General features: G+C 40.5%; 5 protein-coding genes across 20 annotated transcripts; all 5 read left to right on the top strand.

The window, feature by feature from the left end:
• The first annotated feature begins 2,350 nt into the window (after positions 1-2,350).
• On the top strand, positions 2,351-31,356 carry syvn1.S (synoviolin 1 S homeolog). Of its 3 annotated transcripts, none has more exon segments than NM_001094703.1 (16): positions 2,351-2,383; positions 4,243-4,390; positions 6,210-6,302; positions 7,948-8,100; positions 9,879-9,927; positions 11,258-11,361; positions 13,626-13,752; positions 16,267-16,366; positions 17,117-17,182; positions 18,133-18,249; positions 20,505-20,671; positions 20,825-20,956; positions 21,951-22,070; positions 22,302-22,488; positions 23,972-24,105; positions 30,954-31,356. In NM_001094703.1, coding segments are annotated over 15 exon segments (1,794 nt in total). In that variant the 5' UTR covers positions 2,351-2,383; positions 4,243-4,276; the 3' UTR covers positions 31,085-31,356.
• A 4,943-nt stretch (positions 31,357-36,299) lies between these two features.
• Positions 36,300-42,880, top strand: fau.S (Finkel-Biskis-Reilly murine sarcoma virus (FBR-MuSV) ubiquitously expressed S homeolog). 2 transcript variants are annotated; one of them, XM_018260084.2, is made up of 5 exons: positions 36,300-36,417; positions 38,908-38,990; positions 39,421-39,565; positions 40,662-40,717; positions 42,723-42,880. In XM_018260084.2, exons 2-5 carry the CDS (start codon positions 38,916-38,918, stop codon positions 42,846-42,848), a joined length of 402 nt encoding a protein of 133 aa, XP_018115573.1. In that variant the 5' UTR covers positions 36,300-36,417; positions 38,908-38,915; the 3' UTR covers positions 42,849-42,880. The 2 variants fall into 2 exon arrangements, with proteins under 2 accessions (XP_018115573.1, XP_018115574.1); XM_018260085.2 differs by lacking the exon at positions 36,300-36,417 and adding an exon at positions 38,313-38,374.
• Positions 42,881-56,774: 13,894 nt separating this feature from the next.
• On the top strand, positions 56,775-96,204 carry capn1.S (calpain 1, (mu/I) large subunit S homeolog). Its single transcript, XM_018259648.2, has 22 exons — positions 56,775-57,074; positions 57,746-58,059; positions 63,062-63,131; positions 69,400-69,518; positions 71,776-71,909; positions 73,610-73,778; positions 75,729-75,812; positions 77,626-77,711; positions 79,627-79,701; positions 81,829-81,989; positions 84,058-84,230; positions 85,415-85,426; positions 85,602-85,813; positions 86,285-86,324; positions 86,505-86,570; positions 88,004-88,061; positions 88,152-88,216; positions 89,673-89,741; positions 90,939-91,017; positions 92,706-92,822; positions 93,255-93,313; positions 94,817-96,204. The coding sequence occupies exons 2-22, from the start codon at positions 57,793-57,795 to the stop codon at positions 94,841-94,843; spliced, it is 2,142 nt and encodes a 713-aa protein (XP_018115137.1). The 5' UTR covers positions 56,775-57,074; positions 57,746-57,792; the 3' UTR covers positions 94,844-96,204.
• Positions 96,205-102,067: 5,863 nt separating this feature from the next.
• On the top strand, positions 102,068-104,099 carry LOC108715176 (cdc42 effector protein 2). The gene is made up of 2 exons (XM_018260082.2): positions 102,068-102,219; positions 103,288-104,099. The coding sequence occupies exon 2, from the start codon at positions 103,368-103,370 to the stop codon at positions 104,007-104,009; it is 642 nt and encodes a 213-aa protein (XP_018115571.1). The 5' UTR covers positions 102,068-102,219; positions 103,288-103,367; the 3' UTR covers positions 104,010-104,099.
• Positions 104,100-108,945: 4,846 nt separating this feature from the next.
• dpf2.S (double PHD fingers 2 S homeolog) lies at positions 108,946-133,995 on the top strand. Of its 13 annotated transcripts, none has more exons than XM_041591212.1 (13): positions 108,946-109,095; positions 112,193-112,353; positions 113,507-113,614; positions 115,044-115,204; positions 117,765-117,854; positions 119,145-119,223; positions 122,844-122,885; positions 127,360-127,506; positions 128,357-128,485; positions 129,262-129,374; positions 130,898-130,941; positions 131,194-131,275; positions 132,050-132,924. In XM_041591212.1, the coding sequence occupies exons 1-13, from the start codon at positions 109,040-109,042 to the stop codon at positions 132,083-132,085; spliced, it is 1,248 nt and encodes a 415-aa protein (XP_041447146.1). In that variant the 5' UTR covers positions 108,946-109,039; the 3' UTR covers positions 132,086-132,924.
• The last annotated feature ends 10,184 nt before the right edge of the window (positions 133,996-144,179 follow it).

Below are 144,179 nucleotides of genomic sequence, written 5' to 3'. Positions count from 1 at the left end.
AGGAGTCAGCCCAAAGCCGCCCAACGGGTAAACTCACAGGTCCTGCGGGTTTCAGGCTGGCACATCACTACTTTACAGGGAAGGGACTTCCTTCCAACTATGTTTTTTAAGCCTGTGTATATTTATGTATCATTTATTACTATGATTGGTACTTATTTATTATTATTATTATTATGTGTCCTCCCTGTGTGTTCTTTTCTACTCTGTAAAATTGTACAGTGCTGCGTATTCATGTAGCACTTTATAAAGTAAAGGTATGGGATCCATTATCCAAAAACCCGCTATCCAGAAAACTCCAAAATTAAGGAAAGGTCATCTCCCATAGACTCCATTTTATACACATTTTTTTAAATGATTTCCTTTTTCTGTGTAATAATAAAACAGTCGCTTGTACTTGATCCCAACTAAGATATAATTAATCCTTATTGGAGGCAAAACCAGCCTATTGGGTTTATTTCATGTTTATATGATTTTCTAGTAGATTTAAGGTATGAAGATCCAAATTACGGAAAGATCCGTTATCCGGAAAACCCCAGGTCCCGAGCATTCTGGATAACAGGTCCCATACCTGTACTTGATCCCAACTAAGATATAATTAATCCTTATTGGAGGCAAAACCAGCCTATTGGGTCTTTTAATGTTTACATGAATTTCTAGTAGACTTAAGGTATGAAGATCCAAATTATGGAAAGAAGCGTTATCCGGAAAACACCAGGTCCCGAGCATTCTGGATAATAGGTCCCATACCTGTATAAGGAAATAATTGTCATTTTTAAAACTTTTTCTGTGTAATAATAAAACAGTCGCTTGTACTTGATCCCAACTAAGATATAATTAATCCTTATTGGAAGCAAAACCAGTCTATTGGGTTTATTTCATATTTATATGATTTTCTAGTGGACTTAAGGTATGAAGATCCAAATTACGGAAAGATCTGTTATCTGAAAAGACCCAGGTCCTGAGCATTGTGGATAACAGGTCCCATACCTGTTCAAAAATTGATAGTAAGCTCATTGCAGCAAGATCCACCTTATCCTTATTATCTACTGAGTTGTAAAGCCCCTCATTTACAGATAAGAACAGACTGAGTGTGCCCAGTTATTCTCAAATAGGTCGGTTATACATATACAGGTATGGGATCTGTTATCCGGAAACCCATTATCCAGAAAGCTCTGAAGTATGGAAAGGCCCTCTCCGATAGACTCCATTATTTCCAAATATCCGGATTTTTAAAATAATTTCCTTTTTCTGTGTAATAATAAAACAGTCGCTTGTACTTGATCCCAACTAAGATATAATTAATCCTTATTGGAGGCAAAACCAGCCTATTGGGTTTATTTCATGTTTATATGATTTTTCTAGTAGACTTAAGGTATGAAGAACCAAATTACGGAAAGATACGTTATCCGGAAAACCCCAGGTCCCGAGCATTCTGGATAACAGGTCCCATACCTGTACTTGATCCCAACTAAGATATAATTAATCCTTATTGGAGGTAAAACCAGCCTATTGGGTTTATTTAATGTTTATATGAATTTCTAGTAGACTTACGGTATGAAGATCTAAATTACAGAAAGACCCTTTACCCAGAAAACCCCAGATTCTGGATAACAGGTCCCATACCTTATTAAACAAAAATACTTGGGAATAATCAAACTGCTGGGAACTGATTTTATATCTAATTGTATAAAGTGATGGTGACAATGAATTGAGATCAATAAGGGAAAACATCTGTCACTCTCTCTCTTATACTGCCGGGATCTGCAGCCCAGAAGCGGAGCAGTTAACTCAGCCAGCGCTTTCCTATTGGTCCACGTCATGCTACCGAGTATTTTCTGGATTACTATTGGTCAAACACATTAATGTCAGCCAATCACATGAAGCCACGGTCGGGCTGAAAACCCTCTAAAGGGGGAATCGAGGACCTCGGCTGCTGTCTCAATAGGAATGTGATTGCTGCATCTAATCTCTTCTTTTGGAGCGGCGCATGTTCATCTATTAATATCCTCCCCTCTCGGGTGTAACAGTGGAACATTCCCGTATGTCAATATAATTAACGGGCAGTGCCACTACTTAAAATTAGGGGTGGTGGCTTTATAAAGTGAAAACACGTCTTCAGTCGCGGCTGTTTGCTTTCTGTGTACTCGTAAACCCACGTGTCATATTTTGCATGAGGTAAAATAAGCGAGATAGGAAACAAACTGGTCATCCCTCTGCCTTTGAGCTATGGTTTAACCCTACCGGAAGTGAGCGGTAGCTGTCAGTAGCAACCGGCCAATCGCTCATCGCCGTGTCACTGGGCCCGCCCCCGACGTCACTCGCACCGCCCACTGCCCCTGTTCAGAGAAGGGAAAAGGTAGCAGCCCCAGCAGGAGACAAGTGGGTAAGTGAATAACTGTTGTTTCCCAGGCTGGATAATGGGGTTGAGAAGGTTTCAGTGGGAATGGATTATTAGGGGTTGAAGGGAGGGAGTTTGTGAGGCGAAGCAAAAAGGCAGAGAACAGTATTTGATATAATTATTGCCTCCATCTCTCCCTTAGTGAGACTAAAGCTGTATTTCATGTATTTCATGTATGTGCGACTTGCAGTAAAGTGAAATACACGTCTGAGTCCAGTTATACAGAATGCTCGGGCCCTGGGGCTCTCCGGATAACGGATCTTTCTGTAATTTAGATCTTCATACTTAAAGTCTACTGGAAAAACATTAAGGGCAGAGATTCAGGGAGATTTGGTCGCCCGGCAACAAACCGCCGCTTCTTCGGGCGAACTTTCGGAAAACTAAGCGATCCCAGTGGCATCCCGCCGGGGATTTAGATTTTGAGCTTCGGGGAGATTAGTCGCCCGAAGAAGAGGCGAAATTTCCCCCGAATCTTCTCTGCCCTAAATAAACCCAATAGGCTGATTTAATTTGCAATAAGGATTAATTATATCTTAGTTGGGATCCACTACAAGCGACTGTTTTATTATTACACAGAAAAAAGGACATTCTTTTTGAAACATTTGAATCATTTGATTACAATAGAGTCTATGGGAGACGGCCTTTCTGTAACACAGAGTTTTCTGAATAACGGGTTTCCGGACATCGGATCCCACGTGAGCTCCTTTACAGTGAGAGCAAATGTTTTCCTGGCCAGCTTTCCATTATGCATCACGTTTTCATTGGGTATTCTCTGCACAGCTGGTTCTGACTCCTGAAATAGTGTCACAGAAGCCAGCGCATTAACAGAGTAGGAGAAGAACAGATTCTTCTAAACATACACCTTTTTCAATAGCGATTACATTTACAAATAACTTTAAATCCACATAATTTGATACATGTACATATATATATATATATATATATATATATATATATATATATATATATATATATATATATATATATATATATATATATATTTATTGGAAAGTTGTTTAGAATGATGTTTTCTTTCATAATGAAGAAACTTGTTTGGGAGTTTATTATAAGGACAGAGGTGAAGAGTTTTAAGTGGTACAAAATCACACCCCTTAAAGGAGAACTAAACCATAAAAATGAATATGGCTAAAAATGTCCTATTTCATATAGTGAACTTATTGCACGAGGCTAAAGTTTGAGCTTGTCAATAGCAGCAATGATCCAGGACTTCAAACTTGTCACAGGGGGTCACCATCTTGGAAAGTGTCTGTGACACTCACATGCTCAGTGGGCTCTGATTGGCTGTTGAGAAGCTAAGCTTAGGGCTCGTCACTAATTATCCAGCAGAAAATGAGCTTCCCTGGCTGTAATATAAGCTGATGCTACAGGTTTGCTGATTATTCAATTCTGATGCTAATTGCACTGGTTTCTGTGCTGCCATGTAGTAATTATGTGTATTAATTACTAATCAGCCTTATATTGTGACATTTCTATTCTATGTGTACTGTATATTGTGAGTGGCTCCCTAAACTCAGTAAGTGACAGCAGCACAGAGCATGTGAATCAGTGAATCAGCAGAAAAGAAGATGGGGAGCTACTGGGGCATCTTTGGAGACACAGATCTTTACTGCTAAAGGGCTGTGGTTGCCTTGGGCTGGTACAGAAGCACAAAACATCATGTACAACATTTCTACCTACTTCTTTAGTTTAGTTCTTTAAAGGTGAACCAGACCTATAATATAATCTCTTTTTATCTTATTTCTGTTTGTGAAATCTGTCGTGGATGTGAATTCTCTATCATACAGTATCATCCATGCATTTCTATGTGTTCTAAACCCCTGCAGGTTGCCGCCAGGTAACAAGATGCGGACAGCGATGATGACGGGCGCTAGTCTGGCCCTCACGGCTTCCGTGGTGGCCCACGCTTATTACTTGAAAAACCAGTTCTACCCCACTGTGGTGTACCTGACCAAATCCAGTCCCAGTATGGCAGTAAGTATGACTGGGAATGGTTTATGCAGTACAACTGGAAGCAGCTTATACACATTGAGCCATTGTAGAGCCAACACTAGAAGATTTCAAATTCAGAGGAGCTCTGGATGGGAACTAAAAAGGTTATTTGCACATTAAGGGGTTATTTATTAAAGTCTGAATACTAAAAACTCAAAAAAAAAATTTTTAGTGGGAAAAAAAACCTTAAAATTTTTTGATATTTATTATACCCCGAGGTTGCAAAAAGTCAGAAGGGTTTTGGGGCAGGTGGTTTATTAAAGCTAAGTGGTAATAAAGGCCAATCAAACCACATTATGTTAATAGCCCCCATCTGTAAGTATTGTATGTAAGTCGGGGGTATGTAACTCGAGGACTCCATCTTCAACCTGTCGAGATGACCTTTTGCGCAACAATCGGAAAAATCCTTTTTTTTCACGCGACAATCCCAAAAAGTTGTTTTTTTTCCAGATCCGATTTTTTTTGTATTGATAAATAAAGGCAAATTGAGGATGTGGTTGGACCAAAAAAGGTTACTTATCAAAATCCGAATTTTTCTGATGTTTTAAATAAATTTAAAACAGAAAAATGTGGATTTTGATAAGTAACCCCATTAGATTTTCCAGAAAACTTTAAATGTTTGTTAATGTTGGTGACAATATTCAATCTATAGTGAACACAATTGTCTGAGGTAGAGTCCTGCACGGGTCCATTTTTTGGAGCCCATACCGCTACCTGCAACCCGGACCTGCGACCCACTGACGTCAAGAAACAGGAAGTGTTGTCGTAAACCGGAAGTGACATCATCGAAAGAAGGCGTGGTCAGAAAAAAGGGGGTTAAAACAGGAGATGTTATTGTAAACTGGAAATGACATCATCGAAAGTAGGCATGGTCGGGAAAAAAGGGGTAAACCGGGAAGTGCTGTCATTGTAAACCGGAAGGTGACATCATCGGAAGTAGGCGTGGTCTGAAAATTGAGAAGACCCACAAACCCGCCGACCCGCGTCTATAACCGCACCCAGAACTTGTACCCGTAACCCGCAGGGTACAACAGGTTTTTGCGGGTAACCCGCGGGTACCCAACCCACTACAGGACTCTAGTCTGAGGCTGTAGTTTTTCATGCTGTGCTGTATCTGTACTATTGCTCTAGAATATATGTATGTATGTATGACGAGGCACATTCCTTACCTTCCTTTTCTTTATTTTTATGTATTGCCTCTATTGTGAATTTAAAGCAATAAAATCTCTGGGTCACATTTATCAAGGGTTGAATTTCGAATGTATGCGAGTTTTTAAAAACTCCCATGAACTCGAAATTCGACCAATTGTAATTTATTATAAAAAATAAATTAAAAAATTTGATTTTTTAAACTTGGGTGAATAGGATCGACCCGAAAACTCAAATTTTAAAAACTCGCTTCGAGTTTTTTTTTCTCTGAAAAAAACTCGAATGTCAGGAAGGCTGCAAATTGATCCCTGGACATCTCCCATTAACTTAAACAGCAATTCGGGAGGTTTTAGGTGGTGAATAGTCAGATTTGAGTTCTTAAATGGCCAGAGTATTATAAATCTCGAAAATTGAATTCAATTTTTAAAAAAAAACAAAAAAAAACTTGAATCGAATTTGGATAACCCCCTAGTCGAATTTGACAGTTTTGACCATAAAACACTCGGAAATTTGCAGTTTTAATTCGACCCTTGATAAATTTGCCCCTTAAAGTTATTATAGCTTATGCAGAGAGGTTATAAGGGGGACAAATTTTAACGGTGCTCTGCTTTTTTTTTTGTAAATGTATTTGAATTGTTGTTTCTATTTTCAGATCCTTTACATTCAAGCATTTGTTTTGGTTTTCCTCCTGGGAAAGTTTATGGGCAAAGTTTTCTTTGGGCAACTCCGAGCTGCTGAGATGGAGGTAATGACTTTGTGTGCTATGGTGATTTGCTGATGAATAATAGAACTATAGCTCACTGTTATGGTTTATACTCAACCCATCTTGTTTCTATGTCACACTGTAGAAATACTGTATAATTGGCAGATTTCAGTTTGTGGGTTTTTGCTCTCTATAAGAAAATGTCATCTGGCCAAATATATGTCCCTCCTTTGGATTTCTATGGCCCCTAGTATGCTCAGAAGCTCCACAGACTTCATTATATGATAATTGTAATTTTAAAGGGGAACTATTGTGAAAATGTAATATACCGTATATACTCGAGTATAAGCCGAGTTTTTCAGCCCCCAAAATATGCTGAAAAACTCTACCTCGGCTTATACTCGGGTCAAGCACAAAAACGGTGGCCGGCGTCTAAGAATAGTCGCCGGCGCCTAAGAATAGTCTCCAAGAATATTCGGATGCCGGCGTCCATGAATGTTGCCGGCATCCAAAAACGAGACGCCGGAGCAGAAACCCTCAATTTTTTGATTGAAACTTACCAGAAGCTGCTGCATTTCTCACCCTAGGCTTATACTCGAGTCAATAAGCTTTCCCAGTTTTTGGAGGTAAAATTAGGTACCTCGACTTATACTCGGGACGGCTTATACTCGAGTATATACGGTAAGCTTCATCGTACTGAAATAAGAAACTTTCTAAATACAATCAATTAAATTTTTTTTTACTGTTTCTGAAATATTTGAGTTTATGTTCACTATTCCTCTCTCAGCATCTGTTTCTCTTCATTCTGTCTTTATGCAGCAGTTGGGTGTCAGATATTCACAGTTAGATCCAATATATCTGATAGGGGGGCTCCTTTTGCCTAGAAGATGTATTTGTGAAATAAAGAGGTATAAAATACTAACCAGATGTATATTTTGCCCTGGTTCTCCCTGTAAATGGTCAATTCCAATGAGTCTGCCCCTGTCCTGCACCAATCACTTATTGCTTTAGGTTGTGGATGTGACTGACAGAGACTTGCACTCGCCCCCCATAGTGTAACATTAACACTGCAATGTTTAACCCTTGTTATTAACACACTAAATATTGTATCTCAAAGAAAAACAGACTTCTGTGCTTATATCCTATCAGTACTTGAAGAAAAAGAGAAGGAAAGCTACCAAAGCAATTTATTGCCAGTAGATTAGCCACAATAGTGCAAGCTATAACACTATATTTATTCTGTTTGTTTAGGATGGCAGCTGCCATATTAGCTTGGTGTGACATCACTTCCTGCCTGAGTCTCTCCCTGCTCACTCATAGCTCTGGGCTCAGATTACAGCAGGGAGGGGAGGAGGGAGGGGGAGAGGAGCAAACTGAGCATGCTCAAGCCCTAGCCCTGGAGGTTTAAGCTGAAAACAGGAAGTCTGATACAGAAGCCCATGAGTACACAATAGAAGGAAAGAAATGTGCTGTTTCTTTGGACTCAAACATTAGGTTTACTGGTGTAGACCTTTGTGATAAAGCTTACTGAATTTTAGCCTTTCCTTCTCCTTTAACACATTTCCTTGATTTTACATTTTCCCGGATTTTACATCATTTTTTCCTGGTCCCCTGAAAAACAAGTCATATTATGTTTTCCCAACTAATTTCTATTGCATTCTCATTCCTGTTCCATCTGTCCCCTTAGCATCTTCTGGAACGTTCCTGGTACGCTGTGACGGAAACCTGCCTGGCGTTCACCGTGTTCCGCGATGATTTCAGTCCACGCTTTGTGGCTCTCTTTACCCTTTTGCTGTTCCTAAAGTGTTTTCACTGGCTTGCTGAGGACCGTGTTGATTTTGTAAGGAACATTGTGATTTGTACAGAATTATATTTAATTGAACGTTTAGGGGCAGACTTATCAAGGGTCGAAGTGAAAATTCAAAGTAAAAAAATTTCGATTTTCAAGCTATTTTTCAAATAGGCCAAAATTCAATTTGAATTTGAAAACCATATCGACATTTATCATGTACTGTCTCTTTAAAACTTCGACCATTCGCCATTTGAGTCATTTGGTGGACTTGAAAAATCTAAGTTTTTTGGGGCAAATATTTCAGTTCGAACGATTAAAATACAGCCTATTCACCCGAAGTTAAAAACTTAGTTTTTTTTTTAAATAAATTTAGATTTAGATGGTCTTTTTTTATTCGAATTTCGAAGTTATGGGAGTTAAAAAAAAAACTCCCTTGATAGATCTGCCCCTTAGTGGCCCATTTATCCCCTTATCAAAGGTCGAATTTTGAATTCATGTGAATTTTTTTTAAACTCCCTTAAATTTTAATTAGTTTGAAATTCGACTTGCTACAATGTATTAATAAAATCGAATTTTAAAACCAAAATTAATATAAACTACCTGAAAACTCAAATCTCATTCAATTTAAATTTGATAAAACTTGATTCGAAAAAAAACTTGAATGTCAGGAAGGCCGCAAACATCTCCAAATTGATCCCAGGATGCTCCCATTGACTTAAAGGGGTTGTTCACCTTTAAAGTAACTGTTAGTATGATGTAGAGAGGGATATTCTGAGACAATTTGCAATTGGTTTTCATTTTTTATTACCTTTTTTTGTTATTTAACTTTTTATTCAGCAGCTCTCCAGTTTGTAATTTCAGCAATTGGGTTGCTAAGGTCCAAATTCCCCTAGCAACCATGCACTGATTTAAATTAGAGACTGGAATATGAATAGGGGAGATTTGTCTAGAAAGATGAGTTCTAAAAAGTAGCAATAACAATAAATGTGTAGCCTTTCAGAGCATTTATTATTAGGGATGCACCGAATCCTGGATTCGGTTCGGGATTCGGCCAGGATTCGGCCTTTTTAAGCAGGATTCGGATTCGGCCGAATCCTTCTGCCTGGCCGAACCGGAACCTAATTTGCATATGTAAATTAGGGGTGGGGATGGAAATCACGTGACTTTTTGTCACAAAACAAGGAAGTAAAAAATGTTTTCCCCTTCCCACCCCTAATTTGCATATGCAAATTAGGGTTCGGATTCGGTTCGGTATTCGGCCGAACCTTTTGCAAAGGATTCGGGGGTTCGGCCGAATCCAAAAAAGTGGATTCGGTGCATCCCTATTTATTATATGGGGTCAGTGACCCCCATTTAAAAACTGGAAAGGATCAGAAGAAGGCAAATAATTTTAAAAACTGTAAGAATTAAATAATGATGTCAAATTGAAAAGTTGCTTAGAAATGGCCATTTTATAACATACTAAAAGTTAACCATCCCTTTAAGCAGTAATTCAGCAGGTTTTAGGTGGCAAATAGTCCAATTCGAATACTTAAAGGCCCTGAGTATGTTAAATCTCGAAAATCGAATTAGATTTTTTTTTAAAAAAACTCAAATCTAGCTTGGATAATTCCCTAGTTGTATCTGACAGTTTTCACCATAAAAAAATTCGACCCTTACTTTAATCCTTATCCTTAGTGTAGCATTTCACAAGTGCATTGTTGGCTTATCTTTGTTTTAAACACAAACATGAAAGCCTGGTAACCGCTAACAACGAATATGCAGTTAGATTTATTTGAAATATACAGTCAACACAGCACTAGTGCTAAATCATTTTTCTTTTGCAGATGGAACGCAGTCCAAATATTTCCTGGCTTTTCCACTTCCGTATACTTGGTAAGTGATGCTTTAGAATATTTCTCTCATGTAGTGCTGTCTGCTGATTATTTAACCTGATCAGAAATACTGCAGCTCTGACTTTAACAGGAAGAGATCACCTGACCAGAAATACTGCAGCTCTAACTGTAACAGGAAGAGATCACCTGACCAGAAATACTGCAGCTCTGACTGTAACAGGAAGAGATCACCTGACCAGAAATACTGTAGCTCTAACTGTAACAGGAAGAGATCACCTGACCAGAAATACTGCAGCTCTAACTGTAACAGGAAGAGATCACCTGACCAGAAATACTGCAGCTCTAACTGTAACAGGAATAGATCACCTGACCAGAAATACTGCAGCTCTAACTGTCACAGGAAGAGATCACCTGACCAGAAATACTGCAGCTCTAACTGTAACAGGAAGAGATCACCTGACCAGAAATACAGCAGCTCTAACTGTAACAGGAAGAGATCACCTGACCAGAAATACTGCAGCTCTAACTGTAACAGGAAGAGATCACCTGACCAGAAATACTGCAGCTCTAACTGTAACAGGAAGAGATCACCTGACCAGAAATACTGCAGCTCTAACTGTAACAGGAAGAGATCACCTGACCAGAAATACTGCAGCTCTAACTGTAACAGGAAGAGATCATCTGACCAGAAATACTGCAGCTCTAACTGTAACAGGAAGAGATCATCTGACCAGAAACACTGCAGCTCTAACTGTAACAGGAAGAGATCACCTGACCAGTAATACTGCAGCTCTAACTGTAACAGGAAGAGATCATCTGACCAGAAATACTGCAGCTCTAACTGTAACAGGAAGAGATCACCTGACCAGAAATACTGCAGCTCTAACTGTAACAGGAAGAGATTACCTGACCAGAAATACTGCAGCTCTAACTGTAACAGGAAGAAGTGTGGAAGCAAAAGACAGAACGATGTCTGTTAATTGGCTCATGCGACCTAACGTGTATGGTTTTCGTCCTTTGTTTGTGTGCACTGTGAATACTACAATCCCAGGGGGCTGCCCTTATTTTTTAAAATGGCAATTTTCTTTTTATGATTACCCAATGGCACATACTACAAAAAAAGTATATTATTATGAAAATGGTTTATTTACATGAAGCAGAGTTTTACACATGCAATATCTTTTTATAGAGACCTACATTGTTTGGGGGGGTATCGTTTTCCTTTAAATGCTTATATGCTGAATAATATGAGCGTTAAAGCCATATATACAGCAGTTGCTTATTCTGGTAGATCTAAAAAGCTCAAGTGGTTATTCTTGGAACTATTAGTATGAATCCTTGTTAATGGGTTCCTTTTTGCATTTTTCTAGCTCTTATGTTACTCTTGGGTGTACTCGATGCTTTCTTTGTATCACATGCCTATAACAGTCTTGTTACCAGAGGGGCATCTGTGCAGCTTGTCTTTGGCTTTGAGGTAAGAACTTGTCTTCTGTCAGTATTTTTATGGGATTTTAGCATTTTAAAAATGAATAAAAACACACTTCAGTGTAGGGATGCACCGAATCCAGGATTCGGTTCGGGATTCAGCCAGGATTCGGCCTTTTAAAGCAGGATTCGGATTTGGCTGAATCCTTCTGTCCGGCAGAACCGAATCGGAATCCTAATCTGCATATGCAAATTAGGGGTGGGGAGGGAAATTACGTGAATTTTTGTCACAAAACAAGGAAGTAAAAAATGTTTTCCCCTTCCCACCCCTAATTTACATATGCAAATTAGGATTCGGATTCGGTTCTGTATTCGGCTAAATCTGTCCTGAAGGATTCGGGGGTTCGGCTGAATCCAAAATAGTGGATTCGTTGCATCCCTACTTCAGTGCAAACGTGTAAGAATACTAGAGGAGCAGTATTTTTTTTTTTTTATCCAACGAAAAAAACACAGACAAATGAAACTTTGAAATCGCTAAGTCTTTATCAAGAAATAACTTAATGAAACTCCGCTTGCGCTCCTCTTCAGAAATGGCAACTAGGGAAGCACCGAATCCAGGATTCGGTTCGGGATTCGGCCGACCGAATCCGAATTTGCATATGCAAATTAGGGTCAGAGAGGGAAATCGTGTGACTTTTTGTCAGAAAACAAAGAAGTAAAAAATGTTTCCCCTTCCCACCCCTAATTTGCATATGCAAATTAGGGTTTGGATTCGGTTCGGTATTCGCCCGAATCTTTCGCAAAGGATTCGGGGGTTCGGCCGAGTGGATTTGGTGCATCCCTAACGGCAACAGGGCGACAATCCATCGTGTGGCGCTCGATTGCTCCTCGGTGGCTTTCTCCAATGTGGAAGGCAAGGAGGAGAAATCGAACGCCCCACGATGGATCACCTTTTCAGAGAATTTGATGTTACTGGTCCTTTAATGTTCGTATAGAGAACTCTTTTTACTGTCCAGGTCTCTCTGTCTCACAGGGTAAAAAAATCCAGTGTGATGTGCAGAGCACAGCGTATGAAGGGACACCTAGAGGCACATTTATCAAAAGTCGAATTTCAAATTCATATGAGTTTTTAAAAACTCCCATAAATTCAACCAATCAAAAAAAATAAAAAACATTTTCGGATGAATGTAATAGACCTGAAACTGGAATTGAATTGGATTCGAATTTTAAAAAACTCGGAGTTTTTCCCCGAAAAAAACTGGAATGTCAGGAAGGCTGCAAACAACTCCAAATTGATCCCTGGACGTCTCCCATTGGCTTAAACAGCAATTTGGCAGTTTTTTTGGTGGCGAATAGTCGCATTAGAGTTCTTGAAGGGCCAAGGTATGATACATTTTGAAAATCGTAAAGTGCTGAAAGCATGAAAATCCCCTCCACAAAAATTTAATCAGTGAACAACCTCTTTGAAAATCTTTAGATAACTGCCACTCTGGTTATTAAAAGCTAAACATTAAGGCTGCAGCATCCCCTTAAAGGAGAAACTAAACCCTAAAAATGTCCTATTTTATATAGTGAACTTATTGCACGAGGCTAAAGTTTGAGCTTGTCAATAGCAGCAATGATCCAGGACTTCAAACTTGTCACAGGGGGTCACCATCTTGGAAAGTGTCTGTGACACTCACATGCTCAGTGGGCTCTGATTGGCTGTTGAGAAGCTAAGCTTAGGGCTCGTCACTAATTATCCAGCAGAAAATGAGCTTCCCTGGCTGTAATATAAGCTGATGCTACAGGTTTGCTGATTATTCAATTCTGATGCTAATTGCACTGGTTTCTGTGCTGCCATGTAGTAATTATGTGTATTAATTACTAATCAGCCTTATATTGTGACATTTCTATTCTATGTGTACTGTATATTGTGAGTGGCTCCCTAAGCTCAGTAAGTGACAGCAGCACAGAGCATGTGAATCAGTGAATCAGCAGAAAAGAAGATGGGGAGCTACTGGGGCATCTTTGGAGACACAGATCTTTACTGCTAAAGGGCTGTGGTTGCCTTGAGCTGGTACAGAAGCACAAAATATCATGTACAACATTTCAATCTACTTCTTTGGTTTAACTTTCCTTGTCCTTTAATAGTCACTTTTCTATGAATGTTTAGGACAAGGTAGAGACACAGTGCAAGTACATATAGGATTTTTTATTATGTTTTTGTAACACTTGCTTCTGTTTTGTATTGTAAGCGGCTGTTGTTCTCTTTCTTCTGGTGACGTCTGTGTTTTATTGCTTTTCTAATATTTGACATTTTATTTTTCCCAGTATGCCATACTCATGACTATGATCCTCGCTGTGTTTATAAAATACATCCTTCACTCTGTGGATCTCCAAAGTGAAAATCCGTGGGATAACAAAGCCGTCTACATGTTATACACTGAACTCTTCACAGGTAATTCTCGTCACTCCGTAACTGGATATGACGTCACGAAAACCTGGGGAGATTGATTTTATTTGCATCATCTAATGTTTTGGAGCACATGTATGGTGCAATACCTCGTACAGATAAGGTTTCTCATATTTATCATGATTGATGGATGATGATGATTGAATGATAATTGAATGATGATTGATGATGATAAATGATTGAATGATGATTGGATGATGATGAATGATGATTGAATGATGATGAATGATGATTGAATGATGATAAATGATTGAATGATGATTGGATGATGAATGATGATGATTGAATGATGATCGGATGATGATGAATAATGATTGAATAATGATGATTGGATGATGATCGATGATGAATGATGATGATTGAATGAAGATTGATGATCGAATGATGATAATTGAATGATGATGGATGATTGATCATGATTGATCATGATTGATAATGAATGATGATGAATGATGATTGATGATGAATGATGACGATTGGATGATGATTGATAATGAATGATGATTGGTAATGAATGATGACGATGATTGATGATGAATGATTGATGATGAATGATGATTGAAGATGAATGATTGATGAATGATGATTGATTGATGATGAATGATGATGAATGATGATTGATGATGAATGATTGATAATGAATGATGATTGGTAAATGATGATGATTGATGATGCATGATGAATGATAAATGTTTATTGAATTATGATTGATAATGAATGATGATGATTGATAATGAATGATGATGATTGATGAATGATGATGATTGATGAATGATAATTGAATGATGATGAATAATGGTGAATGATAATTGAATGATGAATGATGATGAATAATGGTGAATGATGGTGAATGATGATTGAATGATGAGGATTGAATGTTGATGACTATTGAATATGATGATCATCACATTCCACAGCAGTTTACAATAGAAGGGTGTTTACATCAAATGTACAAATCTGATTACATACAGTCATATGTAAGCCTTTGTTTTTAACCATTTTTAAAAAAACTTTTTTAATAAGTCTTTTAGAATATTGGGCCTTAATATTGACAAGATACACAAGCTACTACTTCCAAGCTGCGATCATTCTCCAGATCTCATTTTACTCCAAGGCACTGAGGATTTGTATTTTTTTTGGAACGCCAGTTTCTCACTCACTTTCTATAATTCTCAATATTTATTAAGCACTAGCACTTTAATTCATAAATTTTCTCCTAAGAATTGACTAATCTAAAATGGATTCATAATTAATTGGTTGCTCTGATTACATTGATCTGCTTTAATTGAATTCTTTAATGAATTGATTGATGTGTTAGCACAGAATTGATTTACACACCATTGCACTTGTTGTGCACTAAGCACTTTTAACAATTGATGCACTTTATAGTTAACTCATTTATTTAATTCAACTCTAAATCAAATGGTGTATTTTGTATACTAAACATAAACATGAACTTACTGCACCACAAGCCTAATCAAACAAATAATTTATGCTTTCAAAGTTGGCCACAGGGGGTCACCATCTTGTAACTTTATTATGCATCTTTGCAAGACCAAGACTGTGCACATGCTCAGTGTGATCTGGGCTGCTTAGGGATCGTCATAAATGATCAAAACAGCACAAGTTAAATAATATCTGCCAGAAGCCGATACAGCAAGATTAATAATCAGAATATACAGACTGCACTGGGTCCTGTGTTGTCATGTAATCTAATGTGGATTTTATAGTTTTTGTATTGTTTAATACAAACTTTCTCCAACTCTGCAGAACCAGTGGCTGCAGCAAAATAATCCTCCAAATAGAATCCCAGTTTATCTGTTTAAATCTGGCTCCATGATCTTTGTCCCTGCAGCTGGAGTTGGAAACAGTAAAGGGGATGTAAAGGCAAAAATAAAATCCAATACAAATCTCTACACAGTCGCCGACTGCTCTACAGGGAAACAAACAAAGCTGCTTGAGTTCTGCATGGCTGGGAAGTAAGGCGGGGGCTCCCCCTGCTGTTCATCAGTATGATTGTTTCCCTGCAGAGCAGTTAGGGACCGTCTGACAATTCTTATCCACAGCAGTAAATGAAGGGAGACTTTCACTGCATACAGTCAGGTTTCTTATAAAAACGGTACAGATTTTTGAATTGAAGTATATTTGAGATAGGTTTATTTTTTTGACTTTACATGCCTTTTATGAGGAAACTGAAGCCCCGCAGTAGCAGATACAATAGGGAGTCAGTGGGAATATACGTGAGAATCTGGAGATTATCTGATCTGGCCACCATGCTGGGTCAAATGGGAATGCTCTGCTGATGGAGTACTTTCCAGATGAGATTTTCTAACCTGTTTGAGAGATAGCTGACAATTTTTTTCCATCACACAGGTTGCTGGTATGGGCCGTATACCAGGGCTAATAAACTCCCCACTCCGTTGGAAATCAAACTGTAACCAGGAGATTGAGTGAGAATCTGCATTGACAGCTTTTTCTTTTTCTGTCTCTCCTCTGCAGGTTTTATAAAGGTTTTGCTGTACATGGCTTTTATGACCATCATGGTGAAAGTTCACACATTCCCTCTCTTCGCAATCCGGCCCATGTACCTGGCAATGAGGTGAGAGAGATGGCTTTGGCCTTACAAAACCAATCATAAAACGATACTGTCATGGGAAAACATATTTTTTTTCAAAACGCATCAGTTAATAGTGTTGATTCAGCAGAATTCTGCACTGAAATCCATTTCTCAAAAGAGCAAACAGGTTTTTTTATATTCAATTTTGAAATTTGACATGGGGCTAGACATCTTGTCAGTTTCCCAGCTGCCCCCAGTCATGTGATTTGTGATCTGATAAACTTCAGTCACTCTTTACTCAGTTGGAGTGATATCACCACCTCCCTTTCCCCCCAGCAGCCTAACAACAGAACAATGGGAAGGTAACCAGATAGCAGCTCCCTAACACAAGATAACAGCTGCCTGGTAGATCTAAGAACAGCACTCAATAGTAAAATCCAGGTCCCACTGAGACACATTCAGTTACATTGAGTAGGAGAAATAACAGCCTGCAAGAAAGCAGTTCCATCCTAAAATGCAGGCAGAAGTCACATGACTGGGGGCAGCTGGGAAACTGACAATATGTCTAGCCCTATGTCAGATTTCAAAATGAAATATAAAAAAATCAGTTTTCTCTTTTGAGAAATGGATTTCAGTGCAGAATTCTGCTGGAGACACTATAACCATCAGTTATTGTGATTTTGTTCTACAATTGCTGACCTGTTCCTGTGCCATTGTTTCACACTGGATTAAGAGGTTCCTGATTAGCCAGCATTTACAGGATAATCTTTTTTTTTTTTTTTATCTCTGCAGGCAGTTTAAGAAAGCGGTGACAGATGCTGTAATGTCAAGAAGAGCAATAAGAAATATGAACACTCTGTGAGTAATAATGTGGTGGAAGGAAATATTTGGTATAGTGTATAGAAAAACACAGAGACCTAGAAAGATTTACATTATGGAAAAAGGAAGCCTTAAGCCTTGCCAAATTATAACCTAAGATATTTGTCATGTGATAACCTACTAGATTTGTTAATGCAGGTATGGGATTCGTTATCCGGAAACCTAATATCCAGAAAGCTCCAAATTACGGAAAGGCTGTCTCCCATAGACTCCATTGTATCCAAATAATTAAAATTTTAAAAAATGATTTCCTTTTTCTGTGTAATAATAAAACAGTAGCTTGTACTTGATCCCAACTAAGATATAATTAATCCTTATTGGAAGCAAAACCAACCTATTGGCTTTATTTCATGTTTATATGATTTTCTAGTAGACTTAAGGTATGAAGATCTAAATTACAGAAATATTCTTATTCAAGTTTAATAAACTTATAGCCTAAACAAATACATAGAATTACAATGTTATACTTTAGTGACTAATAAATACTAGGCATTGGATCCGTTATCCGGAAACCTGTTTCTGGAAAGTTCCAAATTATCGAAAGGATGTCTCCCATAGACTCCATTATAATCAAAAATGTAATTTCCTTTTTATCTGTTTTAATAAAACGGTCCCTTGTACTTGATCCCAACTATTGGGTTTATTTAATGTTTAAATGATTTTCTAGTAGACTTAAGGTATGAAGATCCAAATTGCGGAAAGATCTGTTATCCGGAAAACCCCAGGTCCCGAGAGTTCTGGATAACAGGTTCCATATCTGTGCATTACTGACATTATGCGGATTATTATTTTCCAGTACTAAGCACAATAATCGACCTGGGAAAATTCATATCCGAAATCTCTCTAAATCAGCCTTGTTGGGATTTGATACATGTTCATTTGTATAAAGAAAGATTAATAAATGCATTTTCCTTTATACTGGGCCGCAGGTATCCGGATGCAACAGCAGAGGAGCTGCAAGCCATGGACAACGTGTGTATCATCTGCAGAGAAGAGATGGTTTCAGGAGCAAAGCGACTACCATGCAATCACATATTTCACACCAGGTTTGTTATCTTTTGAAGAGGGTGAAGGGAAAAGATATACTTATTTTTTATTTAGCTGCCTGTAGAGCCATCTATAAGATTTCATTTTTTGTTATGTTCTATTTTTGGAACATTTAAAGATGAAGATTTGATATATTTATATTAGGGATGCACCAAATCCACTATTTTGGATTCGGCCGAACCCCCGAATCCTTCGCAAAGGATTCGGCCGAATACTGAATCCGAACCCTAATTTGCATATGCAAATTAGGGGTGGGAAGGGGATTTTTTATTTATTTCCTTGTTTTGTGACAAAAAGTCATGCAATTTCCCTCTCCACTCCTAATTTGCATATGCAAATTAGGATTTGGATTCGGTTCGGCCGGGCAGAAGGATTCGGCCGAATCCGAATCCTGCTGAAAAAGGCCGAATCCCGAACCGAATCCTGGATTCGGTGCATCCCTAATTTATATAGTGAATTGGTTTTACTTCCACTAAGCCTATTTGTTTTATTCAGCCATTGCAAGCAGCAGTGTAGTAAATACATGCAACCCTGCTTTGTTTTGTGGGACACTGTTTCCAGTCTTCAGGGAGGGTTAATCCCCCCCGAAACGTTGATGCACAGGTGGTCACAATAAAAAATAGGGGACGCTCCCCACCTGCAACATATTTGGTGTCTGTGCGATTCTCTTTCTACTTTCCACTGAATGCTCATGCATGTAACAGCCTAGCACACAGAGGGTTAAAGGGATGTTGATATCATATAATCAGTTTTAAAGGGGAACTATCGTGAAAATGGAAAATGAATATCAAAACAAAACTTTCTAAATGAAATCAATTAAAAATCTATACTGTTTCTAAAATCAAGTTTATGTTCACTATTCCTCTCTCAGCATCTGTTTCTCTTCATTCTGTCTTCATGCAGCAGTTGGGTGTCAGATATTCACTGACAGTTACATCCAATATATCTTATAGGGGGGCTCCTTTTGCCTAGAAGATGTATTAGAGCTCACTCAATTAAACTCACCAGACATCATGTCTCTCTACATGCAGAATTTGTGCAAAAGGCAGTTATTTTGTTTGTACTGGAATCTGAATTTGAGTGAGCTCTAATTCATCTGCTAGAAAAGGAGCCCCCTATAAGATATATTGGATCTAAGGGGCAAATTCATCAAGGGTCGAATTTCGAGGGGTTAAATCCCTGGAAATTCGACTGGGGAATAGAATCGAATAGAATCAAATAGGCAATTGGGGCGAATTTACGCGCTGGCGAATAGTCGAATTGGCGAATATTCGCCAGGCGAATAGGCGCTCGATCGAATATTAGCTCGAAGGATTTTCATTCGATCGAATGCCTTTTTATTCGATCAAAAACTTGGAAAACAAGCCTATGGGACTTTCCCATAGGCTTTTAAAGCAATTTGGTAGGTTTTAGGTGGCGAAGTAGGCAGTCGAAGTATTTTTAAAAGAGACAGTACTTCGACTATCGAATGGGCGAATAGTCGCAGCATTTTTGCGCTCGATCCAGTACTTCGACTATCGAATGGCGAATAGTCGCAGCGTTTTTGCGCTCGATCTATTCGAATCATTCTACTCAGGCGAATTTACGCCAATTCGATAGTCGAGGAGCACAAAAAACCACTCGAAATTCGACGTTTTTTTACTTCGAATCCTTCACTCGAGCTTGGTGAATTGGCCCCTAACTGTCAATGAATATCTGACAAATTCTGCATGTAGAGAGACATGATGTCTGGTGAGTTTAATAGAGTAAACTCGAATACATCTTCTAGGCAAAAGGAGCCCCCCTATAAGATATATTGGATCTAACTGTCAATGAATATCTGACACCCAACCTCCTAGCAGATGTATTAGAGCTCACTCAATAACTGATTCCAGTACAAACAAAATGTAACAAAATAACTGCCTTTTGCACAAATTCTGCATGTAGAGAGACATGATGTCTGGTGAGTTTAATAGAGTGACCTCTAATACATCTTCTAGGCAAAAGGAGCCCCCTATAAGATATATTGGATCTAACTGTCAGTGAATATCTGACACCCAACTGCTACATGAAGAGAGAATGAAGAGAAACAGATGCTGAGAGAAGAATAGTGAACATAAACTTGATTATTTCAGAAACAGTACAGAATTTTTAATTGATTGTAATTAGAAAGTTTCTTATTTCATTATGACGAAGCTTATATTAAATGTTGCCATAGTTCCCCTTTAACTTCTGGCATTGAGCGACTGTGTAACACTGCCTCTTCTCATTTCAGCTGCTTGCGCTCTTGGTTCCAGAGACAGCAGACTTGTCCTACGTGTCGCATGGATGTGCTCAGAGCTTCTCTCCCAACTCAGCCCCAGACTCCTGCAGAGCAGCAGAATCAACATCAGCATCAGGCTCAACAACAACCAACTCCTGTTGTCCCTCCTCAGCCCAACTGTAAGTCGGCTTGAAGCCCCAGCTTTCTTATTTACACGGTTCTGGTCTAAATACTTTTCTAAGGTAGCTTGTAATATACTCTTTTCATTGCAAATAGGTGAACACTGATAATTGCATTTTCTTTGTATAACATTATATCTTTTTTTGTTTCAGTTCCTCCTGGAATGCTCCCTCCGTTCCCTCCTGGGATGTTTCCTCTATGGCCTCCTATGGGTCAATTCCCACCTGTTCCTGGTGCCCCCGTTGGCAATCCCCCCGATGAAGCTAACCCTGGATCATCCTCTGGTAATGCAATTTCACCCCTTTGTTTCCTTCACTACTGATATTTGTACCTCTCCCAAACCCACAGACCTCCCTGCAATACAAAGTCATCAGGAGAAGCACTTTTAAAGGAACAGTTCAGTGTAAAAATAAAAACGGAGTATAGATAGGCTGTACAAAATAATAAATGTATCTAATGTAGTTAGTTAGGCAAAAATATAATGTATAAAGGCTGGAGTGACTGAATGTGTAACATAATAGCCAGAACACTACTTCCTGCTTTTCAGCTCTCTAACTCTGAGTTAGTCAGTGACTATAAGGGGGGCCACATGGGACATAACTGTTCCGTGAGTTTGTAATTGATCCTCAGCATTCAGCTCAGATTCAAATGCAACAGTTATGACCCAACTGGCCTCCCCCTCAAGTCACTGATTGGTTACTGCCTGGTAACCAATCAGTGGAAACCAAGAGAGCTGAACTTAGGGGCCTATGTATCAACATTGGAAACAAACGTAGCAACCAAACAGATCTGGGCTTTTGTTTTCTAAGTCGTAGGTGACTCTTGAGATGTAATTGCTGATTTGTTGCTATGGGATCAATGATGTTTGTCTCCAATGTTTTACACAGCATAATAAATAGGCCCCTTGCTGTATGTAGGCATACACTGGAAACATTTAAAGGAGCACTAAAACCAAAAAAAATGGTATATATTCTATAGTGAACTTATTGCACGAGGCTAAAGTTTGAGCTTGTCAATAGCAGCAATGATCCAGGACTTCAAACTTGTCACAGGGGGTCACCATCTTGGAAAGTGTCTGTGACACTCACATGCTCAGTGGGCTCTGATTGGCTGTTGAGAAGCTAAGCTTAGGGCTCGTCACTAATTATCCAGCATTGAACACAATATCTTTATGCCAAGTATCACGATGGTGCATTTAGTGTTCATGTCTTATTAAAATAGGTCTTTAAAAAGTAGGTCTTTACATAAACAACATTTTTATATTTAATTTACTGGCAGGTTCTTCAGCAAGAGCCGGAGAAACATCTAATGTTGGTTCAGAGTCACATCCAGGTGCAGCTCTGCCAGGATTTCCTTTCCCACCTCCATTTTTAGGAATGTCAATTCTGCCTCCATTTGGTGAGTTGTGAAATCACCTTTGCCTAGAACTCCATGGACGGGGTACATCTACGGTTGCCACCTTTTCTGGAAAAAAATAGCGGCCTTCCTATATATTTATCTTAACCTAAATCCTATATATTTAATAACATTGGAATCAACCCTCATTTTTACCGGACAGGCCAGGTGGCAACCCTAGGTACATCTTGTTCCACTCTAGATCATTTTGGCTATGATTTATCTGTCCCACAGGTCTTCCACCTATGCCTATGCCCCCGGCTGGTTTCGCTGGTCTGACGGATGAAGAGTTGAGAGCAATGGAAGGACATGAGAGACAAAACCTGGAAGCCCGATTGCAGTGTCTCCAGAATATCCATACTCTGCTTGATGCAGCAATGCTACAAATAAACCAGTATCTAACAGTACTGGCCAGCATAGGGTAAGGATTACTCTAAAGTAAGAGCTACTAATAAATTCAAAGCAATATCTCTCCTCTACACACTGCAAAACAAATGAAAGGTGTTTCCCAGCCACCAGAATAAAATCCGATTCTTTCCATGGATTCCTCAGCGGCAAAAATGTTGTATTATAAGCTTTACATGGGAGGGACCTACTTCTCTGTGTCTCTTAACATTTTATTTCTGTGATTGTTGTTCTTGATATACGTATATACATACATATATCAAGGGTTTGTGTTAGAGTCCTGTGCAGGTCCATTTTTTGGAACCCGTACCTGCAATCCGCAATCCGGACCCACAATCCGCATTCTTACCCACTTGGACCCCGAAGTACCTTATCTGCAACCAGCGACCCATCAAGAATCAGGAAGTGCTGTCATTGTAAACAGGAAGTGACATCATCGGAAGTAGGTGTGATCAGAAAATAGGAGTAAAAATCGCTATTGAGAAGACCTGCGGCCCAATCGGCGCCCCGCGTCTATACCTGCACCCGGAACTTCTACCCGCAACCTGCAGGGTACCGCAGGATTTTGCGGGTAACCTGCTGGTACCCGATGCGATGCAGGACTTGTACCCGCAAACCTACAACCCGGACCCACAACCTGCATTCTTACCCACTTGGACTTGCTACCCGACCTTATCCCCAACCCGGACCCGTTGACCATCAAGAATCAGGAAGTGCTGTCATTGTAAACTGGAAGTGGCATCATCGGAATTAGGTGTAATCGGGGAAAAAAAGGATTAAAACAGGAAGTGCTGTCATCATAAACTGGACGTGACATCATCGGAATCAGGCGTAGTCAGAAAAAAAGGATTAAAACAGGAAGTGCTGTCATTGTGGACCGGAAGTGACATCATCTGAAGTAGGTGTGATCACGAGTAAATAAAGACCGACCGGCGACCCACGTCTATACCCGGAACGACTACCCGCAACCCGCAGGACTCTAGTTTGTGTGTACATGTTCAAACTGTGTCTCTTATTTAAAAAAACTGTTGTATTAGAGGACAGACATAAAATAACACCAGTATTTATACAGAACTGGAAGCCTCTTGTACTTGACAATTGCTGTCCATATATAAATAATAATAATATACAAGTGTCAGAGGAATGTGGGATAATTCTTCAAGATCCGCAAACTCCTTTAGGCTTTTTTACCTCTTGCATCAGTTATTGGTGGTATATTTATCTCAATGTATTCACACTTATAAGGTCTTGTCAATAATAAATAAATGAAATATTTGCAAAGCTTATAGGATCGACTTCACATCATTAACATTTTTGTATAAAGCACCAATATATTCCACGGCTCTGTACAATAAATTGGGTGTATACACTGAACATACAGATTACATACAAAAAAATGCAACCAATAACAGATACAGAAGTTAAAGTAGGCGTGGTCTAAAAGAAATTGCATGATATTACAATCTGGTTTTGCACAACCTTTGTTTTTTTTTTCACAGTCCCCCTCAACCGCCTGTTTCCTCTTCATCTTCATCATCTGCATCAGCTTCTACAGAGCCCACTACCTCCAGTGTTTCAGAGCCAGTTATAGACACCAGCTCCATTGTGACCACAGATTCCTCCCAGCAATCAGGTACATATACCTATGACTTCTTATTACAATGACACAATCTTGCTTTATTATTAGTAAAAACATTAGGATTTGAGTCCCTCATACAAGATAAAGGTGGAATTGTGTATGAGGTCCCCCTGGTATTTAATTCTGTGCAATGGTCAGTGTTATAAAGGCTTCCAGGTTGTGAAAGTCGGCACATTGGAGTTTCCACACGGTGGCTAGCCAGGGGTGGGCTGGGCCGGTCTTCTTCAGTGCTTGACTAGTGCCTTATATTTTTATAACTGATACTTACAGTATGGATTTATTAGGGATGCACCGAATCCACAATTTTGGTTTAGGCTGAACCCCCGAATCCTTTGCGAAAGCTTCGGCCGAATACCAAACCGAATCTGAATTTGCATATGCAAATTAAGAGTGGGAAGGGGAAAACATTTTTTACTTCCTTGTTTTGTGACAAAAACTCACGAGATTTCCGTCCCCGCCCCTAATTTGCATATGCCAGGATTCGGCATTTTCCAGCAGGATTTGGATTCGGCCGAATCTTTCTGCCCGGCCGAATACTTCTGCCCGGCCAAATCTGAATCTTGCTGAAAAAAAAAAGCCAAATCCTGGATAAGCCGTGTAATGCTGCCCATCAGGACCGCCATCAGAGGGGCACAGGGGGTACTGCTGTACTTGGCCTGGGCCTAAATGGGGCCCGGCTGTGCTGCACTTTTCAAAATAGCCAGACCCCCTTCACAGCGCCGAAACCGTGCCGAACCTCCAAATCTAAGAGCCGGAGTCCTGAAGAGCCGAAGCCACAAAGACCCAATGTTTTTATTCTTAACTTATAGGGGGGCCCTGGGCACCAATTATTTTTTAAAAAACTTTTGTGGTGGCCCTGGTGCCACAGGTTTTTTTTTTTTTTAATTAGAATAGGGCCCTCATGATCAATGTTTTTTTATAACTTGTGGGGGGGGTAGGGTTTACCGTTTTCAGCATTGAAATCTGTGTGGTCTTTTAACTGTGGGGTGGACGGGGCCCAGGGGGCTCAAAAGATTTTGTTGTACGGGGCCCCGTGATTACTAATGGTGGCCCTACTGCCCATAAATCGAGAACTCAGTGGCAAACTTGTTGAGTTTTATCCAATTTGGCCACTGACTATGTGATTGTTTGGCCCCCAGGTCAATGATCTTAATGGGAATTTAAGGAGCGGTTGAGGACTTCATCAACATATTAATGTGGTCCTATATATATATATATATACATATACATATACACATATACATATATATATATATACATATATATATACACATATATATATACATATATACATATATATATAACAATCCAAAGGAATCCGCACTCACAGGTCTTAAATAAAATTAAAAATATTTATTAGAACAGATGACTAACGTTTCGGCCTCTCCGAGGCCTTTCTCAAAGTATTCATTGTACAGAAAACATGCCTTATATACACACAACATGGCGGGAAACAATGGCAGCTCTGACGTTTATTACTCGTCAGAACCAGAGCGACTCCAATTATACTAGATAATCACAAATCCATTGCACTACGTAATAAGATATGCATTCCAGTTAAATCTAATAATATATTTAAATTAGATACAATATTAAAACAAGTCTGAAACCATTATAAAACCAATACATCAGGGCACTGTTCCTTAATAACTATTTTGTAACAATATACTGATTATTTGTACTCAAATTTATAACTTTGTTATCAATGGCACAGATGTAACATTCTTTAAGGATGTCTAAAAGGTCCTGACTGTAACGCTTCCTGCTACTTCACTTGTTGCCCCCTGATGCTACAAACTTAGCTATGTGTACCCCTGCAGTAAAGTAGTCCTCCCACTCGCTCTAAGTAGTAAGTAGTGTGTAAACTCCATCTTCCAAGTTATGTAGAAATTAGCTAGGTGCTATTTAATAGATGCTGCCCGCTCTGGTGCCCTACTAGAATTATATCATATACACCCCCTCTCGTGGCACTACTCATCGTGCATCCCTATATCTAGACCCTCATACTCAATTAATATGTGGTTAGTCCAAATCCTATGTGCTATCTGTCGTCAATACTTACTTACTGTCTATAGTCAACCTTCAAACAAAAAATAAACACATTCCCTTATTATCAGCAAGAAGTAATATCATACATTCTTGAAAAACCCAAAATGCAAAATTAGAGAAAGGTGAAAAAACAAAAAAATAAATATAAATAAAAATAGAAATAGCAATAAAATAAGCCCCCATCCAATGTTCAAGTCCTGTGATAAAGTCAATAAGCGTATAACCACACCTGTGTTCCGTGTGTACGCTCATCCAGTGTGCACCATCAGCGAGACAATAAAATAAAACATTTAGTTCATTTAGAACTTGCACCGTATATTTAAAGATAATAACAACTGTAAGATAGTAGCAGATGTCAAATATCCATACTCAGCCAGCTCATTCAATGGCATTGTAGCTGCCGGTGAGTCACTCATGGCCTATGGTCGGAGCTCCTCGGTCATGAAAAGCAATGGTTATAAAATATCACCGCCTCGCCAGCTCAATTAGCGGAGTACCCGCTGCTGATAAGTTACAGATGGCTCTTTGATGGCACTCACCATGGCGGGCATCCCTCTCTCCAAAGTTACCGGGGACCGGCGGGGAACTCATGCTGCCGTCATGGCGTTCCACAGTCAGGCTCACTGTATCACCGGTTCCGGGAATCAGACTTCACAAGGGCATCGCTACATCACAAGCAAGAGTAGACGTTCACACACCGTCGCTATTCCTTCCACTCACCAATTTCAGTCTAGCAGATGTTTATGCGGTAACTCCGGTTAATTGACTTCAGTGGTTCCAGATGGTAAGTCGGTGTAGCGGCTACATAGCGGACATCATTCTCACCACAATTACCCAGGACGGGCGTGGTACTCACACTGCCTTTATGGTGCTCCGCAGTAAGGCTCACTATATCACCGGTTCCAGGTTACCGATGAATTCAAAAGGTCAGGGAATCAACCTCACGAGGGTATCGCTGCATCTCAAGCTGGGATAGTCGTACAAACCCCCTCGCTATTCCTTCCACGCACCAATTTCAGTATCGCAGAAGTGTTTACGGCAACCCCGGTTACTTAACTTCAGTGATTCCAGGTGGTTAATTAGTGTGGTGGCTGTTCGTGTCAGGGCAAGAGTAAATCTTCAGTATATAGAAGTAAGCAGGCAAGCGTCAGTATGAGCCATAGCTTCCATCGCTAGTCGTGGTAAAAAGCACTTACATTACATGTCCTTAAATATTTGAAAAACACGGGTGCCAGGCACGAACTTTGTCCAATACATTCCACCATAGTGTCGGCACTATACTTCTATATACTGAAGATTTACTCTTGCCCTGACACGAACAGCCACCACACTAATTAACCACCTGGAATCACTGAAGTTAAGTAACCGGGGTTGCCGTAAACACTTCTGCGATACTGAAATTGGTGCGTGGAAGGAATAGCGAGGGGGTTTGTACGACTATCCCAGCTTGAGATGCAGCGATACCCTCGTGAGGTTGATTCCCTGACCTTTTGAATTCATCGGTAACCTGGAACCGGTGATATAGTGAGCCTTACTGCGGAGCACCATAAAGGCAGTGTGAGTACCACGCCCGTCCTGGGTAATTGTGGTGAGAATGATGTCCGCTATGTAGCCGCTACACCGACTTACCATCTGGAACCACTGAAGTCAATTAACCGGAGTTACCGCATAAACATCTGCTAGACTGAAATTGGTGAGTGGAAGGAATAGCGACGGTGTGTGAACGTCTACTCTTGCTTGTGATGTAGCGATGCCCTTGTGAAGTCTGATTCCCGGAACCGGTGATACAGTGAGCCTGACTGTGGAACGCCATGACGGCAGCATGAGTTCCCCGCCGGTCCCCGGTAACTTTGGAGAGAGGGATGCCCGCCATGGTGAGTGCCATCAAAGAGCCATCTGTAACTTATCAGCAGCGGGTACTCCGCTAATTGAGCTGGCGAGGCGGTGATATTTTATAACCATTGCTTTTCATGACCGAGGAGCTCCGACCATAGGCCATGAGTGACTCACCGGCAGCTACAATGCCATTGAATGAGCTGGCTGAGTATGGATATTTGACATCTGCTACTATCTTACAGTTGTTATTATCTTTAAATATACGGTGCAAGTTCTAAATGAACTAAATGTTTTATTTTATTGTCTCGCTGATGGTGCACACTGGATGAGCGTACACACGGAACACAGGTGTGGTTATACGCTTATTGACTTTATCACAGGACTTGAACATTGGATGGGGGCTTATTTTATTGCTATTTCTATTTTTATTTATATTTATTTTTTTGTTTTTTCACCTTTCTCTAATTTTGCATTTTGGGTTTTTCAAGAATGTATGATATTACTTCTTGCTGATAATAAGGGAATGTGTTTATTTTTTGTTTGAAGGTTGACTATAGACAGTAAGTAAGTATTGACGACAGATAGCACATAGGATTTGGACTAACCACATATTAATTGAGTATGAGGGTCTAGATATAGGGATGCACGATGAGTAGTGCCACGAGAGGGGGTGTATATGATATAATTCTAGTAGGGCACCAGAGCGGGCAGCATCTATTAAATAGCACCTAGCTAATTTCTACATAACTTGGAAGATGGAGTTTACACACTACTTACTACTTAGAGCGAGTGGGAGGACTACTTTACTGCAGGGGTACACATAGCTAAGTTTGTAGCATCAGGGGGCAACAAGTGAAGTAGCAGGAAGCGTTACAGTCAGGACCTTTTAGACATCCTTAAAGAATGTTACATCTGTGCCATTGATAACAAAGTTATAAATTTGAGTACAAATAATCAGTATATTGTTACAAAATAGTTATTAAGGAACAGTGCCCTGATGTATTGGTTTTATAATGGTTTCAGACTTGTTTTAATATTGTATCTAATTTAAATATATTATTAGATTTAACTGGAATGCATATCTTATTACGTAGTGCAATGGATTTGTGATTATCTAGTATAATTGGAGTCGCTCTGGTTCTGACGAGTAATAAACGTCAGAGCTGCCATTGTTTCCCGCCATGTTGTGTGTATATAAGGCATGTTTTCTGTACAATGAATACTTTGAGAAAGGCCTCGGAGAGGCCGAAACGTTAGTCATCTGTTCTAATAAATATTTTTAATTTTATTTAAGACCTGTGAGTGCGGATTCCTTTGGATTGTTGTAGATGAAATTATTGTCTCTGCACCCAGGCATATGAAGATCGTTTTTCGTGAGTGCCGACACTATGGTGGAATACACATATATATATATATAAAAAGTAGAGGGAGTGGAGTGCACAACCATAAGAAAAAATCGATACCTGGGTGCTAGTCTATATATATATATATAGAACAATACTGCACAGAATGACAGCACTCCAAGGAAAATCACAGCGAGTCGATATTGCTAAAGTGGAGGTCTTTATTGAAGATCCAACGTTTCGGTTCCTTACTGGAACCTTCGTCAGGGATAATAACACACAGTGCACAAACAGACAAACATTTAAAGACCAGAAAATGGCGCCAAAGGGGCTGTCTTAGAGCGCCCATCAATCATCATTAACTGTACAATCAAAAAAACACAACAACGCTTTAGTGTCAAAATAGAGAAATGGGTATATTATGTAGGGGTGAACCTGGTGCTTAGCAAACGTACGACTGACCCCCAGAGAGTGTTGGGCAATCGAGGCGATGTACAGTGAGAACCTGTCCTTCGTGCAGTATCAATGGGTCGGAAGTAAATAGCCAGATAGCCAGTTAGTATCTTTCTTAGCCACTGTGGAGAAGTCCGTGCGTACACGTATATTGGCACCATATCTGGGCTATCCTGTAAAGCACGGTCGAACATTGCCTGTAGTCTGTGACGGTGGGGGCACGGCCGGACTGCTGTGGGGCCCGGTCGGAAGCGACTGGGTTGTGCAGCATGATCCGGCCTGTACTATAGCCCCACCCGAGACTGGGCTCTAACTATACTCCACCTCATATGGCAGGAGTATCCGTAAGTGCTGCCTGCACGCATAATGCCTTCGCTTAGCCCGTCGCCATTGGCGGCGGTGATGTGGGTGGACTGCGACGGGGCCCGGCCGGGTGCGACTGGGGTCCGTAGCGTGGTCCACCTGTGTCCCCGCTTAGTACCGGATGCCTTGCTTACTCCACCTCAATAGGTAGGAGTGACAGCGAGCTTCGATCGGTTGCTACCCACGCTTGCGCTATGAGACGCTAACACTAGGCGCGCTGCCTAGCAACGTAGCGAGCGTCTCTCCGCTCTGCAGTTCCACGGAAGTATTTACTTCCGACCCATTGATACTGCACGAAGGACAGGTTCTCACTGTACATCGCCTCGATTGCCCAACACTCTCTGGGGGTCAGTCGTACGTTTGCTAAGCACCAGGTTCACCCCTACATAATATACCCATTTCTCTATTTTGACACTAAAGCGTTGTTGTGTTTTTTTGATTGTACAGTTAATGATGATTGATGGGCGCTCTAAGACAGCCCCTTTGGCGCCATTTTCTGGTCTTTAAATGTTTGTCTGTTTGTGCACTGTGTGTTATTATCCCTGACGAAGGTTCCAGTAAGGAACCGAAACGTTGGATCTTCAATAAAGACCTCCACTTTAGCAATATCGACTCGCTGTGATTTTCCTTGGAGTGCTGTCATTCTGTGCAGTATTGTTCTATATATATATATACATATACACATATACATATATATATATATATGAAAATATAAAATGAGGATTTGAACATTATAAATAAATGAACTGCAATAAAAGAATGTGTAATGTATATACATTGTATAAATCGATCTTGCAGCTTCTCCAGTTCCAGTAAATGTGGAGACTCTCGGTGGAGCGGAGGGAGGGGAGACCCCAACAGAAGAGCCGGACAATGTAGAACTAAGAAGACGCCGACTTCAGAAACTGGAAACAACAGATTCTCAATAAAAGACTTAACCCTCCTCGACATTTCCAAAGTCTCGTCTCTGACACTGAGCGACCAGGGAATTTCTGCTTTCTGAAAAGCTACGTTTTGCTTCGCGCGGACTCAGCAGCCATCTTTGGCAAACTTTGAGATGAACTTCGTTAAATATACATATTTTTTACGACTACACAAGGGTTCTTATGGCAGATGCTCAGTGATGAAAGGACTACTGGCCTCAATATCCCACGGGGGACTCGTTTCAGTAAAATTAAAGAATACGCTTATTTTAAGAGCATTTTTCCCTATTATTTAACATTTTGGTAAATTGCAAACGTTTTTTAAGGGAAATTTTCAAATATAATAATTTAACATCCTGTAAGTTACACAAGGCTCACTCTTGGGTAGAAGGAATTTACTCTGCATTCTTTTTCCATGTTGTTATACAAGGAAACAAATAATAACGAATATTTTATAGAAAAACATAGAACACATGCAGTCTGACTTCATTCCGCAATTTACATTCTCACCGATTTTGCAGCATTTTTTTTAGGGATGCACCGAATCCGTCGCAAAAGATTTGGCCGAGTATATACTCGAGTATAAGCCGTCCTGAGTATAAGCCGAGGTACCTAATTTTACCTCCAAAAACTGGGAAAGCTTATTGACTCGAGTATAAGCCGAGGGTGAGAAATGCAGCAGCTTCTGGTAAGTTTCAATCAAAAAATTTAGGGTTTCTGCTCCCATCGGAGGTGCCGGCATCTCGTTTTTGGATGCCGGCGACCATTCTTGGATGCCGGCGAATATTCTTGGAGACTATTCTTAGGCACCGGTGACTATTCTTGGACGCCGGCGACTATTCTTAGTCGCCGGCGACCGTTTTTGCGCTTGACCCGTGTATAAGCCGAGGTAGAGTTTTTCAGCATATTTTGGGGGCTGAGAAACTCGGCTTATACTCGAGTATATACGGTACTGAACTTAATCCTAATTTGCAAATGCAAATTAGGGGTGGGAAGGGGAAAACATTTTTTACTTCCTTGTTTTGTGACAAAAGGTCACGCAATTTCCATCCCACCCCTAATTTGCATATGCAAATTCGGATTCGGTTTGGCTGGGCAGAAGGATTGAGCCGAATCTGAATCCTGCTGAAAAAGGCTGAATCCTGGCCGAATCCCGAACCAAATCCCTAATTTTTCTTTCTTGGTTCCACCACAGTCAAACCTCAATTATATGTTTCTGTGAGTTACAGTTTCATGAATTGTGCGCTGTTTTGTTGTTTTTTTTACAGTCCCCTGAAAAATGTATAATCAGGGTTCGACTGCATTTGCCAAGCTGTGAATGTTATACGTAGCCTCGTGTTCTTTTATGACTATTAAAACCCTGAAGGTCCCATGATGTGGCCTTTTCTAGTCATAACCTGTGCCCTTAGAACGGGCAACTTAAAGGGATACTGTCATGGGAAAAAAATGTTTTTTCAAAACACATCAGTTAATAGTGCTGCTCCAGCAGAATTCTGCAATGAAATCCATTTCTCAAAAGAGCAAACAGATTTTTTTATATTCAATTTTGAAATCTGACATGGGGCTAGACATATTGTCAATTTCCCAGCTGCCCCTGGTCATGTGACTTGTGCCTGCACTTTAGGAGAGAAATGCTTTCTGGCAGGCTGCTGTTTTTCCTTCTCAATGTAACTGAATGTGTCTCAGTGAGACCTGGATTTTACTATTGAGTGTTGTTCTTAGATCTACCAGGCAGCTGTTATCTTGTGTTAGGGAGCTGCTATCTGGTTACCTTCCCATTGTTCTTTTGTTTGGCTGCTGGGGGGGAAAAGGGAGGGGGTGATATCACTCCAACTTGCAGTACAGCAGTAAAGAGTGATTGAAGTTTATCAGAGCACAAGTCACATGACTGGGGGCAGCTGGGAAATTGACAATATGTCTAGCCCCATATCAGATTTCAAAATTGAATATAAAAAAATCTGTTTGCTCTTTTGAGAAATGGATTTCAGTGCAGAATTCTGCTGGAGCAGCACTATTAACTGATGTGTTTTGAAAAAAAATTAGGATTCGGTCAAAACCTGCTGAAAAAGGCTGAATCCCGAACCAAATCCTGGATTCGGTGCATCTCTATCAAAAAACAAAACAAATGTAAAGCTTATTCAAAAAAACATTTAGTAGCAGACATACCTTTTGGTGGAATCCATCCTGAAGGAGGAGGAGCGGAGTGTTTCGGTGGTTTTGTGTTGGAGGCAGAAGTCTCTCTACAAAGTGATATTCACCCTGGGATTTAACAATGGCCGGGCAGTGCAATTTCACAATGGAACCAAAGCCGCTGCATAGGTGCTGGAGAGGGTGGACGCGGTTACACGTAGGAAACGCGGTCTGGTTGAAGGAAACAATAGAATTTGGGCCAAAAAATGCTCATAGCAAGTGACATGCCACTACGGATGCACCGAATCCAGGATTAGGTTCGGTATTCACCCAGGATTCAGCCGTTTTCAGCAGGATTCAGATTTGGCCGAATCTGAATCAGCAACTAAACAGATCTACGCAAAAATCTAGATATTTATAAAAAATTATTACATTAAAAAAGTAAAAACATAACTATACAGCTTCTTTAAAATGGGTCTCAATATTGAATATGCAAATGACAGATTGGATTCATCGTGGCACATAGTCAAACGTATTGTGGAGAATTGTGTATTCAGCTGAATCCAAAAATGATAATTCCACGATGAGTGACACAGTAACACAGTAACACAGTAACAGTAAGTGAGGTTGAAAAAAGACACACGTCCATCAAGTTCAACCTTAAGTCTATATATAACCTGCCTAACTGCCAGTTGATCCAGAGGAAGAAAAAAACATCTGAAGTCTCTCCAATTTGCCTCAGAGGGGGAAAAATTCCTTCCTGATTCCAAGATGCAATGGGACCAGTCCCTGGATCAACTTGTACTATGAGCTATCTCCCATATCCCTGTATTCCCTCACTTGCTAAACACCATCCAACTCCTTCTTATACCTATCTAATGTATCAGCCTGTACCCCTGATTCACTTCCCAGCTCTCCCTGTAACACCCCTTTCCCTCCTCTAATCTCATTGGCTCCCTCCTGTCTGCTGGGAGGAGCTACTGGTGAATAAAGCATCCGACCCTTCCTTATACCTATCTAATGTATCAGCCTGTACCCCTGATTCACTTCCCAGCTCTCCCTGTAACACCCATTTTCCTCCTCTAATCTCATTGGCTCCCTCCTGTCTGCTGGGAGGAGCTACTGGTGAATCAAGCATCCGACCCTTCCTTGTACCTATCTAATGTATCAGCCTGTACCACTGATTCACTTCCCAGCTCTCCCTGTAACACCCCTTTCCCTCCTCTAATCTCATTGGCTCCCTCCTGTCTGCTGGGAGGAGCTACTGGTGAATAAAGCATCCGACCCTTCCTTATACCTATCTAATGTATCAGCCTGTACCCCTGATTCACTTCCCAGCTCTCCCTGTAACACCCCTTTCCCTCCTCTAATCTCATTGGCTCCCTCCTGTCTGCTGGGAGGAGCTACTGGTGAATCAAGCATCCAACCCTTCCTTGTACCTAATGTATCAGCCTGTACGAGTCTGTGTATCTTTTGTATTAAATCAGATTTTGAGTAGATCAGTTAAAGAGGTGGTTCACCTTTAAGGTAACTTTTATTATGTTATAGCAGGGGTGTCCAAACTGCGGCCCGAGGGCCACATGCGGCCCAGGATGCATATGAATGCGGCCCAGCTTGGTTCCGGAGGAAACGTCATTGTAATAAAATTACCTGGGCATGGTGTGGGGGGACGGCAGGGACGCCTGCCGCCCCGTCACGCCGCGCTGCTCCGGTACCGGCTTCCTAGCATGCGCACTCGGATTTAAAGGCGCAGGCGCGCTGACGTAATGACATCAGCGCGAGAGGCGCCAAATTCAAATAGTATTTAAAGGGCATTCCCACAGGTAACCATTGCCCGTGATAGGATTGAATTCCTGGTGCTTCTGAGCTGTGTGCTATTGTCTGATTCTGCCTGATTCCTGTTTTGACCCCTGCCTGGCTATTTTGACCATTCTGAATTCTGGATCCTGACCTTGCCTGCTTACGACTACTCTCCAGTTTAACCCCTTGATTGATCACCCGGTTTTGACCCTTTTTGCCTGGTTGACGATTCTTGTTATCTGCCTGCCTCGACCCAGCCTGTCTGACGATTCTGCTGCCTGTTCCGTTTGTACCGTGACCTTCGGCCCAAAAGACTCTGCCACCTGCCGTGCCCCTCTGCCAGCCAGAACATCTCGCCTTGTACCCCTCGTTAAGTCCAGGTGGCACCCAAGTAAGCTGAGGGCTCCTCCCGAAGCCCAACGGTGGTCACACTACTGGTGAAGCCGAGCCGAGACCTGGGTACTTGGCACCTGTTCTGGTATTGGGTGCCGGCCGTGACAGTCATGTTGCAAAGGATATAGGAGGAGGAGGGACTCTGCCCATTGGCCAGTTAGTAATAATAATATAATAATAAGTCTATTTAATATCCAGGTGTCCCATATTCCAATGTATAGCTCCATCTGGTTATCCAACTGGCATTGTAGTTCTTTTCTGTGTATTTCCATTACTTTTACAAATCAAACGTGTTTGTGTATTTCATGTGCGGCCCCAGACAATTTTTCTTTTTCCAATGTGGCCCAGCCAAAAGTTTGGACACCCCTGTGTTATAGTATGGCCAGTTCTAAGTAACTTTTCATTTGGTCTTCATCAATTTTATTTTATAGTTTTTTTTTTTCATTTTTCTGATTCTTTCCAGCTTTCAGGTGGGGGGTCACTGACCCAATCTAAAAACAAAGGCTCAGTAGTTATTGCTACTTTGTTATTCCTCATGTTTCTATTCAGACCTCTCCTATTCATATTCCAGTCTCTTATTCAAATCAGTGCCTGGTTGCTAGGGGAATTTAGACCCTAGCAACAAATTAGACAAATTAAACTTTTAAATCGCTATGGAGTACAAAGATGGTTGACGCCAGGTCTAGACGCGCAGCACTTACAGTCTCAGTTCCTAAAATGACACCCCATTCGCCCTCTTTGTGATACTACCGATTAGAGCAAGCATTTAATTAGCCAACATATAAATATTCATTTTACGCACATTCCTAACTCTTCCGGGTGTTCCAATATGTCGGAAGCACGTGGTATCGCGTGAGAACACACCCCTTGTTGCACAGAAGAGGTACGGCCCGCGCGTGCGCCTTTTAACGCCATCGCCAACTCTACGTGCGCGCTCACGTGTTATTTTTAAAAGCGTGCGCGGCACCGCCCCGTTCTCTTTCCTTTCCTCCATTTTGAGAGACGCCGAGAGGCCGGTGAGAACGTGCGGGCGGGCGGGGGTGGAATAGATCGGGTGATTGAATCCACGTTGGCTTCTCTTTTGTCTCTCAGTTGTTGCGGTGTGACGCTGCCCGGTGTGTCTGTAGAGGATTTGTTCAGTCAGGCGCAGGCTCAGAGCGCGGGGACTTTATCCCACTTGTTAGTCCCGCCGCATAGAACTTTGTTTGCAGACTTGTCCGTATTGTGCTGCAGTATAACTTCCCCCTAGGCCTATTGGCTGTACTCGCTAAATGTCGGTGTGGGACAAGGCTGAGGTACAACTCACTGACTTCCGGTTTATCCCACATGGGCGAACACGAGCCGGTGCTTCCTGCGCTAAATGCCCGCTGCTTTCTGGTTCCCCCTAATAACGCGGCTGATCACAAAGGGTTCCGTGTATTTGCCTGGTCTCAATTGTCAATAGTCGGCGACAAAACCGGCCCAAAACTAGTCAAGGGTCGCTTCAAAAGAAGCACAGAAATGGCACAACATGTTTAGTGAGAAAAGTCCTAAAAAAAAAATGTGAAAAATTGCAAATGTTTTCCGTGAAGTAAAATGGGAGAGATTTGGGGGCCCAGGAGGCCTAATTCATATACAACTTCAATAAATATTGATAAAACAGCTCAACCTCTAGACATTTTGTTGTCCTGCAGATTTTTTTTTGCCCCAAAATTGTCAGAAATCGAGAGAAGTCACTGGAAAACACTTGGGATTGGGGCAGATTTGGCGAGATTTAGTCGCCCGGCAACTAATCGCCTCTTCTGTGGGGCGACAATCTCCCTGAAATTCCTTCCGTCTGCTTGAACGAAGAATCGCCTGCGCTAATGCACTCACGTCGCTTCCATTTCTGAAGTTACCTCACGACGAAACTTCAGGCGACTTCGGAAATGGAAGCACCGTGAGTGCATTAGCGCAGGCAATTCTATGTTCAAGCAGACGGGATTCAGTTCAGGGAGATTGTCGCCCCACAGAAGAGGTGATTAGTTGCCGGGCGACTAAATCTCCCTGAATCTGCCCCAACCCTTAAGAGGGACGGGAGACTGGGGTACAGAGCCCCAAATCTGTTAACTCCCATTGCATGCTGGGTATTGTAGTCTTACATTCAACTTGGCAAATTGTTACACAAAAACCACATTACAACCAACTGCTTGGATATTGCTCTCAGTGGCCTCCAAGCAGGTGATACAAGTTTTGGTTTCATAATAACCATGCTGCCATATAGATCCTCCTGTAGGCTGCCAGTCCACACAGGGGCTACTAATAGCCAATCGCAGTCCTTTTTGGCACTTCCAGGAACTCTATTCATGCTTGTGTTGCTTCCCAACTCTTTTTACATTTGAATTTTGCTCAAGGGTAAAACAGGTTGGGCATCCCTGCCATAGACCAATACTGTTTGGGCCTGTGTGTAGGTAAAAACACTGCAGCCCGGTTTTAAATCTTGGTCCAGGCCTGTTTTTGGCTGTTTCATGAGGTTAAATGGGCAATATGCGCCTGTGTTCAACATGAGATCTTGAGCAATCGATTATTTTGTCTGGGCAGAACAGTGCCGTCTTTAGATACTTTTGTTTTCCACAGCTGTGGGAGGAGACATAGTTAAACCCCCCCTGAAAGGACCACTCCTTATCTGTAAACCTGAGACAGTGGCAACAACTGGAGTAAAGGAGAGATCCCACAAAGTTTTCTTTATTTACTACTCCATACTTATAGTGCTAGGGGTGAAGTTATTTTTACTTTAGGCTGAATGTTTTCAGTACAAGTCTATAATGGGTGCTAAATGCAAATTTATTTTATTTATATTTTTTTTTATTAATTATTGAACAGGAAACACAGGCTGATAAATGGGCAATAGACATGCAAATATGTGATGTGTTTGCTTTATTTGTAAGTCCATCACAGGCCGCATTCCAGTCCGTTCGCATAGAAGTTGGATTGTAATGCTCCTGAGCCATACAGGTATGGGATCCGTTATCCAGAAAGCTCTGAATTATTGAATGGCTGTCTCCCATAGACTCCATTCTATCCAAATAATCAAAATTTTTCTCTTTTAATAACAATACAGTAGTTTGTACCTGATACAAACAAACTCATTAATCCTTATTGGAAGCAAAACCAGCCTGTTGGGTTTATTTCATGTTTATATGATTCTCTAGTAGACTTAAGGTATTAAGATCCAAAATACAGAAAGATCCATTATCCGGAAAGCCCCAGGTCCTGAGCATTCTGGATAACAAGTCCCATACCTGTATTACTAAAATCCAAGCTACCAAGCAAGACACTAATTTCTGCCGGAGAACTAGAGAGCAATGTCTTTATATAAGGACAAAGTCATTTCTACAATATTATTTTACATTCATCTTTGTTTTGTCTGGGGGTTTCTTGTCAATGTGAGGCCTTGGAAAATATATTTGGGAGAACTGCTTTTTTTTTTTTTTCTACAATCTTTTGCTAAATTTTGCTATAACTCGATTTTCTCCCTTCTCTTACAGCTTGAAAAATGCAGCTTTTTGTCAGAGGGCAGAATGTGCACACCCTAGAGGTGTCTGCACAGGAGACTGTGTCCCACATCAAGGTAAGTCTGAACAACACTAAATAAACCCAATAGGCTGCTTTTGCTCTCAGTAAAGCTTACAGGTACGGGACCTGTTATCCAAAATGCTCGGGACCTGGGGTTTTCCGTATAACGGAGCTTTCTGTACTTTGGATCTTCATACCTTAAGACTACTAGAAAATCATTTCAATATTAAATGAACCCAATAGTTGGGATCAAGTACAAGGGATAGTTTTATTATAACAGAGAAAAAGGAAATTACATTTTTATTATAATGGAGTCTATGGGAGACATCCTTTCCATTATTTGGAACTTTCTGGAAACAGGTTTCCGGATAACGGATCCAATGCCTAGTATTTATTAGTCTCTAAAGTATAACATTGTAATTCTACGTATTTGTTTAGGCTATAAGTTTATTAAACTTGATATGTTTGGGTTTTGTTCCCCTTAGGCTCAAATCTCCTCTCTGGAGGGAATCTCTTCTGAGGAACAGGTTATTCTCCTTGCTGGCTCCCCACTTTCTGAGGAACAAACCCTGGAGCAATGCGGCGTATGTGAGCTCAGCACCTTGGATGTAGTTGCACGGCTGTTGGGAGGTTGGTAGCGGTTTACTCTAAGACTAAAATTCTTTTACATTTTGCAGATCCCCTTCTCTGTGTTTGTCATGTAAAGGCAAAAAAATAAAATCCCATTTTTACTTTATTTAATAAAAAAGAAACCTATCCCCAATATACTTTAATTAAAAAATGTGTACCATTTTTATAAAAAAAATCTGACTGTATGCAGTGAAATTCTCCCTTCATTTACTGCTGTGGATAGGAATTGTCAGACGGTCCCTAACTGCTCTGCAGGGAAACAATCATACTTATGAACAGCAGGGGGAGCCCCCACCTTACTTCCCAGCCATGCAGAACTCAAGCAGCTTTGTTTGTTTCCCTGTAGAGCAGTCGGCGACTGTGTAGAGATTTGTATTGGATTTTATTTTTCCCTTTACTGTTTCCAACTCCAGCGGCAGGGACAAAGATCATGGAGCCAGATTTAAACAGATAAACTGGGATTTTATTTGGAGGATTATTTTGCTGCAGCCACTGGTTCTGCAGAGTTGGAGAAAGTTTGTATTAAACAATACAAAAACTATAAAATCCACATTAGATTACATGACAACACAGGACCCAGTGCAGTCTGTATATTCTGATTATTAATCAGTCTTGCTGTATCCGCTTCTGTCAGATATTATTTGATTTGTGCTGTTTTGATCATTTATAACGATCCCTAAGCAGCCCAGACCTCACTGAGCATGTGCACAGTCTTGGTCTTGCAAAGATGTATAACAAAGTTACAAGATGGTGACCCCCTGTGGCCAACTTTGAAAACATAAATCATTTGTTTGATTAGGCTTGTGGTGCAGTAAGTTCATGTTTATGTTTAGTATACAAAATACAGCATTTCTAGCTTTATTCTATTTTACACTTTACTTCCCCTTTAAGATCAGGCTGACTTGGAATGGTGACAAGCCTGTAGTGTGAATGGTCATTTGTAAACCACCATCAAAAAAATGGAGATTTGTTGCACTGCCTTAGTAACAAGGTGGACATTGTTTAATTTTATGAAGCGAATAGACCATACAAAAGGGGTTTCATTTACAGTAACTATTGCTTTTTAATCAGATTCTCTACTAATTCTTTACCATAGGTAAAGTCCACGGCTCTCTCGCTCGTGCCGGAAAAGTGCGAGGCCAAACTCCAAAGGTATGTTTTGACTGGAAAACATTTACATGACTTTACATGTTCCTTTGTGTGTCATAAATTGTTTCCGTGGATCAGTTAAGCAGTTGCACCAGGGAACTTACACCAACTGGTAACACTTGCAAAACTAATGTCAAAAACAAGACCAAAATGACACTTTAATTTTGGATGTTATAGGCACATTTATTAAGGGTTGAATTTCGAATTCATGCGAGTTTTTTTTTTTTTTTTTTTTTTTTTTTTTTTTTTTTTTTTTTTTTTAACTTCCATGAACTTGCAATTCGACCAATCGAAATGTATTCATAAAATCACATTTTTAAAACGCCGATGAATAGAATCTAGAGATGCACCGAATCCAGGATTCAGTTCGGGATTCAACATTTTTCAGCAGGATTCGGCCAAATCCTTCTGCCCATTCAATCTGAATCTGCATATGCAAATTAGGGGCAGGAAGGGAAATTGCATGACCTTTTGTCACAAAACAAGGAAGTAAAAAATGTTTTCCCCTTCCCACCCCTAATTTTCATATGCAAATTCGGATTCTTTTAGGTATTCGGGTGAATCTTTCACAGATTCGGGGGTTCGGCTGGATCCAAAATAGTGGATTTGGTGCATCCCTAATAGAATCGACCCTAAAACTCTTAATTGAATTCGAATCTTTTTTTTTTTTTTTTTATTCTCGAATGTCAGGAAAGCTGCAAACAACTCCAAATTGATCCCTGGACGTCTCCCGTTGACTTCGGCAGAAATAGTCGATTGAGAGTTCTTAAAGAGCCAATAAATCTCGAAAAATAGCATTTCAATTTTTTAAAAACTCGACTCAAATTTGAATAACTCCCTAGTCGAATTTGACCGTTTTGACCATAAAAAAAGTGAAAATTCGAATAATGAATTCGACCCTTGATAAATCTGCCCTAGTGTCGTCACACCTACCTGTCATGCGTTTCTAAACAAAGGATATTAAAGGACAAGCAAAGGCTTGTTGCCTAGTCTGTAGTATGTAAGTGCAACCCCGCTGCTATACCTCATAGTTAGATTATTTTATCAAAACATTGTACCGTATTCCTCCACAACCGAGGCTTTTCAACCTCTGTTGTGACTGATGAGCTTTCACGTAAACGCACTCACGAATACTTTTGAATGCCCATGTGATCTTCAGTCACTCTTTACTGCTGTACTGCAAGTTGGACTGATATCACCATTCCCTTCCCTCCCAGCAGCCTAACAGAACAATGGGAAGGTAACCAGATAGCAGCTCCCTAACACAAGATAACAGCTGCCTGGTAGATCTAAGAACAACACTCAGTAGTAAAATCCAGGTCCCACTGAGACACATTCAGTTACATTGAGTAGGAGAAACAACAGGCTGCCAGAAAGCAGTTCCATCCTAAAGTGCTGGCTCTTTCTGAAATCACATGACCAGGCAAAATGAGCTGAGATGCACCTACACACCAATATTACAACTAAAAAATTTAGGATTTGTCAGAAAACATAAGGTTCACCTGTTGTAGAGGCTGATGCCACAAGGGGTGATCATTGAATTCTGATGCAACTTGTGCTGGTTTCTGATGTGCCATGTACTGAGAATATGAGTGGGTTGCGGATAAGGCACTTGGGTGTCCAGGCCGGGTAGCGGATCAAAGTGCGTAAATATGCGGGGTCGGGTCTTAGAAAAATTGGTTCTGCACAATTTCTCAGCCCTGTAGCATCAGCTTATATTACAGCCAGGGAAGCTGATTTTCTGCTGGATAATTAGTGACGAGCCCTAAGCTTAGCTTCTCAACAGCCAATCAGAGCCCACTGAGCATGTGAGTGTCACAGACACTTTCCAAGATGGTGACCCCCTGTGACAAGTTTGAAGTCCTGGATCATTGCTGCTATTGACAAGCTCAAACTTTAGCCTCGTGCAATAAAAAATATGGTATTTTTAAACATACTCATTTTAAGGGTTTAGTTCTCCTTTAAGCATTTTGAAACTGATTGTACTAAACTACGTATCTCGACACAGGTGGCCAAGCAAGAGAAGAAGAAGAAGAAGACTGGCCGGGCTAAGAGGCGCATGCAGTACAACAGACGCTTTGTCAATGTGGTGCCCACCTTTGGCAAGAAGAAGGGACCTAATGCCAACTCTTAAATGATCAAAGTTAAATAAACATCTGAAGCTCATGTAGCCTCTTGTGTGATGACTTGTACCTACACTTTCCCAAACCTTGCTTCTCTGGACATTTCCACATTTTCTTGTTTCTACAGTGATTCCCGGCATCCAAATAACATTTTACATTTCAAGGCTGGGAGAGTATGATGTAAATGAGAAATGTTTTTAGAGCAGGCTATTGTCCAAGTAGCCATGGGGGCAGCCATTCAAGCACAGGATACACAGTAGATAACAGATAAGTACTACTATAGTTTATATAAACAAGCTGCTGTGTAGCCATGGGGGCAGCCATTCAAGCACAGGATACACAGTAGATAACAGATAAGTACTACTATAGTTTATATAAACAAGCTGCTGTGTAGCCATGGGGGCAGCCATTCAAGCACAGGATACACAGTAGATAACAGATAAGTACTACTATAGTTTATATAAACAAGCTGCTGTGTAGTCATGGGGGCAGCCATTCAAGCACAGGATACACAGTAGATAACAGATAAGTACTACTATAGTTTATATAAACAAGCTGCTGTGTAGCCATGGGGGCAGCCATTCAAGCACAGGATACACAGTAGATAACAGATAAGTACTACTATAGTTTATATAAACAAGCTGCTGTGTAGCCATGGGGGCAGCCATTCAAGCACAGGATACACAGTAGATAACAGATAAGTACTACTATAGTTTATAGAAACAAGCTGCTGTGTAGTCATGGGGGCAGCCATTCAAGCACAGGATACACAGTAGATAACAGATAAGTACTACTATAGTTTATATAAACAAGCTGCTGTGTAGCCATGGGGGCAGCCATTCAAGCACAGGATACACAGTAGATAACAGATAAGTACTACTATAGTTTATATAAACAAGCTGCTGTGTAGCCATGGGGGCAGCCATTCAAGCACAGGATACACAGTAGATAACAGATAAGTACTACTATAGTTTATAGAAACAAGCTGCTGTGTAGCCATGGGGGCAGCCATTCAAGCACAGGATACACAGTAGATAACAGATAAGTACTACTATAGTTTATATAAACAAGCTGCTGTGTAGTCATGGGGGCAGCCATTCAAGCCCTGGACATGAATCCCATTGCTGGCAACTTCAGAACACTCCTGTGCTTAGTAGAGTTTAATTTGGGACATGCCCTGCTGTTGAAGCTGTGACCCTGCTTTCTGCAAAAACTGCTCTAAAATTCCGATTCCATGCAGAGAGGCAAGGTACTCACAATTCCAACTTTAAAAACTTTATTTTTATCTTTTTCATGGACTTTGCTATGGTCTGAGCTTCAACTCTTGCCTCGTCTTTCTGCTGGGTTTAATTCAGCCAACTTAAGGTATTGAGGCAAACCTAAATTCCCATAGAGTAACATGGTTGATATACATTTTTATTCTCCTTAAAGGGAAACTGTCATGAAAAAAAAAACGTTTTCTTCAAAACACATCAGTTAATAGTGCTGCTCCAGCAGAATTCTGCACTGAAATCCATTTCTTAAAAGAGCAAACAGATTTTTTTATATTCAATTTTGAAATCTGACATGGGGCTAGACATATTGTCAGTTTCCCAGCTGCCCCCAGTCATGTGACTTGTGCTGTGGTAAACTTCCGTCACTCTTTACTGCTGTACTGCAAGTTGGACTGATATCACCCCCTCCCTTTTCCCCCCCAGCAGCCTAACAACAGAACAATGGGAAGGTAACCAGATAGCAGCTCCCTAACACAAGATAACAGCTGCCTGGTAGATCTAAGAACAGCACTCAATAGTAAAATCCAGGTCCCACTGAGACACATTCAGTTACATTCAGTTAGATTGAGTAGGAGAAACAATAGCTTATCTGAAAGCAGTTCCCTAACACAAGATAACAGCTGCCTGGTAGATCTAAGAACAGCACTCAATAGTAAAATCCAGGTCCCACTGAGACACATTCAGTTACATTGAGTAGGAGAAACAACAGGCTGCCAGAAAGCAGTTGCATCCTAAAGTGCTGGCTCTTTCTGAAATCACATGACCAGGCAAAATGAGCTGAGATGCACCTACACACCAATATTACAACTAAATACACTTGCTGCTTCAGGAATGACATTTTATATTGTACAGTCAATTATTTGCTGTGTAAACAGTGTCATTTAGAAATAAAAACGACATAAAAATCATGAAAGAATTCCTTTAAATGTCTATTTGTAATGCTACTTATTAACCAGCAGGTGGTGCAGCAGAGTTGGTTTTGTTATGTAAGTTCCTACTTTTCTATTTAAAATTGTAGCACCACACCCTTGTTGCCCTGGGAAACATGTAAACGTATTATTTCCTTAGCTAAGAATGGAAACTATTATTCATTGCAACTAACCCACCTTCCCCCATTATAAATGGAAAATATGCACACCTCCCCCGATGTTAATGCAGACGTTGGAATCACCGCAGTATACGTTTAACAATGAAACAAACTGACCAATAGCAAATTATTATATCTTCAAAACTGATATATGGATCAGCAACTGAAAAGAACAAATACCAAAAATATAGAATAAAGCCTACCTCCCAACATTTTGAAAATAAAAAGAGGGATAAAAAAAGTTGACGCGTGTAGCGTGGAAAAATTATTTTACCACCCCCATTTCTGTAGCCACACCCCCTAATTACCAGGTTCATTTTACGGAATTTGGCAGGTTATGAAAGTTTGAACATATTTCTGTGTTTTTTTCAGTTATTACAGTTTTGCTAATGAAGGTGAATTGCCCTTTAGCGTCAGTCGACATGAGCAGATTCGGGGATATTTAGTCGCCTGGCGACTAATCGCCTCTTCTTCTGGGCGACAATCTCCCCGCATGTCTTCCCGACCGCTATAATGAAAAGTCGCCTGCGACACGCGATTTCGTTTTCTGAAGTCGACAGATGTTTCCTCATGAGGCAACTTCGGGCGACTTTGGAGAATGAAGCACCACGTGGGCTTTAGCGCTGACGACTTTTCATTATAGCGAACGGGGAAGACACACAAAGGCAGTTCGGGGAGATTGTCGCCCAGAAGAAGAGGCGATTAGTCGACAGGCGACTAAATGTCCCCGAATCTGCTCGTGTGGACTGACCCTTTAAAGGATAAGTAAACCTTTAAAATAAGTGAATGTAAAATTGATGAGGGGACTATTCTAAGCACTTTTGCAATATACATTCATTATTTATTTTATTTTGATTCCAAGATATTAAGGGATACATGTGCTGTTAATATGAATGAATTTTGTTACAACAGCGCCACCTGCTGGTCAGTTTCCCACCAGTCTGACCAGCAAGTAGTCAAGGAAGTTGTCAGGAGAAAGAAAGAGGCTGATGTTCTTCTGCTTAGGAAAGATGTGAGAAAGGTTTCTAATTTTATTCCTAAGCAGAAAAACATCAGCCTCTTTCTTTCTCCTGACAACTTCCTTGACTACTTGCTGGTCAGACTGGTGGGAAACTGACCAGCAGGTGGCGCTGTTGTAACACAATTCATTCATATTAACAGCACATGTATCCCTTAATATCTTGGAATAAAAAATAAAATAAATAATAAATGTACATTGCAAAAGTGCTTAGAATAGTCCCCCCATCAATTTTACATTCACTTATTTTAAAGGTTTACTTATCCTTTAAGCTGTGAGTCTAACTTTTCCCAAGGGACCTGTTATCTTATATTGTAACAATTACTTATTTGATTATCTAGAAATTGTTACAAAAGTATCTTATCTTTTGCGGTGGCTGTTCTGGGCTCTCTGCCAAAAGCCAATTAAGTTAGAAACTTTGTCTCTTTTTCTGGCTGTTCAGTGCAGAGAAAAACGGGACTGTCCAGTACAAATGAGGGACTGTGGGTTCAGCTGTCAAAAAAGGGACTGTCCCTCTAAAAACGGGACAGTTAGGAGGTATGGAGCCGACCCGGAAGGGAACGGAGATCTGCTAATACTACGGGCATTATATTGCATTATCGTCTTGTGAGTAGCCAATTTAGCCATATGCTGGTGGAAAAAGATTGGATGTAAAGGAATCATGCATGTCACCATTAAGGAAGATTAAAGGGGAACTAGACCTAGAAACAGATCCTGGCACCGGGTGCTGCCGCAATATTTAACTATAATGTACTATTTATGTTTATTTCTCTGTTCATAGATGCTGATCCATACATCATTTTTGGAGATTTTTTGAGAGACTGTGCGAGGATCGGCAAGGGAAAGTAAATCTAAAAGACTTGATTTTTCTCCTAAATATTTTGTATCTTTAGCAAATTATTTATGACAGTATTTGCATTGCGGAAATTTAAAGGCAAAGTCATAGCGCGGCTGTTTATTTTAGTTACCATGCCACTGACAGACACTTTGCGGAATAATTGCTTTATTTGTATTTCAAACAATGGTGGTCAAGCAAAATTATATTATAAAACGATTAACCCATTATGTACCAACAGTTCTTTTCCAAAGGCTGAGCAGGAACCTGGGAATATAGACTTGAGTGTTAGTGACAAATGCTGTTATTTATAGCAAGTAAAGGGTCAAAGCCTGGTGCCATTAGATTTTGGATTTGTTACAAGAATTATATAAGGATTAGGGATGGGTGAATTTGACCTGTTTCGTTTCGCCAAAAATCCGCCACCGGCGAAATGTCACCGACGCCTGTGGGTGTCAAAAAAAATTTGTAACACTGCGAAATTTTTTATTGACAATCGTCTTTTTTTTTTTTTGACTCACAACGCCGTACAAGTTTATGAGCGTCATTTTTGCGGCAAAACAAGGCGGAAAAAATAAGTAAGGATATGTTTTTGTGGATGAGTGTGTCTGTAGGAAGAATACAGCAGTTATTGGAAACAATGTGGTTTATAATCTCCGGACATTTTACAGTACAGGTATAGGATCCCTTATCCGGAAACCCGATATCCAGAAAGCTCCGAATTATAGGCTGTCTCCCATAGACTCCATTTTATCCAAATAATCCAAATTTTTAAAAATGATTTTCTTTTTCTCTGTAATAATAAAACAGTCGCTTGTACTTGATCCCAACTAAGATATAATTAATCCTTATTGGAAGCAAAACCAGCCTATTGGGTTAATTTAATGTTTACATGAATTTCTAGTAGACTTAAGGCATGAAGACCCAAATTACGGAAAGATCCGTTATCCAGAAAACCCCAGGTCCCGAGCATTCTGGATAACAGGTCCCATACCTGTATATGACTAAGAGAGGGAATGAGATATTTTTCACAAACTGAAACTACATTTTTAGTCAGTTCCCCACTGGGCCCCCTTTAGATGTAAATTCGGAATCCTCCATTGTTATGCCCCTGCCTGGGGTTATATTACTGAGACAAGAAGAGGCGGCACATTGTTATAATCCGAATACAAACAGACATTTATTTGTTTAATATGACTCTAGTATTATCTTTTCCTCATTTACAATGAGGCGCTCTCAAGGTGCAAACATTCTAAAGAATTCCAAGAAAATAATGAGAGGTTTAACCCTTAGCTGATCTGATTTTTATTTTACATTACATATTTGCAAGGTGCCTTATTCTTAGTTCAAGTGTATTCAATTGATTTAAACCCTAAAAATGAATGTGGCTACAAATGTCCTATTTTATATAGTGAACTTATTGCACGAGGCTAAAGTTTGAGCTTGTCAATAGCAGCAATGATCCAGGACTTCAAACTTGTCACAGGGGGTCACCATCTTGGAAAGTGTCTGTGACACTCACATGCTCAGTGGGCTCTGATTGGCTGTTGAGAAGCTAAGCTTAGGGCTCGTCACTAATTATCCAGCAGAAAATGAGCTTCCCTGGCTGTAATATAAGCTGATGCTACAGGTTTGCTGATTATTCAATTCTGATGCTAATTGCACTGGTTTCTGTGCTGCCATGTAGTAATTATGTGTATTAATTACTAATCAGCCTTATATTGTGACATTTCTATTCTATGTGTACTGTATATTGTGAGTGGCTCCCTAAGCTCAGTAAGTGACAGCAGCACAGAGCATGTGAATCAGTGAATCAGCAGAAAAGAAGATGGGGAGCTACTGGGGCATCTTTGGAGACACAGATCTTTACTGCTAAAGGGCTGTGGTTGCCTTGGGCTGGTACAGAAGCACAAAACATCATGTACAACATTTCTACCTACTTCTTTAGTTAGGCTTTAGTTCTCCTTTAATGTTATAAAATGGCTATTTTTAAGCAACTTTTCAATTTTTTTTAAATATATTTTTTGAATTATTTGCCCTTTTCTTCTGATTGTTTCCAGCTTTTAAATGGGGGTCACTGACCGTATCTAAAAACAAACGTTCTGTTAGGCTACACATTTATAGTAATTTCTACTTTGCAATTGCTACTTTTTATTACTCATTTTTATATTTTGGGGCCTCTCCTATTCATATCCCAGTTTCTTATTCATATGAATGCATGGGTGCTAGGGTCATTTGGACTACCTATGACTACGTATCGGCAGATACGAAACGCGTCAGGGAATCGATGTTTTTAATAAGTTGAAAATAAAACTTTACTTCTTTTAATTTTACGGGGGAATGGAGTGCTCTTCAAACACTTTTTACTAACTTGGACCCTAGCACCCGGACTGCTGAAATTGCAAACTGGAAAGCTGTTGAAAAAGAAGCAAAATAACTTAAAAACCATAAATAAAAAAAATAAATTAAAACCAGATTGTCTCACAATATCACTCTCTACATGATACTAAAAGTTAATTTAAAGGTGAACGTCCCCTTTAATGCACAAGGGACAATTTGATCATGTGCATGGTCTAAGGGCAGAGACACACGCTGCGATTCGGGGAGATTAGTCGCCTGACGATAAATCTCCTCTTCTTCGGGGCGACTAATCTCCATGAAATGCCTTCCCTCCAGCTAGAATCTAAATCACCACCGAGATGGCACTCGGAGCACTTTGTTTTCCCGAAGTTTCCTCGTGGGGTGTGGGAAGGCAGGTGAGGCAGTTTGGGGAGATTAGTTGCCCCAAAAATGAGATTTGTTGCCGGGCGACTAATTTCCCCAAATCGCAGTGTGTGTCTCTGCCCTTAAGGAGAAGAGTAGCAAAAATCCCAAATTAGTTTCCAGTTGCCACTGCTTCCCATAGAAAACTATGAGTATCTTCTAGCTGCGAACATCCAGCAGTTGTTTTTAAAGGGATCCTGTCATCGGAAAACATGTTTTTTTCAAAACGCATCAGTTAATAGTGCTGCTCCAGCAGAATTCTGCACTGAAATCCATTTCTCAAAAGAGCAAACAGATTTTTTTATATTAAATTTTAAAATCTGACATGGGGCTAGACATTTTGTCAATTTCCCAGCTGCCCCCAGTCATGTGACTTGTGCCTGCACTTTAGGAGAGAAATGCTTTCTGGCAGGCTGCTGTTTTTTCTTCTCAATGTAACTGAATGTGTCTCAGTGGGACCTGGATTTTACTATTGAGTGTTGTTCTTAGATCTACCAGGCAGCTGTTATCTTGTGTTAGGGAGCTGCTATCTGGTTACCTTCCCATTGTTCTGTTGTTTGGCTGCTGGGGGGGAAAGGGAGGGGGGTGATATCACTCCAACTTGCAGTACAGCAGTAAAGAGTGATTGAATTTAACAGAGCACAAGTCACATGACTTGGGGCAGCTGGGAAATTGACAAAATGTCTAGCCCCATGTCAGATTTCAAATTTTAAATATAATAAAATCTGTTTGCTCTTTTGAGAAATGGATTTCAGTGCAGAATTCTGCTGGAGCAGCACTATTAACTGATTCATTTTGAAAAAACATTTTATTCCCATGATAGTATCCCTTTAATGTCTCGCGTGGCATTTCCCGTCGTTTTCCACGTGAAGCAGTAAAAATACGTTTAGGAATTTTTTTTTTACTGCTGCGATAGTAAAAAGTAAGGGGCCTGTACTAATACTTACGTACAACATCTGTTCCATGTGAATCCGCTGAAGAACTGAGAGGAAAGAATGCACTAAACAATAACGGGAAACATGGGGATTTAATGCGTTAGTATCAGTGGAAAAATAACACATGGGTTGGAGCATTTCCAGAACATCCTGCTTTGCTTGTTACATTATCCGCCCACTGGTCTGAACAAAGGGTAAGAAGAACTGGGATCTGACAAACGATATTTGGCCGAACGGAGCAGATACCACAACAAATATCGGCTTCAGTCTCGGTGTATGTTATATCCAGGGGTGGATTAATGCACAGGCTACCATAGGATATAACCTGGGGGCCCAGTATGATCAGGGGCCTATATATTATTTCTATTTTCTTTTAATCTTCTTTTTATTTGCACTGCTGGGTCCATCCAGGCGCCCCTGCTGGGAGAAGAAGACAGACACCTAAACCCAAACTGGAGTAGAGAGCTCAGGTGCACGTGTGTCTGGATCTGCACACATTCAGGGCCAGCAGTGGCCTAGAAGGAGAACCTGTGTAAATATCGCCTGGGCCCCTTAATCCTACACTGGTTATGCCCTTGTTTTTGTGGAGATTTGATATTGGTGTTATGTGAAAATGTGAAAATAGAGTTCAGTGCAACGCACAGAGCCATTACTAAAAAGCACCCAAAATCACCCGCAGCACCATAGAGTTAAACAAATAATTAAAAAAAGAACACATTGCCGACAGAAATGATTCACAGTTGGCAGCTGTACATTCCATTTACAATACCAGTTGACCCCTTATGAGACAGACTCCTAATTGGACCCTGGTTATTATGCCACTTAATGTTAAGATAAATGTCTGAACTACAAGTTCCTACAAATGAAATCGTGTTGCTGCTTGACAAGCTGACACTCCCATATCCAGTTATCCGGCTTACCGTGTGGCTGCTGCTGGCCTTGGGCAACCTCCAGCCGAGGCACAGTAATGATGAAATTCATTTAAGAGGGGGATCCACACATTTAATCTCTTAGGGTAATTTAATTTGATTAAGGACTAGAGGGATGGGGCAAATCTATTCTTCAGACCATCTGGGTTTCCTCACCCTTTGTTATGGAGAATAGCCCTACAGTTTGGGAGCTACTGTCTAAAACTACAATAGAGTGTGGCCGTGTTTTTGTCTCTTGCACTCACTGAGCCCTCTTGGTCTTGGGTCGAGGCCTGCGGCACTGGACTAGTGTTAGGACTACAGTTAGGGTTGCCACCTGGCCGGTATTTTACTTGCCTGGCCAGTAAAAATGATGGTTGATTCCAATGTTATTAATAGGAAAAAAAGATAAATAAATAGGAAGGTCAGTGATCCCAATGTTATTAATTGGGAATAAAGATAAATATATAGGAAGGTCAGTGATCCCAATGTTATTAATAGGGAATACAGATAAATATATAGGAAGGCCAGTGATCCCAATGTTATTAATAGGGAATAAAGATAAATATATAGGAAGGTCAGTGATCCCAATGTTATTAATAGGGAATAAAGATAAATATATAGGAAGGTCAGTGATCCCAATGTTATTAATAGGGAATAAAGATAAATAAATAGGAAGGTCAGTGATCCCAATGTTATTAATAGGGAATAAAGATAAATATATAGGAAGGTCACTGATCCCAATGTTATTAATAGGGAATAAAGATAAATATATAGGAAGGTCAGTGATCCCAATGTTATTAATAGGGAATAAAGATAAATATATAGGAAGGTCAGTGATCCCAATGTTATTAATAGGGAATAAAGATAAATATATAGGAAGGTCAGTGATCCCAATGTTATTAATAGGGAATAAAGATAAATAAATAGGAAGGTCAGTGATCCCAATGTTATTAATAGGGAATAAAGATAAATATATAGGAAGGCCAGTGATCCCAATGTTATTAATAGGGAATAAAGATAAATATATAGGAAGGTCAGTGATCCCAATGTTATTAATAGGAATAAAGATAAATATATAGGAAGGTCAGTGATCCCAATGTTATTAATAGGAATAAAGATAAATATATAGGAAGGTCAGTGATCCCAATGTTATTAATAGGGAATAAAGATAAATATATAGGAAGGTCAGTGATCCCAATGTTATTAATAGGGAATAAAGAGAAATATATAGGAAGGTCAGTGATCCCAATGTTATTAATAGGGAATAAAGATAAATATATAGGAAGGTCAGTGATCCCAATGTTATTAATAGGGAATAAAGATAAATATATAGGAAGGTCAGTGATCCCAATGTTATTAATTGGGAATAAAGATAAATATATAGGAAGGTCAGTGATCCCAATGTTATTAATAGGGAATAAAGATAAATATATAGGAAGGTCAGTGATCCCAATGTTATTAATAGGGAATAAAGATAAATATATAGGAAGGTCAGTGATCCCAATGTTATTAATAGGGAATAAAGATAAATATATAGGAAGGTCAGTGATCCCAATGTTATTAATAGGGAATAAAGATAAATATATAGGAAGGTCAGTGATCCCAATGTTATTAATAGGGAATAAAGATAAATATATAGGAAGGTCAGTGATCCCAATGTTATTAATAGGGAATAAAGATAAATATATAGGAAGGTCAGTGATCCCAATGTTATTAATAGGGAATAAAGATAAATATATAGGAAGGTCAGTGATCCCAATGTTATTAATAGGGAATAAAGATAAATATATAGGAAGGCTGGTATTTTTTTCCAGAAAAGGTGGCAATCCAAGTTGGCAAGTGCAGGCACTGCAACAAAAATTAAGAGCTATCAGCTCCCCCTATTTTATCAGGAGTTACACAAATTGGGCCGCCTCCTCCTGGTCTCCCGTCACCTTAGGTCGCTGGTCCCAAACCTTTTTTACCCACAAGCTGCATTCAAATGTAAAAAGAGTTGGGGAGCACCACAAGCATGGTGTTACAAATAAGGGCTGTGATTGGCTATTGGTAGCCCCTATGTGGACTGGCAGCCTACAGGAGACTCTGTTTGGCAGTACAACTGGTTTTTATACAACCAAAACTTGCCTCCAGGCCTGGAACACTGAGGCCACTGGGAGCAACGCCATTCCCTATTTCTTTGAGAACAAAGGTGGAATAATAGATTATAGTCTGTAAAGAAAAGAGAGTAGGAGAATAGAGGTTGAGTGAGGAGAGAAAGAAAATTGAACTGAGGGTGGGCCCCTGGTCTAAGGTTTTTTGGTGGGCTCCTGGTGTCCCAGTCCGACACTGGATACTGTCATAGGAAAACATCTTTTTTCCAAAACACATCAGTTAATAGTGCTGCTCCAGCAGAATTCTGCAATGAAATCCATTTCTCAAAAGAGCAAACAGATTTTTTTATATTCAATTTTGAAATCTGACATGGGGCTAGACATATTGTCAATTTCCCAGCTGCCACTGGTCATTTGACTTGAGCCTGCACTTTAGGATGGAACTACTTTCTGGCAGGCTGGTGTTTCTCCTACTCAATGTAACTGAATGTGTCTCAGTGGGACCTGGATTTTACTATTGAATGCTGTTCTTAGATCTACCAGGCAGCTGTTATCTTGTGTGAGCTGCTATCTGGTTACCTTTCCATCAGTGTCGGACTGGCCCGGCGGGAAACCCGGAAAATAACCCTCAATGGGCCCCCGTTGGGCCAGACTTCTCTCCAGATCTCTGGAAAAAAGTTTTTTTTATGCACCGCGCATCACCTTCTGCGAATGCACTTGGCACCAGGCGCCTCCACACAAGCGCGCCGAGTGGGCCTTCGGCGCGTCACAGTAGGGGTGCGGGGGGGGGTCGGAAGGGGGGCCTTGGACAGTAGTCCTGGAGGGCCCCCGGATTCTGCTGGAGCAGCACTATTAACTTATGCGTTTTGAAAAAAACATGTTTTCCCATGACAGTATCCCTTTAAAATGTCTCAGTGAAATTCAGTGTGAACATGTGTGACAAGCATCAATGAAGCTTCTGCGTATGGAGACAATCAGTGGCTTCAGCATGTGGCGTGTGCCTGGTCTGAGAATAAAAATAGGCCCATAACAGCCCATACAGAGGCCACTGCCCCCACCAACCCAATAAATAGTGACTGTTTATGGCATCTTGCAGCATTTGCAGGAACCCGCAGATTGCCAATCCGGATGACAGGCATGATGACATCACTAGTAACACGAAAGGTGTCTGGCGGCGAACTGTGCGTGACGCTTGCTGTTGCCGCCTTTTTGAAGGGCCATTCGATCCTTTGCATAATTGCGCTCTCTGCGCTAGAAGAGCCGAATTCCTGGTTTGAAAAATGGAAATTCTGCTCTTAAAGTACCAGGAAAGGCATTTTTGCAGTCCCTGGTACCTAGTGGGGCGCTGCCGCAGAGTTTCTCAGTTCGCCTCATTGGTGCAGCGCCTAGGGTTGCTGGTAAAATACCTGCCAAGGCCGGGCCGGTATTACAAATTTACCGGCAATGTAGCTGCCGATAAATTTGTAATACGATCAAAAGGAGCCCTCGGCCTGCCCCCAATCCCCTGCAACTTACCTTTTCTTTTGCCTCTTCTAGCGTCTGTGGGTCTCTATTGCGTGGCCCCGCCCCTTTTGACATCACACCCGCCCCTTTTGACGTCCCGCCCATTTGAGGCCCGGCAGGCAGGAAAACAAAGGGGAGCTGTTTGGCCCTGCAGACATAGATACATTGCACTGGGACCCACAAAGATTTTTTGACCTGGCCGATTAATTTCCTGACAGATGTCGGCCGAAAAATCGTAAGATGTACGATCGTTCGAATCTCACTAACCGCACGATAATTTCGAAGGATTGGTCGGGCTTCCCTAAAATCGGTCGTTCGGCAAGAAGAATCGTCGTGTCTGTGGGGGGCTTTAGACTACAATACCCAGCATGCAATGGGACTGACTTGTGTAGAAGTCGGGAGTTCCCACATTTTGGCCTCTGTACCCCAGTCTCCCGTCACTCTTAAGCATTCTCACATTTTCCACTCACTTTCCTCCATTTCAGACAAAAATCTGCTGCCGGCCACCAAAATGTCTAGAGGTTGAGCTGTTTTACCAATATTTAATGAAATTGTCTATGTATTAGGGACCCCTATACCTCCTGGGCCCCCCTCTGTAGTTACCCCCCTGGTGACGGGCGAATCTGTCCCATTTTACTTCATGGGAATATTTTCAAATCAGTGAAAATTTGAAAAAGGCATATTTTCACATAGTTCAGCAGGGTTGCCAGGTTGGTGGTTTTTCAGCCAAATTGGGCTACTGATTTAAAGCCCAGGCTGGTTTTGAAAATACACACTAGCCAAGGTGCAGGTTTGGGCTACTTCTTGGGCCTTTGGTTCGTTTGTACTTAGGAAACCAGACAAAGTTTCTCCTTGCCCTAATGTGCCAAGCCTGTGTGTCCCAATGCATGTTGGGTAATGTGGTTTTTGTGGCAAGTTGAATGTAAGACTACAATACCCAGCATGCAATGGGACTGACTTGTGTAGAAGTCGGGAGTTCCCACATTTTGGCCTCTGTACCCCAGTCTCCCGTCACTCTTAAGCATTCTCACATTTTCCACTCACTTTCCTCCATTTCAGACAATTTTGGGGCAAAAATCTGCCGGTCACCAAAATGTCTAGAGGTTGAGCTGTTTTACCAATATTTAATGAATTTGTATTTGTATTAGGGACCCCTATACCTCCTGGGCCCCGTCTGTACTTACCCCCCTGGAGTTCCCACATTTTGGGCTCTGTACCCCAGTCTCCTGTCACATTCTCACATTTTCTAGTGACTTTCCTCAATTTCGGGGCAAAAAAATCTGCTGGCCACCAAAATGTCTAGAGGTTGAGCTGTTTTACCAATATTTATTGAAATTGTATTTGTATTAGGCCTTATGGGACCCCCTCTATAATTACCCCCCCTGGTGACGGGCGAATCTGCCCCATTTTGCTTCATAGAAACTGAAAATTTAAAAAAAGGAATAATTTGACTTGTATTTATTTATTTTTTAGACTTTTTTCACTGCACATATTGGGCTATTTTTGGGCTACTGTTGAAGTGCCTCTTGGCTAGTTTCGGGCTGGTTCTGTAGCCGACTTTGGCTGGTTTGGAAAACGAGTCCTGGTAACCCTGTCTGAGGAGATTAGAGACAGACTGGGAAGGGGAGGGGAGTAGCTGGGCGGATTGAAGGCAAAGGGAGTGTCTGGGTCGGCAGCCCTTGGGATTGTCTCAGATTGTGGCAGTGCTGGGAGGAGACTGCAGAGAGAGCAGAGGAGAAAGGGGGAGAGCGAGTGATTTTCAGTCTGTGAGACAGAGACAGACAACGAGAGAGACCCCCGGCACAGAAAGTCTCTTCACAGGTGCGTCTCACACTAGTGCTGCTCACATTGTCCTGTCTCTAAAGGGACTGCCAGGCACTTCTCTTCTGCTACATTCTTATATGTCTTCCCAGGGCTGGGGGGGAACCATTGCCAGCCACAGGGGGGTTATACTTGTAGGGGACAGCCAGGAATAGGCTCACTGTACCCTTGTCACCCAACACCACCCCTCCCCGCTCACCACTTCTTTCCATCTTGTGCTGCTGTTTTTGGGTGGGATTAGATGGGTGATTATTTGCTGCCTCATCCCGCAGCCTCCCTGTCTACGTGGGGTCCTGTCTGTGTTGCAGCGCAGGCTGCATTTAATGAGGAATAATCAATAATTAGTGCACTTGCAGTTATCTCTATCAGTGACTGCAGCAATAAACACTCTCGTCAGGCTCTAAATACAGAGAGAGAGAGAGTTGTAGTTGTGCTGCAACATGTATGATCCATGATGAGTCACAGGGAGCGCTGCCTGTCCTTGCAAAGAAGTTGATTTTTCCTGCATGAAATGCTTAAAGCAATAGTAGTAGTAGCATGCAGATTACATACAAACCCAACACAGGTTGTAAAGAAGGCCCTGGGCACAAGAGCTTACACTCTTACAATCCATTCAACTCACGTCTTGTTCTACAGTTCTTATTTCATCTCATTTTGTTTATCTCCTTCAGCTTGAACCCTCCTCCGGGAATTGAACGCTGCCGTCGCCGTTGCTAAGATGGCCGAGGAAGTGATCGTGCCAGTTTACGCCACCGGGATTTCGGCGCAGCTGCAGAAGCAACGCGACCACGAACTGGGGGTCGGGAAACACGAGAATGCGGTGAAATTTCTGGGACAGGATTATGACCGGATTCGCCACGAGTGCCTGCAAAACGGAAGCCTCTTTAAGGATGACACTTTCCCACCGTCGGCTTATTCTCTGGGCTTTAAGGAGCTCGGCCCAAACTCATCCAAAACCTATGGAGTGAAGTGGGTTCGGCCTTCGGTAAGTGACAGTTTTCCCTGTAACTGCCAAGGTACTTTGCCTTCTGTATTGGTCAGTATTTGTATCTGTATAAGGCTCTTGTTGGCACAGGTACAAATTAGGGGCAATATGATGGATTTTTGGCTCTTGTTGGCACAGGTACAAATTAGGGGCAATATGATGGATTTTTGGCTCTTGTTGGCACAGGTACAAATTAGGGGCAATATGATGGATTTTTGGCTCTTGTTGGCACAGGTACAAATTAGGGGCAATATGATGGATTTTTGGCTCTTGTTGGCACAGGTACAAATTAGGGGCAATATGATGGATTTTTGGCTCTTGTTGGCACAGGTACAAATTAGGGGCAATATGATGGATTTTTGGCTCTTGTTGGCACAGGTACAAATTAGGGGCAATATGATGGATTTTTGGCTCTTGGCACAGGTACAAATTAGTAGGGATGCACCGAATCCAGGATTGAGTTCGGGATTCAGCCTTTTTCAGGGGGATTCGGATTGGGCCGATCCTTCTGCCCAGCCCAACCGATTACGAATCCTAATTTGCATATGCAAATTAGGGACAGGGAGGGAAATCACGTGACTTTTTGTCAGGAAACAAGGACGTAAAAAATGTTTTCCCCTTCCCATCCCTAATTTGCATAGGTACAGATTGGGAGGTAACCATATGATGGATGTTTTGGCTTATGTTGGCACAGGTACAGATTGGGCAAAATGATAGGTGCTGGCACAGGTTCTTAGGGCAACATGATGCATACCTCCCAACTGTCCCTTTTTCAGAGGGACAGTCCCTCTTTTGACAGCTCAACCCGCAGTCCCTCATTTGTACTGGAAAGTCCCTCTTTTCTCTGCACTGAACAGCCAGAAAAAGAAACAAAGTTTCTCACTTAATTGGCTTTTAGCAGAGAGCCCAGAACAGCCAACAGGTGCAAATAAGATACTTTGTAACAATTTTGAGACACAAAAACACAGTTTAGATAAGGAGAAATATTTTCAAACTTTCATAAACTGCCAAATTTTGTAAAACAAACATGGTAATTAGGGGGTGTGGCCACAGAAAGGGGTGTGGTCAAAAAAATTGCTGCGCTACGTGCGGGAAAATTTTTTTTATCCCTCTTTTTACTTCCAAAATGTTGGGAGGTATGCATGATGGCTGCTGGTACAGGGGGCAATATAAATGGTAAGGTGGGAAATGGTAATGCAGGCCCGGGTGGGGGGCACTGATTGAAGCCCTGGACTAGTGTGCCAAAATACCTTGGCCAGACCCTGCTCCCAGTTCCTGTGCCAAATTTTCAGCAAAATTCTTTTGCAGCATAAATCACGAGATATCTGGAGTCACTTATCCAGAACAGCACGTTTCAAATAAAAATGCTTCCGGTGGTTTCCTGAAGCAAAGCACTGGGAATGTCACAAGTGCCAGCGAATGTTAGAACCTACTTTTAAATATGGGGGCCGGTGTGTTAGAATGAAGGGCGATTGTCAAGAACATCAGCCCACCCCCCTTCTCCCCAAAATATCAGTGTATGGTGACACATACCTCCCTGAGAGCTGACCGACGATGTTTTGCTTTAGGGCATTTCAGCCATTGACTTACTTGGAGCCCAGGATTACGAAACAGTAACACCAAAAATGTAAAGTTTTTTTTTAAAGGAATGACAATATCATGTACTGTTGTCCTGCACTGGTAAAACTGGTGTGTTTGCTGCAGAAACACTACTATAGTTTATATAAACAAGCTGCGGTGTAGCCATGGGGGCAGCCATTCAAGCACAGGATACGCAGTAGATAACAGATAAGTACTACTATAGTTTATATAAACAAGCTGCTGTATAGCCATGGGGGCAGCCATTCAAGCACAGGATACACAGTAGATAACAGATAAGTACTACTATAGTTTATATAAACAAGCTGCTGTGTAGCCATGGGGGCAGCCATTCAAGCACAGGAAACACAGTAGATAACAGATAAGTACTACTATAGTTTATATAAACAAGCTGCTGTGTAGCCATGGGGCAGCCATTCAAGCACAGGATACACAGTAGATAACAGATAAGTACTACTATAGTTTATATAAACAAGCTGCTGTGTAGCCATGGGGGCAGCCATTCAAGCACAGGATACACAGTAGATAACAGATAAGTACTACTATAGTTTATATAAACAAGCTGCTGTGTAGCCATGGGGGCAGCCATTCAAGCACAGGCTACACAGTAGATAACAGATAAGTACTACTATAGTTTATATAAACAAGCTGCTGTGTAGCCATGGGGGCAGCCATTCAAGCACAGGATACACAGTAGATAACAGATAAGTACTACTATAGTTTATATAAACAAGCTGCTGTGTAGCCATGGGGGCAGCCATTCAAGCACAGGATACACAGTAGATAACAGATAAGTCTCCCTCAGGGCCGGGCCAAGTCGGACTAGGGGTGGGCAACAGGGAAGGTACATGCCTGGTGCCCCCCAAGCTTTGTAACCTAGACACGTGCCTCTTCCTCCTACCCCTATTTCTGGCCCTGATCTCCCCTCTGTGACTTGAACTGTCCCCCCTTTTCGCACAATTAAAGTGTACTCAGAGTGAAATAATGCAAGTGCTAGTAACCAATCGATGGTCTCATTATGGTACAGGTATGGGATCCATTATCCAGAACCCGTTATCCAGAAAGCTCCAAATTACGGAAAGACCTTCTATCATAGACTCCGATATAATCAAATAATACAAATTTTTAAAAATGTTTTCCTTTTTCTCTGTAATAATAAAACAATACCAGCCTATTGTGCTTGTTCACCTTTAAGTCAACTTTTAGTATTTTATAGAATGGCCAGTTCTAAACAAGTTTTCTATTGGTCTTCATTTTTTATAGTTTTTTAATTATTTGCCTGTCTCTTCTGATTCTTTCCAGCTTTCAAATGGGGGTCACTGACCCCATCTAAAAACAAATGCTCTGTAAAGCTACAAACGTATTGTTATTGCTACTTTTTATTACTCACCTTTCTATTCCGGACCTCTACTAAATGATATTCCAGTCTCTTATTCTAATCAATGCATGGTTGCTAGGGTAATTTCGACCCTAGCAACCAGATGGCTGGAATTGCAAATTGGAGAGCTGTTGAAAAAAAAGCGAAATAACTAAAAAGCCACAAATAATAAAAAAAAATGAAAACTGATTTCAAATTGTCTCAAAATATCACTCTCTACATCATACTAACAGTTAACTGAAAGGTAAACAACCCCTTTAAGACATGATCCAAAATACAGAATGATCCCTTATCAGGAAACCCCCAGGTCCCGAGCATTCTGGATAACAGATCCCATACCTGTATATGCTTGTTTTATTACACCAGCTCACTGTATTACTCATGTTTAATGCCAATGCTTCTCTAGTCTAACAACACTGGGAACGTCTCCAATAATTTGTATCTTGAAGGATGTGCCACCATAATCCATCGCATTCCTCAAACTTTATCTCTTAGTTACAAACTTTTGCAGCAAAAACTCGGACTGTTTTTTTAAATGTATTTTGTTTAAAGGAGAAGGAAAGCTCCAAGGCAGTTTATTGCCAACAGCAATAGTGCAAGCTAGAACGCTTTATTTATTCTGCAGAATGCTTTAACATACCTGAGTAACAGCTCTAGACATTGTCTCTGTTTGTTTAGGATAGCAGCTGCCATATTAGCTTGGTGTGACATCACTTCCTGCCTGAGTCTCTCCCTGCTCACTCATAGCTCTGGGCTCAGATTGCAGTAGAGAGGAGCAAACTGAGCATGCTCAAGCCCTAGCCCTGGAGGTTTAAGCTGAAAACAGGAAGTCTGATACAGAAGCCCATGAGTACACAATAGAAGGAAAGAAATGTGCTGTTTCTTTTGACTCAGAGGACTCAGAGCAGCATTACTTTGAGGGGTTACTGGTGTATTTATATAGACCTTTCTGATAAAGCTTACTTACTTTTAGCCTTTACTTCTCCTTTAAAGGAGAACTAAAGCCAAACTAAAGAAGTAGCTAGAAATGTTGTACACGTTGTTTTGTGCTTCTGTACCAGCCCAAGGCAACCACAGCCCTTTAGCAGTAAAGATCTGTGTCTCCAAAGATGCCCCAGTAGCTCCCCATCTTCTTTTCTGCTGATTCACTGATTCACATGCTCTGTGCTGCTGTCACTTACTGAGCTTAGGGAGCCACTCACAATATACAGTACACATAGAATAGAAATGTCACAATATAAGGCTGATTAGTCATTAATACACATAATTACTACATGGCAGCACAGAAACCAGTGCAATTAGCATCAGAATTGAATAATCAGCAAACCTATATTATCATGGCACATGATGGGGAGTGTTTGCCAGAGATTTGTTGCCTGCGGATAGCACAGATTTCCAGGCAGGCAACAAACCTCCCAGGGTGCCGTTTGCATTAGGTTAAAAAATATTTTATTTAAAACATAAATCCACGGTTTTGACCAAAGAGGTGCGCTGTCTATTGCCTCTACAGTCTGCACACTGTTGTGTATTGTGTAAAGCAGTGATCCCCAACCAGTAGCTCGTGAGTAACATGTTGCTCCCCAACCCCTTGGATGTTGCTCCCAGTGGCCTCAAAGCAGGAGCTTATTTTTCAATTCCAGACTTGGAGGTAAGTTTTAATAGTATAAAAACCAGGTGTACTGCCAAACAGAGTCTCAATGTAGGTTGACAATCCACATAGGGGCTACTAAATGGCCAATCACAGAACTTATTTGGCACCCCGAGAAAATTATTCATGTTTGTGTTGCTCCCCAACTCTTGTTACTTCTGAATGTTGCTCACGGGTTCAAAAGGTTGGGGATCCCTGGTGTAAAGGACACACACAGGAATCTGTCGCTCCTCTCCAGCTTTATTCAGTAACATCCATAGAACAACCAGGAACATTTAGCACTTTCTCTGATACAGTATCCCATTACCATGTTTGTTTTATCTCTCTTTGCTTTTTAATCTTTAACTAAAAAAAAAAGTGTTTTTTATTTTTTGCAGCAACTCGTCTCCAGCCCACAGTTTATTGTCGATGGTGCCACAAGAACTGACATCTGTCAGGGAGCGTTGGGTAAGGACGTTTGCTTTTTCTTATTACTAAAGCTCCCCATAGACGCGACGATTCTTCTTGCGAACGACCGATTTTAGCGAAGTCCCACCAATCCTTCGAAATTATCGTGCGGTTAGTGGGATTCGAACGATCGTACATCTTACGATTTTTCGGCCGACATCTGTCAGGAAATTGATCGGCCGGGTTAAAAAATCTTTGTTGGTCCCAGTGCAATGTATCTATGTCTGCAGGGCCAAGCAGCTCCCCTTTGTTTTCTGCCAAATTGGTCTTTTTAGTTGATGGACAATTCGTACGATCGTTCTGAGAAGATATTGGTCTCACGATCAGGATCTGATCTTTTAAAAATATCAACATCTATGGCCAGCTTAACTGCACCAGTAAAAGCTAAATGTTAATTGGTTGCCTTGTAACTATATATATATATATATAGCAAAAAACTTCCGCACACATAGGTCTTGATAAGTGAAAAAAAGCTGGTAGATTTATTTCAACGTTTCGGCTTACAAACTCATACACATATATATATATATAATATATAATTCTCCAATGAGTATCTGCACTCCAAGGCAATATAGGATAGGGAGGGGTGCACGGTAATTTTTGCATACACCAATAGTTTCCAAACCAGCACTCCCTTTAGTGAAAAAAACGTAATTTTTATTATTACATGGTATCTTTTTCCAACGTTGGAAAAAGATACCATGTAATAATAAAAATTACGTTTTCTTCACTAAAGGGAGTGCTGGTTTGGAAATTATTGATATATATATATATATATATATATATATATATATATATATATATATATATATATAGAGCACCCCAAACTATTGTGTTGGTGCAGGCACATGGTGTGGATTTCGGTTGGCGAAACGCGTACTCAGGTGTTACAGGGAGGTGAAGCAAATGCAAGTTGAGTATCATCCTGTGTGTAGCAACGGGCTCAGAATCAGTTTTATGTGGCATTAGCCTTATTCTCCAGTTGCACCAGTTGCCAGTGCAGGCTACATCAGCAGATAAAGAAGAGAAGGTCAAAAAGTTGGTGCTCTTTGTTGGTGCCAAAGTTGCTGCTCTTTGCACAATCAATCAAAACAATGGAAAAGAAGCCATACCGTGTGCCCCTCCAACGCTTTCCATCCGTTGAACTGTGTTCTGATTGGTTGGAGTGTCCTGCATATGGCCGCTTTTAGGGGCAGATTTATCAAGGGTCAAATTTCAAATTCACGGGAGTTTTTGTAAAAAATTCCCATACAGTCAAATTTGACAGTTTTGGCCATAAAAAAAAAACGTGAGAATTTGATTCGAAATTCAAATTTTCACTTTGACCCTTGATAAATCTGCCCATTTATGTCAGCTATGGTGAGATTTGAAGTAAATGGCAATTTGTTCTCCTAGATCAGTGATCCCCAACCAGTTATTGCTTCTCAACCCCTTAGATCAGTGATCCCCAACCAGTAGCTCGTGAGTAACATGTTGCTCTCCAACCCCTTTGGCGTTGCTCTCCATGTCCTCAAACCAGGTGATTATTTTTGAATCCCAGGCTTGGAGGTAAGTTTTAATTGCATAAAAACTAAGTATAGTGCCAAGTACAGTCTCTTGTAGGCTGCCAGTCCACATAGGGGCTACCAAATAGCCAATCACAGCCATTATTTGGCACCCCAAGGGACTTTTTCATGCTTGTGTTGCTCCCCAACTCTTTTTACATTTGAATGTGGCTCACAGGTAAAAAAAGGTTGGGGACATCTGCCTTAGATGTTGCTCCCAATGGCCTCAAAGCAAGTGATTATTTTTGAATTCCAGGCTTGGAGGCAAGTTTTGGTCACATAAAAACAGGTTTATGGCCAATGAGACCTCCTGTAGGCTGCCAGTCCACATAGCGGCTACCATATAGCCAATTTGGCACCGCCAGGAACTTTTTTAATGCTTGTGTTGCTCCCCAACTCTTTTTACATTTGAATGTGGCTCACTGGGTAAAAAAGTTTGGGGACTCCTGTTCTAGATACTCCTGGAAGCCTAATGTAAAGGTTGGTTTAGTTGAGATTTGGGGTGAACACAGATATTTATGGTAATAACATTGTTATGAACAAATATGGGATGTCAAAAGGAAGCTTGAACTCAAAAAGGGTAGTGACCCATGGTAAGATTCGGGGAGATTTAGTTGACAAATCGCCTCTTCTTCGGGCGACTAATCTCCCTGAACTGCCTCCCGCCGGCTAAAATGTAAATCGTTGGCGGGATGGCAATCGTCACACTTCATTTTCCAAAGTCGCCTCACAAGGAAACGTCCGGCAACTTCAGAAAACAAAGCGATCCAAGTTCCATCCTGCCGGTTGGATGGCTTTTCTGGGAGTTTAGTCGCTCGAAGAAGAGGCGAATTGTCGCTGGCCTACTAAATCTCCCGAATCTTGCTATGTGTCGCTAAGGGCACACCTGGCGATTTGGGGAGATTTAGTCGCCTAATCGCCTCTTCTTTGGGGCGACTAATCTCCCCGAACGGCTTCCCCCTTGTAGAATGCGAAATCGCCTGTGGCATGTCACACGCGATTCGTTTTCCAAAGTTGCCTCACGAGGAAACTTCGGGCGACTTCGGGAATAGGAATCGCCGCATGAGCCATGCCGCAGGCTTTTTTTTCATTATAACCGGCCGAAGACAGGGAGAAGCCGTTCCGGGATATTAGTCAAAGAAGAGGCGATTAGTCTCCAGGCGACTAAATCTCCCTGAATCGCCAGGTGTGCCCTTACCCTTAGAGCATGTGGCTTGTAAAATGTGCGTTATTGTTAATAAAACGATCTTTCATCAGGGTGTGTAGTTCCGGTAGTTTATCCTGTGAGCTGTGAGTCAACGTTGTGTATTTGTGTTGACTGCTATGGAGACAGTTTGTCTGATCAGCAACTGTTGTTTCTAGTTCCTAATGTGCAGCTCTTGTGTGAGCACAACCCTCCTACTGTGGGAGGAACACTGTGTGACGTGTGTTAGTGTGCGGGGTGCTGGGAGTGTGGCACAGGGATTCCCTCAGGCGTCACCCACTTCGGCTTTCTCACATTTCTCATCTCTGACTCACTGCTCAGTACTTGGGTGTGCCCGGCCGCATCTGATTTCTCTGTGTTTCTGTATAACAGGGTTACTAGGGGCGCGTTTTATTTAGTTCAGCCATATTCATTATTATTATTATTAACATGAATTCTTATCCCTCACTATTCCATAAACAAACCCATAAATGTACTCATTTGTATTTCAGCCTTTGTCCTTGTACAGGCATGGGACCTGTTACCCAGAATGCTCGGGACCTGCGGTTGTCCGCATAATGGATCTTTTCCGTAATTTGGATCTTCACACCTTAAGGGGCAGATGTATGAAGGGTCGAATATCGAGGGTTAATTAACCCTCGATATTCGACTAGGAACTAAAATCGTTCGACTTCGAATATCGAAGTCGAACGATTTAGCGCAAATCCTGCGATCGAAGGATTATTCCTTCGATCGAACGATTAAATCCTTTGAATCGAACGATTCGAAGGATTTTAATCCAACGATCGGAGGACTATCCTTCGATCAAAAAATCTCAGGCAAGTCTATGGGGACCTTCCCCATAGGCTAACATTGACTTCGGTAGGTTTTAGATGGCGAACTAGGGGGTCGAAGTTTTTCTTAAAGAGACAGTACTTCGACTATCGAATGGTCGAATAGTCGAACGATTTTTAGTTCGAATCGTTCGATTCGTAGTCGTAGTCGAAGGTCGAAGTAGCCCATTCGATGGTCGAAGTAGCCCAAAAAACACTTCGAAATTCGAAGTTTTTTTTATTCGAATCCTTCACTCGAACTTCATGAATCGGCCCCTAAGTCTACTAGAAAATAGGGCTGCAACGAATCCAGGATTCAGCCTTTTTGTCAAGATTCGGATTCAGCCGAATCCTTCTGCCCGGCTGAACCGATATTTGCATATGCAAATTACGTGCAGGGAAGGGAAATCGCGCGACTTTGTGTCACAAAACAAGGAAGTAAAAAATGTTTTCCCCCTTCCCATCCCTAATGTGCATATGCAAATTAAGATTTGGTTCGGTATTCGGGCGAATCTTTTGCGAAGGATTCAGGGGTTTGGCCAAATCCAAAATAGTGGATTCGGTGCATCCCTACTAGAAAATCATTAAGGATTAAGTTGGGATCAAGTACAAGCTACCAGAAAAAGGAAATCAATTTTAAAAATTGGGTTTATTTGGATAAAATGGAGTCTATGTAGGGTTGCCACCTTTTTAAAAATTCTTTACCGGCTGGTGGTGGGCAGGGACACAAAGGGGCGGACCGTGACGTCAAAATGGGTGGGACGTGATGTCAAAGGGGGCGGGGCCGCGCCACGGACGCTAAAAGAACCAAAAGAAAAGCTAAGTTCAAGGAGATTGGGGGCAGTCCGAGGGCTCTTTTTAATCGTATTACAAATTTACCGGTAAATTTGTAATACCGGCCCCGGCCTTGGCAGGTATTTTACCGGGTAGGCCGGTAAAATACCGACCGGGTGGCAACCCTAAGTCTACGGGAAACTTTCTTTCTGTAATTTGGAGCTTTCTGGATAACGGGTTTCTGGATAACTGATCCCATACCTGTATTTATTCTCCTTTCAGATCATAAGCAGATTTGGGCAGGGCCCTTTTTACCTCTTGTATTGGTTCTTGGTTGTCTCTGTATGCAAATCTGTGTATTCAATGTAGGGATGCACTAAATCCACTATTTTAGATTCGGCCCAATACCGAACCGAATCTGAATCCTAATTTGCATATGCAAATTAGAGGTGGGAAGGGGGAAAACATTTTTTACTTCCTTGTTTTGTGACAAAAAGTCACGAGATTTCCTTCCCTGAACCTAATTTGCATATGCAAATTAGGGTTCGGCCAGGCAGAAGGATTCTTCTACTTCTGCCTAATTAAGTAATTAATTGCCTGTGCCCTCTAAACCCACTTCACTACTCAAGTTTATTATTACTAATAATGCGCTCAGTTTGTCAGAATGGATGCGAAAATGCATTACCCTTAAAGGGGTTCTTCACTCTTGAGTTAACTGTTAGTATGACGTAGAGAGAGTAATAATCTGAGACAATTTGCAATTGGTTCTCGTTGTTTAATAGTTGTGGTTTTGGAATTATTTTGCTTTTTTTATTCATCAGCTCTCCAGTTTGCAATTTCAGCAATCCGGTTGCTAGGGTCCAAATTCCCCTAGCAACCATGAATTAATTTGAATAAGAGACTGGAATATGAATAGGAGAGGCCAGAATAGAAAGAGGAGGAATAAAAAGTAACAATAACAATAAATTTGTTGCCTTCCAGAGCATTTTTTTTAGATGGGGGTCAGTGACCCCACTTTGAAAGCTGGAAAGAGTCAGAAGAAGATTTAAAAAAAAATGAACACCAATTGAAAATCTGCTTAGAATTGGCCATTTTTTAACTTTAAGGCACCTACAATGACACTGGTAAAGAAAACGGTGCATCGTGGGTAAAAACATGATAATTTGTATCCAAAAAGGACATCTTACATTTTCTTAAAGGGATCCTGTCAGCGTTTTCAAAACACATCAGTTAATAGTGCTGCTCCAGCAGAATTCTGCACTGAAATCCATTTCTCAAAAGAGCAAACAGATTTTTTTATATTCAATTTTGAAATCTGACATGGGGCTAGACATATTGTCAATTTCCCAGCTGCCCCTGGTCATGTGACTTGTGCCTGCACTTTAGGAGAGAAATGCTTTCTGGCAGGCTGCTGTTTTTCCTTCTCAATGTAACTGAATGTGTCTCAGTGGGACCTGGATTTTACTATTGAGTGCTGTTCTTAAATCTACCAGGCAGCTGTTATCTTGTGTTAGGGAGCTGCTATCTGGTTACCTTCCCATTGTTCTGTTGTTTGGCTGCTGGGGGGGAAAAGGGAGGGGGGTGATATCACTCCAACTTGCAGTACAGCAGTAAAGAGTGATTGAAGTTTATCAGAGCACAAATCACATAACTTAGGGCAGCTGGGAAACTGATAGTATGTCTAGCTCTAGCCCCATGTCCAATTTCAAAATTGAATATAAAAAAATCTGTTTGCTCTTTTGAGAAATGGATTTCAGTGCAGAATTCTGCTGGAGCAGCACTATTAACTGATTCATTTTGAAAAAATTTTTTCCCATGACAGTATCCCTTTAAACACTTTGTAATTGTGCCCTACTGTCACTTAACCGTATTGATCCACCTCCTTCCCTTACAACCCTGTTCAGCTCCATAATTCTTTCATTTATTTTGTACAGGCGACTGTTGGCTCCTCGCTGCTATTGCCTCCCTCACATTAAATGATACAGTCCTGCACCGGGTTGTACCTCATGGTCAGAGCTTCCAGGATAACTATGCCGGAGTCTTTCATTTTCAGGTAGGGGGGAAATCTGTTCTATGCCATTATCTGTAACGTCACCCAGTGTCTGACTGCAGCTCACTAGAGAATCTGACCACAACAATTCAATCACATGTACATGTGCTAAATATATATTAAATAGGCCTAAGGTGTGAATAATAAAGGGCGAAATATGCTGGCGCTATATATAATAATACATTTTAAGCATTCACTGCTGCGTGGGTGAACTGCTTGGTGAAATCTCCCTTTATTAAAGGAAAACTATACCCCTCAAACAATGTAGGTCTCTATAAAAATATAAACAGCTCTTATGTAAAACTTTTTCGTAATATACTTTTTTTTAGTAGTATGTGCCATTGGGTAATCATAAATAGAAAATTGTCATTTTAAAAAAATATGGCCGCCCCCTGGGATCCTAGGATTCACGGTGCACACAAACAAACTAAACATGTTAGGTCACATGAGCCAATTAACAGACAGATTTCTGTCTTTTGCTTCCACAATTCTTCCTGTTACAGTTAGAGCTGCAGTATTTCTGGTCAGGTGATTTCTTCCTGTTACAGTTAGAGCTGCAGTATTTCTGGTCAGGTGATCTCTTCCTGTTACAGTTAGAGCTGCAGTATTTCTGGTCAGGTGATCTCTTCCTGTTACAGTAAGAGCTGCAGTATTTCTGGTCAGGTGATCTCTTCCTGTTACAGTAAGAGCTGCAGTATTTCTGGTCAGGTGATCTCTTCCTGTTACAGTAAGAGCTGCAGTATTTCTGGTCAGGTGATCTCTTCCTGTTACAGTTAGAGCTGCAGTATTTCTGGTCAGGTGATCTCTTCCTGTTACAGTTAGAGCTGCAGTATTTCTGGTCAGGTGATCTCTTCCTGTTACAGTTAGAGCTGCAGTATTTCTGGTCAGGTGATCTCTTCCTGTTACAGTTAGAGCTGCAGTATTTCTGGTCAGGTGATCTCTTCCTGTTACAGTTAGAGCTGCAGTATTTCTGGTCAGGTGATCTCTTCCTGTGACAGTTAGAGCTGCAGTATTTCTGGTCAGGTGATCTCTTCCTGTTTCAGTTAGAGTTGCAGTATTTCTGGTCAGGTGATCTCTTCCTGTTACAGTTAGAGCTGCAGTATTTCTGGTCAGGTGATCTCTTCCTGTTACAGTTAGAGCTGCAGTATTCTGGTCAGGTGATCTCTTCCTGTTACAGTTAGAGCTGCAGTATTCTGGTCAGGTGATCTCTTCCTGTTACAGTTAGAACTGCAGTATTTCTGGTCAGGTGATCTCTTCCTGATACAGTTAGAGCTGCAGTATTTCTGGTCAGGGGATCTCTTCCTGTTACAGTTAGAGCTGCAGTATTTCTGGTCAGGTGATCTCTTCCTGTTACAGTTAGAGCTGCAGTATTTCTGGTCAGGTGATCTCTTCCTGTTACAGTTAGAGCTGCAGTATTTCTGGTCAGGGGATCTCTTCCTGTTACAGTTAGAGCTGCAGTATTTCTGGTCAGGTGATCTCTTCCTGTTACAGTTAGAGCTGCAGTATTTCTGGTCAGATGATCTCTGAGGCAGCACACAGACCATCACTAAATGGTGGTTCAAGGCAGTTTGAGGAGATTAGTCGCCCTGAAGAGGAGGAGAATTGTCGCCCTGACCCTAAAGCTCTTCTGGAGCCAGTTAGAAGTATTGATGCAAATCTTGATTTATAACCGTAGTACTTCCCTTTATGTTTTAGAATTGAAAATCACTTAATTGCAGTGCCTTAAAGGGATACTGTCATGGGCAAACCTGTTTTTTTCAAAATGCATTAGTTAATAGTGCTGCTCCAGCAGACTTTTTTACTGAAAATTGATTTTTTTTTTTATATTTAATTTTGAAATATGACATGGGGCTAGACATTTTGTCAGTTTCCCAGGTGCCCCCAGTCATGTGACTTGTGCTCTGATAACCGTTAGTCAGTGGAGTGATATCACCCCCTCCCTTTCCCCCCCAGCAGCCCATCAGCAGAACAATGGGAAGGTAACCAGATAACTCTATCCCTGGGAGATATAAGAACAGCACTCAATAGTAAAAATCCATGTCCCCCAATGTAACCTTCAGTGACATTGATTAGAAGAAACAACAGCCTGTCAGAAAGCAGTTCCATAGTGCAGCACTGACTCTTTGTGAAAGCACATGACCAATGGAAAACACTTGCTGGTTTGAGCACTGTCTTTTTTGTTATAGAACAAGATTACTGTGTGTATAACAACGCTTTTACAAGTTATTAACTCTTTTCTGGCCATTATCATTCTCTACAGCTGTGGCAGTTTGGCGAGTGGATTGATGTGGTTATCGATGATTACCTCCCTGTTAAAGATGGAAAACTGGTATTCGTGCACTCGGCTTCTGGGAATGAATTCTGGAGTGCTTTACTGGAGAAGGCCTATGCCAAGTGAGTCTCCATTTCTATGTCACCAGTGTTGCACATGATCTGACTGTTTAGCCCTGACTGGGGATAACTTATCCTGTACAGCAGGGATCCCCAACCAGTAGCTCGTGAGCAACATGTTGCTCTCCAACCCCTTGGATGTTGCTCCCAATGGCTTCAAAGCAGGTGCTTATTTTTTAATTCCAGGCTTGGAGGCAAGTTTTGGTTGCATAACAACCAGGTGTACTGCCAAACAGAGCCTCAATGTAGGTTGACAATCCACATAGGGGCTATCAAATGGCCAATCACAGCCCGTATTTGGCACCCCAGGAACATTTGTCGTGCTAGTGTTGCTCTCCAACTCCTTTTACTTCTGAATGTTGCTCACGGGTTCTTAAGGTTGGGGATCCCTGCTGTACAGGGTTCAGCATCTGCTTGAATGAATGGACTTGGAAAGCCAAAGATCGTTCCTATGTGCCAAGACAATCATTGAGCCAAATGCAATTGGCAGCATTTTCTATAGAATGTTTTCATTTGTGCATTCTGATTGGAGTTTAAAAGAGAACTAAACCCTAAAAATGAATAAGGCTAAAAAAAAGCCTTATGTTATATAATAAACTTATTGCAGGAGGCTAAAGTTTGAGCTTGTCAATAGCAGCAATGATCCAGGACTTCAAACTTGTCACAGGGGGTCACCATCTTGGAAAGTGTCTGTGACACTCACATGCTCAGTGGGCTCTGATTGGCTGTTGAGAAGCTAAGCTTAGGGCTCGTCACTAATTATCCAGCAGCAGAAAATGAGCTTCCCTGGCTGTAATATAAGCTGATGCTACAGGTTTGCTGATTATTCAATTCTGATGCTAATTGCACTGGTTTCTGTGCTGCCATGTAGTAATTATGTGTATTAATGACTAATCAGCCTTATATTGTGACATTTCTATTCTATGTGTACTGTATATTGTGAGTGGCTCCCTAAGCTCAGTAAGTGACAGCAGCACAGAGCATGTGAATCAGTGAATCAGCAGAAAAGAAGATGGGGAGCTACTGGGGCATCTTTGGAGACACAGATCTTTACTGCTAAAGGGCTGTGGTTGCCTTGGGCTGGTACAGAAGCACAAAACATCATGTACAACATTTCTACCTACTTCTTTAGTTAAGTTTTAATTCTCCTTTGAGACCTTTTGGATGTGGCTGAATGTTGTGAGTGTACCCACCTTTACAATCACACATCGTCGTACATCTTAAAGGAGAAGGAAAGCTATGGAGGCATTTTATTTCCAATAGATTAGCCGCAATAGTGCAAACTAGAATGCTATATTTATTCTGTAGAATGTTTTACCATACCTGAGTAAAAATCTCTAGAAACTCTCTGTTTGTTTAGAATAGGAGCTGCAGCATTAATGTTGTGTGACATCACTTCCTGCCTGAGTCTCTCCCTGCTCTGGGCTCAGATTACAGTAGAGAAGGGAGGGGGGGGAGGAACAGACTGAGCATGCTCACGCCCAGGGCAATGAGGTTTAAGCTGAAGGCAGGAAGTCTGGTACAGAAGCCCATGAGTACACAATAGAAGGAAAGAAATGCAGTGTCTCCTTTGACAGGGGACTCAGAGCAGCATTACTTTGGGGGGTTACTGGTATATTTAGATGGACCTTTCTGATAAGGCTTACTTAGTTTTAACCTTTCCTTCTCCTTTAAGGCATAACCCCCTTTTTCTCCCTGTACAGGGCCAATGGCTGCTATGAGGCTCTCTCTGGAGGCAGCACATCAGAAGGATTTGAGGATTTTACTGGAGGGGTAACAGAGTGGTATGAGATGAAGAAAGCACCTAAAGATATATTTAACATTATTCTGAAGGCGTTGGAGAGAGGTTCCCTCATGGGCTGTTCCATTGATGTGAGTATTGCCTTCAAGCAATGTCCCCTGCCCATGGCTGTTTCTGAGGCTGCTGCCGAAAATCGTCAGACCCAGTTCCTGCCCCTTCATTTGCTCCATGCTTAGACTGGGTGCATCCCAAGTGCAGAAAGTGAAGAGCCGAATTTCCATTTTAAAAAATGAATTGATCAGTTTCTGCTGACTTCTCTCACCTTTGCGTTTTGTCTGTTATTTTACTGTAGTTCCCTTTGTCTGTTATGTCTTTTCTTGTGGAAAACAACAATGGAACCCTATATTTTCAAAAATGATGGTGGTTGCCAAAGGTTCTTTTAAAGGAAAACTATACCCCCCAAACAATGTAGGTCTCTATAAAAATATATTGCATAAAACAACTCATATGTAAAACCCTGCTTCATGTAAATAAACCAGTTTCATAATAATATACTTTTCTAGTAGTATGTGCCATTGGGTAATCATAAATAGAAAATTGCCATTTTAAAAAATTAAGGGCCGCCCCCTGGGATCGTATGATTCACTGTACTCACAAACATACCAACAAACCATACATGTTAGGTCACATGAGCCAATTAACAGACAGAGTTGTGTCTTTTGCTTCCACCCTTCTTCCTGTTACAGTTAGAGCTGCAGTATTTCTGGTCAGGTGATCTCTTCCTGTTACAGTTAGAGCTGCAGTATTTCTGGTCAGGTGATCTCTTCCTGTTACAGTTAGAGCTGCAGTATTTCTGGTCAGGTGATCTCTTCCTGTTACAGTAAGAGCTGCAGTATTTCTGGTCAGGTGATCTCTTCCTGTTACAGTTAGAGCTGTAGTATTTCTGGTCAGGTGATCTCTTCCTGTTACAGTTAGAGCTGCAGTATTTCTGGTCAGGTGATCTCTTCCTGTTACAGTTAGAGCTGCAGTATTTCTGGTCAGGTGATCTCTTCCTGTTACAGTTAGAGCTGCAGTATTTCTGGTCAGGTGATCTCTTCCTGTTACAGTTAGAGCTGCAGTATTTGTGGTCAGGTGATCTCTTCCTGTTACAGTTAGAGCTGCAGTATTTCTGGTCAGGTGATCTCTTCCTGTTACAGTTAGAGCTGCAGTATTTGTGGTCAGGTGATCTCTTCCTGTTACAGTTAGAGCTGCAGTATTTCTGGTCAGGTGATCTCCTCTTCCTGTTACAGTTAGAGCTGCAGTATTTCTGGTCAGGTGATCTCTTCCTGTTACAGTTAAGTGCTGCAGTATTTCTGGTCAGGTGATCTCTTCCTGTTACAGTTAAAGCTGCAGTATTTCTGGTCAGGTGATCTCTTCCTGTTACAGTTAGAGCTGCAGTATTTCTGGTCAGGTGATCTCTTCCTGTTACAGTTAGAGCTGCAGTATTTCTGGTCAGGTGATCTCTGAGACAGCACAGAGACCATCACGAAATGGTGGCTCAAGGCAAGAGATGTAAAAGGGCAATATTTACTTAAATATATATTCCAGTTTGGTAAGATTCTTTAATATGTCACTTAATATGATATAAACTATCTGTTGCTTAAGTGTTCATTTTGGGGGTATAGTTTTCCTTTAATGCAACTCCCCTTTTTTAACCTTTGGTCAGGGCTCCCTTCAGCTCATAATATGGTTAAAGATAAAGGAAAATATCATTCATTCAGCCATAGTTCCAGGAATATTTAGGACAACAGAAACATATTCACCCAAAATCCGATTGGTTCCCTGATCTATATCGTATCTGAACCTCTGAGCCTGGCAACGTTTATTTCTGTGTACAACTAACTGTCGCCCTAGAAGAGTTCTTGCTTGTGAAAAGAAAAATAGATGAAGTATCGCTCTCTATCCCACTAATAATTTCTGCTTCTTTTAAGCTATTCCAAATCCCCGTGTTCAAGTCTTTGACATTTTGAGCAATGGATTGTTTCTATAGAGACTATACTGCAGTTCCCTTCATTCTGTCATTTTGATTTTCTTCTATTTAGATCACTAGTGCCACAGATATGGAGGCCGTAACATTCAAGAAGCTTGTCAAAGGTCACGCATACTCTGTTACAGGGGCCAAAGAGGTAAAGCTTTACTACACTTCAGCTACGATACTTTGTTTAGTGGATATACTATACTGTTATACTCCCATGTGGAATTCTATAAATTCATATATTCAACATTAAAGGGGAACTATCGCTAAAATGAAAATGTAATATAACCTTCGTCATACTGAAATAAGAAACTTTCTAAATACTGTACAATCAATTCAATATTCTGCAGTTTCTGAAATAATCAAGTTTATCTTCACTATTCCTCTCTCAGCATCTGTTTCTCTTCATTCTGTCTTCATGCAGCAGTTGGGTGTCAGATATTCATTGACAGTTAGATCCAATATATCTTATAGGGGGGCTTCCTTTTCTAGAAGATGTATTAGAGCTCACTTTATTCCAGTACAAACCAAATCTAACAAAATAACTGCCTTTTGCACAAATTCTGCATGTAGAGAGACATGATGTCTGGTGAGTTTAATAGAGTGAGCTCTAATACATCTTCTAGGCAAAAGGAGCCCCCCTATAAGATATTTTGGATCTAACTGTCAATGAATATCTGACAAATTCTGCATGTAGAGAGACATGATGTCTGGTGAGTTTAATAGAGTGAGCTCTAATACATCTTCTAGGCAAAAGGAGCCCCCCTATAAGATATATTGGATCTAACTGTCAATGAATATCTGACACCCAACTGCTGCATGAAGACAGAATGAAGAGAAACAGATGCTGAGAGAGGAATAGTGAAGATAAACTTGATTATTTCACAAACGGTGCAGAATTTTTTAATCGATTGTATTTAGAAAACTTCTCATTTCACTATGATGAAGTTTAAATTTTTATTTTCGCAATAGTTCCCCTTTAAGCAGCATAGACTTGTTTTAATGTCAGAATTAAGTCTTATATTGTATATCAGTTTATCAGTCTCAATGTTTGTTACCACGTGTATACTTGCAGTAAGCTTGTGCTAAGAGGGTGTGGGATAGATTCTATCATGTTTGAAACAAGCCTTCAGCCCAGACAGACGGGCAGTTTGGTTAAAAACTGCTAGCCAAAACTGGACATGTACGGCCAAGAATGGGGATTCTGATTGGTCCACATCTGCTAGCCAAAACTGGACATGTATGGCTAAGAATGGGATTCTAATTGGTCAAAATCTGCTAGACAAAGCTGGACATTTATGGCTAAGCATGGGATTCTGATTGGTCAATATCTGCTAGCCAAAACTGGACATGTATGGCCAAGAATGGGGATTCTGATTGGTCAAAATCTTCTGGCCAAAACTGGACATGTATGGCCAAGAATGGGGATTCTGATTGGTCCATATCTGCTAGCCAAAGCTGGACATGTATGGCCAAGAATGGGGATTTTGATTGGTCAATATCTGCTAGCCAAAGCTGGACATGTATAGCTAAGAATGGGGATTCTGATTGGTCAAAATCTGCTAGCCAAAACTGGACATGTATGGCCAAGAATAGGGATTCTGATTGCCTGGTCTGTTGTTGAGTCCATACTTTTTAAGACAGGTATGGGATTATGGACAGAAGCCGGGAGGTGCAACTGACTTCAGTCAATGGCTTCAACACATTTTAGAAATAATCTCATATTGCGATGCAAATGCACAACCTTCCTTCATATCCGTGATTATCCACTGACCTAGGGAGGAAAATGTTGGTTCCTAGAAACAGATAATTCAAAGATAATAATTAGCTGACTCAGCATTACCTCTCTGTAAATGCTCATTAGTTCATTTCTGTAAGTAGCTGATCACTTGTGGTTGTTTTACTGTGATAGTTTCCTTGTATCTCCCCTAATGATTGATTTCATTGTGCTCGATCTCCCTAAGATCAACTTTAGGGGTCAGAACACAAAGCTGATTCGGATGAGAAATCCATGGGGTGAGGTGGAGTGGACAGGAGCATGGAGTGATGGGTAAGGCCAAGAATTTACCTGCACTTCCTTTCTTCTCTCTAATAAAGAAAATCCTGCACAACTTCACATCCCTTAAATTTGAATGGATTCCAAAATCGACCTGGAGAAAGTTATTAATAAAATCGAATCAATAAAACCCGGACAAATTTCAACGACCTGAAAAATCGTATTCGATTAGAATTCGATCAAACTCAGTTCTTTGAGTGTCAGGAAGGCTGCAAACATCTCTAAATTTATCCCTGGACCTCTTCCGTTGACTTAAGGTGGCCATAGACGTAGAGATTCGCTTAGTTGCCGATGTCGCCAAACGAGTGGATCTCTCCCCCAATATGGCCATATTGAAGTGGGCGATATCGGGCTGATCCGGCCCACGATCGGATCTTAATGCATCTGATACGGGTAGCCGGTTTGCGGGACCGCATTCACGCACAGATACGGCCGCATTCCACCAGGATTTTTTAACCTGCGTGATCGAGATCTGCCCGACTTTCGGCCAGATATCGATCGGGAAAGCCCGTTGGATGGCCCCATACACGGGCCAATAAGCTGCTGACTCGGTCTGTCGGCAGTTTTTATCGGCCCACAGGGCTGCCATCAGGGGGGGGACAGGGGGGAGAGTTGTAGGGGGCCCCGAGGGAAAGGAGGGCCCGGCCACACCACACTTACTTGATTAGCTGGGCCCTCCTGCTTTCTGAGAGCTGCAGACTTCGGAAAGGCAGGGCGGGAGCACTGGGGGAGGTATCTTCTGTCCATTACTTCCCCTTATTGGTCACAGAGTTTAAGTCCCAGTTGAGCTGCTCAGGGTGGGCCACACTAATGAAGTAAGTGTAACATGGCAGGGCCCCCCTAAAGGTAACCCTTTGTGGTCCCTGTTGTGTGGTGGGGCCCTGGGCACCAAATTTTTTTTTAAACTTTTTTTTAAACTTTCATAATCCATTTAAGGGGGGCCCTGGCCACCAATGTTCTTATAATGTTCTGGGGGGGCGAGTTTTTTTCATAATCCGTTTTAGGGGGGCCCTGGCCACCAATGTTCTTATAATGTGGGGGGGGGGCCCTGGCCAAAATGTTTTTTTTTTTTGCCATGTGGGTTCCTAGCCATCAATATTTTTTAATGGGGGGCCCTGACCACAAATGTTTTTTAATGGGGGGGCCTGACCACAAATGTGTTTTTTATGGGGAGCCCTGACAACAAATGTTTTTTTTATGGGGGGCTCTGACCACCAATATTTTTTTATTTTTTTATTAACATGTGGGAACCCTAACCACCAATGTTTTTTTATATACAGTGTAGTGGGGGTGGACCTGTGGGGTGGGGAGGGCGGACTTGTAGGTGGGGCTTGTGGTGGGCGCAGCCCAGGGGGCCCAGGAAATGTTATCGTACGGGGCCCTGCGATTTCTGATGGCGGCTTTGTCGGCCCGTATATGGGGGGCCTTTAAACTGTAATTCGGCAGGTTTTAGGTGTCGAATTCGAATTCTTAAAGGGCCAGAGTATGATACCTCTTGAAAATCTAATCTAATCGAGTTTGGATAATTCCCTAGTCGAATGTGACAGTTTTGACCATATAAAAATTTCAAAAATTCTAATTTTCAATTCAACCCTTAATAAATCTGCTCCTTAGAGTCTGATACAGTTCTGAGCTGACCGGTTCTTCCAGTCTACCAAAATCAATATCTGAACAAGCCCCAGTCAGATACTGAATGCAGTTGTGATCATATTTGACCCATACATGTGCCTGCATTGTGTTACCTTGATCCAAATCATCAGTAAGCGTGTGCTTGAACACCGGCACTTTTTGTGCAGCCCCAATTGCCACACTTTGTTCGGATAGAAACTTCCTTCTCCATGAACTTTCTTCTTGCCAGACATAGTCCTGAGAGAACGTTACACATTTATGTTATTTATTGTCTGAATAGTTCATCTGAATGGAACTCTGTGGATGCAGCAGACAGAGAAGAGTTGAGAATAAAGATGGAGGATGGAGAATTCTGGTGAGTCAACAAGTTATCACAAGATCCACAAATATCCGGCAAATGATACTTTTACATATGGTTCTTAGTTGTGTAATGTGTATTACATAACACTCTAGAACCTGTTATAAAATGACTTTACCTGTTATAAAAGCACTTCATAACTCTGCCCTTCCCTTCATCTCTGAACTCATCTCTATAAGACTTTGCAAGGGCTGCTCCCCTCCTCTGGAATTCTCTCCAACGGTCTGTCCGACTTTCTCCCAACCTTTCTGCTTTCAAAAGATCTCTTATACACACTTCTTTAGAGAAGCCTCCCTCACTCTGCTTAACTACCAAATGCAACACCACATACAGTACCACGTCTCTCACCCACTTAATTTTGATCTTGCCCACTCCCACGCCTTGGGGCAAATTCACTAAGATTCGTAGTTTCGCCAGCGCTCCGCAAATTCAAATCCGAAGTTGCACACAGGGGTAGCGTAAGATTGCGAAGTTGCGCTAGTGTTGATTCGCTAAGTGAAGCGAAGTTACGCTAGCGAAGGCTAATTTGCATACGGCGCCAAATTCAAATTTCAATGGAGGAATACGTATCAGCACTACAAATGCCTAGAAAACCTTCAAAACATCAAATAAAAATTTTATGTTGCCCTACACATGTGCCCACTGTATAGTTAAGTTGCCATGAGTCAGGAAATGTAGGGGGGAAGGAGGGGAGCCCCAAAAACTTTTTCGATCTTTTTCAGCCTATCACCCATAATGTAGAAAACACGCCAGCGTTTTTTGTGACTTAGAAAAAATTTTGACTTTTTTTGAAGAAATCCCTATCTACTCTATTGCGCTTCGCCTGGTCTAAGGTGGCGAAGGAAGTCTGGCGTAAAAGGTAGCGTTCAGAACACTGCGCGCGTTAGTGAGGGTGCGAAGTAATACTAGCGAATCTACGCCAGCGTTCGCGAATTTGCGCAGTAACGAAAATGCCAAACTCTAGCGAAGTAACGCTAGTGTTCGGCGCTTCGGCGCTTAGTGAATTTGCCCCCTTGTGTCTCATTCCCTTCCACTTAGATTGTAAGCTCCTTTGCACAGGGCCTTCCTCACCTTTTGTACTGCTATTGGTTGTGATGTATGTAACTCCATGTGTTCTATGTATGTAATTCATGTGATTAAATTGTATAAACACATTTACTTTACAGCGCTGCGAAATATGCTGGCGCTATATTAATAAATGTTAATTATAGGGATGCACCGAATCCAGGATATGGTTCGGGATTCGGCCTTTCTCAGCAGGATTCGGCCGAATCCTTGTGTCTGTCCGAACCAAATCCGAATCCTAATTTGCATATGTAAATTAGGGGCAGGTCGGGAAATCACAAAAGAAGATTTTTTTCCACTTTTTCCTTTCCTGCACCTAATTTGTATATGCATATGCAAATTAGGATTCAGATTCGGTTCGGCCAGACACAAGGATTCGGCCGAAATCCTGCTGAAAATGCAAATTAGGGTTCGGATTCGGCCGAATCTTTCAAGAAGGATTCGGCCAAATCCCAAATAGTGGATTCGGTGCATCTTTAGTTAATAATAATAATAATAATAAAATATGAGGATATTGAATGCAACTCAGAATTCCATGACCTGCCTTTGGCCTTGTGCTTTTATGTGGTCACGGAACTCCTTGGCGACTTCTCCTATCCTCGTATTTATAATATATGTCATGGATTGGAATTCCTGGTAACAGTTTCTGCCGTATTTATGCCGTACAACAGCAGATGTTACTTAAAAGTTCACCTAACTAGGACATTAGTAATTAGGGTTGGATGGTGCTATAACAAATTGAACTTTATAGTCACCTAAAATGACGGCAAATATCTGATTGGCTGCTATTGTTTAGCAACTGGAACGATTTAGATACTTTTTTGTATTTAGACCTTAGGACCAATGTTCCCTCTAATTCCTTCTCAGTGATGTGCGCAAAAATATATACACATTTTCAACGTGTGCACGTTTTAAAAATAGTACTAAGCTAAGAGAACATCAGTTGGAATAAAATGAGGCATTATTATAGACTTCTAATACAAGCTTCTATAGGGTACTATACATACTTACAGCTTTTAATTATCAAGACAAGCGCCTCATTCTCACCGTGTCCCCTAGGATGGCTTTTCAGGACTTCCTTCGTGAATTTTCTCGCCTCGAGATCTGTAACCTCACGCCAGATGCGCTCAGCGCCCGCAGATACCGTAAGTGGAACACAACACTCTACAATGGGTCTTGGAGGAAAGGCAGCACGGCTGGCGGATGTAGAAATTACCCTGGTAAGTGGAATCTTTCTGAAAACTGGGTAAGGGACTTTAATTGTGAATACATGTTGTAGCTCGTATAGGATAGATTAAAAGTGCTGTTTTTTTTTTATTCAAGGAATGACGATCACCAGCACAGGGGAACTTTGTTGGGAATAAAGAATAACTTGTAATGTTTGCTCAGGGGCTAGTAGCCTAGAGTAACAACAGAACAGAAGTGTTGGTATTGCCCATAACCTTATGCAGTGTATTATTATATTAATACCAACCTCACAGACATATCTATGTCGCTTCATCATCAGTATATGCCTTAAAGGGGTGGTTCACCTTTAACGGGGTAGTAAAGTCTAAAATAAAAGGAAATACTGTATTTTGTATACTAAACATAAACATGAACTTACTGCACCACAAGCCTAATCAAACAAATGATTTATGCTTTCAAAGTTGGCCACAGGGGGTCACCATCTTGTTATACATCTTTGCAAGACCAAGACTGTGCACATGCTCAGTGTGGTCTGGGCTGCTTAGGGATCGTCATAAATTATCAGCACAAGTCAAATAATATCTGCCAGAAGCCGATATAACAAGACTGATTAATAATCAGAATATACAGACTGCACTGGCTCCTGTGTTGTCATGTAATCTAATGTGGATTTTATAGTTTTTGTATTGTTTAATACAAACTTTCTCCAACTCTACAGAACCAGTGGCTGCAGCAAAATAATCCTCCAAATAGAATCCCAGTTAATCTGTTTAAATCTGGCTCCATGATCTTTGTCCTACAGCTGGAGTTGGAAACAGTAAAGGGGATGTAAAGGCAAAAATAAAATCCAATACAAATCTCTACACAGTCGCCGACTGCTCTACAGGGAAACAAACAAAGCTGCTTGAGTTCTGCATGGCTGGGAAGTAAGGCGGGGGCTCCCCCTGCTGTTCATAAGTATGATTGTTTCCCTGCAGAGCAGTTAGGGACCGTCTGACAATTCCTATCCACAGCAGTAAATGAAGGGAGAATTTCACTGCATACAGTCAGGTTTCTTATAAAAACGGTACACATTTTTTTAACTAAAGTATATTGGAGATAGGTTTCTTTTTCAATAAAGATTTCATTTTTTTGCCTTTACATGCCCTTTAAGTTAACTTATAGTATGTTATAGAATGGCCAATTCGAAGCAACTTTTCCCATTGGTTTTCATTATTTTTTATAGTTTTGTAATGATTTGCCTTTTTCTTCTGACTCTTTGCAGCTTTCAAATGGGGGTCACTGACCCCATCTAAAAATCAAATGCTCTGTAAAGCTACAAATGTATTGTTATTGCTACTTTTTTATTTCTCATCTTTCTAGCAAGGCCCCTTCCTATTCCTATTCCAGTCTCTAATTCAAATCAATGAATTGTTGCTAGGGTAATTTGGATCCTAGCGACCAGATTGCTTAAAATGAAAATTGAAGAGCTGCTGAATAAAAAGCCGAATAACTCAAAAACCTTAAATAATAAAAACTGACAACACATTGCAAATAGTTTCAGGATATCACTATTTACATCAAACTAAAAAGTGTTTGAAGGTGAACAACATACACTGGTGAGGAGTTGATGTGACTAGTGGTTCTGGATGATGATAAATGTCAGCTGAATTTAAGGTTATATGGGGTTATGTAATAAAAGGCACTAAGTTTGCCCTGGGGCAGTAACCCATACCAACCAATCAGCAGGTAGCATTTACTAGTCACCTGTTTAAATGCAAGAATCTTATTGGTTGTCATGGGTTACTGCTCCTGGGCAAACTTAGTGCTTTATATTATATATGGGGGTTTGAGTTTTATAATAAGTCACACCACGATGGAACTAAAAGGTACAGACACAATATTTAAGGGAGAACCCTGGTCCTTCAGATCCAAGGATAATACGTTTTGCATGTGAGAAATCGATTCTTAGGGAATTTTGATATTGTGAGACGGTAAGGGCAGCACTTTATTTTTGGAGAATGTTTAAGAGCTTAGGGCTGAGGAGAAGTGATATGTATGTACCCTGATCCTGACCACTGTCTTTCTCTCAAACATTTCCTCTGCTTCTCTCCTGCTTAGCCACATTCTGGATCAACCCACAGTTCAAGATCAAACTGGAGGAGGAGGATGAGGACGATGACTACGGCTCTGAAAAAGGCTGCACCTTCCTCCTTGCACTTATGCAAAAGAACAAGCGCAAAGAGAGGCGCGTTGGGAAAGATATGGAGACCATTGGATTTGCAGTCTATGAGGTATTGGATCAACCTAGAGCTTTACCAAAAAGAGATTCTAGATAGAGTTTTATGAATGGAGGCTCTTGCTATAAGTAATATCCACATAAAGGCATTGTGGCAGGTACAAGAAATGGGGGTAGATAACTGTTGAAACCACCTACAAGGCCACCCCAGATAAGGGTAAATGTATCCTCATATAGCTTGATGCAGGGAGTATATAGATTTGGAACACTGACAATGTAGTTGTAGTCAGGGGTCGCTTCGCCAATGAGGGAAGTCGCCTCAGGCAGCAGCGGATCACTAGGTGACAGAGGCAGCAAAAATGGCGCTCCTGGTAATTCAAGAGCCAACTTTCTGGTTTTCAAAGAGGAAATTCAGCTCTTCTAGCGCAGAGAGCACAGTTAGGCTCTCTGCGCTAGCGTACTGGCCCTCTCTGTCTCCCTCGTGGACCCGATCAGGCGCAAAAATGTAAGCGCACGGGAAGGGGGGCAGGCGGCGGAGGGGCCAGGATCGCCCCTGGTTTTAGTGAGTTTTAGACCTGACATTAAAAGACTTTTATTATTAGATTCTAGCATAAGGGCAGAGACACACGCTCGGATTTGGGGAGATTTAGTCGCCTGTCGATAAATCGCCTCTTCTTCATGGCGACTAATCTCCCCGAACTGCCTCCCGCTGGCTAGAATGTAAATCGCCGGCAGATCGGCACTCGGAGTGATTCGTTTTCCGAAGTCACCAAAAGTTTCCTCTTGAGGCAACTTCGGGCTACTTCAGAAAACGAAGTGCACAATTGCCATCCCGCCGGCGATTTACATTCTAGCCAGCAGGAGGCAGTTCGGGGAGATTAGTCGCCCCGAAGAAGAGACGATTTTTTTGCTGGACGACTAATCTCCCCGAATCTGAGCGTGTGTCTCTGCCTTTAAGAGAAACGTTTTTTAATCTGTCATTGAGAATACAGGGCTTAGTACTTTCTGTGCCTGCGAAGAAAAGTAGTGGGACAGACGTCTGCCTGTCTCATGGTTCCTGAGTTACATTGTTATATGGCAGAGTTAAACTCATACAACATCTTGAATCTGTTTGATGCCTGATAGATAAATTGCTCTGAATGTCTAGGCCTTATATTAATAGACACGTGGTACTTAGAGGTTTATGTGTTTTTCCCGATTCAGTGTATAATTTGATTTTTTTTTTTCTTTTCATAACAGGTTCCCAGAGAGGTGAGTATAATTAATTCTGTTTATGGAAAGTTTCCAATATGTCTAGGGAATTGTATGTTATAACCATTAGTTTATTTTTTGGGGCTTTTCTGTTTCTTTTATTTTTTCTTTTGGATTCCTCTTCTCCATTTCCCTCAGTTGATACCGTAGCCTGCACTTTTTTTTGCTTCTTCAGTTTTACGGCCAGTCAGGTGTGCACCTAAAGCGGGATTTCTTCCTTCAAAACGCCTCCAGCGCTCGCTCCGAGCAGTTCATCAACCTGCGAGAGGTCAGCACCCGGCACAAACTGCGCCCCGGAGAATACATTGTGGTGCCTTCTACCTTTGAACCTAATGTGGAAGGAGACTTTGTCATCAGAGTCTTCTCTGAAAACAAACATGGCTCTGTGTAAGTGAGATGTAAGGGAAGGGGAGTAGGGGAAATAAGGAATGATCAGAGGGGTCTCTGGATTCCTAAATCTAATTCTCCCTACCATCACATGGCTGCCTCTGGGTTTTCAAGATTTTCAAGAATGATTAAACCTTTATTGGAAAAAAATCAGCAAGGAAGCAACATGAAGCACACAGAATAGTGTATGTAATACAAGGTGGGAAATGTATATGTTATTTCATCACATTGCTCCACATGTGCCACTTATCAAGCTAGGAAATACTCTTATTTGAAAATAAACAGAATTTGTTTGGGTAAAAAAAATACAGAATATTAAATTACATTTTTGGCATATTACATTTACATGGCAATATAAAATGTCTTCATGATGCCCATCACCCACAATGTCATAGAAGAGTCCATAAACAATCCAGTGTGTTGCCACCTTCTGAAAAAGTCCTGTCCTAATACATCATTTTTACTCTGCAGTGAGATGGATGATCCTTTATCTGCTGACCTACCCCCTGAGGTGAGTACCCAGCGACAGCAACTATCCTAAATATTAATCCATTCGATTCTGTTGTAATAACAATTATCAGGTATGCTCTAGTTCTTACACTTTTAGTTAAACCATCTTCCTGATGTCACATAAATCCTTCCTGTAAACTTTTGGAAAGTCACTGACGTTATTTTGTCTTTTGGTTCCCAGGAAGTTTTGTCTGAGACTGAAATCGATGAAGGGTTCAAGAATCTTTTCAAGCAACTGGCTGGTGCTGTACGTGTATATACATAAATATATAATAGTTATCGTACATGTAGGCTGCCTCATCTGTGGAATATTGTGCTTTGATGTGTGTTTTGGTTATAAACCCTTTGTCTCTGAGATTACAAGTAACCTATTAATCCCATCCTTTGCAAATAAAGGATATCTGTCTTTAGACTGAAGGTGGCCATACACGTGCCGATAAAAGCTGGAGACAGACCGAGTCAGCAGCTTATTGGCCCGTGTATGGGGCCCTCCGACGGGCTTCCCTGATCGAGATCTGGCCGGATTGGATGGGACTAAAAATCCCGTTGGATCGCGGCCGCATCTGTTTGTTGATGTGGTCCCGCAATCCAACCGCCCATTCCCATTTGTTAGGATCCGATTGTTGGGCCCTAGCGACATCGCCAAACGAGCGGATCTCTCTGTGTATGGCCACCTTTATTCAGCAGTTTATCTGCCAGTAAAAAGTTAAATGATACATAAATGCAATTCTAGTTTGGTACCTTCAGTGTTCAGGGCAACTCATACTTCGTTTAAAGGAGAACTAAAGCATAAAAATAAATATGGCTAAAAACGTATTGCAGGAGGCTAAAGTTTGAGCTTGTCAATAGCAGCAATGATCCAGGACTTCAAACTTGTCACAGGGGGTCACCATCTTGGAAAGTGTCTGTGACACTCACATGCTCAGTGGGCTCTGATTGGCTGTTGAGAAGCTAAGCTTAGGGCTCGTCACTAATTATCCAGCAGAAAATTAGTTTCCCTGGCTGTAATATAAGCTGATGCTACAGGTTTGCTGATTATTCAATTCTGATGCTAATTGCACTGGTTTCTGTGCTGCCATGTAGTAATTACTAATCAGCCTTATAGTAAGTTAGGTCTCAAAGAAGCTGCCATATATGATGTAAGTATAGTAATTAGAAGTGAATCATAGCTGTTCTGGGTTTTTTTTCCTGAGTGTTGAACTTAATTTGAGGCTTAGATTTAGTACAGGTATGGGATCCATTAACCGGAAACCCTTTATCCAGAAAGTTCTGAATTACAGAAAGCCTGTCTCCCATAGACTCCATTATAATCAAACAATCTTTTTTTAAAAATGATTTCCTTTTTCTGTGTAATAATAAAACAGTCGCTTGTACTTAATCCCAACTAAGATATAATTAATCCTTATTGGAGGCAAAACCAGCCTATTGGGTTTATTTAATGTTTATATGATTTTCTAGTAGACTTAAGGTGGGAAGATCCAAATTGCAGAAAGATCCGTTATCTGGAAAGCCCCAGGTCTGGAGCATTCTGGGTAACAGGTCCCATACCTGTAGTATTTTTGTATCAGTGTGACTGGATTGCCCATAAAAACATATATATATTTTTTCCTTTTACACTCCCTGATCCCCGCTCTTATTTGTGTAATGATCTAATGGTGTCTGGTTCTTGTCCCCACGCAGGATTTGCAAATCAGTGCATCGGAGTTACAGTCCATTCTAAATAAAATTGTATCAAAGCGTAAGTGCACAAGATTTATATGATTGATGAGGTTTTTGAAATCGGTGACTTTTTGGTTGGTGTCTTTAATATTCCCTCCTCTCGATACAGATAAAGATCTTCGCACATCGGGATTTAGTTTGGAGTCGTGCCGCAGCATGGTGAACCTGATGGATGTATCCTTTTGGCTCTTTACGCTAAATACGATGTACTTATGTGCCTTCCTTGTCTTTCACTACCAGCCACATCTGTGTACAAGTTGGTTTCAGGAGTAGAAACAATTAAAGTTGGCATTGCACTAGTGATGTGCAGGCCGACCGGAAACTCGCGGGTCTGGCGGGTTCGGGCCGACTCCTGCACAAAACCTTCGGGTCGTGGGCGGATGCGGGTCGAGCTCTTCTCCTGCTCTCCCCGCCTGCGACCTAGTACTCCCGGCTTCCAGATTCCAACACCAGTATTTATAGACTTCCACCTGCCCCGCCCCTTTTGTGACATCACGGCGGGCAGACTTGAGTCTATAAAATGAGGGCAGGAGTGGGCCCGGCCGGTTCGTAAGGGGGCGTGTTAGGGTCGGGTGCGGTTTGAGAAATGTTAAATATTTGTATCTTCAGACCCAAACACTAAATGGCACCCTCTGTTAATCAAAATCTCTGCTTAAAGAAACAGTTCAGTGTAAAAATAAAAACTGGGTAAATAAATAGGCTGTGCCAAATAAAAAATGTATCTAATAAAGTTAGTTAGGCAAAAATGTAATGTATAAAGGCTGGAGTGAGTGGATGTGTAACATAATAGCCACTACTACTTCCTGCTTTTCAGCTCTCTAACTCTGAGTTAGTCAGTGACTATAAGGGGGGCCACATGGGACATAACTGTTCAGTGAGTTTGTAATTGATCCTCAGCATTCAGCTCAGATTCAAAAGCAACAGATGTGGCCCCCCCTCAAGTCTCTGATTGGTTACTGCCTGGTAACCAATCAGTGGAAAGCAAGAGAGCTGAAAAGTAGGAAGTAGTGTTTGGAGACCTTGACAAACAAGATCTGGCAATATAAGGCCAGTCTAAAGATTCTTATTTATTAAGATTATCTAGAGGCCCGCTGGCTGGATGTGGCCTCAGTCTTCACAATGGCTTCAAGAACTTTTTGATGGACGGAATAAGGTATAATCTTAGTAAAGTTCTGTGTGGTATCTCAGCGTTATATGAATTAATATTAGGGATGCACCGAATCCAGGATTCAGTTCGGGATTCGCCCGAATCCTTCTGCCCGGCCAAACGGAATCCTAATTTGCATATGCAAATTAGGGATGGGGAGGGACATATTTTGTCACAAAACAAGGAAGTAAAAAATTGTTCCCACCTCTAATTTGCATATGCAGAAAAAAAAAGTTTGGTGCAGAAAATGTAAAAAAAATGCAGAAAATGTAAAGTTTGGTGATACCGTTTATTGGCTAACTAAATAAGTAACAATTGCCCCTTCGTTCTGGCAGTAATAAGACATAAATGAATTCACATCCATCTCTGAAACATGCAGCATGGCAGATAATTGGTCCACTACATGTAAAATGCTGCACAGCACTGACTTGGGTTATATTCATGCCGGAACCATGCGGATATTCTCCTTAATTTCCTTTACAGAAAGACGGGAATGGAAAATTAGGACTGGCGGAGTTCAACATTCTGTGGAATAAAATTAAGAATTACTTGGTAAGGCTTGCACTGTGAACTTAAAGGGGTACTGTCATGGGAAAACATATTGTCAGTTTCCCAGCTGCCTCCAGTCATGTGACTTGCGCCTGCACTTGAGGATGGAACTACTTTCAGGCAGGCTGTTATTTCTTCTTCTTAATGTAACTGAATGTGTCTCAGTGGGACCTGGATTTTACTATTGAGTGTTGTTCTTAGCTCTACCAGGCAGCTGTTATCTTGTGTTAGGGAGCTGTTATCTGGTTACCTTCCCATTGTTCTGTTGTTAGGCTGCTGGGGGGGGAGGGAGGGGGTGATATCACTCCAACTTGCAGTACAACAGTAAAGAGTGACTGAAGTTTACAAGCACAAGTTACATGACTGGAGGCAGCTGGGAAACTGACAATATGTCTAGCCCCATGTCAGATTGCAAAATTGAATATAAAAAAAAATCTGTTTGCTCTTCTGAAAAATGGATTTCAGTGCAGAATTCTGCTGGAGCAGCACTATTAACTGATGTGTTTTGAAAATAACATGTTTTCCCATGACGGTATCCCTTTAATGTTTCAGTTGAAAGGGAAAATAAACACCAATATTGTTGATGTTCTTTTGTGATTATTTAAAAAAAAAATCTAGGTTGTGATGTATTACTAGGGATGCACTGAATCCAGGATTTGGTTCGGGATTCAGCCTTTTTCAGTAGGATTCAGATTCATCTGAATCCTTCTGCCCGGCTGAACCAAATCCAAATCCTAATTTGCATATGCAAATTAGGGGAGCGAAGGGGAATCTCGTGACTTTTTGTGACAAAACAAGGAAGTAAAAAATGTTTTCCCCTTCCCACCCCTAATGTGCATATGCAAATTAGGATTCGGTTCAGCTGAATCTTTTGCAAAGGATTCAGGGGTTCGGCCGAATCCAAAAAAGTGGATTCGGTGCATCCTTATTTATTACTTAGTATGAATTCACTTGAAATCCTAAATTTGTCCATGGAGACTCATTGTGGGAGTATTTAGTCAGACTCACCCTTTGATTGGTGTAAATAAGGCTTTCTGTCTCCTCCCACTGCAGAACATACCAGTAAGATAATAACAAAGGGAGCTTTTATTGTGCAACGTTGTTACTCTATGATAAAAGATGTAATAACTATAGAACAGACCCGGATATTGGGACTTGAACCCAGAAAACACAAATCTAACAGATATTATTATTTAACAGACAATATTCCGGAAGTATGACGTGGATAAATCGGGAAGTATGAGCGCCTATGAGATGCGTCTGGCGGTGGAGTCTGCAGGTGATTTGAGGGGGACACTCAATGGACTCAATATCTTGATTGAAAGGGGATTCTGGGCGCAGAAAGGGCGATTGCCTGGGCTACGATACATTCTTGTAAAAATACAAAGGACCTATTATTTTATAGCGTAATATCTGCAATACTCGTTGTTAGTAATGTTTAACCAGTTACCCATGCTGTAGTTAAACGGAGACTCCCAGCAACCTTTGGTTTCTAGTGGGAAGATGACAGTTGTGGTACAGTACAAGATCCCAGGTTGGCCATTTCTAATTCCTACAGTTTATTATTACTGCCTTACCCAGGTCCTCTTTGTTATGTTTTGGTAGCCGAGGATGAGTAGAGTATAACAGTGCTTTATTAGCAGACTCATGCAGCCATTAAACAACAGGAAGCAACTCTAACACCACGAGCTGTATAGAAAGTATGCACAGTATAAGTCTTGAGCACAGTGACATCTACAGGCCATTTGTATAAACATCACACTCTTCTTGTTTAACTCTAGTCCTCCTGCCAGGAAGGGTCTCCACAGGGCAAGAAGGAATGTTTATGTTTTGAAAGACTGCACATGCAGAGTGAGCACAGCGGAGCTCACAGGCGCCATCTTCTTCTCTTCAGTAATCTTCGTGTCTCCTTCCTCCCCTTTTGCAATTTCTGTCTTTCTTTTCTTTCGACGCATGCTCAGTTGTTTTGCAAACCGGAAGATTGCTCCAACTGCGCATGCGGCATTACGCCGCTCACTTTACTAAGATTACCGAAGATGGCGGCCGTGAGCTCTGCTGCACTCACTCTGCATGTGCGGTCGCTATTTCTAGAGGGGACAGAACTCTGGGCTAAGATGGGAGGCGGGCCAACGGAGGGGAACCAGTGGGGACTTAACATCGTGTGAGGTTTAGTTCTCCTTTAAGGGGCTGATTTAACAAGGATCGATTTGAAAATTCAAATTTTTTTTATGGTCAAAACTTTCACATTTGACTAGGGAGCTATCCAAATTTGATTAGAGTTTTTTTTAAAAAATGTGAATTTGATTTATCATAGGGATGCACCGAATCCACTATTTTGGATTCGGCCGAACCACCGAATCCTTTGCAAAAGATTCGACTGAATACCAAACCCGAAACCTAATTTGTATATGCAAATTAGGGGTGGGAAGGGGAAAACACTATTTACTTCCATGTTTTCAAAAAGTCACACGATTTCCCTTCCCTCCCCTAAATTGAATATGCAAATTAGGATTCGAATTTGGTTCAGCCGGGCAGATGGATTCGGCCGAATCTGAATCCTGCTGAAAAAGGCTGAATCCTGAATTCGGTGCATCCCTAATTTATCATACTCTGACCCTTTAAGAATTGGAATTAGACTATTTGCCACCTAAAACCTGCCGAATTTGGAGATGTTTGCTGCCTTATTGACTTTCGAGTTTTTTCTGGAGAAAAATACTCTAATCGAGTTTGATGGAATACAGTTCTGATTCCATTCGAGTTTTCGGGTCGTTTCAATTCGTCTGACTTTAAAAAATTAGATTTTAGTAATAAATTTCTAATCTGTGGGAGTTGAAAAAAACATGAATACGAAATTGACCCTTGATAAATGTGTCTCTAAATGTCACATATTGGATATCTTTCATAAAGTTTTTGTTTCAGAAAATGTGAAATGTTTTTCTATACCCATTCACTCATTGCTGATTCCAGGTTTCAAGTTGACCAACAGTCTGCATCAGCTCATCATCACCAGATACTCAGAGCCTGATATGGCCATGAATTTCGATAGCTTCACCTGCTGTCTCATCAGACTGGAGACTATGTTCCGTGAGTCCTTCTAATTCTCTCAGTTGGCTCAGATGTAGGGACACATTTAGGCAGCTAGAAGGACTGCGCCAATTGCATTTAACGTGAACACAACAAATGGAGCTGCTCAAACTGGTGCATGTTTCTGTTTTTTTGTATCTGTTTTTTATGCCTAATATGAAAAATTATGGACCTCTGTCCAAAAAGCAGAAATCCAAGCAACTCCATCTGCATTACAAGCAGCATAATGTTTTGAACAAAATTTATACCTTCACCTACAACTGTCCAAATTATTTCCTTTCCCTGTTGTAGATTTTCTTTTTTTAGCATTTCCTTTCCATACCCATCCGCTAGATATCACCTGACGTCCGTTCTCCCGATCAGATCCCTATACATTTTTTTTTTCTTGATATGTTTCTCTGAGAATAATCTCATATTTTCTTTCTTTCTCAGGATTTTTCCAGGGTATGGACCCACAGAAACAAGGAGTGATCAATTTTGACCTGTTTAGTGTAAGTCTTTTACTTGTACTGTTTGTCTTTCATTGCTCTCATTAAACTTTCTTTCCCTTCTGTTTTCACTAGGGATGCACTGAATCCACTGTTTGGGATTCGGCCGAATCCCCGAATCCTTGGTGAAAGATTCGGCCGAACCGAATCCAATTCCTAATTTGCATTAGGATCAGGAAAGGAAAAAGTGAAAAAAATTCTTCTTTTGTGATGAAAAGTCACGTGATTTCCCGGCCTGCAATTTATGTATGAAAATTTGGATTCGGTTCAGCCAGGCACAAGAATTTGGCAGAATCCGAATCCTGCTGAAAAAGGCTGAATCCTGGATTCAGTGCATCCCTAGTTTTCACCCTTTTTTGTCGACTAATTATTATCTGCCCATTTTCCGTTTTTTATTCTTCCAATGAAACTTGCCATTCACATAACAGTTATGGTACATGTATGCTGGCTCATTAATCTCAACCACTATCCATTGCTTCTCTTCCTGTATACCAGTACAATCAGAACAAGAAGTGGCAATACTTCTTACATTTGGTCGGTCAGAGAGCGTACCAGCTCAGCCCACGTATGTTTGGGTGTTTCCCATAGTGTCCCCTCCCCTAACCCAATATACTATACCGGCCTTCTTATATTTTTATCTTTTTTCCCTATTAATAACATTGGGATCAACCATCATTTTTACCGACCAGGCCGGTAAAATACCAGCCAGGTGGCAACCCTATGAGCAACATGTTCTTCCAATGGCCACAAAGCAGGAGCTTATTTTTGAATTCCAGGCTTGGAGACAAGTTTTGGCTTCATAAAAAACAGCTGTACTGCCAAACAGAGCCTCCTGTAGGCTGCCAGTCCACATAGGGACTACCAAATAGCCAATCACACCCCTTATTGGGCACCCCAGGAACTTTTTGCATGCTTGTGTTGCTCCCTGACTCTCTTTACAATTGAATGTGGCTCACAGGTAAAAAGGTTGGGGACCCCTGCTCTACAGACATTCATTTGACTACATTAGTGTAACGTGGCCCCAATAACCAGCCAGCAGAGCAAAGCAAGAAGTACCTAAATGTTCTAGTAAATGTAATGGCTAATCACAGATTAGAAAGAAATGCAATTTAGAGATTAGTTGCCTAGCGGCAAATCGCTTCTTCTTCGGGCGACTGATATCCCCGAGCTGCACTCGTTTCGCTTCGGCTTTTGGAAGTCGCCCAAAGTTTCCTCGTGAGGCATCTTCGGAAAACTAAGCGTTCCAAGTGCCATCCCGCCGACGATTTACATTCTAGCCGACAGGAAGGCAGATCATTTGTCCGAAGATAAGTGTTTTGTCGCTGGGCGAAATAGCAGCATGTGTCTGTTTCAAATGCTAAAGTAACAGCAGAAATGATCTGAGCTATTTGTGTTCAATGTCTGTCCATATCTTGCTGCCCTCTGGTACCGTCTTTGATTATGTTCTTTCTATCTCTTTTTTTGCTCTTAGCACCTTGTTATAGTTGCACTTTTTTTTCTCCGCAGTGGCTCCAAATGACAATGTTTGCATAGAGATATCTCTGCATGGGCTGGATTCCCCAATACTCCTGAGACTTTCTGCGAGTGCCTTCCAACTGCTGCCGCCGCTGCTGCTGTGCCAGAGCAATATAATGAGGATTTCTTTTAGGCGCCTGCTCCTGCGTGCTGTCTGTCTCATCACTCTCACATCCCTTGTCATTCCCCCTTTCTCTATCCTAAAGCACACTGTCAGATTGCTCATCTTTTCCACCTCCAAGTATGTAAAGATAATCTATCCTATCGTCATTTGGGGATACAGATGTGCCTGTTTAGGTCATGCCTGTGAGCAGATATCTGTAGTTACATGTATACTGTCACTTTGTATTGGATATTAGATGCCATAAATAAAGGCTCATCCTGTAACGTGTACTGGCAAAAAATATGCACTATTAACTAGGGATGCACCGAATCCAATATTTAGGATTCGGCCGAATCCTTCGTAAAAGGAGAAGGATACCAAACTGAATCTGAATATGCAGGGATGGGAAAGGAAAAAAAGTGGGGGACAAAAATGTTGCTTCCTTGTTATGTGATGAAAAGTCATGTGGTTTCCCTTCCAGGCCCTAATTTGCATATGCAAATTATTATTCGGTTCGGCCAGGCACAAGGAGTTGGCCGAATCCTGCTGAAAAAGGCCGAATCCCGAACCGAATCCTGGATTCAGGGCATCCCTACTATTAACACTTGTATAATAAATAAGGGGGTTTTTCTTTGCATATTCTCTTTGCACATCGCCATAAAGTTGGTGATTCTCCAATAATACATATTTTTCTACATTTGAAAAGCTGCCTTTTGTTCTTTGTCAGCTGATGGTATGTTGTCATTAGAAGATCAGTCTTGCCTTTTGGTATGAGACATTCTGCTGATACAGAGATTGGATTAGTAGCACTAAGCGGGAGAAGATTCCTTATCAGTCCATAGTCCAGTCCATAGTCCAGTTAATATCACACAGGTGGTTTCTCTGCTAGTGGAAAATGCACAAAACCACCCACCTTACTTGTACAGGCAGTTTTCAGCCCCAAAGTGCTCTTAACATACCATTTTGGGCCCATCGGAGCAGTTTCTTTCTTTTAAAGGAGAAACAAACCCCTTATTAAAAAAAAATAAGGGGCTTGTTTCTCCTAAAAAGTCAATGAAACGTGGTACAAGCCATTTTTGGCATTCCACTGCCAGCATAGAACCCACCTCATGTGGCATTAGCCTTAGGGTAAAGGCATATGGGGCCCTTTCAAATGCTTTCACTGCTGCATTTTTAAGTAGCCATGAACCAGCCCCCCATAGATTTACATTGCAAAAAATGGAAGCCTATAGGGGACCGTTTTGGACCAAATAAACATTGTGTTTCTTGGTGCCACATTTTTTGGCCACTTAAATGACCAGTAACATCAATTTTTTTTTTAGTGTAGAATGAAAAAAAAAAAACACAAGGACATATTAAACTTTTAAACCTCTAAGTCTTTATTAAGAAACTCTGCTTACGCTCCTCTTCAGAAAAGGCGATCCATCGTGCGGTGCTCGATTTCTCCTCCCTGCTTTCCTTATAGGAGATAGCCAGGGAGAAGAAATCGAGTGCCGCATGGTGGATCATCGCCCTGTTGCCTTTTCTGGAAAAGAGCGCAAGCGGAGTTTCGGTAAGTTATTTCAAAGTTTAATATGTCTTTGTGGTTTTTTTTCATTCTATACTAACGCATTTTTTTTTTATTTTTTTTTTTAAATTGATGTTACTGATCCTTTAAAAAGATTGCACTTAAAGTGCCACATATTCCATTAGAGTAAATGCTGCCTTTTTAAACTCTTAATCACTAACTAGTAATGTGCTGCTGGTCATTAGATTATTGACTCGGGTCCGACCCTAATCCGCCCTGTCCCAAAATAGACCCAACTCAGCTTGCTCTGCCAACGTGTTTAGTAAACCCATGTCTGGGGGGGGGGGGCAGTAATCACTATTTGGATATTTTGGGACTATATCTGTATTCACTCTCCCTGTCTGATGTATCGTTGCTGCCAGTAAAGTATTAAGGAAAAAATGTGTCGCATTATAAGCAGAGGAAGTGGAATTGTAACAAATGTAAAATGGATGGTAATAAACTGTCTAATAAACATTATTACAATGCAAAATGTGATTTATTTATTTATTTCTTTTAAATTATTTACAGTTTTATTTATACTTTGAGGACATTGATGGGCCAAGATATGTACACCAACACCTGACCGGAGCAAAGAGATTGGGCTGTTTAAAAGGATCCACGGTTTTATTTTTATAAGGATCCTGTATATGTTAATAATGGCGTTATCCTTTATTATTATTTTATTTATTGCCGGCTGCGTACAGTCACCACGATGTTGCACCTATGTAACATTGTCAGAGACTGTGCTCTTATATCAAACACTAAAATAAAGCCCAAAAACTGTAATTAAGTTAAAAAGTCAGATTTTATTTAACACAGAATTAAAAGACTAGGCATACAGACCAACTGGTTTTCCGCCTTACGCGTTTCATACCCTCTGGTATTTATTCATGGCTATGAATGCCTATGTTTTTATAGAATATTTAAACCAAAACAAGTAGGAATTTAACAAAAGTGCAAAGTTGTACAATGAGACCTCTCCAAATTGGTTATGGAGACTCAGGGGCCGATTCACTAAGGGTCGAATATCGAGGGTTAATTAACCCTCGATATTCGACTAGGAATTAAAATCCTTCGGCTTCGAATATCGAAGTCGAAGGATTTAGCGCAGATAGTTCGATCGAATGATTATTCCTTCGATCGAATGATTATTCCTTCGATCGAACGATTAAATCCTTCGAATCGAACGATTAAATCCTTCGAATCGAACGATTGGAAGGATTTTAATCCAACGATCAAAGGAATATCCTTTGATCAAAAAAACTTAGGAAAGCCTATGGGGACCCTCCCCATAGGCTAACATTGACTTCGGTAGCTTTTAGATGGCGAACTAGGGGGTCGAAGTTATTTTTAAAGAGACAGTACTTCGACTATCGAATGGTCGAATAGTCCAACGATTTTTACTTCGAATCCTTCGATTCGAAGTCGTAGTCGAAGGTCGAAGTAGCCCAAAAAAAACTTCGAAATTCAAAGTTTTTTTACTTCGAATCCTTCACTCGAAGTTAGTGAATCGGCCCCTCCGTGTTAAAAATTGGTGAAAGATTGCTCTTTAGACAAAATTCATGTTTACAAAAAGAAGCATTTGAAATATGAAAGACATTTATTTGAATGCAAATTTTAAATGAATTTATGAAAAATATTATCCACATTTATATACATGCAGCTATGTGTTTAGTGTTCACAATTTGAACTATTTAGAACTTGAGCCAATTCACCCTGTCCTGCGCTTTTGCGCATTGATCGTTACTCTGATAAATTTAAGGTAAATTGTGTCTGATGGCAAACGTGATCAGTCAGCCCCATAAAACTATTTGCGCTCACAAAACAAAAGCCAGAATTTTGAGCTCTGCTAAAAAGTTGTGAAGTATGTCGCTCTTAGGGGCAGATTTATTAAGGTTTCGAATTGCGAATTTTCAAGTCGGATTTTTGGTCAAAACTCACAAATTCGAGTTGGGAATAATTAGAATTTGAGATTTATCATACCTGGACCCAGGGAACAACTCCCATTTGATAGAACATCACCTAAAAACTGCAGAGTTCATGTAGAAGTCAATGGCAGAGGACCAATGACCCATTTGATGATGTTAAAAGCCTTCCTGACATTCATTTTTTTTTTGGAGAGTTTAGTTAAATTTGATTCGAGTTTTCAGGTCGGCAATATTCATTCGAGTTTTTTCTTTAATAAGATACTATTCGCAATTTGAGTTCATTCAAGGTAAAAAAAAAAACTCTATAACTCGACCTTTGATAAATATGCAACTTAGCATAATTTCAAGAGAAATCCTGCTCTGAATTATGTTATACAGGAATGGGATCCGTTATCCACAAACTAAGATATAATCATTCCATATTGGAGGCAAACCTATTGGGTTTATTAAAGGTTTCAGTTATTTTTTAGTAGAATTAGGGCTTTATCACATGGGCAGATTCGGGTAGATTTAGTCACATGGCGACTAAATTGCCTCTTCTTCGGGGCGACAATCTCCCGAACTGTCTTCCCCCTGCCTTCCACCCGCTAAAATGAAAATCGAATGTGGCAATGCACTCGCGGTGCCTCACGAGGAAATTTCGGGCAGCTTTGCCGCAGGCGATTTTTCATTTTACAAGGCAGTTTGGGGAGATTGTCGCCCCAAAGAAGAGGCGATTAGTCGCCAAGTCTTCCCGAATCTGCAAGTGTGTTAAAGCCCTAACGTATGAAGATCTAAATTTCAGAAAAGATCAGTTATCCGGAAAACCCTGGGTCCTGATCATTCTGAATAACAGGTCCCATACCTGTTTGTTCTCTAGGGCAATTGCACATTATTATATGTCTATGGTGGGCTCCATTATGTATGTTACAAAACAGTAAAGAGTGCACCCAACTCAGTAAGGTTTACATTCCAGATAAAAGGTAGGGTTTACAGTGTTACATGCTTTTAAAGGTCAACAACTATCTTTTAATATACCCTAATATAAGTATAATCTGACTATAAGCCGAAGACTGTCATGATTTAAGGAGGATTTACCCATTTGCCAGAGGAAGGATGAACTTGAAAGGGATTGAAATCTTAGAAAATATAACAAGCATGTTCTGTTTCTTTTGTTACATAATAAGAATAGTCACAAGATGACCTGGAATTAATTATCCCATCCCAGCGTAAAAAGCAGAAACATCTATTCCAACAGAAAAGTTGTTTTACTAAAATTCTACCGCTCAATATTGCAAATTCATTTTAGCCACTTAATATGTTGATGCACAATAAAACACAATTGAAATCATCAAACCATAAAGGAAAGCGTTTTTTAGTAAAGCGTTGTTAGTATATACAGTAGGTCGGTTACTGAATTAATGTGCACTTTGAGTCTTGTGTGTGCGTTTCCCTGCGTGGGGGGCTCAGTGCTCGTGTTACATCACTTGCGTGCTCTTAACTATGTTATTATAACCGGTCTTCCTGTTGTGGTTAAGTTGTTACATCCCTGCGCTTTTTAGCAGATTTCACCAATGATTCGTTTTTAAGTCAAGATATAGACCAGATGAACTGATTGTGGAGGTTGCAAGCATCACGTCTGCCTCTAGCAATACCTCTGTTTACCATCCCCGTAGCCCACCAAATCTATACTGCCATGCAACTAAGTAATTAGAATTTCACAGGGTATAGGGATAGCAGGGTAGTTTACCCAAAAGTTATTTAAAGGGGTACTTCACCTTTCCGTGACTTGTGGCGCAGTTGTCGCAAGACGGAAGATTGCTCCATTACGCCGATCTCATTCCGAAGATTACTGAAGAGAAGAAGATGTCGCCCGTGAACTCCGATGCCCTGAATCTGCACCGAGGGGTAAGTAAAGAGTTAGGGGCATTTTCTCGGGGTAACAGCTAGGCTGGGGAGGGGAGCAGGGAGGGGGGTGGATGTAGGGTAGAGGGGTAGTGTATTTTTCATTAAGGGTTGAATTCTTTAATAAGGAAAAAAAAAGTAAATATATAAGAAGACGAATTAAAGGCAGGTACTGCAGCCATTGGTGTGTTTTGCCTTTTAGACTAGTGGCACAGAGGGCTAACTTCTCCCATCTGCTCACTCTAAAGGCCCCCATACACGGGCCAATAAAAGCTGCTGACAGACTGAGTCGGTCTATAAGTTCTATAAATTCGGTCAAATCCTTAGATATCTTATTGGCTCGTGTGTGGGGCCATCCGACGGGCTTCCCCGATCAATATCTGTCCGAAAGTCAGCCGGATGCCGATCGGGCAGGCTTAAAAATCCCATTGCGGCTTCATATGTTTGTTGATAGGATTCCACTATCCGACCGCCCATATGGCCTCCATTCTGATCCGATTGTTGAGCCCTAGGGTAGAGTCCTGCACTGAACCATTTGTTAAACCTGAACCCGACCCGGGACCCGCACCAGTATTCTTACCTGCTTGGACCCGCTAGTGCTATTGAGAAGACCCACGGCCCGATCTGTGACCTGCAAACCCGCAGAACCGCCGACAGTGTCTATACCCACACCTGAAACTTCTACCTGCAACCCGCAGAACTCTACCCTAGGGCCCATGATTGGATCAGCCTCATATCACCCACCTCAATGTGGGCATATCAACAAACGAGCGGATCTCCCTGTGTATGGCCACCATTATAAGTGCACTGGCAGCAAGCCCGAACTGGCAATCTGTGAGTTCTGGCAAATGCCAGATGAGCTGCTGCAAGATGCCATAGACAGTCACTATATAGTGGGCTGGTGGGGGACTGGTTGGGCCTCACTGTACTTGAAATGCCAGCGCCTATTTTGAGTCCCAGACCTGACTAGCAGGCACATCTTCAGCCCGTGAACACACACATACCTCCCAACTGTCCCGTTTTCAGCGGGACAGTCCCGCTTTTGACAGCAGTCCCTCGTTTCTACTGGAAAGTCACGTTTTTCTCTGCACTGAAGAGCCAGAAAAAGAAACAAAGTTTCTGACTTAATTGGCTTTTGGCAGAGAGCCCAGAACAGCCACAGCTGCAGATAAGATACTTTTGTAACAATTTCGAGATAAACAAATACGTAATTGTAACAATATAAGATAACAGGTCCCTTGGGAGAAGTTAGACTCACGGTTTAAAGGGCAATTCACCTTCATTAGCAAAACTGTAATAACTGGAAAAAAAAACCCCACAGAAATATGTTCAAATCTTCATAACCTGCCAAATTCTGTAAAAAGAACATGGTAATTAGGGGGTGTGGCCACAAAAAATGGGCGTGCCAATTTGTTTCTCCCTCTTTTTATTTCCAAAATTTTGGGAGTTATTCTCACATGAAGCAGATTTTCTCACAAAAACGCAAAAGTGTTGATTTCTGCACCAAAAACTTGACAAAAAGCGACGTGACAGTCTTTGTGAGGAGAAAGTGACTACTGTATAAAGAGATATTTGCAGAGGATTCTGCGTTTTTTGCAGGCTGTGGGCAAAGTCTTAAATTAGAGGAATCCCAGTGAGAAAAACAAGGCTGACAGTTATGTGTAAACGTTCCAGTAATTAGTATGACACGTCCTGGGGAAGGAGTTACATTCTGACTGGAACGAAAAGCATAAAATCCCGCCTTATTTGATCAGCCAGTGGCTCTCTGAGCTGATTGGCCGGCAGCAGCGAGGCTCCTCCCCCTCGGTTTCCTCCCTTATAATTCGCAGCGGCGCTGAGTCTGTGAGAAGAGTTGAGAGCTGCGGGGGTGTCAGTTCAATGCTCCGAGTCTGAGCGAGACAAAACTGCAAAGTGTGGAGCGAGACGTGTAGTGAGTGACTTTAGTGTATAAATGTATATACTTACTCTAGTGCCTGTCCTGTATATGTCAGGGTTAGACAACTGTAGCTCTTGGGATGTTGTACAACTGCAGCTCCCACAATCCTTTGACTTCCTGTAACAACTCTGCAGTGTCAGGGTTTCCTTAAAGAGGTGATTCACTTTTAGTATGTTACAGAATGGCCAATTCTAAGCAACTTTTCATTATTGATTTTGTTATAGTTTTTAATCTATTTGCCTCCTTCTTCTGACTCTTTCCAGCTTTCTAATGGGGGTCACTGACCCCATCTTAAAAACAAATGCTCTTTAAGGCTACAAATGTATTGTTATTGTTACTTTTTATTCCTCCTCTTTCTATTCAGGCCTCTCCTGTTCATATTCCAGTGTCTTATTCAAATCATGGTTGCTAGGGGAATTTGGGCCCTAGCAACCAGATGGCTGAAATTACAAACTGGAGAGCTGCTGAATAAAAAGCTAAATAACTCAAAAACTACAAATAATAAAAAATGAAAACCAATTGCAAATTGTCTCAGAATATCCCTCTCTATATCATACTAACAGTTAATTTAAAGGTGAACAACCCCTTTAAGACCTTGAAATGTTTACTATAGCGCTGAGTTTCTCTAGTGTGTGTGCAGTCTGTATATTCTGATTATTAATCGGTCTTGTGTATCGGCTTCTGGCAGATATTATTTGACTTGTGCTGTTTTGATCATTTATGACGATCCCTAAGCAGCCCAGACCACACTGAGCATGTGCACAGTCTTGGTCTTGCAAAGATGTATAACAAAGTTACAAGATGGTGACTCCCTGTGAAAGCATAAATCATTTGTTTGATTAGGCTTGTGGTGCAGTAAGTTCATGTTTATGTTTAGTATACAAAATACAGCATTTCTAGCCTTATTCTATTTTAGACTTTAGTTTCCCTTTAATCACATTGCCAGTGCAACGCGCAGTCCTTGCCATACGATTTAGAGGTCGCAACTGCAAATGTTGTATATATTGTTTTAAAATGGAACATTTCTAGTCTTACTAATTGTCTTTTGGTTTTGATTTTTAGATCTGCCGTCTGAGCCAGATGAAGTCTTCTGTGACCAAGGCATAATATAAGGAAGGCGTCCTGCTCACAGAATCCCACAGATGCAATGCGATATCAGTTCTAACGGGAATTTCATGAGTCTCGAAAGCAAAGAGATTGCAAAGATGTCCGCCAAGGCTCCGATATACCTAAAGAGAAGTAGACGTAAAGGAAAGCTGAGAGACTTCCTGTCACCTGACATGATTAGCCCGCCCCTTGGAGATTTCCGGCACACTATTCACATCGGCAGTGGGGAAGGGGATACGTTTGGAGACATTTCCTTCTTACAGGGAAAATTTCACCTTCTCCCTCAGTCGACGCCTGGTTCCTCAACTACTTCTCCAGATGCAACACCACCCACCTCCCATGTGGATCTTCTCAACCCAACACCCTGCCATTCAGATCTTCTCTCGCCTCTTCTGAAGAATGCCATCTCACTACCTGCTATTGGTGGACCACAGCCTCTGTCCCTTCCACCGTCCCCACCAACAAAACCACCACGACTTCACCTGGATGATACAAACAAGGGTTCATTGGGTGACGTAGAAGAGAATTTCCCAGTAGGTGTATCTGCGAATAATCGCTTCAGCGCAGAAGAGAGCGAAGAACAAATTCTTGCCCATGCTGGATCTATTTTGTCTCTTCATGTTGATCTAGGACCATCTATTATGGAGGATGTCTTGCAGGTCATGGACCAGAGCTAAAGGGGTGCAGAGTCAGACTTATGGGTGTTGAACAATGGGGCTTCATTTTTTTTTAAACAGGGAAGTATTTTAAACACTACGGGGGTTATTTACTAAACTTCAAATGCAAAAAATCACAAAAAAGTCACGATTTTTTTTATATATAAAATCGTACTTTTAAAAAACAACACATTTTTCGGAATTTATTAAACCCTGAGCATGGAAAAGTCTGAATCAGAAAATTCGGCATCTCAGACCTGTCGAGGTTGCATATAAAGGTGGCCATACACGGAGAGATCCGCTCGTTTCTCCGATATGCCACCTTGAGGTGGTCAATATCAGGTTGATCCAATCGTGGGCCCTAGGGCCCAACGATCGGATCCTAATGAACGGGAACGGGCGGATCGTGGGACCGCATCAACGAACAGATGCGGCCACGATCCGACGGGATTTTTAGTCCCATCCGATCAAATCTGGCTGACTTTCGGCCAGATCTCGATCGGGGAAGCCCGTTGGGGGCACCCATACACGGGCCAATAAGCTGCCGACTCAGTCTATCGGCGGCTTTTATCGGCCCGTGTATGGCCACCTTAAAAGTCAATGGGAGTCCCAAAGATGTGCGCTGGGTTTGGTGCAATACCTCGAAGTTTTCTGAGTTTTCATTCAAAAAACATAAGAAATCTTGAGTTTTTGGGTGAGAAATCTCAAAAAATCGTGAAATCTTTTGCCGCAAACAACATTTTTGGGAAAGTGTATTAATAAACAAGCCAAAAAAAACTGGGCGGATTTGGTCAGAGTTTTTTTTAGAAAATATTGCGATAAATTCAGACTTTGATAAATAACCCCCTACGTCATTTTACGACTGGAAGGATGATCAGCGTGTTGTGCTTTATTTCACTGCTTCCATTGACAGTCACTTGTATACTTTTATTTAGCAGTCTGTCAGTTTAGCAGGTTGCTTTATACAATATGTATAATATGTATTAAAGGGGTGGTTCGCCTTTAAGGTTACTTTTAATATGTTATAGAACGGCCAATTCTAAGCAACTTTTCAATTGGTTTTCATTATTATTTTTTTTATAGTTATTGGCCTTTTTCTTCTGACTTCTTCCAGCTTTGAAATGGGCGTCGCTGACCCCCTTCTAAAAAAACAAATGCTCTGTAAGGCTACAAATGTATTGTTATTGTTATCAGTTTTATTCCAGTCTCTTATTCAAATCAGTGCATGGTCGCTAGGGTAATTTGGACCCTAGTTACCGGATTGCTGAAAATGCTAATTGAAGAGCTGCTGAATAAAAAGCTAAATAACTCAAAAAAACGTAAATAATAAAAAATGAAAACCAACAGCAAATTATCTCAGAAAATCTCTCTATGCATCGTACTAAAAGTTAACTGGAAGGTGAACAACCCCTTAAAGTAAAGGGGTGCAATGGCGGTGGCCATATTTATACTCCATGGGACACTTTTTTTACTTTACACTGGCCACAGCATGTATTTACAGTGATTAATGGCTAACGTCATTCTTCATGGGACATTCTGATCGAAGCAACAAACCCTTTCTGACTAGCCGCAAAAACGTGTGACTTCATTTTCTATATTACACCCGTTGCCTTAATGTCCGAATGAACTGAATGTAGCGTTTATTTGAGTTATTTTGTGACCAAAATGTGTTTATTTTGCCAAATACAGAAAGAGGGCCTTAACAATGTGTGGGGCTTTATTTCAACTGAAGAATAAGTCTCAACACATAGGGGCAGATTTATCAAGGGTTGAATTCAAAATTTCTATCTTTTTTTATGGTCAAAACTGTCAAATTCGACTAGGGAGTTATTCAAATTCGATTTGAGTTTTTCAAAAAATTCCAATTCAAGAATAATCATACTCTGGCCCTTTAAGAACTCAAATTCGACTATTCACCACCTAAAACCTGCTGAATTGCTGTTAAAGTCAACGGGAGACGTCCAGGGATCAATTTGGAGTTGTTTGCAGCCTTCCTGACATTTTAGTTTTGTAAGGAGAAAAATAACCTGAATCGCGGTTTTTAAAATTCTAATCAATCAGTTTTCAGGTCGATCCTAGTTCAAATGAGTTTAAAAAATTTGACTTTGGTAATAAATTTTGATTGGTGGAATTTCAAGTTCATGGGCAGATTTATCAAGGATCGAAGTAAAAAATTTAGAATTTTGAGCTATTTTTGTGTATTTCCACTATCGAATAGGCCAAAATTTGATTTGAATTTGAAAAAAATGTGACTATTAGAATATCGTAACTTATCATGTACTGTCTCTTTAAAACTTCAACAATTCGCCATCTAATACCTGCCGAGTTGCTGTTTTAGCCTATGGGCTAATTGATTAATGGACTTTTTTTTGGGAAAATACTTCGAATATGATCCGAATTTGAATCGAATGATCGGATACAGCATATTCACCCGAAGTTAAAAAATTCGATTTCTTTTTTTTTAATAAGTTTCATTTGGTCTTTTTTTAATTTGAAAAAAAAAAACTCCCATGACCTCGAAATTCGACCCTTGATAAATCTGCCTCATAATATAAACAAAAGAAGACATGATTTCAGAAAGGAAACTTGTTTTAAAAACTTGTTTTACCGTTGTACATATTTTTGCATTCATTATTCTCCTGTCCTATTGAGTAATGTTTTTTTAAAAACTCAATTTTATAATAAAAACTCCTCCCCACAAAAACATGGCCCTAAAAATCACAAATGTGTTAAAAATGTCAAATTTTGTACAATGGACATGGTAATTAGGGGGCGTGGGCATCAAACGGGTTAGTGCCAATTTCACCTCTGCTGCCCTGAGGCATCTGAACCTATTCCCCCATTAACTTTTTAGTGTTGCGAGGGGCAGGGACATAACTACAGAGGAAGCAGAGGGCCCCATGAGGCTCTAATTAATAAGCAGCGTCGGACTGGAAGGGTGGGACACCGGGAAAAAGCCGGTGGGCCGTGCCGGCCAAGACCCGCTATCTGACACCGTTGCCCTCAGCCCAGATGAAAAAGGTGAAAGCTGCAAGCTAATACGTGCAGGGGGCGTGTGCTCGTACGTGGGTTTGCGGTGTGGGCGAGGGTCGGAGGGAGGCCCCGAGACAGCAGCCCCGATGGGCCCCAGTCTGACCCTGATAAGCAGTTTTTAATCTATATTGGTAAAACAGGACAACCCGGGGGCCCTAAAATCAATTTTGCTTTGGGGCCCAGTAAACTCTCATTACTGGGCCGCATGTAGGGTTGCCACCTGGCCAGTATTTTACCGGCCTGGCCAGTAAAAATGCTGCTTGGTGACAATGTTATTAATAGGGAAAAACCACCAAAATATAGGATGGCTTATATTTTATTTCCAGAAAAGGTGGCTGCATGGTTAGAGCATAGGGTTGCCACCTGGCCGGTGAAATAACAGCCAAAGCCGGGGCCGGTATTACAAATTTACCATCAATGTATTAGCCGTTAAATTTGTAATTCCTCTTGTTCTGCCCCTCTCCCCTACTCACCTAAACCAAACGCTGCAGTCCCTTGCTGGTGAAACTCCATGACACCGCCCCTGAATTGGCACAACTCCACCCCCAAAACAGCACAACCCCGTCCCTCTCTGGCCTGCCCTCACGTCACCGCTCGTTAGGGCCAGAACCAGTGGTGGAACTACCAGGGGTGCGAGCGGCAGCCTGTGCGCCAATGAAAATGCGGCTTTACGGAGGGGGGCGGGCCCAGCTTCGTGTCATGCACCAGGGCCCGCCCCCCCCCTATAGTGACGCTACTGGCCAGAACTAGAGCTGCCACCTGGCCAGCATTTTACTGGCCTGGCCTGTAAAAATGATGGTTGATCTTAAAGGGATACTGTCATGGGAAAAAATTTTTTCCCCAAAATGAATCAGTTAATAGTGTTACTCCAGCAGAATTCTGCACTGAAATTGCATTGCCATTTCTCAAAAGAGCAAACAGATTTTTTTTATATTCAATTTTGAAATCTGACATGGGGCTAGACATATTGTCAATTTCCCAGCTGCCCCAAGTCATGTGACTTGTGCTCTGATAAATTTCAATCACTCTTTACTGCTGTACTGCAAGTTGGACTGATATCACCCCCTCCCTTTCCCCCCAGCAGCCTAACAACAGAACAATGGGAAGGTAACCAGATAGCAGCTCCCTAACACAAGATAACAACTGCCTGGTAGATCTAAGAACAACACTCAATAGTAAAATCCAGGTCCCACTGAGACACATTCAGTTACGTTAAGAAGAAGAAATAACAGCCTGCCTGAAAGTAGTTCCATCCTCAAGTGAGTGCACAAGTTACATGACTGGAGGCAGCTGGGAAACTGACAATATGTTTTGCCATGACAGTACCCCTTTAAGTTCACAGTGCAAGCCTTACCAAGTAATTCTTAATTTTTTTCCACAGAATATTGAACTCCGCCAGTCCTAATTTTCTGTTCCCGTCTTTCTGTAAAGGAAATTAAGGAGAATATCCGCATGGTTCCCGCATGAATATAACCCAAGTCAGTGCTGTGCAGCATTTTACATGTAGTGGACCAATTATCTGCCAAGTGCAGGTACAAGTCACATGACCAGGGGCAGCTGGGAAATTGACAATATGTCTAGCCCCATGTCAGATTTCAAAATTTAATATAAAAAAATCAGTTTGCTCTTTTGAGAAGTGGATTTCAGTGCAGAATTCTGCTGGAGCAGCACTATTAACTGATTCATTTTGAAAAAAACATGTTTTCCCATGACAGGATCCCTTTAAGGTTATTAATAGGGAAAAAAGTTACCAGGAGCAGATTTGGAGTATGTGTTGCCAGGCAGTACTGCAAATGAATGTTAACACTCCCAAATCTTCCAGAAATTGACCTATTTACCAACATGTAGGAATCACGAGGCTCATGTTCAACTGGAACCTCTACACCTCATACATTTGATCAACGTTGCTGAACACTTTCCCACAGTAGTTCACGTTTAGACTGGGCGCATGCGCACAACCCAAGGGCCCCTGACATTCGTAATGCGCACGCGTAAAGGGAGCGTCACTGCCGACGCGCATGCTCACCGCAGTGGCATTAGAGAGCGAGAAAATGGCGGCTGCTGTGGAAAAGATGTGAGTAATATGAGGGAGTTATGGAGGGCTGGTGTTTAGCGCGGGGTGGAAGGGATTTCACAGAGATTTACAATTAAGGATTATATTCTGTGGGACTATAGAAACTCGAGTAAGATAGAGATGGGAATATTAATGTGTGGGGACAGGGACGCTTTTATATTGCAGCGCTCGGCTCATTATTACCACATTCTTCTATATAAAGTTCCTATATCCCTCGCAGTTAGTTATTGGCGGCCTGCTGACCGCTTTCATTTGATTAACTACATTTCCCAACATTCTCCCCATGAGTTTTCCTTGGTACAATCTCTCTGACCCCTTTGTTATGTGACATTTGGTATCTCCCGGCGAGGTTAAAGGGCTCCTCCCCCCAAACACTCTGCTCTCATTCTCAGCAGCTTTCCCTTGTGACTAATAGATCAGTCTTTTCTACTTGTTTCTTTTATCTATTCAAAGAGACTTGATGCTAAACTTCTTCAATGTAACAATTGCCCGTGGTTAACAATCTCGAGGGGCAAATAACATTGTTTCAACCACAACCAGTTGGGATTATATTTAAACAGCCGGTTCACCTTTAAATTCATTTGTAGTATGTTATAGGGTGGCTCGTTCTCAGCAACTTTTCAATTGGTCTTTATTTTTTATAGGTTTTGAATTGTTTGCCATCTCCTTCTGACTCTGTCCAGCTTTCAAATAGGGGTCACTGACCCCCTGCTCTGTAAGGGCTAGTCCAAACGACCTGATTCGGGGAGATTTTGTCGCCTGGCGACTAATCGCCTCGTCTTTTCAGCGACTATCTCCCCGAACTGCCTCAGCGTTTTTCCCCATAGGCTACAATGAAAAGTCGCCTGCGCTAAGATACACACGGCGATGCGTTTTCTATAGTCGCCCGAAGTTGCCTCACTGGCGACTTTTCATTATAGCCTATTGGGAAAAACGCAAAGGCAGTTTGGGGAGATAGTCGCTCAAAAGACGAGATTAGTCGCCAGGCGACAAAATCTCCCCGAATCTCCTCGTGTGGACTAGCCCTAAGGCTACAAATGTATTGTTATTGCTACTTTTTATTTCTTATCTTTCTATTCAGCCTCTCCTATTCATATTCCAGTTTCTTACTCAAATCAGTGCATGGTTGTTTGGGTTAGCTAAACCCTAGCAACCGTATTGCTGAAATTGCAGCCTGGAGAGCTGCTGAATAAAAAGCTAAATAACTCCACAAATGATAAAAAACAAAACAAAAAAACAATTCAAACTTATATCAGAATATCACTCTCTGCATCAGCTTTTGCCTAGCAGATGAATTAGAGCTCACTCTATTAAACTCTCCAGACATCATGTCTCTCTACATGCAGAATTTGTCAGATATTGATTGACAGTTAGATCCAATATATCTTATAGGGGGCTCCTTTTGCCTAGAAGATGTATTAGAGGTCACTCTATTAAACTCACCAGACATCATGTCTCTCTACATGCAGGATTTGTGCAAAAGGAAGTTATTTTGTTAGATTTTGTTTATACTGGAATCAGTTATTTGAGTGAGCTCTAATACATCTGCTAGGAGGTTGGGTGTCAGATATTCATTGACAGTTAGATCCAATATATCTTATAGGGGGGCTCCTTTTGCCTAGAAGATATATTAGAGGTCACTCTATTAAACTCACCAGACATCATGTCTCTCTACATGCAGGATTTGTGCAACAGCCAGTTCTTTGTTTAGATTTTGTTTGTACTGGAGTGAGCTCTAATACATCTGCTAGGAAAGGAGCCCCCCTATAAGATATATAGGATGTAACTGTCAGTGAATATCTGACACCCAACTGCTGCATGAAGACAGAATGAAGAGAAACAGATGCTGAGAGAGGAATAGTGAAGATAATCTTGATTATTTCAGAAACAATGCAGAATTTTTAATTAAGTGTATTCTAGAAAATCTCCTATTTCAGTATGATGAAGCTTATATAAAATTTCATTTTGGGATAGTTCCCCTTTAAATATACTAGAAAAGCACTTAAAGCACTATAGGAGATGGCCATTCCGTAATTCGGAGCTTTCTGGTTAACCGATCCCAAACCTGTACAAATGTATATATCAGTGGTACTGCATCGTTAAGTCAGGGTTTTAGCATGTGTAACTGAAGCCTGAAGCAGGCAACACATATATATATATATATATATATATATATATATATATATATGTATATATGTATGTATATGTGTATATATATATATATGTGTGTGTGTATATATATATATGTATATATGTATATGTGTCCAATAAGTACCCACACTCTTTCTCCAACACTCAGGTGGGTGCAATGGTCAAGTAAAATGCATAATTTTCAATGTGGACCAGCACTCCAAAATCATGTGAATCAAAAACGATTTTATTGAAACACCACTCGTGTATCCAACGTTTCGGCCCTCATTGGGGCCTTTATTAAGTTCTTGATTCACATGATTTTGGAGTGCTGGTCCACATTGAAAATGATATATATATATATATAAATGGCTGTTACTGGGATCTGCTTATGGTTGCCCCTATACCCATAATCAAGTCTCTGTAAAATAAAACATATATGTATATTGCATAAAACAGCCCATGTGTAAAACAGCGCTTCATCTAAATTAGTGCTGCCAAACTTATTTTATGTAGTGGGCTGATTATTTCTCAGGTAGAATATGCAAAGGGCAAGTAGAATGATGAAATGAAGTTTCAGCAGATTTAGGGGCATAAAACTACTTTGGAAGACCACATCTGGCCCACAGGTCTCCAGTTGGACAGCCCCAATCTTAATAAACCATTTTCATTAAAATCTGCTTTTGGATATAGTATTATATAGTGCTATGGGCAGTCCCCTGGCTCAAGTAAATAACTGTGCTCAAATGCTAACCGGTGTGGGTTGGGTTGTGTGTTTGGGGGGGGTTGAGGGTCTGTGGGGTTACAGGTATGGGTGGGTGTGTGTTTACGTCAGCCAATGAATTGACAAAACTTCCGGTTACAGTAAGAGCCTACAGATAAAGCCATTTTGAATTTGTGTTTTTATTTGGAGAATGTACTTGCTCACAGCCTACAACTTGACTAATAACATGTATTTCCCACCTAGCCTTGGAGAACAGTATTACAAGGATGCAATGGAGCAGTGCCACAACTATAACGCTCGCCTGTGTGCAGAGCGTAGTGTCCGAATGCCTTTCTTAGATTCTCAGACTGGGGTGGCTCAAAGCAACTGCTACATTTGGATGGAGAAGAGACATCGTGGACAAGGTAAAAATGATTATGTCCTGTAAAATTGTATTCCCTCTTCATCCATTATCATCCTTGCTGAGCAGCCCACTACTGTGCCTGTGCTTTGGGCAAAGCCTAGTGTTGCAGGGTCCCTGTTGCACATGCTCATGTTTTTCATGGCCATTAACAACAGAAGATATTCTGAATAAATTACAGAGGATGCAATACCTTGTTAATTTTACATCAAAGTGATTTGGATGGCCATCATTGAAAATAATCTTCTGTTTTAGCATAGGGGCTTTAACACTTTTCACATAGCAAGATCGTACAGGTATGGGATCCGTTATCCAGAAAGTTCAGAATTATGGAAAGGCCATCTCCCATAGACTCATTCAAAATGCATCAGTTAATAGTGCTGCTCCAGCAGAACTCTGCACTGAAATCCGTTTCTCAAAAGAGCAATATGATTTTTTTATATTTAATTTTGAAATCTGACATGGGGCTAAACATATTTTCAGTTTCCCAGCTGCCCCCAGTCATATGACTTGTGCTCTGATAAATTCAGTCACTCTTTACTGCTGTACTGCAAGTTGGACTGATATCACCCCCCTCCCTTTCCCCCTCCCCCAGCAGCCAAACAACAGAACAATGGGAAGGTAACCAGATAGCAGCTCCCTAACACAAGATAACAGCTGCCTGGTAGATCTAAGAACAGCACTCAATTGTAAAATCCAGGTCCCACTGAGACACATTCAGTTACATTGAGTAGGAGAAACAACAGCCTGCCAGAAAGCAGTTCCATCCTAAAGTGCTGGCTCTTTATAAAAGCACATGCCCAGGCAAAATGAGCTGAGATGCACCTACACACCAATATTACAACTAAATACACTTGCTGCTTCAGGAATGACATTTTATATTGTAGAGTGAATTATTTGCAGTGTAAACAGTGTCATTTAGAAATAAAAACTACATCATAAAAATCATGACAGAATCCCTTTTAAACAGCAGAGAAGGAAGTTGAAACTTGAAAGCTACTTATTTTTTGACTCAAATCAGCAAAAGGCAGGTTTATCCTATACATAGATACAAATTGTGTACCTGCTGATTAATGTAATATGTCTGAATTCTTGGATTTTTTTTACCCACCCTCAATAAAAGTACCCCTTAATTATATTTGGTAATTTTTTTTAAGCTTCTGCGCCAGGGCAGCTTTATACATATCCGTCCCGACGCTGGAGGAAAAAGAGGAGGGCTCATCCACCTGAAGATCCCCGGCTCTCTTTCCCATCTCTTAAACCAGGTAAAAAGTGTGCAGGAAAGGCTTCTTCTTTAGGGTGAGTGAATTTCTGGCTATATCGATTAAGCAAGGGCCCCATTATATTTAGTGGTCAATGAAGTCATAAACATCATAAGTGAATAGAAATGTTAATTTCAATAATCCAATTACTAATATTCAATCTTATGATGTTTTTGGTATGTAGTAATAGAAACATTGCTCCATTTACAAGACCACAATAAGGTTTTATGATTAAAGGAACAGTAACATCAAAAAATTAAAGTCAATCAGGTGTGAACTTTGTGCAAAGTCCAAGCTTTAAGGGTAATTAACAGCACCAAAGGTAAGTGTGGACCCACTTGTCCACAATATGAAACAGTCATTTTCAGGGTTCGGTGCGCTGACTAATGATGTGTAACTTCCCGAGTTCCTAAATATAAAAAATACGGTACCGTATATACTCGAGTATAAGCCGTCCCGAGTATAAGCCGAGGTACTTAATTTTACCTCCAAAAACTGGGAAAGCTTATTGACTCGAGTATAAGCCGAGAAATGCAGCAGCTTCTGGTAAGTTTCAATCAAAAAATTGAGGGTTTCTGCTCCCATTGTAAGTGCCGGCGTCTCGTTTTTGGATGCTGGCGACAATTCTTGGACGCCGGCGAATATTCTTGGAGACTATTCTTGGATGCCGGCGACTATTCTTGGACGCCGGCGACTATTCTTAGCTTGACCCGATTATAAGCCGAGGTAGAGTTTTTCAGCATATTTTGGGGGGCTGAAAAACTCGGCTTATACTTGAGTATATACGGTATATGGTGTATTACACCTTTTTCAGGGATATTATATAAAACCAGATCTACTCACAGAGTATTCTCTTGGTTGTATGCCTATTGCGGGGATCAGCACCACATAGAGTGAGGAAGCCGGTATTCCGTAATCTGAAATAAAAGCTGAGCTAGTTTGTGGCCCTGCGGGCTGTTAAACTTACCGAGCCATGTACATAGATAAACATTAAGTATATAGCCGCTTTTTTCTCATGTCTTTTTTGACGGTTTCTACTGGTCTGCGAGGATCGCAGCGAGGTCTCTGTATCAGCATGGTCTGCATGCTATGAAAATCTTTATTAGAGATGGAGCTGACCATGCTATAGCCAAAAAGGTTAATTTGTACTCACTACTACAATTTAAACCAGTTGTATAAGATATATTTACTACTGCAAAGGATATTCTTTGATAAAGCAAAGCAATTTCAGAAAAGCAGTGTTTTTATAGGACTATTTTCATTTTCCTTGACAACATTATAGCTCTCAATCATAATGCCTACACATGATAATAAAAAAACATTCACTGTTCCCATGATAATGCCCATAGATTTGTGGTGATTGAGCGGAATCCAAAATATAACGAGTATTTATTTTTTAGCAACTTTTAGTGAAGTTTATGGTGTGTTTCAGACCCCGAGCAGATGTTAAAGAAAGAGGGCTTAATACCACCAGACGGCAGTAGCCTTGAAGCTCTTCTGCGTTCAGACCCCATCGAGAAGAGAATTATCCCAGATCCCCGGGATGACGACAGCCTTACTGAGTTCCCAACTCTTTCCAGAAGCGCACGGAAGGTACAGGCCTACGGCGAGCGTCAGCGTTACGTAGCGAAAGGGATTATCACGGTAAAGACAGCGAGGCAGCATGGAGCCTGGGGGGAGAGACTTCAGCATTAGTCTTTTAGCTATATCCGTTTGTGTTTGTGATTGCTTGCATGAACTTTACTGTCTTGCTTGCTTTTGCTGATTTTTGTTTACTAATTAGTAGGGCTGCACCGAAACCACTATTTTGGATTTGTCCGAACCACCCGAATCCTTCGAGAAAGATTCGGTCTAATACCGAATCCTAATTTGCCTATGCAAATTAGGGGTGGGAAGGGGAAAACCGTTTTTACTTCCAAGTTTTGTGACAAAAAGTCATACATATGCAAATTAGGATTTGAATTCGGTTCTGCCGAATCCGAATCCTGCTGAAAAAGGCCGAATCCCAAACCGAATCCTGGATTATTACTAATTATTTCACTGCTGTAAAAGTATCTTGTGTGAAACCTCCCACAAATAAGGGGGGTTCCTTTGAAAGACACATTATAGCTTGCCACAAAGTGTTACCAGACTGTTGGAAGTAGAATAGGAAGAAGCATACTTTTCACCTTCATTAACTTTTAGTATGGTGTAGAGAGTGATATTCCGAGACAAATTCCAATTGGTTTTCATTATTTATTTGTGTTTTTTTTTTAGTTATTTAGCTTTTTATCCAACAACTCTCCAGTTTGTAATTTCAGCCGTCTGGTTGCTAGGGTCCAAATTACCCTTCACAACCTTGCATTGATTTGGATAAGTGACTGGAATATGAAAATGAGAGGGCTTGAAAAGATGAGTAATAAAAACTGGCAATTATAAATGTGTAGCCTTACAGATTTGTTTTAGATTGGGTCAGTGACCCCCCCCCCCATTTGAAAGCTGAAAAATGTCAGAAGAAGGCAAATAATTAAAATACTATATAAAATAAATAACGAAGACCAATTGAAAAGGTGCTTAGAATTGGCCATTCTATAACATACTAAAAGTTGAATTAAAGGCCCTTTAAAGGGGTTGTTCAACTTCCAAACACTTTTTTCAGTTTTCAGATTGTTCCCCAGAAATAGACTTTTTTTTTCAATTACTTTCCATTATTTATTTTTTACTGTTTTTCCAAAATCGAAGTTTAAAGTTGAATGTCTCTGATTGAGTCTTACAGCTCAGTAATTCAGCTGCAGACTCTAAACGGTTACAATTTTGCAACATTTAGTTGATCCATTTCTCTGGAGTATTAGTAACTATTGTATCAATTCTAACAGCTGCCTTTAATGTAACTCGAGGATTCTGCTAAGCAGGGAGAAAGACGAAATATGTCAACTAAATGTTTCAATTTAAAACCGTTTACAGGGTCGGCGACCCCCTCCCAGAGATGCTTTAGAAGGTAAAAAATGAAACTTTACACTTCAATATTAGTACAATGGTGACACAGAAATAGAGGGTAATTGGAAAAAGTCGTTATTTCTGGTGATATATTTGAAAACAACTCGTTTTTTGAAGGTGATCAACCCCTTTAATTTATGTTAAGTAAGGTTTTTCCATAATATATTATTGGTTATACATGTTAGTTGCTTGCTTGTGACATAATTTAGTCAGATACAGTGATGATTGAGATCATACTGCTGCTGTGCATGAACAGAGCAGATGCCTTGTATAAATGATAACCAGTTCTAATAGCACAGGCTTTTATATTCTTATTTATATATCACTGTTGCATGCTGCGTAACAAGCGATCCCCTTATTAATCGTGGAACCCAGTTTAGGGATTTTGCACCAAGGGTGTAATTCTTTACAGTATTATCCTTGTAATAATACATGAGACGTTTAGACTGCCTCAGCACTCTGGTGATCACAATAACACAACACTTGAAATTCTTCAAACACTCACTTCAATATTTCGGAGAAGGGGCCTCCTGTCACTGTCTGTGTCTGCCATATGTTCTGTTTACTGTTATTTATGGGTATTGACCATTGTAGTTCTCCAGTAGGTGCTAGAACCCTGCTTGAATAAAAACCCCTGTGACATAAGCTCAAATGTTTAGAAATGGCAAGATACTTCCATTTGTATATACCGTATATACTCGAGTATAAGCCGTCCCGAGTATAAGCCGAGTTACCTAATTTTACCTCCAAAAACTGGGAAAGCTTATGGACTCGAGTATAAGCCTAAGGTGAGAAATACAGCAGCTTCTGTTAAATAAAAATTGAGGGTTTCTGCTCCCACTGGAGGTGCCGGCGTATCGTTTTTGGATGCCGCGACCATTCTTGGACGCCGGCGAATATTCTTGGAGACTATTCTTAGGCGCCGGCGACTATTTTTAGATGCCGGCGACTTTTTGCGCTTGACCCGAGTATAAGCCGAGGTAGAGTTTTTCAGCATATTTTGGGGGCTGAAAAACTCGAGTATATACGGTAGATAGGATTTGGTAAGATTAGTACATTTTTTGGTTAGACATTTTACAGGTTAGTACATGCAGAATAACCAAGAATTAACTAACCAAAATCTGCAATTTCCCTTTCTTTGCATCTGTTGATCTTTTTTTTTTATTTTTCTCCCTAGCGTATCTTGGAGCCTGACGATTTCTTAGATGACCTGGATGATGAAGATTATGAAGAGGATACACCCAAAAGACGTAAAGGCAAATCAAAGGTGAAAGTAGATTAATATAATGTGCTTTTTGGCATCATACATGTATCGCCAGTAGGGATGCACCGAATCCACTATTTTGGATTCGGCCGAACCCCAGAATCCTTTGTGAAAGATTTGGCCGAATACGAACCGAATCCTAATTTGCATATGCAAATTAGGGGTGGGAAGGGGAAAACATTTTTCACTTCCTTGTTTTGTGACAAAAAGTCATTCGATTTCCCTCCCCGTCCCTAATTCGGTTCGGCCGGGCAGAAGGACTCGGCCGAATCCGAATCGTGTTGAAAAAGACCGAATCCTGGATTCAGTGCATCCCTATTTGCCAGAATTGATCAGTCATTGCTTCACTGGAAAATTCAGTTTCTTGATTCTATTAGTGCTTGTGAGAGAGAATTCTTCCACTCACTAGATGTATGTAGTCTATGAATAACACAATTCAGCTGTATATATTCCTCCTGCATATATAGTAAACAAACAGATAAAAACCAGGGCTCTGGCCTTTGAGGGAAATGACCAGTGCGAGTATACGCCAAATTGGTGTTTAACTTTTGTTATATGCTGTTCTTTCTACAACCTGAAAGGGGACACTTTATCTGGAGGCTGACCCTGATCTCACTGTTTTGCAGTAAATCACATTTCCTTGTAGAGCTGAGTTCCTAGCTTTGATCCCAGCTTCCAGCCAGGGCACTAACTTCAAGGCATATTTGTTTTTCCCCACATATCTGCGTGGGTTTCGTTGAGGTTACCAGTTTCCTACAAAAAAACCCCATACAGACAGGTTAATTGAATCTTGGCAAAACTAAGGGGCAGATTTATTAATGGTCGAATTGAAAATTGAAAATTTTCGAATTCCTTTTATGGTCAAAACTGTCAAATACGACTAGGGAATTATCCAAACTCGATTCAAGTTTTTTTTAAGAGATTCGAATTTGCTTTTCGAGATTTATCGTAATTATTCAAATTCGACTATTCGCCACCTAAAAGTCAATGGAAGAGGTGACCAATTTGGAGATGTTTGTAGCCTTCCTGACATTTGAGTTTTTTTTTGATCGTTAAAATCAGTCCAAGTTTGACATATTAATTTTTTTTCATAAATAACCCCCTAATTGAATTTCAAGTAAAAAAAACTGACATGAATTCGAAATTCGACCCTTGATAAATCTGCCTCTGAGTGTGCGGGTATACAAGCTGACATAGACTAATGAGCATAAGCGTTTTCTTAATTTGTTGTCTTAAAAACATGCACGTTTCATGCATCTTAAATTATTGTAATTTATAAAAATTTTTTAACAGGGTAAAGGTATAGGTGGTGCAAGAAAAAAGTTGGATGCAGCTGCCCTGGATGATAGAGATAAACCATACGCTTGTGACAGTGAGTAGAATTTCTCCTGGTCTTTACTTTGTCTTTATAACCAAATCTTTATAAAATCTTTATAACTAAATAACCAAATCATTACTTAATCTTTATAACCAATTGGGATCCTTGTCCTAAATTAGATTAGTTAAAATCCAGCCATTGTATAAACCCCAGAAGAAATGTTTCTGACATTCAAATGCTTTGCAGAAGCTGTAGCTAAAAGTTTAAGAGCTGTTAGGAACAAATCTTTAGCGTCTTACCATAGTATGTGTCTACTAGTACAGGTATGGGACCTGTTATCCAGAATATTTCCGTAATTTGGATATTTATACCTTATGTCTGCTAGAAAATCATGTAAACATTAAATAAACCCAATAGGCCGGTTCTGCTTCCAATAAGGATTCATTATATCTTACTTGGAATCAAGTAAAAGCTACTGTTTTTATTGTTACACAGAAAAAGCAAATCATTTTTTAAAATTGAGATTATTTGGATTAAATTAAGTCTATGGGAGATGACCTGTAATTCAGAGCTTTTTGGAGAACGGATTTCCTGATAACAGATCCTGTACCTGTATATCTAGATGCTAATTATGCAGTTCTCTAATTGATGTTTATGTCTACTTCATAGCTGAACAATAATTGAGTAGGGATGCTTAGCAAAATTATATAGTGAATAAAGTACCACCAATTGTAAAATATAAGGATATTATAAGTCACCAAGGAATTCCATGACCATATAAAAGCACAAGGCCAAAGGCATACTTTTTCATCTTTCATCACTATTTTCTCATTACTTTCCCGTTTCAGTAGTCTAGGCTCGTGGCTTTCCAATCTTTATAGTAATTTATGATCAGTACCCATCATCCCTCCCTCTGCCTAATGTAGTTCTCTCTTCACTGCTGCTGTTTTTTTGCTGTTAAAGTTAGTGGGAAGGTGAGTATATCCCTGGTGGCCCAGCTTAGGAACGATTCTTTAAATAATATAGCATTCTTTATTATCTCTTAACTGCTGCTGTGTGATAAGTCTCATTCATAAGGACTTTGAGTGAAAAAAAAGTAAAAGACGGTTAATGATATGATGTAGTAGAATAATACCTGTAGTAAACCAATGTTTATTTGTTCTAGGCCAAGTCATCTCCCTCTGTATGTCTTGGCCTAGAACATGTTTGCTTCTTTATTATCTCTGCTGTGAAAGAAGAGTTGACAGTACCTGCTGTAGATATAGAGAGTACCTGGTAGTTTAAAGGTAAAACATAAAGGCAGGAATGCATGATGCTGGCTATAACCTTTAGGGTAATGGCAGATTTTATCACAGTTGCAAAATCACCTCCTTTATAGGAGACAAAACACCTTAAAAATACCTTTCTATTGAAGGTGAATCGCCATCTGCTTGTCGGGAAACGTTTATAGCTGCACAAAAATGGAAGCATTTTCCCTGCAATCACATTAATGGACTGACAAGGAAATGATGATTCACATTGGGACGTGATTTTATAAGGGGGACAAAATGCATTGTCTGCCATTGTCTACCATGGAGGTAGTGTACCCCCTTTTTATTATTAGCTTTAAGGATAGGACCTTTTGCCCTTTTCAACTTGGAAATATCTATTATCCACTGATAATCCCTCTGTTTAAAGGAGAATTCAATCTGTAGTTTAAAAAAACCCTCCCCCCTACCTTGGGTAGACCCCCCCCCCCCGGGCAAATGCCCCTAATTTTTTTACTTAACCCCTCTGTGCAGATTCTGGCCTTGGGGTTCACAGCAGCCATCTTCTTCCTCTACTCCAACTGCGCCTGGGCCAAATCTTTCCGAAAATGACTGAAGAAAGAATATGGCTGCCGTAAACTCCGACGCCAGAATCTGCATGGAGGGGTAAGTAAAAAATTTGTGGCATTTGCCTGGGGGGGGGGGGGCAGGTAGTCTGGGGGAGAGGAGGGAGGGGGGTCTACCCATGGTAGGGGGGGGAAGGTTTTTTTAAACTACGGGTTAAATTCTCCTTTAAACTATGCCCTCCCTTCCACCAACTGTAGCTTTTGTGAAAAGGAGCAGTTCATAATACAGAAGGCTTCTTAGTGAGTGGACTGCTATGTTTTTATTGTGTTTTTGTGAATTAGAAAGTTGAATGTATCATTTTGTTTCAAACTGTTTATTGCAAAAAATAACCAAAACCATTAGTATTTCCTTAGTAAAGCTATACAAATACATAAACTCTCTTAATTTTAATGTTGGAAAGGGGTCTGTCCAATTAAAGGGTTGTTCACCTTTAAATTAACTGTTAGTATGATGTAGAGAGTGAGACAATTTGCAATTGGTTTTCATTTTTTATTTGTGTTTTTTTTTTTTTTTGTTCAGTAGCTCTCCAGTTTGCAATTTCAGCAGTCTGGTTGCTAGGGTCCAAATTCCCCTAGCAACCATGCACTGATTTAAATAAGAGACTGGGATATGAATAGGAGAGGCCTGAATAGAAAGAGTAATAAAAATTTAGCAATAACAATACATGTGTAACCTTACAAAGCATTTGCTTTAAAATGTGGTCAGGGACCTCCATTTAAAATGTTGGAAAGAGTCAGAAGAAGGCAAATCATTCAAAAACTATAAAAAAAAAATGAATAATGAAGACCATTTTAAAAGTTGCTTAGAACTGACCATTCTATAACATACTAAAAGTTAACTTAAAGGTGAACCATCCCTTTAACTAGGTTGCAAAAAGAGTGATCTCTGCCTTACTTGGTGTTCCATATCAGCTGAACGATTGGACCACACTGTGTCCTATAGAGATCTGTCCGATGAGGACCATATTTGGGAATGTGGATGCCACCGTTTGTGACAAGTCTCCATAGGCCCACAAATGGCATTTTCAGACCTTCTCATTTAGATATCTGGCTGAGTATTTAGCAGTCTGCTCCTCATTAACAGGTTCATAACCTGCTGACTTGGTGTGTAGGGGTCCTGGAGCTTTTCTGTTTTAAGGAACAATTCAGTGTAAAAATAAAAACTTGGTAAAAAGACTGTGCAAAATAAAAAATGTATCTAATATAGTTAGTTGTAATGTAATGTATAAAGGCTGGAGTGAGTGGATGTGTAACATAATAGCCAGAACACTACTTCCTGCTTTTCAGCTCTCTAACTCTGAGTTAGTCAGTGACTATAATGGCCACATGGGACATAACTGTTCAGTGAGTTTGTAATTGATCCTCAGCATTCAGCTCAGATTCAAAAGCAACAGATATGACCCATGTGGCCCTCAAGTCACTCATTGGTTACTGCCTGGTAACCAATCAGTGGAAAGCAAGAGAGTTGAAAAGCAGGAAGTAGTGTTCTGGCTATTATGTTACACATCCACTCACTCCAGCCTTTATACATTACATTTTTACCTAACTAACTATATTAGATACATTTTTTATTTTGCACAGCCTATTTATTTACCCAGTTTTTATTTTTACACTGAACAGTTCCTATAATGGTTAGTCATCCTTGTACTGTATCCATTTGTGTGTCTGAAGGTGGATACATTTGATGGGTGATCCCACTGTAGCCACACACCTTTTTGCTTTACTTGCTCTCTCTGCTCTTGTCTGGGTAGTCTACTTACCCCTCTCTTTCTCTTTCTCTGTGTGTCTTTCCTTATTTCAGACGGTTACAAACTAAAGCAAACTTCGAAATTCCCCGAAAGAGGTAGTTCTACGTGCTCGCTTGTGCTGCTAAATTAGCATCTTGCTCACTGCCTGACCTCCCTCGCACGTCAGCTTAGCATGTTTTCTTTTACCCATGCCTTTCCCCACAATGGATCCTGTAAGCCTGTGCTCATCTGCCATCAAACAACTGCATTGTTTTTTTCTTTCTTGGCACATTGGCTTTTCATCATTCAGAAAATTTGTCTTCATAAGTAGAGGATATATAGCATAAAGGGACTTCCAGCTATCTCTTGAAAAAGTTCAATTACTCAATGAGCATTGTAGGGCTTTACAATAGTGATGTGCAGGTCAGGCTTTTCCCGACCTGCGCCCGACTTCCGGGTTCCATTTATAGACCCGCACCACCAATGGCGTCACAAAAGGGGCGGAAGAGAGGCGCACGTCTATAAAAGTTGAAGCTGCCATTTGGAAGGTCGCGGGCAGGTAAAGCAGTCAGAAAAGCTCAACTGCCTGCAACCCTGGCCAGCTACACCCGCGGGTATTGGGCCGGCCCGCACATCGCTACTTTACAAATAAATTTTAGGATTAGAGGGGTTGTTCTCCCTTCCAAACATTTTCAGTTGACTTGTTTTCAGATCCTTCTCCAGAAATAAAGAAATTTTCAAGTTGAGCGTTTTTCTAATATTGACATCTAAGTCTAATTTTTCACCTTTCTAAAGCTGCTCTGGGATGGGGGGGGGTCGCCGACTCTCTAAACCAGGGGTCCCTGCTGCCCACTATCGAGCCGCGGACGGTTTTCAACAGGGCCGCCAAATTGGACGCTGGAGCTCTAGAATTGGACGCCAACCCTGAGTGTCATTAAAGGCAGCTGTTAGAATTGATACAATAGTTGTTAATACTCCAGAGATGCTGTTGAGAAACGTATCAACTAAATGTTGCACAATTGTAACAGCGCAGAATCTGCAACTGAATTACTGAGCTGCCAGACTCAAATACCAGAGACACGAACATTAAGGTCAGAGACACACACGGCAATTCAGGGAGATTAGTCGCCCAGCGACAAATCTCCTCTTCTTGGGGGCAACTAATCTCCCCCAGCTGCCTCCCGCTGGCTAGAATGTAAATCGCCGGCGGGGTGGCACTCGGAGCGCTTCGTTTTCCGAAGTCACCCAAAGTTTCCTCATGAGGCAACTTCGAGCGACTTTGGAAAATGAATTGTTCCGACTGCCATCCCACGGCGATTTTCATTCTAGCCGGCGGGAAGCACTTCAGGGAGATTAGTCTCCCTTGAAGGTGATTTGTAGCCGGGTGACTAATCTCCCCAAATTGCCACGTGTGTCTCTGCCCTTAACTTTAAATTTCGATTTTGGGGAAACATTAAAAAATAAGAAAGCAACTGAGAAAAGTCTTTATTTCTGGGGAACAATCTGAAAACAACTCAACTGAAAAAGTTTTTGGAAGGTGAACAACCCCTTTAAGGACATGTAGGCATACAGGTGATGGATGCTCCATGAAGATGATGGTCTAAATCTGGCCATACAGTAACATTTTCATACTACTTTCAATACATATATGTTTTGGCAGGTGCTTCCTACTAATATCCTCAAGCTATTTTGGTTGATTTGCTCCCAAAGCTCCAGCCCACCTCCAGACATGCTCCTGCATGTATATTTTCAACAAAAATCAAGTGAAGGATTCCACACTCAGGTCAAAAATAATAAGTAATTATTACAAAGAAAAATTATTTAAAAATAAATGTCATTAGCCCAACACGTTTTGACCAAAGGTGGTCTTCCTCAGTGGCAATTAAATTAAAAAAAAGGCATTTATAAATCTGAATTTCTAGTGGAAAAAACATGAATTTTTCAGCATTTATTATACCCCGAGGATGGAAAAAGTCAGAATCCAAAAATCCGGCATCTCAGGACTGCCGAGGTTGGATATAATTCAATGGGGTATATTTATTGAAGAGTGAAGTTAATGATCGCCACAATCCTCTAGAGTGAAGTTCCGCCACTCTCCATTCATTTCTATGGGAGTATCAATGGGTGAAAGGGAAAGTTTGATAAATACGCCTTTCAAAATCCCATAGAAATTAATGGAGAGTGGCGGAACTTCACTCTAGAGGATTGTGGCGACCTCTAACGTCACTTTTTGATATATCCCAATGGGAGAGGTCCTGAAGATATCTTGATCTGCGCTGGGTTTGGTGCAATAATCAGAAGATTTTGTGGTTTTCGGGCAAAAATCAGAGTTTTCAGGTGAAAAATCCAAAAGATTCACACGATTTTTTCAGTTTTTTTGTATGTATTGATAAATAAGGGGGGTAAAAACCCATGCGGATTTGGTCGGAGTATTTTTCAGGAAATTAGATAAATTAGATAAATTCAGACTTTGATAAATGGGCCTCCCCCATTATCCATCCTGTGGGCTGATCAGTCAGTAGCAGCAAATATCAGTGTGTGGCTTTAGAGTGCAGTAGCATTTCTGTTTTAAAGAACTGAAACAAAACAAAGCTAGAAAGTGCCAACATTTATTTCAGGGCAATATTGCATCTTTATATGTGAGTTACTCTGGACCAACGACAACCTTTAATTGGTCAGGTATGTGCTCAGGTCAGGACTTTGTAGAACAAGTAGGAATAAAGTTCTAGGGCAAATAACCTATTACAATATACATATAATGTGCCTGACTCATCAATCTCTGTGTGATCTTCTTCATTCCTTGTGTAACACTTGTTTCTGTTGTCATATCAGGTATTTGTCTGCTTTTTATTTCAGTACATTGTTTATTTCTTTTCTTTCTATTTTTCACAGTCAAACTTTAAAGGAGAACTAAAGCTTAACTAAAGTAGTAGGTAGAAATGTTGTACATGATGTTTTGTGCTTCTGTACCAGCCCAAGGCAACCACAGCCCTTTAGCAGTAAAGATGTGTGTCTCCAAAGATGCCCCAGTAGCTCCCCATCTTCTTTTCTGCTGATTCACTGATTCACATGCTCTGTGCTGCTGTCACTTACTGAGCTTAGGGAGCCTCTCACAATATACAGTACACATAGAATAGAAATGTCACAATATAAGGCTGATTAGTAATTAATACACATAATTACTACATGGCAGCACAGAAACCAGTGCAATTAGCATCAGAATTGAATAATCAGCAAACCTGTAGCATCAGCTTATATTACAGCCAGGGAAGCTCATTTTCTGCTGGATAATTAGTGACGAGCCCTAAGCTTAGCTTCTCAACAGCCAATCAGAGCCCACTGAGCATGTGAGTGTCACAGACACTTTCCAAGATGGTGACCCCCTGTGACAAGTTTGAAGTCCTGGATCATTGCTGCTATTGACAGGCTCAAACTTTAACCTCGTGCAATAACCATTTCATTATAAACATTTCATTTTTAGTCATATTCATTTTTAGGGTTTAGTTCTCCTTTAAAGGCAGGCCACCCCCCACAATGAGTGTGAGGTTTTCATCGTTATGCTCCAAAAAGTCTGTGGTTTGTTTCTTCTTTCCTTATCTAGAAAGTCAGCCATTGGGTGATAATGTTTGAATCTAAAATACCCAAATCAAAAATAGTGTCATGAAGACAGAAGTCCAGGGAGGAGTAGCCTGTCTCTACAACTATATTAAAACTGAAAATCTGAAAATTTCTGCCTGCCAATACTAAAATAATACCAGTAGATGACAGAACAGAAGCTCGGGCTGCTTCTTCGAGGCTACTTAATAATACTTTTTTTTTTTTTTATTAACGTAAACTAAACATTTTTGATCTTCAATCTGCCTGTTAGACCACCATAAAAACATTGCATCTTATTACATTTGACATTCTGGTGTAATATGTTCTCTTCATTCACCTTGTAAAACAGTGATCCCCAACAAGTAGCTCATGAGTAACATGTTACTCTCCAACCCCTCGGATGTTGCTCCCAGTGGCCTCAAAGCAGGAGCTTATTATTGAATTCTCAGCTTGGAGGCAAGTTTTGGTTGTATAAAAACCAGTTGTACCACCAGTCTCCTGTAGGCTACCAGTCCACATAGGGGCTACCAATAGCCAATCACAGCCCTTATTTGGCACCACCCAGGAAAATGTTTCATTCTTGTGTTGCTCCCCAACTCTTTTTACTTCTGAATGTTGCTCACGGGTGAAAAAGGTTGGGCATAATGAGTTAAGTAGGTTTCCTTTAGCTTAGGGCACATGAAAAGAAGAGTTTGAAATTGCAAATTTAGTACATAAATCCTAAATAAATTCTAAGTTGTTTGTGAAAAGATTATCTTTAACAGTAACCTCTGTCCCGAGTGTTAATCACCTGCAATCCATCCTTCCTGCCACCCAATTTTCCTTGTGGCTTTGCTTTGTTAAACATCCCTCTTGTTTTTGTGGGCTAGTGATTTTCACCCTACTTTTTTCTCTTTCATGATTTACATCTTTAAACTAATGCTTTTTTTTTTAAATTTTTTTATTACTGCATTCCACTCTTCATCCTCCTCTGTCCTGCTTCCCACCCCCCAGTCTGTGGAAAACGCTATAAAAACAGGCCTGGCTTGAGCTATCATTATGCCCACTCACACCTTGTGGATGAAGAAGGTGCCGGAGCAGAAGATAAGGAGGATTCCCAGCCTCCCACCCCTATCATGCACAGATCAGAGGAACAGAAATGTAAGTTTCAGCATCAACACAAATGACGGTGACATTTTGAATGCGCGCACAGTTTTTAAAACCGTAAAATAAATGCATGTGTACATTGTTGGCAGAAATTAGTACAGGTATTGGATCGGTTATCCGGAAACCCGTTATCCAGAAAGCTCAGAATTACAGAATGGGTGGCTTCCATAGACTCCATTATAATCAAATAATCCCATTTTTTAAAAATGATTTCCTGTAATAATAAAACAGTAGCTTGTACTTGATCCCAACTAAGATAATTAATCCTTATTGGAAGCAAAATCAGCCTATTGGGTTTATTTAATGTTTATATGATTTTCTAGTAGACTTAAAGTATGAAGATCCAAATTAAAGATCCGTTATCCGTTAAACCCCAGGTCCCGAGCATTCTGGATAACAGGTCCCATAGCTGTACTGCATCTTTATGTGTAAAATAGGGTCTGGGATCTGGGACAACGTATCTCCTTTAATTGTTAAAGGGATTCTTAGGATGTATTTTTTATTTCTAAATGACACCGTTTACACTACAAATAATTCATTGTACAATATAAAATGTCATTCCTGAAGCAGCAAGTGTATTTAGTTGTAATATTGGTGTGTAGGTGCATCTCAGCTCATTTTGCCTGGTCATGTGATTTCAGAAAGAGCCAGCACTTTAGGATGGAACTGCTTTCTGGCAGGCTGTTGTTTGCCCTACTCAATGTAACTGAATGTGTCTTAGTGGGACCTGGATTTAACTATTGAGTGTTGTTCTTAGATCTACCAAGGAGCTTTGACAAATGAGCCTCCCGGTAATATTTTCAAAATTTTTAAAGTTTGCTGAATTTTATTTTTTTTTCCTCAGCTAAAAAGGGCCCAGATGGTCTTGCACTGCCAAATAACTATTGTGACTTCTGCCTTGGAGACTCTAACACGAACAAGAAATCGAACCAGCCTGAAGAGCTTGTGTCCTGCTCAGACTGTGGCCGTTCTGGTATGTTAAAATAAGACCTTGATGAGCACTTAATACTACATGACCCATCTAGTTTCACTTTAAGGGTCAGGGCACACAGGCAGATTCGTGGAGATTACTCGCCTGGCTAGACATTTTGTCAATTTCCCAGCTGCCCCTGGTCATGTGACTTGTGCCTGCACTTTAGGAGAGAAATGCTTTCTGGCAGGCTGCTGTTTTTCCTTCTCAATGTAACTGAATGTGTCTCAGTGGGACATGGGATTTTACTAGAGTGTTGTTCTTAGATCTACCAGGCAGCTGTTATCTTGTGTTAGGGAGCTGCTATCTGGTTACCTTCCCATTGTTCTTTTGTTTGGCTGCTGGGGGGGAAAAGGGAGGGGTGATATCACTCCAACTTGCAGTACAGCAGTAAAGAGTAACTGAAGTTTATCAGAGCACAAGTCACATGACTTGGGGCAGCTGGGAAATTGACAAAATGTCTAGCCCCATGTCAGATTTCAAAATTGAATATAAAAAAAACTGTTTGCTCTTTTGAGAAATGGATTTCAGTGCAGAATTCTGCTGGAGCAGCACTATTAACTGATTCATTTTGAAAAAATTTTTTTTTCCCATGACAGTATCCCTTTAAGAACAAACCCACATACCCGATCTCCTACATAACCTGGGGACTGCATGTATTCAGTTTAACACCCAGGACAGTTCTCCTTATTCAGTAATCTCCATCTTTGATCTTCCGCTTGTGTCTTTTGTAAATCCATACGGTAAATATTCACTTGTAACCTATGTTGTGGTCGCAGGGCATCCTTCCTGCTTGCAGTTCACCCCTGTGATGATGGCGGCAGTTAAGACTTATCGTTGGCAGTGCATTGAGTGCAAATGTTGTAATATCTGCGGCACCTCTGAGAATGACGTGAGTAATTGCTTGCTGTTAATTGTTTATCAACTTGCCTCTATTAAGCTCCTGTTTATGTTGCATTGGGATAACCCTATGCCCTGTCTTAAAGGAGACATTTTGTGTAAAAAATAAGAATGTAGCAGTGCATTATACACATTTAGATATCGAAGAATTGTACTTAAAAAAAAAAGGCTAATTTATTAAATATTTCTACAAAAACCCTAATAACCCTGCCTTCTCTTCCAGCTCCCTGAATTCCCAGGCTGTGCACTCAGCTCATTGCACTGTAGGACAGGAACCAATCAGCAGCCAGCAGGACCTGATAGGGAACTGAAGCCTGTCTGTGCTTGTGTGACTGCAGGGCTGTGATTGGCTGTCCCCCTCCTACTGTGCTACTGGCAGGGACACGCCCACCCCTCATTTGAAACAGGGACCAGAGAACATTTATAGCTCTAATAAGGGGGCCATTTTTAAAGATAATATTAATTTATTAGCTTCATGTAAAAGCAACACCATAATTGCCTAATTAGGTTTTTTTTCATTTATCCTATGTCTCCTTTAAACCTTTAATTTCCAAGGGCCTTATTTGCCTTTTACCTTGTTTGCATAGGGAATTGTTGGTCCCATTGCAAATCTGGCAAAACAATAATGCCATTTAAGAAACTGCCTGTTGTAGCTGATGTTAAAAGACCCTACGCCAAATACTGGCATACAGCAAGTGCCTTGTTTTTCCAAAATTTGCAGTGGCCTTTACTCTTCTCCCATTGTTTTAGGTTATTGGTAAAGAAATTCTTCCTTTTGCATTGTGGAAATATGTTTCACTATTCAGCACAGAATTGGGTTTTCTCATGCCTCTACCCTAGTCCAGTAATGATCAGATTAATGCTATGCCTACTTGGCCAGTAGTGTTTTTATTTGCACATTTAAAGAGATATCGTTATTTACATACCCACGTTTTGTTGTTATGGTTGTCTTTGTATAGCTTTTTTTCTATTTTTTTTCTATTGCTTCTCACGAGGAAACTTTGGGTGACTTCGGAAAAGAAGCGCTCCGAGTGCCATCCCGCCAACGATTTAAATTCTAGCTGACTGGGAGGCAGTTCGGGGAGATTAGTCGCCCGAAGAAGAGGCGATTTGTCGCTGGGCGATTAATCTCCCCGAATCTTCTCACTTTTCAGCTCTCTAACTCTGAGTTAGTCAGTGACTATAAGGGGGCCCACATGGGACATAACTGTTCAGTGAGTTTGCAATTGATCCTCCGCATTCAGCTCAGATTCAAACAGTTATGACCCATGTGTCCCCTCCTCAAGTCTCTGATTGGTCATTGCCTGGTAACCAATCGGTGGAAAGCAAGAGAGCTGAAAAGCAGGAAGTAGTATTTTGGCTATTATGTTACACATCCACTCACTCCAGTCTTTATACATTATATTTTTGGCTAACTATATTAAATACATTTTTTATTTACCAAGTTTTTATTTTTACACTGAACTGTTCCTTTAAAGTGACAAAGCTATGCCTTCTATTGCTGACTACTTTCAGGTTTGCCTCCACCCCTTTGCAGGGGTGCATCCCATACAAACTAGGTAGGTGGATAACAGATTGAAGGCATAACTTTATCACAATATTTACTCCACACCACACACTATGTTCACCTCCATATAAAAAAATTGTCAAAATTATACTTTCCCTTTAAATGTATCTGAGGCATTCTGGGCAGCTTAATCTGCATCATTGGTGTTAAGTTTAGAAATGATTTGAGAACGGGGGTTCTTAGGTGCTCCAAGCCCTCTTTCTCCTCTTGTCCTAGAAGTGTTCTGAGCTCCCTGTTTCCGTAGGATCAGTTGCTGTTCTGTGACGACTGTGACCGTGGTTATCATATGTATTGCCTTTCCCCGCCTGTTGCTGAACCACCTGAAGGTAAGGGATAATATGTGCATGCAGCTTAGTGTTGTCCACCTTAAAGGAGAAGTAAAGCCTAACTAAAGAAGTAAGTTAGAAATGTTGTACATGATGTTTTGTGCTTCTTTACCAGCCCAAGGCAACCACAGCCCTTTAGCAGTAAAGATCTGTGTCTCCAAAGATGCCCCAGTAGCTCCCCATCTTCTTTTCTGCTGATTCACTGATTCACATGCTCTGTGCTGCTGTCACTTACTGAGCTTAGGGAGCCACTCACAATATACAGTACACATAGAATAGAAATGTCACAATATAAGGCTGATTAGTAATTAATACACATAATTACTACATGGCAGCACAGAAACCAGTGCAATTAGCATCAGAATTGAATAATCAGCAAACCTGTAGCATCAGCTTATATTACAGCCAGGGAAGCTCATTTTCTGCTGGATAATTAGTGACGAGCCCTAAGCTTAGCTTCTCAACAGCCAATCAGAGCCCACTGAGCATGTGAGTGTCACAGACACTTTCCAAGATGGTGACCCCCCCTGTGACAAGTTTGAAGTCCTGGATCATTGCTGCTATTGACAAGCTCAAACTTTAGCCTCGTGCAATAAGTTCACTATATAAAATAAGCCATTTTTAGCCACAATAATTTTTAGAGTTTAGTTCTCATTTAAGCTCTATCTTCTCTGGTGTGTTTTCATTTGTGTTTGAATTCCATCATTTCATGTTTTGTTATTTTTTACATTGTGCCTTTTTTAATAAGCTTTCTTGCTTTTATTTTATTTTTAGGAAGCTGGAGTTGTCACCTGTGTCTGGATCTTCTAAAGGACAAAGCATCAATTTACCAGAAGCAGTCCTGACAGGTGTCCTCGAAGGCAAACCGCCTGAGGGAAGAAAGACGACTCTCTTTGTCCCTTGACCCCAGGACTGGAAAATCCACCCAGAAATGAAATAGGAGAATACAGAGGCGTGGCCCCACGCTTACCTCTACAGAGATGAAGTGTGTGTATGTGTGTGTTTGTGTGCCTACACGCATACACACATTTATGCACACTTTAGTTCTGTTCTACTTTTTGTCTTTTAATACCTACAGTAGCCTTGTATCATAGATGAAGATTGTCACAAGTTAGTAATGTAGTCACCACTGTGCACTTGTATGGTGGAATGAACATTGTTTTGATTCCCTGTGTAGACTCCACACGGTGCCATTTTCTTTACTGATTCGGGAGCAGGTAGAGACCATCTTTCTCTTGCAGTTATCTGCACTAGTAATACTGATTCAGCCGGTGCTCCCTAATCATTTCTTCCCACACACTTCCAATATTTTCTTCCATCATTCCCTCTAGGGCAAGGATTGGCAGCTTTGTGATATCTTGCTGGAAGTTGTAATTTTGCCCCAGGCTGCCTATCCCTGTTCTGGTTGGCCAGACTAACCAGATTTTGTTAACGTGTTAACTGTGCACTGTTGTTAAAGGGGAACTCCACACAAACATAACTGCAGCTTTTAGAAAAGTAAACACAATTTCAAGCAACTTTGCAATATACATCAATTAAAAAATATGCAGAGGTTTTGTGGTTTTTAAAGGCCATGTAAAGGCAAAAAAATAAAATCCCATTTTTTTTCCTTCCTTTAATGAAAAATAAACTTATCTCCAATATACTTTAATTAAAAAATGTGTACCGTTTTTATAAGAAACCTGACTGTATGCAGTAACATTCCCCCTTCGTTTACTGCTGTGGATAGATTTTGTCCCTAACTGCTGTGTAGGGAAACAATCATACTTATGAACAGCAGGGGGAGCCCTTCCCAGCCATGCAGAACTCAAGCAGCTTTGTTTGTTTCCCTGTAGAGCAGTCGGCGACTGTGTAGAGATTTGTATTGGATTTTATTTTTGCCTTTACATCCCCTTTACTGTTTCCAACTCCAGCTGCAGGGACAAAGATCATGGAGCCAGATTTAAACAGATAAACTGGGATTCTATTTGGAGGATTATTTTTGCTGGTTCTGGAGAGTTGGACAAAGTTTGTATTAAACAATAGAAAAACTATAAAATCCACATTAGATTACATGACAACACAGGGCCCAGTGCAGTCTGTATATTCTGATTATTAATCAGTCTTGTGTATCGGCTTCTGGCAGATATTATTTGACTTGTGCTGTTTTGATCATTTATGACGATCCCTAAGCAGCCCAGATCACACTGAGCATGTCCCTCCTTCCCTGCCAGGATTTCAAATGATGCAGAAAGAGAAGAACGGTTAAACAGCTGGATTTCAGCATAGAAAATGCCATTTATTTATACTTTTTTGAAGAAACGGGTAACTGTGATGGGTTTATTAGAGGTTTCTGTGTTATGTGGCCTCTATCAAATTTTGGTTCCCCTTTAATTTTCCAGTGATTGTATATTTCTAACAACTGGCTGATAAAACAGGGACAACAGAGAAATATAACGGCATATTTTATCTTGTGTTACAGTATGTTGCTTTAGGGCACTTCACTTTTTGTGGTTATTAGCATTATGTCTATAAGGGGTCGTAAAGGTGTTTCATGCTGTAAAAAAGATACTTCAGTCTCTCGACGTAACACTGCTGCTATAATTACCTGAGACTGAAGTCACATCATGTAATAAAAACAGTTGCTCTTTGCAATCAGCCTAATCCTGCTTGTCAAATAAACTGCCAGAAAGCAATGTCATTAGAGGTGACAGTTTGACATCAGAGACATGTAAAGCCCTGATCAAGAGAGCCTGCAAAAAATCCAGACAGTCCTGCGCCAGGGAATAGTAATAGCGGGTTTATTTTTTTTATAGACCTCTTTAAACCCACAAAATGATCATGTTTCAGGGACAAGCTTTAGATTTTAATCAAAGTAACTTGCGTTTATTATGAAATAACTGTGGTGCCGCGTATTTCTATATTTAGTTTTTCCCCTTTGGTTCCCAGTTAGAAATCTCAAAATAAAAATTTAATCGCAGCAGATTTATCCATCTTACTTAATACGGGAAGGAAGCGGGCCGCAGAGAATGCGTTCGAAATCTCTGGGTTTAAGGCATTGCTCAGAAACTTGTTTGTAGAAGTCAGGAAATCTATTTTAAGTCTTTAATGCTTAAAGGAGAACTTTCGCTAAAATGAAAATGAATAATACAAAACCTTTCTTAATACAATCAATTAAATATTCTGCGTTGTTTCTGAAATAATCAAGTTTATCTTCACTATTCGTCTCTCAGCATCTGTTTCTCTTCATTCTGTCTTCATTCTAGGGATGCACTGAATCCACTATTTTGGATTTGGTTGAATCCTTCGCGAAAGATTCGGCCAAATACCGAATCCTAATTTGCATAAGCAAATTATGGGTGGGAAGGGGAAAATATTTTTTACTTCCTTGTTTCCCTCCCTAATGCAAATTAGGATTTTGGTTCGGCCAGGCAGAAGGATTTGGCTGAATCCCGCTGAATCCCGAACAGAATCCTGGATTCTGTGCATCCCTAGTTCATTCAGGAGTTGAGTTTCAGATGAATGATCCCATAAATCTTATAGGGGGGCTCCTTTTGCCTAGAAGATGTATTAGAGGTCACTCTATTAAACTCACCAGACATCATGTCTTTCTACATGCAGAATTTGTGCAAAAGGCAGTTATTTTGTTCTCTAATACATCTGCTTGGAAAGGGAGTCCCCCTATAAGATATATTGGATCATTCATCTGACACCCAACTCCTTTATGAACTAGGGATGCACCGAATTCAAGATTCGGTTCAGGATTCTGCCTTTTTCAGCAGGATTTGGCTGAATCCTTCTGCCTGGCCGAACCAAAATCCTAATTTGCATTTGTAAAATCTTATAGGGGGCTCCTTTTGCCTAGAATATGTATTAGAGCTCACTCTATTAAACTCACCAGACATCATGTCTCTCTACATGCAGAATTTTGTTCTCTAATACATCTGCTATTAAAGGGAGTCCCCCTATAAGAAATATTGGATCATTCATCTGACACCCAACTAGGGATGCACCGAATCAAAGATTTGATTCGGGATTCTGCCTTTTCCAGCAGGATTTGGATTTGGCTGAATCCTTCTGCCTGGCTGAACCAAAATCTGAATTTGCATATGCAAATTAGGGACAGAGATGGAAATTGTGTGACTTTTTGTTACAAAACAAGGAAAAAAAATGTTTTCCCCTTCCCACCCTTAATTTGCAGTGAAGTAGTGAAGATTATTTCAGAAACAATGCAGAATTATTAATTGATTGTATTTAGAAAGTGTCTTATTTCAATATGAGGAAGCTTACATTAAATTTTCATTTTTGAAATAGTTCCCCTTTAACAAAACCTTCTGCAATTTTAAAATGTATCTGATCCTAAGATCTTTCTGTTCTGGGCATTGTGGATTCATAATGTTTTTTGATATAACTCCTACCTCCTGACATCTGCAGGCCGAAGCCTCCCGGATACAGATGTTTGTGCCAAGAAATGGCATGAAATGGTCGAGAGATGCAACCAAAAATGTACGTGTAAACCATGCCTTAAGGTAAAACGAGCTCCCACCATTACTGGACTGTTACATTTCATACCCCTAGAACTGCCTCTGTAAAACTGCTTGTCAATTCCCGAGGCCTTAGGCAAACTATTCAAAGCAAGAATGTTGTGCTGATTATGATGTGTTTGCCTTGTTGTACCACAGAGACTTTTTACAGATACTATATGGATGTATAGGATAAATATGTTTACCTCAATGATGTTTTAGTTGTCCTTTAATGAGAGCATGCTCCGCACCGACTGCTCTTGGAAATAAAACTAATAGTGTATCTATGTGTCTGATTACCACAAAGTACTTTTCCTTGCTACATGTTCTTTAATTCTCCACTTCACTTCATCCATTTACCTCACTTACTGGGCTGCCTGGCCACAGCTTGCGGCAAATGTTGGTTCTGATACTTCCGGCCAATCGGCAAATGATAGAATCTGACTCATGGAGTCATACCCAGTTGGCATATTGGGCAATCAGCAAATCATGAGTCTGTTAATCTATCTCACATAACAGGCTATTCTTTAAGCCTCCCTAAAACCTCAGATGTGCCTGTTTACACAGTTACAGGTACGGGTATGGGATCCGTTATCCAGAAAGCTATGAATTATGAAAAGGCCCATCTCCCGCTGACTCCATTTTATCCAAATAATCCAAATTTTTAAAAACGATTTCCTTTTTCTGTGTAATAATAAAACCGTAGCTTGTACTTGATCCCAACTAAGATATAATTAATCCTTATTGGAGGCAAAACCAGCCTATTGGGTTTATTTCACGTTTAAATGATTTTCTAGTAGACTTAAAGGAAAACTATACCTCTTAAACAATGTAGGTGTCTATAAAAAGAAATTGCATAAAACAGCTCATATGTAAAACCCTGCTTCATGTAAATAAACCATTTTCATAATAATATACTTTTCTAGTAGTATGTGCCATTGGGTAATCGTAAATAGAAAACTGCCATTTTAAAAAATAAAGGCTGCCCCCGGGATGGTAGGATTCACGGTGCACACAAGCAAACCATACATGTTAGGTCACATGAGCCAATTAAGAGTTCTGTCTTTTGCTTCCACACTTCCTCCTCTTACAGTTAGAGCTGCAGTATTTCCGTCAGGTGATCTCTTCCTGTTAGAGCTGCAGTATTTCTGGTCAGGTGATCTCTTCCTGTTACAGTTAGAGCTGCAGTATTTCTGGTCAGGCGATCTCTTCCTGTTACAGTTAGAGCTGCAGTATTTCTGGTCAGGTGATCTCTTCCTGTTACAGTTAGAGCTGCAGTATTTCTGGTCAGGTGATCTCTTCCTGTTACAGTTAGAGCTGCAGTATTTCTGGTCAGGTGATCTCTTCCTGTTACAGTAAGAGCTGCAGTATTTCTGGTCAGGGGATCTCTTCCTGTTACTGTTAGAGCTGCAGTATTTCTGGTCAGGTGATCTCTTCCTGTTAGTTAGATCTGCAGTATTTCTGGTCAGGGGATCTCTTCCTGTTACAGTTAGAGCTGCAGTATTTCTGGTCAGGTGATCTCTTCTTGTTACAGTTAGAGCTGCAGTATTTCCGGTCAGGTCATCTCTTCCTGTTACAGTTAGAGCTGCAGTATTTCCGGTCAGGTGATCTCCTCCTGTTACAGTTAGAGCTGCAGTATTTCTGGTCAGGTGATCTCTTCTTGTTACAGTTAGAGCTGCAGTATTTCCGGTCAGGTGATCTCTTCCTGTTACAGTTAGAGCTGCAGTATTTCTGGTCAGGTGATCTCTTCCTGTTACAGTTAGAGCTGCAGTATTTCTGGTCAGGTGATCTCTTCCTGTTACAGTTAGAGCTGCAGTATTTCTGGTCAGGTGATCTGTGAGGCAGCACACAGACCATCACTATATGGTGGTTTAAGCCAAGAGATGTAAAAGGGCAATATTTACTTAAATATATATATATATACCAATTTGATAAGATTTTTTTTTAACATGTCACTTATCTGTTGCTCAAGTATTCATTTTGAGATAGTTTTCCTGAAGATCCAAATTATAAAAGATACATTATCTGGATCACAGATCCCATACCCATACTGGCTCTTTTTAGGAGGATTTATAAGGGATTGTACAAAGTACCTGCCCTATGGTTCCTAAAGCAGCCATGCTTGCTCCTAAATTTCTTCAAAACCTGTAAAGCGTGTTAATACAGGTATGGGATCCGTTATCCGGAAACCGGTTATCCAGAAAGCAACAAATTACGGAAAGGCTGTCTCCCATAGACTCAGTTTTATCTAAATAATTAAATCTTATAAAAATGAACCACGTCTGAACCTTTCTGCAACACCAGAAAAGCAGGTGAAACGGCGCAAATGAGCGTGGTCTGATTTTTTTAAAAAAAAAATTGATAGGGTTCTGATTCAGATTGCCCAGGCTCTTGAATTCAGCCAAATCTGAATCCTGCTAAATATAGCCTGGATTTGGCCAAATCGTAAACCACAAATCCGGGATTCGGTGGATCCTTCGTTACTTTCTCACTAGTGGTTCTTATCTGCTTTTTATCTACTAAAGAAGAAAACACATTGGGGGGGAATTCACAAAAGTGCTGATATTGACACGAAACTGTCAGATTTCCCACCGAATTCACAAACCTCTATCTCCACTTTTGTGAATCTCAGTTTTCAGATTTTAAAGACATTTTTTTCTGGATTTGTCTTTAGCTCTCACTACGCCTGTCAGTCAGACGTCAAATTGGAAATTTTGGGGGAGGAGCTTTTATTTTATCTAGGAAAATTATACATCATTTTTGGGCTTTCTAAATCTGCCGACATGTTTGTGTAATTCCAATTCTGCAACACGATATAAGGGTCTAAATACAAGAAATGCTATTTAGCATAACATTGGGATTTGTATCAGAAATATGATTTATTATCTTAGGGCAAGTGTCTAATTGCTGCTAAAACTAAAAAAATGGCTGGGAGGCTTTACTTTTCCTTTAGATAATTTCACTCAGATTGCTGATATGGGCTCATTCATTAAGCTAAAACTAGTAAAATAACGCAAGTGTGAGTTAAATACTTATTACATATACAATTGTATAAAATACACTTATTTTTGGTTTAATCAGTGTTTTGTTAATGAGGCTTTTACACCTATAGGGTTAGACACAAACTTGTGCCTCGACTATAAAATGCTGATCCCTATTAATATGAGAATAATTCCCCAATGGGGCACCTACAGGAGCTGTGAAATGACCATCGGCTGAACCAAAGCAGATTATTTTAGAATTGATCAGACACATGGGAAAGACTTACATTGAGCTATATTCCATTTTTAAGATATAGTGAGAAAATGATTAAAGGAGAAGGAAAGGCTAAAATTAAGTAAGGTTTATCAGAAAGGTCTATATAAATTAGGGATGCACCGAATCCAGGATTCGGTTTGGGATTCGGACAGGATTCTGCCTTTTTTCAGCAGGATTCGGGCGAATCCTTCTGCCCGACCGAACCAAATCTTAATTTGCATATGCAAATTAGGAACGGGGAGGGAAATCGCTTGACTTTTTGTCAAAACAAGGAAGTAAAAAACGTTTTCCCCCTTCCCAACCTAATTAGCATATGCAAATTAGGATTCGCTTCAGTATTCGGGCAAATCTTTCGCGAAACTTTCGGGGGTCCAGCCGAATCCAAAATTGTGGATTTGGTGCATCCCTAATATAAATACACCAGTAAACCCTCAAAGTAATGCTGCTCTGAGTCCTCTGTCAAAAGAAACAGCACATTTCTTTCCTTCTATTGTGGACTCATGGGCTTCTGTATCAGACTTCCTGTTTTCAGCTTAAACCTCCAGGGCTAGGGCTTGAGCATGCTCAGTTTGCTCCTCTCTCCCTGCTGTAATCTGAGCCCAGAGCTATGAGTGAGCAGGGAGAGACTCAGGGAGGAAGTGATGTCACACCAAGCTAATATGGCAGCTGCTATCCTAAACAAACAGCTTCAGGTATTGTATTATAGCTTGTACTATTGTGGCTAATCTATTTGCGATAAACTGCCTTGATAGCGTTCCTTCTCTTTTTTTTTTTTTTTGTTGCACCATTTTTATGTAATTTGAAAGACAAATTCACAAAAGTGTCTGTAAACCTGTCTTTCTTGCATTAAAATATGAAACGTGACAGTTGAGTTCTTAAAAAAAAATCACATTTTTTTTCTTTCTATTTCTAGAGTTTGACCTCCAGCAACAAAATACATGTATAACGTCCTTTAGGTGATTTGTAGTTGAAATGTCTTCCCTTACACTGCTGTACATATACTTGACCCCTAGAGGGTGCTAGTGCCTTAATTAAGTGCTCCTCGCGTATTCCCTCTGGAAGACTTAAGAAATGTAAAATAAATTACGGCCATGCAAATATCTGTCTTCTTTGACTATGGAGCCCCCTCTCCTGCAAAACTAAAGGGTAGGGGTTTATCGGTAGAAGAATATCGGTATAGAATAGATTGTATACAAATAGGGGGGTGGGCTATTTAAAGAACCAGTAACATCAAATATTGTTTTCAAAAAATTCGTTACTATACATGGAAAAAAAAACACAAATAAATTAAACTTTAAAATTGCACAGCCTTTATTAAAAAATAACTTACCGAAACTCCGCTTACAGAAAAGGCGACGATCCATCGTGCGGCACTTGATTTCTCCTCCCTGTCTATCTCCAATAAGGAAGGCAGGGAGGAGAAATCGAGCGCCGCACCATGGATCACTTTTTCTGAAGAGGATGTTTTGGTAAGTTATTTCTTAATAAAGACTTTGCGATTTGAAAGTTTAATGTCTCTGTGTTTTTTTTATTTCTCGATGAATACTAATCAATTTTTTTTAAAAAAAATATATCGATGTTACTGGTCCTTTAACATCTGTCTTCTTTACACTGTATTCCTACCTACGAAACGAAACCTTTGACGGGTTATAATGTATAAAATGACTTTGTGTTTTTATTTAATGCTGGTGTGTTTAGTTGCACACACTTAGGGCAGATTTATCAAGGGTCGAAGTGAATTCAAGAGAATTTTCAAAGTAAAAAAAATTCGAAGTAATTTTTTGGATACTTCGACCATCGAATAGGATACTATGACTTTGAATTTGATTCGAAGTAAAATAGTTTGAATATTCGTCCATTCGATAATTGAAGTACTGTCTCTTTAAAAAAAACTTTGACTTCAATACTTCTCCAAATTAAACCTGCCGAAGTGCTCATATATACAGCGCTACGCAATATGTTGGCGATATATAAATACATGTTAATATAAAGAAAACAGAGTAACAATATTTATCATGGGACCTGCAGGGCAGCTTTTTTTCTATTCATTGTACAGTAATAAAACAGTATTTATCAAGAAAGGATTTTTCAGATCTATTTGGAAGCAAAGACTATTGGGGTTCTGTCGTGTTTTTCCTCATTACATCAAGTGATCCAGTGTTTTTTCTGCAGCACCAGAACCTACTGGAAATGCTGCATTTAATCATCTGGCAGTTCAGACCTGTCTGCAGGAAAGAATAGGAGAAACCCGAGATATTTAAGAGAGACTGTGATGAGTGTGATAGAAAGACAAGAAGTAAAATCATGTATAGTACTTATAATATAGTACTTATACTATGGTAGTTGTAGTTATAGTATGGTAGTTGTAGTATAGTAGTTTTATAGTAGTTGTAGTTATAGTATAGTAGTTGTAGTTGTATGGTAGTTATAGTTATTGTATAGTAGTTGTATAGTAGTTATAGTTGTAGTATAGTACTTATAGTATAGTAGTTATAGTAAAGAAGTTATAGTATAGTAGTTGTAGTTATAGTATAGTAGTTATAGTATAGCAGTTGTATAGTAGTTATAGTATAGTAGTTGTATGGTAGTTATAGTTATAGTATAGTAGTTGTATAGTAGTTATAGTATAGTAGTTGTAGTTGTATGGTAGTTATAGTTATTGTATAGTAGTTGTATAGTAGTTATAGTTGTAGTATAGTACTTATAGTATAGTAGTTATAGTAAAGAAGTTATAGTATAGTAGTTGTAGTTATAGTATAGTAGTTATAGTATAGCAGTTGTATAGTAGTTATAGTATAGTAGTTGTATGGTAGTTAAAGTTATAGTATAGTAGTTGTATAGTAGTTATAGTATAGTAGTTGTAGTATAGTATAGTAGTTGTAGTTGTATAGTAGTTCTAGTTATAGTATAGTACTTATAGTATAGTAGTTATAGTATAGTACTTATAGTATAGTAGTTGTAGTTATAGTATAGTAGTTAAAGTATAGTAGTTGTAGTATAGTAGTTAAAGTATAGTAGTTGTAGTTATAGTATAGTAGTTATAGTATAGTAGTTGTATAGTAGTTGTAGTTATAGTATAGTAGTTATAGTATAGTAGTTGTAGTTATAGTATAGTAGTTAAAGTATAGTAGTTGTATAGTAGTTGTAGTTATAGTATAGTACTTATAGTATAGTAGTTATAGTAAAGTAGTTGTATTGTATAGTAGTTATAGTATAGTAGTTGTATAGTATAGTAGTTATAGTATAGTAGTTGTATAGTAGTTGTAGTTATAGTATAGTAGTTAAAGTATAGTAGTTGTAGTTATAGTATAGTAGTTATAGTATAGTATAGTAGTTATAGTATAGTAGTTATAGTATAGTAGTTATAGTATAGTAGTTATAGTATAGTAGTTATAGTATAGTAGTTATAGTATAGCAGGCGAAAGTTGGTTTTAAGAACTTCCCTTTGTACAAAAAGATCCCCACCCAAGGCCTTGGTTACACACACACAAATACACACACACACACACAACACACACAGATCCATGAGCAAACAGTCGATCCAGTGTCCCGTGTGAAATCTCTGGTTCTTGACATCACCTTCCCAGGTCTTGTTTGTCAGGAGAAGAAAACGTTACGTTATGCAGAGCGAGTGCTGCGTCCGCTTCTGTCCTATACAGGGAATGTCTTTGTTCCTTTACTACAATCTATTACCATTTGCAGCCAGGTGAATCCTTTAACTACTACTGGACTCAGACTCACACCCTGTATTAGTAAACTTGTGTAGTTCAGCGCGGGGACAATCTCTTCCCATACAGAGTTCAGCAGCAACTTCAGAAGCTTGGAGATTGTAGGGAGGAGCAAATATAAAGAAGAAGGATAGAATGTAGTCGATTTGGTTTAAATATGAACCAGTTCTACTAAACTGTAGTCTTCTTATTTCTCTTTCCCATTTCCAAGCTTCAAGTGTGTGGTCATATAATACATTTGTGTTATAATATGTCACAACCAAAAGCCTCTCTTATAACAACACTGTCCCTTTAATAATGACTCCAAGCCAAGTGAATAAAATGCCAAACATCTGAACCTTTGCCAATGGCTGCTTTTAAAATAGTGAAACCTCTACATGTCAAAATATTTATAGAAGATTAAAGGGCTTAAAATAAGGAACAGCGGATTTAAAATAAATACCTGATTTATATATATATATATATATAGTCATAACAGGTAGGTGTTACGGGATGATTTGGTTGTGTTATCTCATAATCTCATCATTTTACTACGAGATACAATAGTGAATTGCTTGTGTTGAGTTTTATTATGGTTTCTACTGAATTCCAGCTAAAATAAAACTGAGAAAAGTATCGTTAAAGAAATATTATCTATCTATTTCAAATATTTCAAATTCTCTAAAAAAAAAAATTGAATTAAAAAAATTGCATTATTTCAATATATTGCCGCTAGCGAATACATTTGCTGAACTCCCGCAACAATTTGCCGGCAAAAATTGGCTACCGTCAAAAAAAATTGGACGCGCGTCAGAGAAGTTGCTTGCATCAAAACCGTTGCGCATTAACACTATTTGGACAACCATTAACGCCGATAAATTTTATCTATTTCAAATATTTCAAATTCTCTAAAAAAAAAAAAAAATTGCATTATTTCAATATATTAATCTAATTATGAAGACTAAAATGTGCCAAATCCCAGGATTCAGAAATCCAGGATTGTGATTTCGGACGAATTCAGAGCGGCAGATTTATGAAAATTTACGTAGGAAAAATTCTGATGAATTCCCAAATATTTTAAAGAAAGGACACATTTACAATGCTTTTCCTGCTTAAAAAGAAAAGTTTGTTGGAATTGATTTGACTGACTCAACGAACGGAATTCAGTTCTCTCCTGTGGCTTGGACTGCGTTTAATAAACAAAAGCTTAATTGAAAAATTTGGAGTAATTTCAATGTATCCACCCACAAATAGTGATGGCCGAATAAATTCGCCTGGTGCAAATTTGCTGCGAATTTCTGCATTTCACCGCTATCGAATACATTTGCGGAACTCCAGCAAAAATTTGCCGGCAAAAATTGGCTGCCGTCAAAAAAAATTGGACGCGCGTCAGAGAAGTTGCTTGCATCAAAACCGTTGCGCATTAACACTATTTGG

The sequence above is a fragment of the Xenopus laevis genome, chromosome 4S, assembly GCF_017654675.1.
Source record: "Xenopus laevis strain J_2021 chromosome 4S, Xenopus_laevis_v10.1, whole genome shotgun sequence".
NCBI lineage: Eukaryota > Metazoa > Chordata > Amphibia > Anura > Pipidae > Xenopus > Xenopus laevis.
This window is presented reverse-complemented; position numbering and strand designations above follow the sequence as displayed.

Excerpts from the sequence above, each read along its gene's own strand:
- capn1.S (XM_018259648.2), top strand. The coding sequence starts at position 57,793 with ATGGCCGAGGAAGTGATCGTGCCAGTTTACGCCACCGGGATTTCGGCG. Across the intron at positions 88,062-88,151 it reads AAATAAAATTGTATCAAAGC|ATAAAGATCTTCGCACATCG; the intron begins GTAAGTGCACAA and ends CTCTCGATACAG. Across the intron at positions 93,314-94,816 it reads TCAATTTTGACCTGTTTAGT|TGGCTCCAAATGACAATGTT; the intron begins GTAAGTCTTTTA and ends TTTTCTCCGCAG.
- LOC108715176 (XM_018260082.2), top strand. The coding sequence starts at position 103,368 with ATGCAATGCGATATCAGTTCTAACGGGAATTTCATGAGTCTCGAAAGC.
- dpf2.S (XM_041591208.1), top strand. The coding sequence starts at position 109,040 with ATGCTCACCGCAGTGGCATTAGAGAGCGAGAAAATGGCGGCTGCTGTG. Across the intron at positions 113,615-115,043 it reads TTTCCCATCTCTTAAACCAG|ACCCCGAGCAGATGTTAAAG; the intron begins GTAAAAAGTGTG and ends GGTGTGTTTCAG. Across the intron at positions 119,224-122,843 it reads TAAACCATACGCTTGTGACA|ACGGTTACAAACTAAAGCAA; the intron begins GTGAGTAGAATT and ends TCCTTATTTCAG.
- syvn1.S (XM_018259680.2), top strand. The coding sequence starts at position 4,262 with ATGCGGACAGCGATGATGACGGGCGCTAGTCTGGCCCTCACGGCTTCC. Across the intron at positions 17,183-18,132 it reads ATAAGAAATATGAACACTCT|GTATCCGGATGCAACAGCAG; the intron begins GTGAGTAATAAT and ends ACTGGGCCGCAG. Across the intron at positions 24,106-30,953 it reads AGATTCCTCCCAGCAATCAG|CTTCTCCAGTTCCAGTAAAT; the intron begins GTACATATACCT and ends TCGATCTTGCAG.
- fau.S (XM_018260084.2), top strand. The coding sequence starts at position 38,916 with ATGCAGCTTTTTGTCAGAGGGCAGAATGTGCACACCCTAGAGGTGTCT. Across the intron at positions 38,991-39,420 it reads AGACTGTGTCCCACATCAAG|GCTCAAATCTCCTCTCTGGA; the intron begins GTAAGTCTGAAC and ends TGTTCCCCTTAG. Across the intron at positions 40,718-42,722 it reads TGCGAGGCCAAACTCCAAAG|GTGGCCAAGCAAGAGAAGAA; the intron begins GTATGTTTTGAC and ends ATCTCGACACAG.